Source organism: Eschscholzia californica, unplaced genomic scaffold (assembly GCF_041429995.1).
Source record: "Eschscholzia californica isolate CP2 unplaced genomic scaffold, dmEscCali1.0.p SCAF_6, whole genome shotgun sequence".
In the NCBI taxonomy this organism is placed as follows: Eukaryota; Viridiplantae; Streptophyta; class Magnoliopsida; order Ranunculales; family Papaveraceae; genus Eschscholzia; species Eschscholzia californica.
In genome coordinates this window covers 1,451,609-1,595,787 of record NW_028238483.1, presented here as the reverse complement: position 1 = coordinate 1,595,787, position 144,179 = coordinate 1,451,609, and the positions used below count along the sequence as shown (strand labels likewise).

General features: G+C 36.2%; 5 protein-coding genes, 6 long non-coding RNA genes and 1 pseudogene across 15 annotated transcripts in view; 11 read left to right on the top strand and 1 right to left on the bottom strand.

Annotated features, from left to right (window-relative positions):
* LOC147530748 (uncharacterized) overlaps positions 1 to 3,066 on the top strand; it is a 3,986-nt gene extending 920 nt beyond the window's left edge. The window contains exons 1-4 of one of the 2 annotated variants that reach the window (XR_015227161.1): positions 1 to 1,009; positions 1,298 to 1,399; positions 1,959 to 2,454; positions 2,566 to 2,655. The exon at positions 1 to 1,009 is cut by the window's left edge and continues 180 nt beyond it. This is a non-coding gene — a long non-coding RNA (uncharacterized LOC147530748). Of the gene's footprint in view, positions 1,010 to 1,297; positions 2,455 to 2,565 lie in introns of both variants that reach the window. The other variant, XR_015227160.1, reaches the window with a different exon arrangement.
* Positions 3,067 to 3,277: 211 nt separating this feature from the next.
* Positions 3,278 to 5,912, top strand: LOC147530747 (uncharacterized). Of its 2 annotated transcripts, XM_086649055.1 has the most exons (5): positions 3,323 to 3,450; positions 3,616 to 3,850; positions 4,015 to 4,224; positions 4,551 to 5,311; positions 5,834 to 5,912. In XM_086649055.1, the coding sequence occupies exons 2-4, from the start codon at positions 3,626 to 3,628 to the stop codon at positions 5,277 to 5,279; spliced, it is 1,164 nt and encodes a 387-aa protein (XP_086505181.1). In that variant the 5' UTR covers positions 3,323 to 3,450; positions 3,616 to 3,625; the 3' UTR covers positions 5,280 to 5,311; positions 5,834 to 5,912. The 2 variants fall into 2 exon arrangements, with proteins under 2 accessions (XP_086505180.1, XP_086505181.1); XM_086649054.1 differs by lacking the exon at positions 5,834 to 5,912 and having other exon boundaries at positions 3,278 to 3,450; positions 4,551 to 5,483.
* A 286-nt stretch (positions 5,913 to 6,198) lies between these two features.
* On the top strand, positions 6,199 to 7,807 carry LOC147530746 (uncharacterized). Its single transcript, XR_015227894.1, has 3 exons — positions 6,199 to 6,274; positions 7,278 to 7,396; positions 7,733 to 7,807. It is a non-coding gene; the product is annotated as an uncharacterized LOC147530746 (long non-coding RNA).
* Positions 7,808 to 27,201: 19,394 nt separating this feature from the next.
* LOC147530745 (uncharacterized) lies at positions 27,202 to 28,184 on the top strand. Its single transcript, XR_015227893.1, has 3 exons — positions 27,202 to 27,236; positions 27,401 to 27,610; positions 27,964 to 28,184. It is a non-coding gene; the product is annotated as an uncharacterized LOC147530745 (long non-coding RNA).
* A 13,946-nt stretch (positions 28,185 to 42,130) lies between these two features.
* On the top strand, positions 42,131 to 44,323 carry LOC147530744 (uncharacterized). Its single transcript, XM_086647009.1, has 5 exons — positions 42,131 to 42,224; positions 43,420 to 43,472; positions 43,604 to 43,660; positions 43,740 to 43,889; positions 43,976 to 44,323. The coding sequence occupies exons 1-5, from the start codon at positions 42,131 to 42,133 to the stop codon at positions 44,321 to 44,323; spliced, it is 702 nt and encodes a 233-aa protein (XP_086503135.1).
* A 217-nt stretch (positions 44,324 to 44,540) lies between these two features.
* Positions 44,541 to 49,955, bottom strand: LOC147530743 (uncharacterized; annotated as a pseudogene).
* Positions 49,956 to 65,284: 15,329 nt separating this feature from the next.
* Positions 65,285 to 67,919, top strand: LOC147530742 (uncharacterized). 2 transcript variants are annotated; one of them, XM_086649123.1, is made up of 5 exons: positions 65,330 to 65,457; positions 65,623 to 65,857; positions 66,022 to 66,231; positions 66,558 to 67,318; positions 67,841 to 67,919. In XM_086649123.1, the coding sequence occupies exons 2-4, from the start codon at positions 65,633 to 65,635 to the stop codon at positions 67,284 to 67,286; spliced, it is 1,164 nt and encodes a 387-aa protein (XP_086505249.1). In that variant the 5' UTR covers positions 65,330 to 65,457; positions 65,623 to 65,632; the 3' UTR covers positions 67,287 to 67,318; positions 67,841 to 67,919. The 2 variants fall into 2 exon arrangements, with proteins under 2 accessions (XP_086505248.1, XP_086505249.1); XM_086649122.1 differs by lacking the exon at positions 67,841 to 67,919 and having other exon boundaries at positions 65,285 to 65,457; positions 66,558 to 67,490.
* Positions 67,920 to 68,205: 286 nt separating this feature from the next.
* On the top strand, positions 68,206 to 69,814 carry LOC147530741 (uncharacterized). Its single transcript, XR_015227920.1, has 3 exons — positions 68,206 to 68,281; positions 69,285 to 69,403; positions 69,740 to 69,814. It is a non-coding gene; the product is annotated as an uncharacterized LOC147530741 (long non-coding RNA).
* A 15,215-nt stretch (positions 69,815 to 85,029) lies between these two features.
* Positions 85,030 to 88,351, top strand: LOC147530740 (uncharacterized). The gene is made up of 5 exons (XR_015227827.1): positions 85,030 to 85,366; positions 85,475 to 85,534; positions 86,861 to 86,939; positions 87,228 to 87,599; positions 88,267 to 88,351. It is a non-coding gene; the product is annotated as an uncharacterized LOC147530740 (long non-coding RNA).
* A 1,463-nt stretch (positions 88,352 to 89,814) lies between these two features.
* Positions 89,815 to 92,494, top strand: LOC147530739 (uncharacterized). 2 transcript variants are annotated; one of them, XM_086649149.1, is made up of 5 exons: positions 89,905 to 90,032; positions 90,198 to 90,432; positions 90,597 to 90,806; positions 91,133 to 91,893; positions 92,416 to 92,494. In XM_086649149.1, exons 2-4 carry the CDS (start codon positions 90,208 to 90,210, stop codon positions 91,859 to 91,861), a joined length of 1,164 nt encoding a protein of 387 aa, XP_086505275.1. In that variant the 5' UTR covers positions 89,905 to 90,032; positions 90,198 to 90,207; the 3' UTR covers positions 91,862 to 91,893; positions 92,416 to 92,494. The 2 variants fall into 2 exon arrangements, with proteins under 2 accessions (XP_086505274.1, XP_086505275.1); XM_086649148.1 differs by lacking the exon at positions 92,416 to 92,494 and having other exon boundaries at positions 89,815 to 90,032; positions 91,133 to 92,065.
* Positions 92,495 to 92,780: 286 nt separating this feature from the next.
* Positions 92,781 to 94,389, top strand: LOC147530738 (uncharacterized). Its single transcript, XR_015227926.1, has 3 exons — positions 92,781 to 92,856; positions 93,860 to 93,978; positions 94,315 to 94,389. It is a non-coding gene; the product is annotated as an uncharacterized LOC147530738 (long non-coding RNA).
* Positions 94,390 to 95,734: 1,345 nt separating this feature from the next.
* On the top strand, positions 95,735 to 105,764 carry LOC147530737 (uncharacterized). The gene is made up of 7 exons (XM_086647008.1): positions 95,735 to 95,905; positions 96,444 to 96,451; positions 96,974 to 97,042; positions 101,155 to 101,266; positions 102,970 to 103,570; positions 103,769 to 104,239; positions 104,659 to 105,764. The coding sequence occupies exons 1-7, from the start codon at positions 95,735 to 95,737 to the stop codon at positions 105,762 to 105,764; spliced, it is 2,538 nt and encodes an 845-aa protein (XP_086503134.1).
* The last annotated feature ends 38,415 nt before the right edge of the window (positions 105,765 to 144,179 follow it).

The window sequence follows — 144,179 nt, the reverse complement described above, 5'->3', positions numbered from 1 at the left end:
TAGGTTAAATAGGACTTTTGATAATTGTTTGTAAGTTAAATTGTTGTGTTAGTTTTGATAACCTATATAACTGTCGAAAATGTTTGGGCTTAGTTTTGTGTAGTTCATTGAACAAATATTTTTTTTTCTGAAATTCATTGAACAAATATAGCAATTGCAATTCTTTAGAAGGAATAATGAAATTGATGTTTCTTTTCATTAAACAAATATTTGGGTTGTTTTCATTCTATCTTGGATGGGCTAGAGTTTGTATTAAATGTTCGACATCTCGCTCATCTCCTTCCCGCTCATCTCCTGCTTTCTCTCATCTTCTCATCTCACATCAATCTCTCCACTTGCAGGTATCTCTCTCACACTCCCTCTCGCTCTCTCTCACGCACAATCTCTCTCAGGTTTCAAGTTTTCATGATACTTGGTAATAGTTTGGGTTTAGGTTAACATTGTAGGGTTTAAAGGGTAGCAGTTCAGGTAATTTCTTATAATCTTTGCTTAAGTTTTTAGCCCTAATTCTCAACAAAAAAAAAGTTCTTAGCCCCTAATTGATTTCTATAAATCTTTGCTGAAATTCTTTGCCCTAATTGATTTCTTCAAGTTCTTATGGTTTGCTGAAGAAGATTATCACTGCCCAATCATTAAACTCATTGGAGAAAATTGTATCCCTCTATTTCTTGCTTTGTTTATTTGTCTGTATGTTCTTATTAGGGTCCTTTCCAGTTCATTTCTCTAACCAGTTCAATATGTTTGTACACTTACAATCAATACATTGTATTGATCATCTGTTTTCGGTTTTTCCAGCAAAGATTAATGGTGATATAGGGCTTCCATTTAGTTTTTTTTCTACAGTTTTTGGTACATAATCATGTAAGAAGTACATAATCATTTCTTTTATTCTCTTTCGATAATTTTCGATCTTCATTTTCATTTGATCAGGATAATGGAGTAGACGAGTTCGAGTCCAGAACCTGACCTTTAAGAGTTTTTCGCGTCAAGAACCCATTTGTCCCTATTGGTAATGTCTCTCCCTCTCTCTCATATTTTTTCCTTTTTCTTTCAAAGTCGTTTTTACTCACAAGATTATGAACCTTTAGATGTGTATTAATTGTGTGTATCTATGATCAACAACAGTTGAAAATTTTGAATTGCTCTTCTATTTGACATTTGTTAACTTCTATTAATTCGTTGCTTTGTGACTTTTACTGATTGTTGATACTTGAACTGCTCAATTTCTTGATCATTTTGAGGTCCAATTACAAAGTATATTGATCAGCCAAGCTAATGAAATACTAGGATTTTGCAGCTCATTCTCGCCTAACCCTTCTCTTTACCTTATCTCTCCCCTTCATCTCCCAATGTTTTTCCCTCCTTCCCGTGCATCTCCTCTCAGGCTCTTTCATCGCAGGTAACCCTCTCTATCTCTCTCTGTGTGTGTCTCTCTCACTTGCTGTTCATCTCTCTCAGTAGATGTTATTTAGGTTCGCTACTTCATATAATTTCGCAGATTGATGGATTCAAGTAAGTTGGTTAAACACAGATGTTCGACTCTCTTTCTCTCTCTCTCTCATTGTTGCTTTAGGGTTTTGAATAAATTAGAGTTTTTATTTGGGGTTTTGATGAGAGAGGATTTTGATTTAGGGTTGATGTTACTTTAGTTGGTATTTAAGGAGGTAAGGTTGGTTCATAACTGGGTTACTGAATGAATTGAAAAGCAATTCAAGGAGGTTAGTGAATGAATTGAAGGAGGGTTTTGCTTTACTTGATATTTAAGGAAGTCAATTCATTCATATAGGGTTGAATCAACTAGGTTAGTGAATGAATTGAATTTCTTCGAAAACGTGAAAGAACAATATATAATCATCCTCGACCAAAGATTTGTTTGCAATTATTAAGTTTTTTTCATTTTTATCTTTTCTGTTCTTGAAAAAGTTGAACCATATATAATCATCCTCTTTTGTTTGAAGTCTCCACTTAGCTAAATTGATGCCCAATCTGAGAATTCAATGTTCACTGATGGTAGTTTTGAACTGTTTAAAAGAACTTGGCGTTGAATGAGAGGCAAACTTCATTGTGAGTATCTTCTTCATGTTTACCTTTTCTGTTATGAAAGTCATCTTAGGCTTGATCGTTTTAGGTTCAATTTGTTTTTCATTTTGGGTTCAACTTCATTTATTAAGGGAGAATCAATAAAGTGTGAACCTTTTCGAGGTCGATGGATTTGACTCATCAAACTTTTATTCTTATTTTTTTCCTTAGTTACTCAATTCCAGTTTCAGTTTTGACTTACTTCATCTGTATAAAGTATCATTCTTCTTTTTGAGAGTTGGAATGACTATGAACACAAAGAATGTGAACTGTGTGAAACAAGGATAGTTGGTCAAGTCTGTAGTGAAGAACGATTCATTTGGCTTCCCGTTTCAAGTCTGACTTCACTGTATCTTCATTACAAGCTGTTTTATGGTAAATTCATCTTTTTTTTTTTGGTTAACTTCTGCTTTACTTAATGGTTTATGCTTTATACTTCATGAAGTTATAAACATTGATGTCTGCATTTACACATTTTTTTTGTAGGTGATTTTGTAGCAGCAACCTCCGGGAGTTTTTTTGGGGACACCTCAATCTGCCAACGATGTATGGTGGAAACTACATTGTGATTCTCTCCTCCTGCGGTTCCGTCAACGTGAGCATGGTGGAAACTACATTCTGATCCTCTCCTACTATTCCGTCAGCGTGAGCATGACACCCTCGCACCGATTAAGAATAACCCGCGAAACTAAAGTCTCTAGGTAATATGACTTCGTCAATAACCACACCAGAAAGAAGTGAAGGTTACCAGGAGCATCAACAACATGAGTCAAGATTAAGAGGTTCATTTTCAATTTGTGTGGCAAAATCTCAACAATTAAGAATTATCATTTTCAATTGTCGTAAACTACTTGGACGAAGGAAGTGAAGAAAGGAAGAAGTTCAAATAAGAGATTCACTTACAATTATATGGGCGTTGCTAAAATGTATAACTGTGAACTCTTAATGTGATTTTATAGAATATTAATGAAGTTTGAACCTTTTCCATCAATTTTGCTAAGGAAGGTTAAAATCTATTGTTATACATATGTTGAATCTTAGGTGACGTGTTTAACAATACTGTCCGTGCCCGGTGGGCACGGGTTACACCCTCGTATATGTATATATCTGGTGTGCCTGTATCGAAAACGGCCATAGTTTTATGGACCGACCTTCTTACTGAAGAGAGTGCTTCTAGAAAGTTCCTGATAGGTTTTTTTTTTTTTTTTTTTTTTTTTTTAACTTATATCGTATGAATACTAGAAGGATAGATTCACTTTACTTTCTCTCTCATTTTCCTAGGGCGTAAAACTTGAGATCTCAAACAAGGTGGGATAAAAAACTCCATCGATTTGTCTCAAGGAAGTTCCTCCAAGCAATTTGGTCGAGAAAGTAAGCTTCCTCTCTTCTTCTCCTTTAGTTTCATCTTTGATGCCCTAATTTCTTTCTTTTATTGAATAATAAATCCGTGGGTTTCTGTAAAAAAAAAAACTCAATCTAATTTTGTTCCTGTAAACTATTCATATGTAATAATAATTTCACAACCACCAAGCGCAGAGGTGTTAAAATGGCATCATCGTCTGGGAAGAAGATTAACGAAGAGGTAACCAATCTAGATGATGCCTTTCAAGACAACTTCAGTTTCAGGGGAAAATTTCAAACTGGACTAGATGATGCCATTGAAGAACTTTCCGTTGGAGAATTTCAAACTGAACGATTGTATCATCGGCCGCGGCGTAAGGTGTACATCCTCGGAAAAGGATTTGATGGGCCAGAGAATACCGTCCGTAAGGTAAACTACCTAACTTTTATTTTCCTGGTCTTCAGCTCTCTAGGTTGGGTAACTTTCTAATTGCAAAAAAAAAGAAAAATTGGAAACTTTCTTAATTGTTTTTAATTTCCCACTTTTTTTGGAAACACAAATCCTACTTAAACTCTGTTTCTCTATTTCACTAGGCCAAACATCTCGATATCCATAAAACGATCTTTCAGAAAACCAACCAGGGAGTTGCAATGGGGCCATGGAAAATTAACAAAGAGGAGTTAAATGTCTTTGAAGATTTCTTGAAGCTAGCTTTTCAAACTAGCGACGATGGTTTCATCAATTATAAGGACTACTGTCTGTTCTTCCAAGCTTCTAATTTGCCAAAGCACACTGTCGATCAGGTAGTTGTCTTTATTTTTTAGGGTTTGCTATCTGACTAGGAGTTTTTTTATCTCTAATTTTTATTCTTCATGTATATAAATACTTTGTCAGTCTAATCAACTACTTAAGAATAAGTATTTATATATTTATATACTACTTGAAGAAGAAAAAAACTCAAATAGAAGTCAGATTCAGACATTAAAAAAGATCATCAACATTTTATACTTCAATCCTGTTTTATCTAGATTCAATTAGACACAGAGTAATATATATAATCAAAGTTTTATTTTATTAGTTTGGTTGGTACTTGGAGCAGTTTCTAACCCTAGTTTGAACATATGTGTAGATATGGTTGGTGGTTAATCGAAAGAAGCCAGAGGAAGAGGGAGTTGTCATTGGACGAGAAGAATTTCTCGAGGCTCTTCAACTTGCAAGTGTGGCACAACGATATCAAAAAGAATATAGACTTTATATGTTTGGCATCAAAGTAGGTTACCTTGACGTTTATGACGAGGAAGTATTACCCAAGTTTGATTTACCTAATGTCCCACCACCTAATATTGATTTTTTTTCTGATCACACGACATGGGAAATAACATGTACTCCAAAACGTCCTAAGATATTGCGTCCACCAGAGTATGTACCACAGACTGATGGTCAGAGGCTTGCTCAAAAGGCTTTTGATCTTTATATACGCATAGGCGGTGATCCTATTAAATCGTTCCCTGGGTTTGGCTGCAAAGGTACTTTAAGTCGTTGTACGATACATATACCTGCAGAATGTGAGCCAGTTCAGAATGTGGTATATATACCTCCACTCGGAGATGACATCAATCATGGTGATTGGAAATGCTGGGAGGATGTGCATGAAAACGTAAAAGCAATAGTGCTGAAAGAGATACCTTCACTACCAATACCACCACCAAAACCAAAACTATCACCGATGGAAGAAGAGCAGTTGAGGGAAGAAAAGCGTCTGAGGGAAGAAGAGATGTTGAAGGAAGATCAGATTATTCAAGAGCTGATCAGGGAAGAGTGGTTGAGGACCGAACAAAGAAGACTAGGATTCTTTTAGTAGCAGCTCAAGTATGTCTTAATATTTACTAGGTTTGTACTTCTGGTACTATATATATGTGAAGGTATCTAAGGATTCCAAGCAGACTAAGTTTGCTATGAGTTTTAAGAAAACCTATGAGGGTGAGGGTTGTTCACCTTTAAAAACACTTTCTGATCTCGTCTGTTGCTTTTCTCTCTAACAATGCTCTCTTGTTTTATTAAATTTTGTGTCTTGTTATGTTTTTGTGAGAGTAAGGGTTCCCTAACTTCGTTATGAAACATCTCATAAAAAAAAAAAAAAAAACTTCGCAATGAAAGATACTACATATTAGTTATTTTGGAACATAAGATGTACATAATGATGTATCTCAAAGATCAATGTTTTGTAGTAACCATATTAGTTATGTTGGAACAAAAGGTTGGTTGGGTTTCATTCAGCTTGCAACTAGTTATTCTTGTTTAACATTGATAAGTGATTCATTTATCTTGTCAATACTAATATTAATTTTCCATGTTAGGCGATCCATATGATAGAACTGTATAATTAGTGTCAACTTACCTCTCTTTTGACAGGAAATTATAAGACATCACAGGGAAAAAGTTAACCATTCTATAAATCCGTACACAGTTAAGTCGTTACTCTGGCAGCTTCTGGATGGGCTAAACTATCTTCACAGGTAAAATTTCATATAAGAATTCAATTCGGTAGGCACTAGATTAGTAGCATTTAACTTGAAGTTATGTTATAATTATTATTGTTATTAAATTTTTTTTTTTTTCTGTAGTAACTGGATTATACACCGAGATCTAAAGCCATCCAACATTCTGGTAGGCCTTCAATATATTTGTATGTTGTTCCTATTATACGTTAATTTGTGATTATTGCTGATTAATGAAATAACGTATTTCGAGCAGGTCATGGGTGATGTGGAGGAACAAGGAGTTGTAAAAATTGCTGATTTTGGACTTGCTAGAATATACCAAGCCCCCTTGAAGCATTTATCAGAAAATGGGGTAGGAATCACTATCTTTCTTCTGGTCAACGTTAGTCTTTGTCAGTTTCGTGCTATGTTTGCTTGTATGATTTTTCCCTTTTTTCCTTGGTCCCTTGTTTCCTTTTGTTGTGTATGTGCATTGCCTCTTCTCGTTGGCTTCAAACTGCATCTCGTTTCTGGAGTGCATTGCGTGCATGATTTGCAATTCTGTATACAAGATGTCTGAGAGAAGAGAGTGGGCAAGTCGAATAAGTTTTCCAGCAATGAAAAGTTCGAAGTATTATCGCTTCAAAGAGATCGTGCTAAGGAAGTTCAAACCTTTTTTCTCACATTAGGTTACATGCTCCATCTCTAAAGAGCTCTTATTTCGTTGGAAAGATCTGTAACTGGTTTACGGTTCTCATCCTAATGTCTTCCAGGGTAGTATCATAGTATCACTTTTGGTAGTATCATAGTATTCTCTCTCATTCTTAACCAATATGACATCTTCACTGAAGTATTATCTTTGCCATCGCACACTGGTCAAAATTCTTTATTTTTTAAAAATTTGGCTTTGTTTTGCGTCTGATTGCTAAAAATAATGATTATAGAGAAGATTTTGAAACACTTCATACTAAGGCTGGTGTCAGTCATGCTTCTTGCTGAATTCATGAACTTGACGTGGCTGATTATTGGAAAAGAATAGACATGGCGGGGTCAGGGACCAGCCAAAGGTATAGCTTAGAACTGTATGATGCTTGCAGGATGTTAGGCAACCTGAACTTAATGAAGGACCTAAGAATGTACAGTCGCAATTCTGCTTAGTTTTAGATTAGTATAATTAGTTCCCCAGAATGGAAATGATGGGTTATATCTCACCTGTTACCTAGTTCTATGATTGCACCAAATTTCCATTGCGTCAACATTTATTGTCTGCAGTGTTTCGCTGAATCTTCCTGTGTTATGACCGTTAATTTTTATTTACATCCCTCACTTTCAACTCCTGTCTTAGCTGTTTCTTTGTCACATGTCAACAACAACAGGTTGTTGTAACAATTTGGTATCGTGCACCTGAGTTGCTTTTGGGAGCCAAGCACTACACGAGTGCTGTTGGTATGCTCCCTTCAATATTACACTCTTTAATTCCAGATAAATCATTTTTGTAAGTTTTCTTTCTTGACTTAAATACACTTTCTTTAAAATTGAAATAAGATATGTGGGCTGTTGTATGCATTTTTACGGAGTTACCGACTTTAAAGCCTCTTTTTCAAGGAGTGGAAGTCAATGCTACACCAAACCCTTTTCAGGTTCTACATATTATACTGATTTAGTTTCCATTATTAAGCTTTTAGGGGGTTTTCAAAATCTTCTTTGTTATGTTGCTAATATTGGTTATTTATTGATGCAGTTTGATCAGCTTGACAAGATATTTAAAGTCCTAGGTCTATTTCTATTTCTTTTATCCGTTGCTGACTTCTATCATTTATGTATAATTTAGGTCATCCAACACAAGAGAAGTGGCCAGATCTTGTGCATCTTCCTCACTGGCAATCTGACCAACAACATATCCAGGGGCGTAAATTTCTAATATCAAACTTGTCCTGTGTCTCTTCTGTGAACTGAAGAGTACACCATCTAAATTCTTGAATGGTTTTATAATATTGATTCTTTTCTTTGCAGGTATGATCCTTGTAAGCGTATTTCACCAGCACAAGCCCTGGAACATGAGTAATACATTTAATTTCATAACTCTTGGTTACGTTTTATTATTTGTTTTATCAAAAATGTGTACCCTGTCTTAGTTTTTTACGAGTAATATGTTTTCGATCTTGTCTGCATCCGTTCTATACAATCTCCTCTAGGCCCAATGTTTTCTCTTCGCATTTGTGATCTGTCTTGCAACATACTGGAAGATTCAATGTGATATATTAGTCAGATAGGAATGTGATTGGTAAATCATATTAGCTGCTCTTGAGTCTTGACATTACGTTTGAAGAAGTTATCTAGTTATTAGGCTCTTGTCCATACCTTTATCTAATATGTAAATAAAACCTTTATAATAATTGCTCCCTGTCTCGGTTCAATTTCTTCCATGCCTATTATGGACAAGGAAGCACCAATGCACTCTAAGAAGCAGCCCCTAGCGTCTTATTAGTTGTATTTATATTGCTCCACACCATTATTACGTACACATAGAGAATTGTCTGTCATTTATTCGATAAGTCATTAATCATCCTTGCATGAAGAGACATTTAATATTTATGCTTATGAAAAGGTTACTCATGAAAATGATTTAGTGAACTCTACTAAGTTAGTAGCAGCAAAAATATTAAGTTTCTTAGTCAATTTAGGGAAGAGGAGATTTAGCAACACAAAGGTGCTAAACCTGTCACTTGGCTGACACTATATAAAGGGTCTTATGTTATCTTTTAATCATCATGTGATACATGAAGGTTCTACTGGTTGCAATTTATTTTTTATGCTTTGTATTTCTCATTTTTCTTGTGTTTACTTTTTTTTCATTGATTATAATTCTTAGTTACAGAAAGCTTCTGTCACATCTCCTGATCTCCATCACTTTCATGTATGTCTTGCCAAAGCGAGCACTAATGATTCTGTATTGTCCTTGACTCCTTGGTTGTTAATCTTAAAGGCTCTGCACTGTAATGGAAATTGGAAATCATGGCTGAACAACTTTATACACTTCAATTTATTGATGTACTTTGACTTGAAATATTTTGTATTATTGCAAAACCTCCTAACTACTCTCTCTCTAAGCATAGTTTATCCACTTTCTTGTTTTCAGGTATTTCAGGATTGATCCTTTACCCGGGCGCAAGTACGTCTCTATTTGCTGTATTTGTTGTAGATCATTCTTTTAACGTAGAATCACTTTTTAGTTATCGTAATTGTGTACAATGAAGCATATAGTGCCCATATTTCTTCACATTGACGAGGTAAATGTGGTATCTGTGTTCAGTTCATTGGTGCCTAGCCAACTGGGGGAGAAGGTTGTAAATTATCCTGCTCGCCCTGTGGATACTACTACAGATTTCGAGGGATCAATTGCTGTCCAAGGTTCCCAATCGGTAAGAAACGAAACTAGCATTTCTGTTTTTGTTCTTATTCTTGTTTTCTCCTTCCATTTGAATGCTCTATTTGATTGAAGCCGTCACCCGAGAGTCTGTCTGTTAGCAGCATGGATTTGCATAGAGCAGGTGGAGGTTTACTCCCACTGAACCAGGGACAGTGACTGTCCTGTGGATTAATTCACATATGATATGCAACACAATGAAATAAATTTTAGTATAACAATCATAATAAAACAAGTAGATTGTTAACTTGTTTATTTACTCTTAACTAATTTTACTTACTATTAACTTGAGAAAATAAAATTTAGTTGTTTACTTACTTGTTTACAACAATTTTCAGCAACTCTTTCATACTTTTTTTTGTTACTTCTTTGTATATTGTGATGGGATTATGTGAATTATATGGTTTGTGTGCTTGTCAATCTCATAATCTCATAAGATATGTTATCTTATCAATGTTTTTGAATGCTTGGATGTTAAGTTTTATACCTTTAATTTTGGTATTTGAGTGTTTATTTAGTTATTTTTATGTTAGGTACTTAGGTATGTATGTATTACTAAAAATATATACTATTTGTTTGAGGCGGTCGCCTCAGCTCGCCTAAGCGAGGCGATGGGTCTGTCGCCTCGCCTCACGCCCAAAACAACATAGCATGTGACAATGATAAGCGTATTTAAGTGATATTGGTAATGATAGTTTATAATTGAGTTTTGTTGTTTGATGAGATGAGGTGTCCATGTCGTATTTATATATCCTGTTTCCATATTAGTATTTTTGTCATATATTAAAACATTGGTACCATATAACGAGAACGAGTTTCTTCGGGTACCTATGGGTTAAACTGGAGCTGAAGGGCATGTTAAATGATCAGCCTTTCAAGAACCATTGTGTGCATTAAGAAACTGGATATGCTTACGACTTCTTCAGCAAATGTATTTTATTTGGTTTGTGGTGAAAAAAAAACTCGTTCCTTTCTTCTTGTTTGAATACATCTGAAAAGGAAAACGAAACAGAGATTGCGTGTTCAAGTGTACTTCTCATTTTCCTTATCATTTATTTTCCAGTGCTCTACCTAGGGAGGCATTGGTTCGTGCTGGACCTACTGATAATGTGGAGAAAGAATACCTAGCAAGGTAAAAAAGAAAAACCAAACCGAATCATTTACATTTGTAATGGAAAAGAAATTTTGACTAGGGATGACAAACTTCCATGAGCTTTCTACGCATTCAATTTCTGCAATTTCTTATAATGTCCATATCATTTCTAACTCGATTGCTTCACATCCTGGCTTTTATTTGCACATAATTTTTTTTCCTTCGCCATAGTATTACTGCGCGAACTAACTCTGCTAATCTTTTGCATTTATCCTACATGATATACAGTGCACATCAGTAGCTACTTATTGTGAATATAGACATTGTAAAGCTATCTGATATCTTGTTATAGTCTCAATCTGCTCAGATTTGTATGTGCTTTTCTGGCCTCTTAAATTGCATTCATACTCATGATCAGTGCGTTAGTTACTCAATTTTACTTTTCCTCCTAATGAAATTAAGTCTTGACGTATGCAACATGGACAACACAAGTATGGGACCAACCATTACAGCACCACAAAATCATTAACTGTATTGAATGGTCCTAACACGAGAACACGCCTAGGTGCAGATTTGTACAAGACGTACATATAGAAACCCACATACTCAGCTGACTGGCTCCCTTAGGAGTATCGACTTTCCTATGGGAGCCGCTCGTATCCAACATACACAAAGAACAATAGAGTGACCATGTTACATAGGTTTTACTTTGGAAAGCAATTAGGCGTTTTTGCTGTATAGAGGTCAGTCGGGTCATCTCCAAATTTGTATATCATATCAATCGAACACTTATACATGCAGTAGGATACTATAACTAGAGAGTTACCAACATAAGAATTATAATATATAAAGTACCTAAATAACTACAATAGAAGCAAGTATGAAACCTGAACAGTTGAACCTAACAAAAATAGGTTACTTCCAAAAAGATTTATTTGAAGTTTGAACTTAGTATTCTTAATTTTCCGCCTTCTCCAAAGCGAGTATAGAGATCAAACATTCTCAACTTGCCATAAATGAGAAGAAAATGTCTAGAGTCGGATGTAGAGTACAACAGTGACCAACATATTATAATAAGTCAAACCTCATTACCTCAGGTAGCAGTACCACATGACACATTATACATGCTTAGTTAAGTTCCCTTAGATTCCTAACCTTCATGCTTTAGCAAGAACAATGATCTAGTACCAACAGCTATTTGCATACTTAGGGCACTACGAACTTGTGTCAAACTTTACCTTCGACGTCTCACCACACCTCCGGCTCCCTGGATACCAAACCATTATCCTTGATGGCACTCGTTGATAACTTCAGCTCCTCGCTATGATGTTCCATCCTGCAAAGAAGTAGCTTTTGTGAGCTCCTTATACCATGGATTCTCAATTCACAAGTCATAATGCCCAAGCCAGATCATACAATATGAAGGACTTGCATACTATCTATACAATATATTAACAAATTAAATAAAGCAATCAACTTCCTAATGCAAATACGGTCATGAAAAACATTAAGATATGAAAACCATAAGTTTCACTTCTTCAAGAACGAATGCATAATATAAGCTTCTACGATTGAGAATACCAATTCTAGGAAGTTATCTAAGATAAATATGATAAAATCTAGTCCAAACTTAATTAGTAAGCAAATTAGTTGTTAATAATTACTTATGAAGGAGATCACGGTTAATCCTTGAAGGGAAGGAATGGAAGACGAAAAAAGCTTGTAGTATTAATGGAAAAACTCTGGAAGTATCATACTTCCTAATATACTAAATTGAACTACGAATGCCACTTACTCGTGGACAATTGGTGAGCCACACATAACTAATGTAGTGAGGATTTACTTCTGTATTCTAATAAACTTACTATGATTGGATATTTTGTCATCTATTTGTTTGTGGTGGATCCGAGATCATTATATAGGTCTTAGGTAATGCTATTATTCTTGCTCTATTATTACATTTGCTTATATTGTTCAACGAAGTAACTATCGAGAATTTTATGTAGTGTCGTGATCTTAGTCATTAGAAATTTCCTTGTTGAAATGACCATTAATTTTCTAAGAAGGATCCTGAGTTTATATGCAATTCTGCTCATCCCATACCAATGTTACCAAATACTCTACCTCCCACCCCCTTGTGTACTGGATTCTCGTACCACTTTTGGGTGTGTTCGAGATTCTATACTCCAAATTTGGCATACCGAGATCTTTCGCCTTAACTAACCCTATTTCTTCATGAAAATGTATGTACTCAACTAGTTGAGTTGTTAACCAAAACTTTTTAAGTTAACTAGTTAACATTTTAAGTTTTACGGATATAGGATTCTCAGAGTAGGTGTATCTATTCTATATGCATCATAGTGAGTATATGATCTCTAGGGAAATAGTCCAAAACGTACCGCAACCGAAGATAGCGTACTGAATAGGTATATCCTAGGTGTACCTGATACTAACATGGTAGTGTATCTCGCATTGGTACGCGGACTCGTACATGAGCAATTTGTGTTCTAGTTAATATTGTTCCATACTCCGATTTCTTCCTTCGAAAGTCACACAGTCTTATAAAAACCGTACATTTGCACCCCTAGAAAAAGATTAACCCCTTTAGGTCGATGATAAGCCTAACCTAGTATCGGCTTTGAGTCTCTTGTTAGTTATTTCTATATAAACTATACCGATATTCGTTGTTTTGTTTCTTGGCTATCTGTTTCCATTTTAGCTTAATTTAGCTCTATTTAGTAACATTTGGGAAACCACTTATGACAAGTGAAGAATAGAGAGGGCTCCACACCCATAGCCGATTAATGTAAAGGTTAAGAATCGAGGCCTTCATGTATGATTTCTTGTATGTTTCCAAGCATGTTTCTCCATGTTAATAGTTTTCCTGATCATGCCACCAAATTCGTTACTTCATGTTCTTTTATTATTTTTCATTCACTCATATAGCTCGTTTGAAAATCGTGTGGCATTTATGTTTCTCCTGTCTTGTAGGTACCATCTGGAAATGCAATTTCCGGGAGTGGAGTTGAAGAAGTCTACTAATATATTTAAAGTTGAAGAAGTCTTTACAAGAAGGAAACATGTGAAGTCATTGATACAAAATGTAAGAGATAATGAGTAATTAAACCGAAAAATAATAAAACTAAGTTAAAATGTTTGTAATATCAAAGGTAGCGTGGACAAATATATTTCTTATGTGGATAACAAAGCATGGGGTGGAAAAATAATTAATCACTTTTCACGGGGACAAACAAAAACATCTCCAACTCTCTCTCTCTCTCTCTTCCAGTCCCGATGAGCATCCGTCCACATTTCTTCCTCTCTTTTATTTGTTCATCTCTCTAACTTAATCAACCCCTTTTTTCTAAACTTGAAATCAACGTAATCTTTCATTTTCTCTTTCTCTCTCTGTACCCATCTCTAGTGGCAAGAAGAAGTTCGTTTGTAGTTCATCTCTTTTCTCTCTCTAAAATAAGAAAGAAGGAGATCGTGATGGTAGCCTGAATTAGGAGATGGTGGTCTGATTTAGGAGATGTTGAAGTTGTTAAGTAATGGTGATATCCAAATGAAATTACGAAAAAAATATGTTGTCTTGTTAACAACATAATTACATATGTTGTCAACATTTTGAAAAATGTTCAAAAAATGGGTTTTTTTTACATTATTATTTTTGAGTTGGTTTTTTTCCTATTAGGGTCTAGATTTTTAGGTTTTTCACTCATTTTTTCACCACATAGAGGAAAATCATTTTTGTTTGTATTTGAAATTTTTCGCCTAAATTAATATTAACCCGATCATTTCGATATTCTAAAATTACAAAAAATAATTGCCGTTTTCTTTTATTTTGGCACCCTTTTTGGGGTTTCTATATCATTTCCTAATTACGAAAGTCAAATGAAAAAAGAATCTATATCATTTTTTATCAAACGTTCCAATTGTATCCTCGTGGTGTTTCTGTAAATATTTTTTCTTCTATATTTGCAGAAATGCCACAAGGGCACAATTAGAATGGTTGACAAAAATGGGGGTCAAGACGAATTGTCGGGCACAATTGGGAGTCAAAATAAACTGCCAGACACAATTGGAGGCCACCAGTTGGTCACAAATTAGGAGCCAAAACGGAATTAACCCATTTTTCAATTAAATAAAATTTTGATTCTAAAATTAAGTATTGATGTAAATTACTCAGAAATACGGGAAAAAATTGGTGGTGTTGAGAAAAACGGCAAATGACTGAAACTTCATTGAGAACTACAAATATCTTAACTTGACGAAACTTGGAAAGTTAAGATGAAATGACGTTCCACATAATCGTTGTGGTTCAATCATAGTAGCCCTACTTTGAGAGTTTACTTAATCGCTTAATTCCTCAAAATGGACTTTAATTGAATTTTTTTGTTAACATTTTTATTGTATCACAATTTTCGGTTGCTATGATATCTTTTACCATACTTTAAAAAGACTTTTAAAGTAAGAAAAATGACACAATGCGGCCACATACTCCAGCAGGGATTGGACCGGGATAGTGGTCAGGCATTGCATCACCGTTGTTAAAGTAAATGGGCTTCTCAAAAAAAAAAAAAAAAAAGTGAATGGCCTTCCAGAGGTAGTATTTCAGAGATGATCTTTTCCGAGATCTCAATTACTTGTGTTATCAAGGAATTGAAGAAAATTCTAAAAGTATATTTTACCCATACATGCTTTAAGGAAGAAGCGAAACATATGATTCAACCAACCAAAAGAACTCTTTTAAGACGTAATATAGTTTTGGTTGAAAAATGGCCTCAGTTTTTTTTTTTTTATGAACTTTAATTTCCTCTTCACCTTTTCTTAACTTAACCACTTGACAAGTTGGGGGCAATGAAAAAAAGGTCTTGTCATCACTTTGACATGTATATAGAAGATATTGTGAAATTGTCAAGAACAACATTTTTAAATACAAGACTTTGTTAGTGCAATTTAGATTAGGGGCCATAGATTGAAAGTCCAGAAGTTACGAAAAATTCGGTCCAAGATCCACCCTCAAAGATCTATAGATTTTTAGTCCTTTGTCTAAAACGTCCTAAATATCCTCAGTCAACAGTATCAACAATTTATTCAACAGTATCAACAAATTATTCAACAGTATCAATAACTTATTCAACAGTATCAACAAATTATTCAACAATATTAAAAACTTATTCAGCAGTATCGACAACTTCATAACCACTTCCATTCATCTAGAAGGCTAATTTATCGTCTTTCTTATAGTATATCCTGTCACGGTTCTTTTTGAAAGAAAGTCATTATCTTTTTCAATTTGATGTATATTTCATCTTCTAACTTTAAGTTTTGATTATAATGATGTTAAGCATTTATCAAATATGCCTTTAAGAACAAACATAAATGTGATGGTGGTGGTGAATTTGACATACAAGATCATGATTTGGGTCAACCACTGAAGACGAGTAAAGGGGGTTGTGGTGCTCAACAACTAAAGTTTACTATTGAAGGTACGAAGATGGTAGCAGAATACAAGGCTCAAAGGAAAAGAAATGATGACCGGAACAACTCCACAACTTATTTAACTATATCAACAACTTATTCAATAGTATCGGCAACTTCAGAACCACTCCCATTGATCTGGAAGGCCAATTTATCGTTATTCTTATAGCATATTTTGTGTTCATTTCGAAACAAAAGTCATTATCGTTTTTAATTTGATATATATTTCACCTTCTAACTTCAAGGTTTGATTATAATGATGTTAAGCATTTAGGGAATCATATAAAATCGTGTTACACACATCGAGTTTATTAATAACTAATTGATACTCTTGTATTTGGAGGACATTCAATTTAAAGTAAAGAATTTGTAGTTAGATTAAAATTATAAGTCTTTGTGTTTGATTTTTCTATTTCCTTTAACCCTATCAAAAGAGAAGAAGATTTTGACCTTCCCGGACCAGTTGATTTTATCGTTCAAAAAAAAAAAAGGTAGTTGATTATAAAATGATTAAATATTTAAAATATACGAGTACATGTTTTTAAAGATGTATTTGATTGTACTAAATCTTTCATCGTAATATTTAAAAGAAAGAACCAGTTTTGCATTGGGGCTATTTCCTTACTTTTTTTTTTGTTGAAAAGATATATCTTTACTTGACCATTTAAACTTCTGCAAATATATGATTTAAATTTTTTTTATGGGATATTTCCCAAATAATCCCCAATTTTGTGACCGATTTCCTGTCTAGCCCCCTACTTAATCAAAACTACCCAGATGACCCCTTTTTTAAGATCCTAATAACATCGTTAACTAGTCATCACCTTCTCTCCTCCATCTCATCATCTCTCTCTGCCACCTCACCTTCTATGTTTAAGACTATTTTTACGTTGTAAGTGCTTCTTATAAGAATGTGTTGTTGAAGAAAGTAAACAACTACAAACATGACGAATAAGTACTAAGTGCGTCACTCAATTGTAATTTATGCTCATTCACATAGTTTGCTCGATCTGTTAAGCAATCGGAAGAACTGTATGTTCCCCATGGGCACGGGTTACACTCTTGTATAAATATATTTTTAAAGTATTTGAAGTGTATAATATAGATATACTTACATCTATTGTTCAAGTGGGGAGTGTCCTTGACACAACATTGTTAAGAGAAACTTAATTAAATTTTAGTTTCAATAGAAATTTCGGTACTATCGAAATAAAAATATTTTGGTCATTTAAACCGAGATATTTTGAAACTTTGGTGAAAACCCGATACTCGAACGCCCGATACCCGAGAAACCCGAAAAGTTTGACGGACCTGGACATCTCTTATTGGGCCCCAATTTGTGATTGGGCGCTGCTAAACATCTCTATGCAAAAGGGCCAAGAGCATATCCAATGTGATTGGACCGGAGCTCTCAAATTCAAATTTTGGAGCCCAACCACTCTAACCCGGGCGCCTTGGAGCTGAGTTCTCAGTTGCAAATGTGCTCCGGTTCCCAGTTGCCAATGTGACCGTTGAGAGTTTTATAATAATGTGTTAATTTATTTATTTTTTAAAAAGGAAATTTATCTAATTTTATTTTTAAATCTAACTGTGTTAAATCTTTTTTTGTCAATTCTTTTTCTATTTTTTTTATTAAAAGATTCTCTACCTCTCTAGAATAATATCAAATTCAAATTTTATATTTGAAATTAATAATGTATGTTAAAAATTGAAAAAAAAATTTTGCATATCTGTATCGGGAACACAGCATTGGAGTTGAAAGAGTTGAAAAAAGATCAGGACTTCCCAAAATTAGCGCCCTTAGTGGAGTTTCTTATTAGGCGGTCAAAAAACTGAAAAATCCATAAGCCCGCGAATTAAAACGAAGTGTCCATGGTCTTTAACAAAAAGCCCTAACGACGTCTTGCTTCTCTCTTTGATTCCACTCTTTTCTGTCACTTCTCTCTTATTATTATTATTTTTCAACTGTCACGTCTCTCTTATTCGCTCCTCTTTTCGACTCTTCTTTTCTCTTTTATTTTTGGTTCTACCTCCCTTGCTCAATGGTGGATGAATTTAGGATTTTTTGGTTAAAAACCTGTATTTTGGGTTTTAATAGCAAATTAAGTCCCTAAAGATTAAAAAAAAAATCCACTTTAAAAACGGATACCTTAAATTAAGTGATTTTGAGGTGCCTAATTTTTAGCTTATTTTCCAATCTACCTTTATATGTGTATTAGGCGGTAGACCCTTTTTGCTCCCAATTTTGAGATGGGAAACAAGAAGATTCTCGAAATTTTCTGAAGGCACTCCCATGAAAAGTCATTATGTGGCCATCTTTATTTGTGAAGTCACATTCTTTGAAATTTCAACTTTTACATTATAGGCACCTTTATTTTCTTGGGTTTTTAGGGTTTACCCCTTGTCACTAATTGCTAATTGAGTTTACCCCCCTCAGTGATGGGTAATTGAGCTTACCCCCTCAGACTTGCTATTGTTGGCAAAAACACAAAGGTTGTGTTTGGCGTACGTCAAATAATTGTGTCTTACAAAAGCAATTATGAGTAAATATCCTAATGAGGCTTGGGAGTATCTCGACCTCTTAGCGGACAAGGCCCAAGATTGGGACACACCCGTTAAGAGTGACGAAGATATAGCCGAAGGAGACCATTACTCAAACGGAGGCATATGCTTTTTCATGGAAAATGGGGAAGTACATGATAAAATTTTTAACGTGTCTCGGAAAGAATTTACAGATATGCATGATGGTGATTTAGTGATTGATAGTGTTTGTAGCATTTGTGCAAGTCGAGAACACCTAACGGGTGAATGCCCTACTATTTCTCTTTGTCGAGATGTCTCATTAGGATGCACAAATGTCGTAGAGACGTATATGAAGCCCGTAGGTTCAAGGAGTGATGCCTTTACAAATGATTATGAGAATCTTCAAGAGCCCTTAGTTGGTTTCACTTATGCATCTCATCATGAGAGGACTCTTGAAGATGTTTCGAAATCATTTTATGAGGTAAAAACTCAGATTAGCCAAAACACCTTGCACGCCCTTAAAGAGATGGAGGAAAAATTAAAAGACATCGAGAAAAAGGTTTCACAACCCCAAACTCCAACAGATCTCAAGGGTATAGGTGAGGGTAATACACCTAGTGCTAATGTTAAGTCCAACTTCATTCTTGGAAGTGATGAAATGATTAGATTGGATACTCTTATGAAGGTAGACATACCCGAGGATCTTACAAATTCCGAGAGAGGAGATGGACATAATGAGGTTTTAAAGTCAAAATCTGAGTCTGAACTAGTTGATGAACCTCATTCCGCTTTTCATAAACAATTGTTCCCCACTCGTGATATGAATATGCTTGCATTGATAGTTAAGAGGGACAATACTACTAGTGCTCAGGAGAACCATAACGACATGACTAGTTTGTTACCTGAGACTTTTGTAGCTAGTAAAGATGGACTAGATGTGGATGCCCTCTTGAGCGGAGCTATAGATTTCTCTAAGGACACGTATGATATCGAGACGAGAATAATGTTTAAACGATTGGTTGAACCTTCACTCAAGGAAACTTCTGACTTAGTCCCGAGCCTTATGGGCAAATCCTTAAGTTGTAGTTCGACATCTAAACCAATATCTCATACATACGTAGATCCCTTTAGTGAAATGCATGTCCTCCCTGTTATTATGTCAAACTTTGTGGCCTTGTCGTCATCCAAGTTTGGGGATTACCTTTTACTTTTTGCCATCTCACGTATAAACCCATACCATTACATTGTTGTGAGACGGTTCTTACCAGTTAAAACTTTCGTATGGGTAGACCCCCAAATATTTTGTCTTTTGTTATATGATTGGTTGGTCTATTGAGATGGGTTTGATGTTTGTGGGTATCATCTCTGGAAATCCTCCACGAGACCTAACTCGTGCTCTTGTGAAAGCAAGAGAATCAATGACTAATTGCATGGTTCGATGCAATCGAGTGATCCTGCGTGAGTGGTCATTTTTATGTGGTCATGCTTATGCTTCATTCTTATGTTTTACATTGATGTGTTAGGAGTGTTTCTCACTTGGTATACTTTTGGGACGTGATTCGTTCCAAGTTTGGGGATGGCGATGGGCTTATCATCAACTTGGAACTCGAATACACAAGTCTTGGTAGTATAAATTTTTATCTCCGTCGGCTATGGTAATATCCTTCCACTCTTCTCTTTAACTTATTGTACCTCTTATCTTTTGGTGAGTATATGCTTAGAACATTGAGGACAATGTTAGTTTTAAGTTTGGGGATGGGGATACGACCATTTGGTCGCATGACATCATGACCTTAGATTTCAAAAGACAAGAGAGTTCAACAAATTCGACCAAATTTGAAATTTTTTGGGTAGATTTGGTATGATTCTAGTGATTTTCTTAAGTATGTTGATGCATGTGTGTCTTTCTCGATAAATCTTATGCATGCTCTTAGTCTTTTCATGAATGTTGAGTCCTTTGGTGTTGGTGTTTTATCATGTGAGTATCATCTTAAGGAAGAAGGAACACTTCTAAGTGACCTAAAATAGTCATTAGTGGAGACTTAAACCCATGTGAGATATCTGAGCCTTTTTATTGCCTTTGAGTGTACTCTTTCGCGCTAACTCCGAGTAGAATGAAGAGCTACTCAACTTCGCAACTTTCAAAAGAGCTTAGACGATCTCATGAGCTCAACTTCCTTAGCCACTAGGAGTGACATCAGGATAGCGAATAAACCTTACTCTTGTAGTCCATGAAACCCGATAATAGTGTCAACTTTAGGGAAACGGATACTCCACCATCCATTCATCATACTACTCCCGAGAATGAAGGCATGAAAAGTAAAGAAGAAAGAATGTGAAAGCAAAGTGTGAAAGTAAAGGTGATTTGTTGAGAATACTAGTTTGTACTTTTGTGTTTGGTGTTTGGTTATGTGTGTAAAAAAAAAAGAAAAGAGAAAAGAAAAGAAAAATAAAAAGAAAGAAAGTTGTTTTTGTGTAAATTTCATGTGAACTTTTGAGTGTTTATGTAAGTATTTGGAATAAATAAAGTATTCAAAGCAAAAAGTCAAGTTAAAGGTTGTTTGAGTGTTCTTTTATCATTGAAGGCGTCGACATTCTCGGGATTTCATCATCTTCCATTCCATCACTTGTATTCGTTTACCTTTAGGAGACATTATTAGAAGGTAGAGTGGGTGAGAAAGGTGAGTGAGCTTCCCCATTCCGTTAGTGGTTATTTCCATTCCTAAGAGATCATTTCGTTTTAGAACTTGATATCCTCATTTAATTTTGTATGTGTTGAGTTTACTTTATTCCATGCTCACACATGAGAGTGAACCATTACAATTCGGTTTTGAGTGATTTCATGTTTAAGAGCGTATGACCGTGAGGCCAAAGTCGAGGCGAAATGTGCTATGATAGGAAACAAGGTTTTGTTACTTTAGACTTGGATGATGCTCATGATGATGGGACACTTGCACTTAAGTATACAACTATTAGTGAGGAGACTCTTAGCATGCTTTTGTGTTTATTGGTTTGATTCATATGTTTGACACACTTAAGTCTCTCACTTGTTGATCGTTACCTTATTTGCATCGATAGTTCAACTCTTTTATCTCTTGGAATCTTGAACTTTGTGGGTGTATTCATTGGAAACCCTCACGAGACAAAACTCGTCCTTTAGGGGTAACCTAAGGGTTTAAAGGCTTGTTGCATACGCTAAATGCAACCGGGATTCCTCCGAAAGTGAGTTAGGTTTACGTTATTGTTTTGTTTGGTTTGTTTGCTCGAGGACTAGCAAATTGTAAGTTTGGGGATGTTTGATGTGGCGTGAAAATGCCACATTTAGGCCACTTAACTTGGATGAGTTAGTTCCTTTCGAGTATTATAGATAATATTTTATTTACTTTTCTTGTTAGGTATCATATTTGGAGATAAACATGTAATTCGGAATAAAGAGAGTGAATTATCACATTTTCATCTTATGCGGCAAAAGGGAAGAAAAGAACATCAGGGGTATTTTGGTCATTTTGTTCAAAATCAGAAGTCAAACAACAAGTGAAGTCAATGACGAATCCGAGGGTGAAAACGGAAGTCGATTCGGAGTTCGGACGAAGAAATTATGGAAGATAGAAGCCGAGGTGGTTTCGTGAAACTAGATTGGTAGAAAAGAATCTGAAGGCACTCCCCTTGGTGCTAAATGTATAGAGAAGATAGAGGCACCTCTTGATCTCTAATTGAAAGCTCAAAGCCAAGCCCAAAAGGCCAAAGAAGAAGGTGAAATAAGGATTCTAGGAGCACCTCATCAAAGAAGCCCAAGTCTAATGGTGGAGAAAAAAAAAACACAAAGTCTGAAGGGGGGGGGGGAGAAAAAAAGAGATCAAAAAGGAGAGAGAAAGGCTAGGGTTTTGAGTTCTTGAGAGTTCTAGGGTTTCAAAAGATTTTGAGGGTTTGGTAGTGAGAGAAAGAGAGAGAGAAGGAGCCGGCCAAGCAAGGCCGGCCAGCACTAAGGCCGGCCAAGCTTGGCCGGCAAAGTCGCGGCAAGAACAAGCTAGCTCGAGACAGCAGCTCGGACCTAGAAGAACAGCTCGGATTTCACATCATAACGCTCGGGACGGCTATTGACAGCTCGGGACGGGAAGCCTCTTGCTCGGGATGCCTAAGGACGCGCGCGGGACGGCTGGTTATGGCCGGGATTGATGCTCTTTGACCGGATTCTTTCACCTCTCGGCCGGACATTTCTAGGGTTTTCCGGCCACTTTCTTGGCCGGAAACCTTAGGGCTTTTACTCCCCTCGTCATTGTCTATCTTCCCATGGTGTTTGATTTGATTTTGGTTGAAAATTGCTTAGAGAGAGAAAGCTTGGTGAAGCTTTAATGGTGGTGGGTTTTAAATGAAGAAGATGATGCTGATTGCTAAGGGGAGATCTGATTTTTGCTCGGGGACACCCATTATGCACTGTTAAGGGGAAATCCAGAAATTTGCTAAGGGGAGATCGGGTGAACCTCATCTACTCATATTTTCCGACGAACCTAGCCTCGAACTACATGGAAAAAGGGGGATTTCTCATCATCTTCTTTTCATTTATTACTTATCACCATGTTTAGCTAAATCAAGTGTGTCGATTATATGGATGAAATGCGATGAATTTGTGATTATGTTTGATACAATTTAATGTTTTGATAATAAATTGATGTTCTCTTATTTTGATTACTTATTTCAATCGTTTTTCATGTGTCTTACCAATTACTTCGCATAGTTAATCGATTAGACAAAGTGATCGATATCGATCGTAGTCTAGATTCAAATTTCATGTGTCTTGTCATGCACTTCACATAGTTAGGCGACTAGACGACATTTTCGATGATTCGGTTTTAATCGTTTAGGAAGTTTGTTTGACTAAGTATTATCTCCGGACATACGTAGTGCTTATGAACGTCCACCTTAGGAATCAAGACTAGATTTACATCAATCCATTCGATTGAACCGTACATAGTTATAGGTTTATTATCATGGATTCCCGGACTTCGACACCTTGCTCACTTATTTGTCTCCCGACTTTTGTTGTTTCCCGACTCTTGTTCCTTCGACTCTTCTCTCGAATCTCTCTCGCCCGTTCACATTGATAAGTTAGTTTGTTTTACTTGCTTTCTTCTTTGTTGCTTATTTCATTATAAAGCCCCCCATTTGTCTTTGTTTCCTTTTTAGTCTAAGTTAGCATTTGATTTCTAGACCGGGGGATAAGACCCTTCGACATCCAAACTACCTTCCTATCCTTGGATCGATCCCGGCTTTGCCGGATTACTACTTGATACCTCCGCTTGGGTGTGCAACCTTTTCGGGTGCATCAGTACGCACTATCTAATTACGTGTCAATAGACGATTAAGATCGAGGCCTCTAATTCATAAAATTAGACAAAGTTAATTGAACTCGCATTTAAGAAATAATAAGTAATTCATCATAAATCAAATCATGCTTCACAAGTATTCAAATACAAGAGTTAGCTAAAATATTGAATGAACAATAAATGGAAAAGAAAATGATGAGAAAATCCCCCTTTTTCGATGTGGTTCAAGGCTAAGATCGTCGAAAAATATGAGTTTTTAGTTGCAACCGATCTTCCCTTAGAAATTTTCTGGGTTCCCCATAGCGACCATCATCATCTCTTCCATTTAGAAATCAACCTCCATTAAAGCTAAACCCTTGTTTTCTACTCTCTAGCAATCTTCAACCAAAATCAAATCAAACCACATGGGAAGCTAGTCAAAGATGAGGGGAACAAAAGCCCTAAGGTTTCAGAACAAGATGATGGCCGGAAAATATAGAAAAATCCGGCCAAAGAAAGCTTGAAATTCTGGCCAAGAACCAAGGAGGTCCGGCCAGCAGCTCCCGTGCACGTTCTTGCCGTCCCGAGCTGGTAGCTGCTGTTCCGAGCATGAGGATGCGTCTCGAGCTACTTGAAGATCCAGGCATGCAGCTATGGAGCTGTGTACCGGCCCTGTGCGCGTCCCGTTGCTGCTCGTCGCTGCTGCTCGTGGCTGCTGCTGTGCGCTGGTCGCGTCCCGTGCTCCATGGCCATCCCGAGAAGCTCCCATGGTCGCATCTTGCTGTCCCGTGCCGGCCAAGCTATGGTGTTGGCCGACCAAGCTTAGGCCGGCCCTTTCTCTCCCTTCTCTAGCTCTTCAAACTCCCTTTCTAAAGCAAACCCTGGTTTTTTATGAAGAACACCAAGAACCCTAGGCTTTTTCTCCTTTTCTCCCTTTCTTCCTTGGGGAAGAAGATGAATAGTAGAATCTCCCCCTTGACCCCTTTCTCTAACTTGTGTATACACAAACCCTAGACTTAGTCAAACTTGACTAAGTCTTGGACCATTTTGACTTAGACCAAAGAAGAGTGCCTATATATTTTCTACTCTTTCTTCTTCTTTGGTTTTTGTGGGCTTTGGGCTTGATTTAGAAATCAAGAGGTGCCTCCATCTTGTCTCTACATTTAGAACCAAAGGGAGTGCCTTCAAGAAAAGACTTTGGTTTCTTTCTTTCGTATCTTCCCCGTCCGAACTCCGAATTGAATTCCGTTTTCACCGTCGAACTCGTCATTGCCTTCACTTGTAATTTGATTTGCTTGAAGTCATTTTCTCTCGTTTTGGGCACATGAAATGATAGTGATAATTCACTCATTTTATTCCGAATCACACGCTTAACTCCAAAATAAGTACCTAACATGAAAAGCACATAAAATATTATTGATAACACTCGAAAAGCAATAATTAGTTTAAGTTAGGCTCTCCAAATGTGACATTTTCGTGTCACATCAATGGGGTAAGCTAAAAAAAACCCTATTTTCTTGCTCCCTATCAAACATAAATATAATTTCACATGTCAAACTTTGGGTCTCTTTCTCATCTGGAAAAAAAATGATTTTCACATCCAAATGTTTTCTCATGTGTCAAACGGGCCCTAAGAATATGTTTGTTACGTGGGAAAATGGAACGAGAAAATCGATTTTCCCGTGAACCAATTTTCTCGTGAAAATTGATTTTCAGCAGTTTGATTGGACATAAAAAAAGTGTTTTAAAAAGACTCAATTTGATTGAATTTCAAACTAATCCATGCTTGATTAATTTGATAGTTATGTTTAAAAGGTTTTAAACATAAAATTTGATTAATTTTGAATTGGATTCAAAGATTTTTCAAATTGATTTCAAAATTGTTCTTTGAAAAAGTTTCAAAAACCTAGATTTTGATCCAAAATTGGTTTGATTAAGAGTTGTTTTTAAGTTTTGGAAACTTTTGAAAAACAAAAATTTGGAATTTTAGAAGTGTTCTAAAAGGAGTTGTTTAGAGTTTAGGAAACTCCCAAAACAAATTTGGAAAAATTTAAAAGTTTCTAAAAGTTCTGAAAAATTTTAGAAGTGTTCTAAAAGGAATTTCAAAATTTTAGAAAAGTTTTAAAATTGGAAAATAGCAACTTAGAGTTGCATAAGAAAAAAAAAATTTGGAAACTAGGGTTTTTTTGAAAAACCCTAGTGTCCGGCCAGGTAGCTTTCTGGCCGGCCAAAAGCTCCTGGATGCGTCCTCTGGACGCGTCCAGAGCAGCTGTTGAGACGCGTCGAGGACGCGATCAGCAGCTGCGACAGAAGCTTCTGGACGCGTCTTGAAGACGCGTCCAGAGCAGCTGTTGGGACGTGTCTTGGAGACGCGTCCAGGTCGCGTCTAGGACGCGACCAACAACTGCGGAGGGAGCTTCCTGGACGCGTCCAGAGCACTCGACCAGACGCGTCTTGGAGATGCGTCTGGGAGGTTCTGGGTGTCTCGGACTAGTCCGAGACACTTAGTACTGGTCCGGTCCAGCACTAGATGTCGTTATCCGCTATAAACACTAGTATAAGGGTATAAATCCCTTCATCAGGTTTTCACCAAAGTTTCAAAATATCTCGGTCAAAATGACCAAAATATTTCTATTCCGATGGAACCGAAATTTCGAATGAAAACTAAAATTTAATTAAATTTCTTTTAATAATGTTGTGTCAAGGGCACTCTGCACTTAGATATATATATATATATATATATATATATATATATATATATATATACTAGGGTATGTCCCGTGCCCTAGGGCACGGACACTTGTATCAATCAAATGTTACGAAATTTATTGTTATATTTTATTGAGAGAGATTTTTATTAGTTATTATTTTTTTCGTATTATCTTTTTGTTTCTTTTCTCTTAAATTAGTTATTATTTTATTGAGAGAGAGAGAGATTTTAATTTCTTTTTTTAACCCTTGAAAATTATTTTGTTTCTTTTTTTCTTAAATTAGTTATTTTATTTCTAAGAAGGAAAGGATTATTGTTTTTTAAATAGGTAACTTTATTTCTACGAAGGACTATATTTTAAATTTCTAGAAGGGCTTCTAGACAATTTGCTTTATTAAAAAAGGATGTTTGTCCCAGTCATCATTTTCCCTTCTAATAAAACAGAAGGGAAAATGCTGACTGGGACAAACACCCTTTTTTAATAAAGGATATTGTCTAGAAGTCCTTCTCAAAATTTAAAATATAGTCCTTCGTAGAGATAAAGTTACCTATTTAAAAAATAATAACAATATCTTTCTTAGAAATAAAATAACCAATTTAAGAAAAAAAAGAAACAAAATAAATTTTAAGGTTTAAAAAAAGTAATTAAAATCTCTATCTCTCAATAAAATAATAACTAATTGAAGGAAAATGAAACAAAAAAATAATCATACAAAAAAAAATGAGGGTAACCGAATATAACAATAAAATTTTTGTCACATTCGATTTGATGGGCCACAGCATACCGTTAGTAAGGTAAACTACCTACCTTTTATTTTCCTGGTCTTCAGCTCTCTAGATTGGGTAACTTTCTAATTGCAAAAAAAAAGAAAAATTGGAAACTTTCTTAATTGTTTTTAATTTCCCACTTTTTTTGGAAACACAAATCCTACTTAAACTCTGTTTCTCTATTTCACTAGGCCAAACATCTCGATATCCATAAAACGATCTTTCAGAAAACCAACCAGGGAGTTGCAATGGGGCCATGGAAAATTAACAAAGAGGAGTTAAATGTCTTTGAAGATTTCTTGAGGCTAGCTTTTCAAACTAGCGACGATGGTTTCATCAATTATAAGGACTACTGTCTGTTCTTCCAAGCTTCTAATTTGCCAAAGCACACTGTCGATCAGGTAGTTGTCTTTATTTTTTAGGGTTTGCTATCTGACTCAATTTTATCTCTAATTTTTATTCCTCATGTATATAAATACTTTGTCAGTCTAATCAAGTACTTAAGATTTTAGAATAAGTATTTATATATTATATACTACTTGAAGAAGAAAAAAACTCAAATGTTACACCTAAATAGAAGTCAGATTCAGATTCAAACATTAAAAAAGATCATCAACATTTTATACTCTGCTTCAATCCTGTTTTATCAAGAATCTCAATTAGACACAGAGTAATATATATAATCAAAGTTTTATTTTATTAGTTTGGTTGGTACTTGGAGCAGTTTCTAACCCTAGTTTGAACATATGTGTAGATATGGTTGGTGGTTAATCGAAAGAAGCCAGAGGAAGAGGGAGTTGTCATTGGACGGGAAGAATTTCTCGAGGCTCTTCAACTTGCAAGTGTGGCACAACGATATCAAAAAGAATATAGACTTTATATGTTTGGCATCAAAGTAGGTTACCTTGACGTTTATGACGAGGAAGTATTACCCAAGTTTGATTTACCTAATGTCCCACCACCTAATATTGATTTTTTTTCGGATCACACGACATGGGAAATAACATGTACTCCAAAACGTCCTAAGATATTGCGTCCACCAGAGTATGTACCACAGACTGATGCTCAGAGGCTTGCTCAAAAGGCTTTTGATCTTTATATACGCATAGGCGGTGATCCTATTAAATCGTTCCCTGGGTTTGGCTGCAAAGGTACTTTAAGTCGTTGTACGATACATATACCTGCAGAATGTGAGCCAGTTCAGAATGTGGTATATATACCTCCACTCGGAGATGACATCAATCATGGTGATTGGAAATGTTGGGAGGATGTGCATGAAAACGTAAAAGCAATAGTGCTGAAAGAGATACCTTCACTACCAATACCACCACCAAAACCAAAACTATCACCGATGGAAGAAGAGCAGTTGAGGGAAGAAAAGCGTCTGAGGGAAGAAGAGATGTTGAAGGAAGATCAGATTATTCAAGAGCTGATCAGGGAAGAGTGGTTGAGGACCGAACAAAGAAGACTAGGATTCTTTTAGTAGCAGCTCAAGTATGTCTTAATATTTACTAGGTTTGTACTTCTGGTACTATATATATGTGAAGGTATCTAAGGATTCCAAGCAGACTAAGTTTGCTATGAGTTTTAAGAAAACCTATGAGGGTGAGGGTTGTTCACCTTTAAAAACACTTTCTGATCTCGTCTGTTGCTTTTCTCTCTAACAATGCTCTCTTGTTTTATTAAATTTTGTGTCTTGTTATGTTTTTGTGAGAGTAAGGGTTCCCTAACTTCGTTATGAAACATCTCATAAAAAAAAAAAAAAACTTCGCAATGAAAGATACTACATATTAGTTATTTTGGAACATAAGATGTACATAATGATGTATCTCAAAGATCAATGTTTTGTAGTAACCATATTAGTTATGTTGGAACAAAAGGTTGGTTGGGTTTCATTCAGCTTGCAACTGATAATTCTTGTTTAACATTGATAAGTGATTCATTTATCTTGTCAATACTAATATTAATTTTCCATGTTAATATTTATGATAAACTAGGCATTACTCAAAATTCTAGAAAGGAGGCTAGGCAGGTAACCCGTCACAAAGTTGGGGGGCTATTTAATTGGGTTGTTACTTGCTAAACAAGTTAGGTTAGTGTAGGAACATCTTTAAATTGGCAACACCCACTAGTTGAAGTTGCAAGAGGTTTAGTCTTCTATCTTAGAAGTCAAGACTTTAAACCCTTAGATAAACATCTTTAAATTGAATTAATGGTGCATTAGGACCCTTAAAATGGTTATTTGAGTTGCACAATAGGGTCGATCATAATGGCCTATCTAAATAGGTTTTTTTCCCACATATAATTTTCATATTTTGATAAATCAAAGCTCAAGATGGTGTCTTCTCTTACTCTTTATATACATTTATATTATTAATGCATTTATCATGTTTTTTTTAGTTAGACGAAATTAAGCTGTTAGTCTAACATTAGTATAACAAGTGCTACAACACGTATTAGGTAGAGAAGAAAGACCATGGTTCGATTAGGAAATATAGGTTTGATGATGAAATATTGAAATTGAATTTTCTTTTGAGATAAACCAGAGTTTCATTAGTTCGATTAGGACGTACAGGTTGGATGATGAAAGTTTGAAACTGTTAAGAGTATGTTTTAGTGGGAGGGTTGGCCATCCAAAGTGATGGTTTTATCCCTATTTTTTTTCTTCATAAAATGAGCATTCTTAAGGGATGAGATTTTAAACAACTCCCGACTAAGTGTTTGATTTTTTAGCACTTACAAGTACTACCACTTACTAAGTGATAATCACTTAGTAAGTGATATCACTCGTAAGTGATATGGCGTTTGTTTTCTATCACTTCTAAGTGCTTGATTTTTGTTTTTATATTAATTTTAAATGTCATAAAAATGAAAAATTGTCTATTTTGACCTTAAAGTATTTACATATTAGCATTTCATACTAATTCATTATGCTCGCGAGTTTGGATACAAGAAAATTACGATTTATGAATATTTTATGTTGAAAATATTAACCTCAATTAATTAAAAATTATGAAGGAAAAAAAAAATTACGTTGCATGATGGAGTTTGGGTGATTCCGTGATTAATGAAGGAAGAGATGTGAAAAAATTTAAGAGAAAAACTTAGGTGAAGGATGAGTAAAGAAGGAAAAGGGTCATTGGTAAAGTCATTAAAAAAAAATTTACTTATCAATTGTTTAAGTTTTTTTGTTTAGTTATAATTATATTGGTAATTATTATATTCGGTAGGGATAAAAATGTCTTTTTTAGCACTTAGAAAGTAAGTGTAAACTAATAAGCTCCAAATTGGAGCTTACTTTTTTGCACTTACTTTGACCCTACTTACAAGTGATATTCACTTATTAAGTGAAAAAACAAACGGCCTAAAATTGCCGGCCCGCACTTATTAAGTGAAAATCACTTAATAAGTGCAAAAATCAAACACCTTCTTACTCTAATAATACTCACTATTTTTCACTTATAATTCTTTTCATTGGGTAAGTGAAAAGACAAACGTCCTAAAATGAGCTTCACTAAAAAAAACACTTAACAAGGGCAAAAATTGAACAATATTGTCCCAAAGTCTCATGTGTGAACAACTCTCATGGAGAATATGAGGACAATCAATCAATTGTCTAATCTTTTCCTTTATATTCACATAAACAAATACCACAACTCTCTTGATGCTCATGAGTTACTAATAATTCTTCAAATTTCAAAATAGGTAATATATTCTTTATGGAATCAGCAGCTCCTAAATGAGATTGCTGATAGGGTGGTACTGGTAATTGGAGGGTGTTACCAATTTCTTTTGAATCTGAATCTGAAAATGAAATCAGATCCATCTTTCTTAAGATGAAGAAGATGAATCTGTTGATTATATTCAAGATGAAAAGTAAATGGAGAATAAATCTTGGAAGTTTTGGGATTCTTGAATTGTATAACATTTTGGCTGATGAGGATGAGTTTGTAAGGAAATGGTGGAGGGGATGAGAGAGAAATTGATTTTTTTTCAAAAAAAGAGAGAAATTGATTTGGGAAGTAGTGATGGAAATTGGAATGAAAGATATAAATAGTTTAGAATTCACACAAGGAGCAATAAGCAATTTGGGGAGAATCTGATCCAAGAAAGACTAGATAGAGCTCTATCTAACTTCCAGTGGCTCCAGACTTACCAATTATCTAGTATTACTCATCTTGACTCGGTGGGTTCGGACCACCTCCCTATCCTTCTAGCTGACAATAATATTATTCATAGGAAGACTAAACCCTTCAAATTCATCCGGACGTGGATGAATCACCCAGAATGTCATGATTTTATTGCGGAGAAATGGAGGGTTAATCTGGACATTCAAGGAAAACTTAAGAAATTAAGTAAACACTTAACGGTCTGGAACAAAAAAGTTTTTGGTAATATTGATAGTAATATTAATAGTCTGACTGATAGAATTAACAGTTGTAGTAATAGAGAGGAGCTCACTAGGTTGAATGAACAGTTGGAACAATTGTATCTTAACCAAGAAAATATTTGGAAGGAAAAATCCAGAAACAACTTTATTACGGTAGGGGATAAGAATACCAAATTTTTTCACTCTCAAGCCGTTCAGCGGAATCGCCAAAATAATATTAGGGCGATTAAAGATAGTAATGGAGATTGGCAAGAGAACATAGAACACATCCAAGATATCTTTACCTCTCATCTCTTAGAAATTAATACTTCTGAACACACTTTGACCGCTTTAGACATTCTTAACCTCTTTCACCCGGCTATTTCCACTCAGCAAAACAATAATCTAATCGCCATCCCAGATGAATATGAAATCAACCATGCTATTAAGAGTCTTAAGAGAGAAGCGGCGCCTGGGCCTGATGGTTATCCTCCTTTCTTCTTTCAAACTAACTGGGATACGGTCAGCCCGGATATCCTCCAGCTGGTTCAAAATTTTTTCCTCACAGCTTCGCTTCCTGAAGGAGCCAACCACACTCACATTTGTCTTATTCCTAAAACGAACACCCCGCAGACCCCGGCAGATTATAGGCCCATTAGTCTTCTGAACACGACCTATAAGATCATCACAAAAATTCTAGCGGATAGGTTCAAAGACACCCTAAATGGTATTATCACCCCAGTCCAAGCGGCCTATCTTCCGGGTAGACAAATTTCGGATAACATAGTCATCGGACATGAAATTATTCACTCTATGAAAAATATGAAAGGTGCGACAGGTTACTTTGGATTAAAACTAGACATGTCCAAAGCTTTTGATAGAATCGAGTGGAATTTTTTAACTGACATTATGCTGAAGCTAGGTTATTCGGAGCACTAGATTAGGATGATTAACTCATGCCTCACCACCTCCTCTATGGCAGTTCTGGTCAATGGTCATCCCGGGCGCACCTTTTATCCGACCAGAGGCATTAGACAAGGAGACCCCCTATCCCCTTTCCTGTTTATCTTGGCTATGGAAGGGCTGAGCAGATTATTAGCAGACTACCAAGACCAAGACTCTTTTAAAGGGTTCCCGACTAACAGTACAGATCTTACCATTTCTCATCTTCTGTTTGCTGACGATTGCATTATCTTTGGCCGCAACTCCTTGGATAACATTCACATCCTAAAGAGCATCCTTAAAATTTTCTGCGATTCTTCAGGCCAGATGATCAATTATAAGAAGTCTAACATTTTCTATTCGAAAAACTCCCATCCGAAGTTTAAACGTATGATTATGCGCGCATTTAAAGTTAAGAATGCATCTACCTCGGATAAATACTTAGGGGCGCACCTATTTATTGGAAAAAGCAAGAAAACTGCTTTTCAGGATATCCTTCAGCAGGTTAAGAATAAACTCGAGAAATGGAATTTTTCATTCCTTTCTCAAGCTGGGCGCACTATTGTTATTTCGACAATAGCTGCCGCCGTACCCCGATACCAAATGCAATGCTTTGCCATTCCTAAAGGCATCTGCAAAAGCATTACGACTCTCCAAAAGTCGTTCTGGTGGGGTAAGTCCAGAGGTATCTGTACGAAATCGTGGTCATCCATTTGCCTTCCTAAAGCCTTGGGAGGGTTAGGGATTCATCTCACTGAGCTAGATAACGCAGCTATGCTCAGTAAATTAGCCTGGAGGCTTAAGGCGGAACCCAAAGCTATGTGGGTTCAATTCCTTAAAGCGAAGTATTTCCCTCATACAGAATCCCCAGGACCGGTTAAACCCCATCACTCTTGGCTATGGAAGACTATCAGTAAACAGCTTTATCAGATTGAAGATTTAACTACATGGGAAGTCCACAATGGATTTCAGATAAATATATGGTCTGATCATTGGATCCCGGATACCCTACCTTCTCAGCTATCTCACAGAGATAGTCATATCACGAAAGTGGCACAGTTAATTAATAACAATAAATGGGATGAAGAATCTCTTAATAATATTTTTGACCCCCAAACACAAAACCTTATTAAATCTATTCCTATTTATCCGATAGGAGAAGATCAACGGATGTGGAAGCTCACAAAATCAGGGAAATTCACAGTTAAATCCATGTATAAATACCTTACCACTAGTATAAATTCTCCCACTAATTTTAATCCCAACTGGAAATTCATTTGGAATATCCATAATGTTCCTAGAATACAAGTCTTTTTATGGAAGATTTGTACTAAAGCTCTACCGGTTAGAGAGAGAATTGGTAAATACATTGATAATAACATTATCTGCCCCAACTGCAATGAGATTGAATCAATAGAACACGCTCTTCTTCATTGTCCGTTAGCTAAGAATATTTGGTTCTATTTCAATATTATCTCAGAAAATATAAAGAATGTAGCGGATCTTTTCTTGGGAACACACCCCTCAATACTGCGACTCAGACGTTCAAAATCTTCTATCCACTATTCTATGGATAATATGGAAAACTAGATGTGATCATTGCTTTCAGCACGAAATCATTGACCTTACCCACATTATTAAAATGATTTATAATTTCCCTAAAAAAATGTCATTAAACAATAACAAAACCAAACCCATACAAACTAGATGGAATCCACCAGAACATCCCTGGTTGAAAATCAATGTCGATGCATCCTTTATCAATGTGAATGAAATTACAGGTACGAGTTTAATTATTCATGACTCGGGTGCAAATTTCATAGAAGCTCATACGGCTATATCCAGGAACAGGAATAGTGAAGAAGGCGAAGCTGTCGCTATCCTTAATGGCCTCATCTGGGCAGCTGAACATAACTATCAAGACATAATCATTGAAAGCGATAATATTAATATTATCAATCATATTCAGAATTCCAATCGGGAGATTCAATGGCAATCAAGAGTTCACATCAAGAAAATCCTTGAAATCAAAAACCGGATAAACAGGGTGAAGTTTAAATACATAAACAGGAAATTCAATCTGCCAGCGGACAAGTTAGCGAAACGTGCGAGAAAGAAGAATAAATCGGAATCTTGGCATAGATTACCTTTCTTTTTAATTCCTATGTACTGTAATAACACTTTTATTTCGTAATGTATCTTGAACCTCTTAATAAAAAAAAAAAAAAAAAAAAAAAAAAAAAAAAAAAAAAAAAAAAAAAAAAAACAAAAAAAAGTGGTTTCCAATGCGATAAGCACATAGGTGGGAGTCATGGGACCTAGGTAGGTATATTATATGGTTCCAAACTAATAAGACTTTAAAGATATAAGTTGACTCCAAAAGTACGGAGAGACATACTATCTTAAACTTCATCCCTTACCTCATCTAAAAGTGGTTACTACTATTAAGTTTGTAGTTACTTCGCCAACAACCCTAGGTTAGAGTGGTAAAATGTATAGTCTTCCACCTTTGAGGTCAAGAGTTCGAGGCACGCTAAATAATTCAAAAAAATAAAAAGTTTGTTGTCAATTCAACTGGAAGTGTGAGAATTAATTTTACAATGAATATCTAAAATTATTCAAATTCACCGAGTAATGTTAGTTTGAAGATATTTGAGATTTACCCAATAAACTGTCCATGCTACCGAATAAATTATTCAAATTCATTTGATTTTTCATATACGCAAAAATACAAACTATTGGTGTAATCTTCAGGGGGTCTAGCCCCAACGTATTGTCCAAGAGAATTGAGATTCACACACTTAAGAATATGTAGGTCAACTATCATTTTCCCGCTTAAGTATTTCCCAAGACACGCTTACTTCTCCTCTAACTCTAAACCTAAATCCAAGAGAATTGAGAAATACATACAAACAAATGAAAAATAACAATAAAAGGAATAGCTAAGCTACTTCTCCACTAACCCTAAATTCTAAATCCATAAGTATCAACCCCTTATCATTAACAAACCAATTGCAGTGACAATAAGAGTAGAGGGAAGTCCAAACTGAAGATGGCTCCAAAAAGAAAGATTGTAACCAAATAACTAAGCTGGCCGAGCTTGCTCACACACTATCAAGTTTGTAGCTGATCCTAAGAGTGATAAATTTCCTGCAACTGTACTTACCCAAGCCAATATTAGCCATGCTTTCTTTTCCTCTGACACAGATATCGCCCCCGACCAGGTCGCAACTCTGGCTCCAAGCAATAAAACTAATAACATTCAAGAAACGGTACAAAACATTAGCATTCTATTAATTCAATGGAAAGAACAAAATAGTTCAATTGTGGTGACCGGAAGCAAGTATTACATTTACAACTTTAAGTAGTGTTGGGGGTGACGAGTGGAGCACTAAAAATGGTGAATCTAGACTTGTTTCAAGTCTTAGAACTCTTACCTACAACGACATATAGTAGCTTTCAAGCACAATAACAACAGATGGTGGGACAATTGTGATCTCAAACCTATTAGAGGCAAAGGCCTGCAACTAATAGGAAGAAAATTAATATAGTTCAAATCAAAATTTTTGTTCTTTTTCTGTTCGAATTAATGATGTTCTTTTGTGCAACTTTGAGTAGTTCACAATGTACACATGCCTACGTATTAAATACGTTATTGACATCTTAAGCTCGTTAATCATTCTTAAATGGGCTAATAACTAACGAAATCATTTATATTGACAATAGAGCAAGAATGTGTTGTTTAATCTGTATACTATATTATCGTCTTGTTTCCTTTAAACAATGATAATATCCTTCTGAAATTTTCCAGAGATAAACAGTCAGTATTTTAACTAAAATTCCTCAAATGAAAAACAGAAGGTTAGTACTCTGTTTTTAAATTTCAGATACAAATTGTATCTTAAACTAATAAAATAAGAAAGAGGATAAAGAACAGAAATTATATTAGTTAGAACCGAGGCGAGTGATCTCTTTCCTTAAGACAATAATTCGCCCTGTTTATTGTACCAACAGTATAGGCGATTTGTCTCCCAGGATACAACGGATTACCTTTTCGGATCGGAGGTACTTAGATCTGAAAACTCTTTCGAACGTCAGTAAGTATTTGAAAACTCTTGAATGCCTTAAACTCTCTTAATTCGAAGTGAATTTTGAAGTCTGGTTTCATGGCTTATTTAAAGGTGAGAGGTGACTGTTTGTTAACAGTCACATTTGGAGGGAAAAGTCACAACCCTCACTTTTGGGGGGGAAAGTCACACCCTCTTGAAGAAAGGAGGTACTGATCCACGGGTTTAATATGGTCCGTCGGATGTAGATTTAATCTTGTCCGTCGGATTGCCTTTGGTATTTAAAATAAAACAAAGGCTTCTATGCTCCTAGCGACGATGCGCACGTGCGAAGTGCAAAGTGCGTGCGAGCGCCTTATACGCCACAACAGAATGGTGTTGCTGAGAGGAAAAATAGAACACTCAAAAACATGATGAACGCCATGCTTCTAAGCTCAGGCTTACCCGATGAACTGTGGGGGGAGGCGATCTTATCTGCCTGCCACATACTCAACAGAGTACCTCACAAAGGGCTAGACAAAACACCTTACGAATTATGGAAAGGCTATGCACCTAATCTAAAATTTCTAAGAGTGTGGGGGTGTCTGGCCAAAGTGGGTATACCTGACTTTAGGAAAGTCAGTGTCGGACCAAAGACAGTTGATTCTGTATTTATTGGTTATGCTCAAAATAGTGCAGCATATAGATTCATGTTATTGGAAGATGAAACAATAACAAAATCTAGAGATGCTGAATTCTTTGAACATGAGTTTCCTTTGAAACTACCTGTTGAAAATATCCCCATGAATGATTCGTCACTTACTTACTTACCCACAAATGAAGAAGTGCCTAACAGTATGCTCCCATCTAGCTCTACCACTGAAAGTGTAGAAGATGGAACACAACTTAGGAAAAGTAAGAGACGTAGGATAGAGAAAACTTTTGGTCCCGATTTCATTACTGCTTTTCTATCTGAAGGTGTAGACTGGCTTAACGATCAATTTGTATCTAGTTTCTTAATTGAGACTGATCCAAAGACTTATCATGAAGCCATAACTTCAGTAGATGCAAGCTTATGGAAAGAGGCCATAAAAAGTGAGCTAGACTCTATCCTAGTCAATCATACGTGGGAGCTGGCTGACTTACCTAAAGGGTGTAAACCCATTAGCAGTAAGTGGATCTTTAAGAAAAAGATTAGGCCAGATGGGACCATAGATAAGTATAAAGCCAGACTGGTGATCAGAGGCTTTACACAGAGAGAGGGACTTGACTACTTTGACACCTACTCCCCCGTGACTAAAATCGCCACAATTAGGTCTCTTATCGCGTTGGCTGCCATGCATGACCTGGTAATACATCAAATGGATGTTAAAACGGCCTTCCTGAATGGAGATCTAGATGAGGAGATTTATATGTCTCAACTAGAGGAATTCGTAATCTCTGGTCAGGAGAGCAAGGTATGTAGACTGAAGAAGTCCCTCTATGGTCTAAAACAGGCACCCAAGAAATGGTATGAGAAATTCGATGATACCATGTTGAGCAATGACTTCACTGTGAATAACTCAGACTCATGTGTATATTCTAAACAGTGTACGTCTGGATATGTCATCATATGTTTGTATGTTGATGACATGCTCATCTTTGGTGCCAATGACGATGATGTGAATGAGGTAAAAACCTTTCTGTCATCTAAGTTTGAGATGAAGGACTTAGGAGAGGCAGATGTCATATTAGGGGTCAAAATCAAGAGAACTCGAGATGGCATCTCTCTAAGTCAAACCTCATTATGTTGAACAGATACTGAGAAAGTTCAACTCCTATTATGTGAATCCTGTGAGAACCCCCTATGACCCTAGCACAACTCTAGTGAAGTATGAAAGACCAGGTGTCTCACAATCTGAGTATGCTAAGATCATAGGAAGTGTGATGTTTCTGATGAATCACACCAGACCTGACATTGCTTTCGCAGTAAATAGACTCAGTAGATACACACATAACCCTAGTGAGGAACACTGGAGAGCACTTCATCGCCTGCTTAAGTATTTAAGAGGCACAATTGATCTAGGCTTGCATTATGGAAAGTTCCCAGCAGTGCTGGAAGGCTACTGTGATGCTAACTGGGTCACTGACAATGATGAAGTCAGTTCAACTAGTGGTTATGTTTTTGTGTTGGGTGGAGGTGCTGTATCATGGAAGTCTTCCAAACAGACATGCATAGCACGTTCCACTATGGAGTCTGAGTTTATCGCTCTTGAACTGGCAAGTCAGGAAGCAGAGTGGTTGAGGAGTCTCTTGGGAGACACACCACAATGGGGAAGGGAAACTACACCAATTTCCCTTCATTGTGACTCACAGGCTGCCATTGCAGTTGCAAAGAATAATGTGTTCAATGGCAAGAAGAGACACATCAGGATAAGGCATGCTGCAGTTAAGCATATGCTGAAAAATGGTGTAATAGCCTTGGATTATGTGAGGTCAGAACAGAATCTGGCAGACCCACTTACTAAAGGCTTAACGAGGAGACTAGTTCTCGAGACGTCTAAGGGAATGGGGTTGAAGCCTCTGTGCTGATTTTCCATTCTTGTGACGTGGAGCGGAGTCAGCGAGAGTAAAACTAGCAGAGCTCCATTGAGGGGTCAGAATTTGACCTAAGGATGAGCCTAAGGCTCTTAATGTATTCATAGCCCTTTGTGGTGGTTCTAATGAGACGGACTTGATGAATACACCGATAGCTGATGTGACACGAAAATGTCACATTTGAAGAGCCTAACTAAGCCTAGTTAGTTCGTTTTGAGTATTATAATAATATTTTATGTGTTTTTAATGTTAGGTACCTATTTTTGAGTTAAACATGTAAATCGGAATAAAGGGAACGAATTGTCACTATCATTTCATGTGCCGAAAACGAAAGAAAAAGACTTCAAAAAAATCAAATGACAAGAGGAGTTAATGACGAGTCTGACGGTGAAAACGGAATTCAATTCGGAGTTCGGACGGGGAAGATGTGAAAGATAGAAGCCAAGGTGTTTTCTTGAAGGTTGGTTCTAAATGTAGAGACAAGATGAAGGCACTCCCTTGATTTTTAATTAAAGCCCAAAGCCAAGTCCAAGCCCACAAAAGAAAAGAAGAAGAACAAGACAAGGAAGAATCTTGGAGGCACTCTCTTTATGGATCCAAAGTCTTGACCTAGGGTTTTAGTAGTTTAGGCTACTATTCATCATCTTCTTCATTCATCAACCAAAGAAGAGAGAAAAGAGGCAAAAACTTTTCTAGGGTTTGGTTCTTAGAGTTTGAAAGAGAGGGTTTGAAGAGAAAGACAACAGAGAAGAAGGAGGATCCGACCAAGCTAGGTCGGCCTAGTTAGGCCGGCCAAAGCTTGGCCGGATTAACAACTCGGGAAGGCACAAGTAATAGCCCACGGGATGCAACCACAGCAGCTCCGAGCTCCAGCGAACGCAACCTGCAGCACGGGCGCAACAACAGAGCACGGCAACAGCAACAACACGGGTTGTGCTTCACGGGAGCTGCTGTTCGGGCGGCCATTAACAGCAGCTCGGACCAGCAGCTGTGGAGCACGCTCGGGAAGCTTCCCGAGCTCGGACAGTGCACGGATGGATGCGCATGCTCGGGATAGGGAAGCCTTTGGCCTGGACCTATGCTTTTTGGCCGGAATTCATGCATACTTTGGCCGGATTTTTATGAGTCTTCCGGCAACCTTTTTGATCTGAAACCTTAGGGCTTTTACTCCCCATCATCTTGGCTAGCTTCCCATATGGTTTGATTTGATTTTGGGTTACAAATTTCTAGAGAGAGAAAGCTAGGGTTAGCTTTAATGGAGGTTGTGTTCTAAATGGAGAAGATGATGGTGGTCGCTATGGGGAACCCATAATTTGCTAATAGGAGATCGACTGAACCTTAAAGACTCATATTTTCCGACGATCTTAGCCTCGAACCACATCGAAAAAGGGGGATTCTCTTACCATTTTCTTTCCATTTCTTATTCAATAACCATATTTAGCTAACTTTAGTGTGTCGATTATATGAGATGAAATGTGATGAATTCGTGATTATGTTTAGGGTTATTTCCCTAATGGCCCCCTGCTTTGTGACCAGCTTCCCGCCTGGCCCCCTACTTTACAAGAAATACCCATATGGCCCCCTTCCGTTATAACACCGTTACTCTCTCTCTTCCATTTCTTTTCTCTCTCCTCCAGCATGTTTTCTCTCTCTGACACCTCGTTAAAACTAGCCACATCATCGTCTTCACCAACGGGTCGCCGGCCGGCGACCTTCAAACTTTTTTTTTTCTCTCTCTAAAAAAAAAAAAAAAAATTTTTTAAAAATCTCTCACCTCTCTCTCTCTAAACTCCGGCGAAGGAAAACTTCGCCGGAGTAAGGTCTGTTCATCACGAACAGACCAGATCTGGGTCTGTTCATCACGAACAGACCCTGATCTGGTCTGTTCGTGATGAACAGACCTTACTCCGGCGAAGTTTTCCTTCGCCGGAGTTTAGAGAGAGAGAGGTGAGAGATTTTTTTTTAAAAAAAAAAATTTTTTTTTTTTTTTAGAGAGAGAGAGAAGAGAGAGAAAAAAAAAAAAGTTTGAAGGTCGCCGGCCGGAAATTTGGCCGGCCGGCGACCCGTTGGTGAAGACGATGATGTGGCTAGTTTTAACGCGGTGGCAGAGAGAGAAAACATGCTGGAGGAGAGAGAAAAGAAATGGAAGAGAGAGAGTAACGGTGTTATGACGGAAGGGGGCCATATGGGTATTTCTTGCAAAGTAGGGGGCCAGGCGGGAAGCTGGTCACAAAGTAGGGGGCCATTAGGGAAATAACACTTATGTTTAATATGATTTGATATTTTGATTATAAATTGATGTTCATTAATTTTGATTATCGTTTCGATCGTATTTTCATGTGTCTTGTCATACACTTCGCATAGTTAATAGACGAAACGAAGTATTCGATATCGATCGTAGTCTAAGTCATAATTTCATGTGTCTTGTCATGCACTTCACATAGTTAGGCGACTAGACGACACTTAAATGACTCGGGATTAACCGAATTAGGCGTTTGTTTGACTAAGTATGATCTCCGGATATACGTAGTACTTAGAAACATCTACTTTAGGAGTCGAACATTCGATTATACTTTGAAACATTAGATCGGACTACATATAGTCGTAGGTTTATCATTATGGATTCCCGGACTTCGACACCTCTCTCACTTATTTGTTGCCCGAATCGAGTCTTACCGTCTCCTGACTCTTGTTCCTCCGACACTTCTCTCGAATCTCTCTCGCCCGTTTACATACATTGTTTAGTTAGTTTTATTTGTTTTCTTTTATTTCTTATGCAACATCATAACCCCTCATTTATCCTTGTTTCTCTCCTTTTTAGTCTAAGTTAGCTTTTAATATCTAGACCGAGGAATAAAACCCTTCGATATCCAAACTACCTTCCTATTCTTGGATCGATCGCGGTTTTGCCGGATTACTACTTGATACCTCCGCTTGGGTGTGCAACCTTTTCGGGTTCATCAATAGCTAATATATCCATTACCGTAATGGTGGTCCTATTGAGACGGACTATATGGTGTTTAGCTGTTGATGATGATGAGGATGAACTTCCCAAAGTTCCTAATGATTTCAGACCCAAAAGTTCTTAATGGTGGCCCAATTTCCACCCCTATTTACAGGCCTAGGCTCAAGAGAGGCCCAAGACCCAAAAAAAAAAATAAGGGGCGCCTATAGAGGAGAGGAAGCTTTCAAGTTACAACCCTTGGTCCCTCGTCTTTCATTTTGATTGGTGGGGACGTCACTCACCTTCTACCTCTGTACGTCCTAACATAAAGCTCAAAAACTTTTTCTTCAAGTTCTCCATTCCAGTGAAAACCCTAACCACTATAGCATTATCTCTTCTTCCTCTGATCCTTTTCTTCGTTATCCTATTATATCTTCTTTACAAGTAAGTTATTCGACTCTTTCTCTCTCTTTACATTCATATATTTGTATTTCTTGTACTAACAGATATCTAAGGTTTTAGGGGTTTTTTTTTTTTTTTTAATAGTTTTTCAAGTTTTAAATACTAGAGAATGTCAATAATGTAATCTACATTGATGGTTTTAGGGTTTGAGTAAGTAAACCAACTACTAGAACCATTAAAGTAGTTAGATTTGATTGATGCTAAAACCTTGCCCTCTCTGACTCTCATTTAGAATAATAGTTCATATTGTTTATAGGAACAGATCCTTAATTTGTTTTTATTTATATGCAGTTGGCTTTTCGAAATGATTTATCCCGATGGGAAGGTGCATTTGGTAATTTTTCTTCTGTTCTAATTACAAAAAAAAAAAAAAAAAAAAGTTACTGGGGAAAAAATTATTGAGATTTTACTAACCAAAAAACTTTGTAGCATGCGGTCCTAGAACAAACGGGTAGTCTATATACTGGCACAAGCGGAACAGTTGGAATATGGAAGCCACGAGTATTTCACAAGGAGCAGTTTTCGTTATGCCAGGCCTGGATTACGAGCGAGCAGGGACCCAACTTCACGTCCATCGAGGCCGGCTGGCACGTAGGCGATTTTTCTTTTATTTTTTTTCTATCTTTTCTTTTTTTAATAATTTAGTTGAATTAAAAAGAAGAGGAAGATACTACTTCTAACCAAAGTGTGTTTCACCATATTTTTCACAAATGTTTATCTTTTTCTGAACCAAGTCTCTAAAGCCATTTGGAGATCGATCTTAAAGGTTGATCCGAGATCCAAACATACGTCTAGAAACACGTCTAGTTGCCTTTACCAACCTTCAATTTAGTCTGTATTTTAAACTTTGTCCTTATATATCCTCTCCAGTCTCCACACTGAAAAGTTGTAAACCCATTTCGTTGTTTAGTGATCCAACCAAAGTATGTTTCACCATATTCTTCAGAAATGATCTTTGGCCAAATTTTATTATTTTTTGAACCAAATCTCTAGAGGCATTTCGAGATTAGAGAGTTGTTCACAATTCTCAAAACAAATGTCATTTTTATTGCAGGTGATGCCAAGAGAATACGGAGGAGACCGTATGACCCACCTTTTTGTGGGATCAACAGTAAGCGAGTTACTTAAAACATTATTTACGATAAAAATCGATTTATTACCATATTAATTCTGCTCTTATAATTTTTTAGGCTAAAAATTATGATGATTTCTGCTATAACTATGAGGCTCCCGGTTATATTCCTATTCCATATGCTCCAGTCAAACCGGGAGATCCAATACAACTCACATCTCTTCCCGATGATCCACGTGAAGTTCAATGCAAGATTGAAATAAAACTGGTACCATAACTGCTTTTACATTTTATTGTTGAGTTAGTTTAGTTCTTTGTAAAACTAATACCTTTCTTTGTTTTGTTTGTCTGTAGGACGACTCAAAGAGAGTTTGGTGTGTGTATTATAACGATGTCATGGTGTGTGGATTTCGTGCGAGCATGTTTCCAGAAATCCAAAATGGTGCCACCAAAGTTCAATGGGGGGGAGAAGTTTGTATGAAGGTACGTACACCACTTGAAAAATACCCAGAAATGGGAAGTGGATCTTTTTTAAGTAGAAAAAAACTCACTTGTAGCATGCAAGAAGTTACAGTGAAGGAGTTCGGAGATGAGGAATATAAACCACTTAAACCAACAAAAAGGTATACAACACCTGAGTACCAAATTGCGACGGGAAAAAAATGGGAAGGCTACACGTACATTGGAGGAAGGGTTTGTTAGGATACTACTTAGATTATGTAGAATTGTAGAAGAAGGGTAGGAAGGGTTTCAAAGGATACTGTTTAGATTACGTAGAATTGTAGAAGAAGGGTTGAAATGATACTATTTAGATTATCTGGATTTATAAAGACATCTTTGGAAGTACTATTATTATGAATTTTGAATTGATTGAATCTGTGAATTTTTGAGTTGAATTGATATATAGGTCACCAAATTTTTGAATCTTTAAAGTCAGAGGAACATCGTTCCTTTTGTTCATTCAGGTTCAACCTGAGCAGTAAAAAACTCAGTCATGCTATTCTCTTACTTTCTGCTTTCTACATAATCATGCATATAATCTCTATCGACTTCTTCAGTCAATGGCTAGTGGGGTCAGGTTGACACAGCAGTCGGGTTGTACCAAAACTGGAAGTAGGCTCCTAACATGGCCTCTCCGGTGTATTGTATTCTGACTTGCTCGTAAGCTTCCACGGTCTCAGCTGTAAAATTCTCCAAGGTTTCGAAAATTGGAATAAGACTTGCTTGTAAACTACTACAGTCATGAACTTGTTTTGCAGTTTCTTCATGCCTGCCTTTTTCATCCTCAAGTCTCTTCCTCATGGAATCTAGATCCACCTTGAGATCAACCAAAGCTGACACACCACTTTCAGTGAGAACAACCGATTTGCTTGACTTGTCCGATACCGTATCGACCTCTTTTGGGATTTTGTTTTGCTTATTCTGCAGAGTTCTTAGCCGTTTCTCAAAATCTTTTGAGAGGTAACCAGCTTTGAGTCTCTGTCGTTGTTCCACTCCTTGCCTCTCCAATAATTGATGCAAGCTCAAAGCAAATGCATTCATGGTGTCGGCCACTTCAGATCCTGAAAGCCTGTCAATTGTTTGATACCAATCATTGCAGATTACAAATATGGATGGAGCTCCCATCCTGCTTGGGGAGAAAGGCACGACTCCATCCGTGGTTTCTTCTTCCTTGGCATCAAGGCATCTTAGAAGCCAGCCATTTAAGGACTCTATATAACATCTCTGGTTATTTATCCAATCACTAAAATGGCTACTCCAGTTCAGGAGCTTCACCTGTAATTTCACAGTAGCTCTCAAGCTTGAATCCCTACTGGCACCAGTTCTTACCATGAGAGTATGTCTTTTTCTCCCTACAATGGCTTGCAACTGCTTTCGATGGCAATTGAGCATGTTCTTCCACATTCGCATTGATCTGCAAATGTCATGAGCATAATAAGAATAGGGAAAGACAAAATATCCCACAATTTTACATAATTGTAGCACCACCTAAACAATGTCCACCCGGTTTGAAATTTAAAGAACAAAAGTAGGTATAAAACATTTTCCTGATCACAAACATTAGATATGGTGACCACAGCTCTAGAGTATGTACCTTCTATAACAAGAAACCCATGAGAAAGTTAATAGCACTTTCCAACCATAGGCTGACATTTTTTTTTTTTTAATCTAGACAGGAGTGACATTAACAATCTAGACGGGCAGTGGCTCGGGCTCAGGTAGGCCGAGCAGTGTCCAGTCCATATCCACAAGAATTTAGACAGAGTCGGGTGCTACCACTCAGGACAACTTTTCTTGTATGTACGATCATCCAGTTGTTAAATCAAGATTTTCAAGTGTGACATTGTCACTCAACTTTTGTGTGTCAATGCCAAATATAATTTAAAATTTTCCAAATTACTTCTAGGAGCTAAGGTTCAGACATACGGTCATGCATTATCATTACGAGTTACAAATTCCACAACTAGTTATTGCTTTCTCTTTCGATCCAAGCTAACCCTTTGAAAGCCAAACCTGGACAGCGCAGATATTTTTTAAGAGCGTCTCTACTAGATGAGAACCCAAGAAACAGGACTAAAGAAAAGGTAAAAAAGAAAACAATACTTGCAAGCAGAACTTAACATAAATAACAGGATTAAGATGTAAAAGACACGCTTGACATTTCATTGACGACTAATTTGTGTAACTACAGACGCTAACAAGAGGGAAAAAGTTATAGTTCATACCCGTGAGTCAACTCTGTAATCTGAGGTTGCAATTCTTTGTCCCTTAACTTGTGTATCCTGCGTGATATGGCGTCAATAGACGTTATAGTTACATTAATTTTGGTGAGCAACTTCCTTATAGAAGCCTGGGTAGCATCAATCTTATTGGACTCTGCACCTCTGTCATCCAAAATTTTTAACCTCTTGCATTGCTTTTCGTAGACAACCCGCAATCTTTCTTCATCCTAAAAGCACCTAACAAATTAATCAAGAACTGAAAAGAGGCTGACGCGAACTTGTAACAGCAAATCAACTGATGCCACAATTAATGTAAAAGAATGCATCTACAGACACCTTCTATATGCATTATGCAGGTTCCTAAAGAAGGATATACCAAATTCACTAGTGAGGGAAAGGTCGTGATCAGATATAATCGTTGTAACATAAATTTTGCCCAACCTCAAGACATTTAAACAAAACTTTTCTAGAGCAGTAATATCAGAAAGAAATTCTAAGTATAATAGTTTGGAGCGTATTGCAGGTAATGTCTAATGTTTCTTCTCGTTTCTGCCTTTTCCCTTCATAATCAATCATATTATGTTCAGGTCTGCCCTCCCCCACACCACCACCTTCTGCCATTAGTGTTCACAGAAGCTTCTCCAAAGGTTTACAATCTTAAAAAGTTCAAAATAAAGATAAAAGACAAACTAGAATTATCTAAATTCATAGTCAAACTTAAATAAAGTATATAGTCCTTCAAACTCGTAATTGGAATTCCTTCAGTAGATAACTCCTAAAAAGCACCCCTAAGACTTGCCATCCACGGAATCTATCTATTGTAGGACCCCTTCAACATATAAACCTAGTTTTAAGTCTGCCACTGGAGTGAAAACCCGAGGTGAGCAAATTTTGTCTTTAGTTGGGATCCAATTCTTAGTAACATGTAACTTCTTCCTTTGGGAGGCGAGGCCTGTGAGCATGTTCAGCTACCTCGCCAAACCTTGAGTCCTTTCTTCAGGAATTGTGTAAGCTCTTGTACAGTTTATTCAACAGTAATAGTCTGCCCAACCAATATCCCCATGGAATCTCAGTCGGGGTATCTGAGCGAGAAGCATTTAGAGTAGTCGGGCAGAAAAATATTTTTGTAGTTCGTTTTCATTCAATACATTCATTAAAAGTTTTGTAGAAAAATAAAAAAAGACCCTTCCCCAGTTTACATTAAATATGATCTTGTAATACGCTATGTTCTTCATATGTATTAGAAATCCAATTCCAATCAACTGAGGGGAAGGTATAAATTATTCAGTTTACAGTCCTCTACTAATGTTCACTGTGTTTGGTGTCCTTTTGCCACTAATAGAGCTAAACATTCCACTAGTAATTCAGACCATAAGAAATTAACTGCAGAAACCCCAAGTAATAAATGATTTAGTAGTGTTATCAATTGAACTGCAAATCGTACCTTAACCTCCTTGTAAAGCTTTTTTCTCCCATGTGTAAAGTCTTTCTAAAGTTAATGAGAGGTTGCCTGACTTCATTTTGAAATCCTCGCATTCTCCATAGTTGGCCTTGGCCATTTTCAGCACACGTGCCACTAAAACTGTGACCTCCTACTCTGCTGCTGAGAATGTCTCGACATAGGAGGAGATACCAAACTTAAAATCCTAGAAGACATCACTGTAGAAGACCAATAAGTTCCAAACTCATCTTATAGATAGCATAAACATGAAGATGACTAGGAATTTGTAACCATGTGGGGAAAGGCAAATATAAATAATTGACGCCACGAGAATAACACACATGCTAACACCTAAAGACTATATTTCTTTTTGAATTGGTGTAGTGGCTAATAGAGAAGCAGTCAACAGCCCAACTGAGGAACCTGCTCCATGTAGTGGAGAGATACATGCAACCACGTTATCAATGCAAACTTTACCCAAAATACGTTATCTAAGTTCTGTTTTCTCTTTGTCACTATATTTTATCTAAGGACCTCTGCTGCAATTCTAATTTGGAATGGCCTAGTGAAGTTTTATATCGGATAGTACTATAGAAGAAGATAAACTTGGTACCTTTTAGAAGAGTCGTTGTAGACTGATACCACATTTTGCCCACCTCAAGCATTACAGCAACCTCTTTGCCATAACCGGAAGCTATCTCAAATTCATCCCTTATTTCCTTTAAAACCTCTTCAATGTCTCGTGCAACATGGGTCGATAATATGGTAGAAGTACTCGGTATTGAGGAACCACCATCATCCTGAGGAGCTGACTGCACTTCCACTTCAAAACTCACACCTTTCTTCCTTGCTACTTCCTCCTCCCTACTACTTTCCGATATAATTATCGTCTCAGGGCTGCTCTCAATATCATTCTTCTCTATTGATTTCACATTCTCTTCGTTTTGTGAGAGAACCGTTCGAGAAGTGCCCTCACCAGATGAACCGGGAACTATTCTAGAAGTATCCACACCAGAATCAGGAATTGCTCTTAATATCTGTTCCTCTGACTTTTGTTTGGCCTTTATTTTTATTGCAGCTGCTTTAGTAGATTCTTATTGCATTTCATCTTCCAATTCAGGAATTCCCTCTCTTCTTCTTACTTCAACAGAATAAGGACTACTACTAGTTGATCCAATTCCATATCTAGTTCTGGGATAAAAACTGGGATATAAGCATTCTCAATTGAATCAAATGGGTTTAAGAAGTTCCAACCAGAGACTTCAGGTACAGGAGGCAGCGGAGAAGGAGGACGACTTGCAGGATTCATCTGAGGCTGATTTTTGTAATAATACGGATCTCGAACAGAATCGCTATCGTGATACCGATTCTGAGGAGGAGAAGAACCAGAATAACCCATTGGAGGAAACCCAAAGTATCCTCCTCCTCCGCCACCACCCACTCCACCATGTTGTGGGTACCCAGGATAAAAGTTGGAAGACTGAGCTACTGGTTCCTCATAAACCATTAAAGGTATCTCTGTGCCTGACCCTTTTCATGTAATAAGAACTATAATTAATTCCAGGGGTTGTTCCAAAACCCATACCTTGTTGAAATTGTTGTGGGTTTTGTGGATAATAATATGGGTAATAAGGTACTGGTTCTTGCTGCCATCCTGTTTCTTGTTGTTCAAATTGTTGTGGGTTTTCAGGAATTTCGTCATGAATGTGATGATCAGAGGAAATTGATGAATCTGAAGAAGACCCTGAATGAAAATGCAAGTGAGAATTTGAATCATTACCAATATCATCGTCATGAGAGCAAATATGAGATAGAGAAGTTGATGAAGATGAACTTAAATTCTTCTTCTTCCCGTCATCTGATGGAAGTGTTAGAACTGGAGATGAAGGAGGTGAATGAACACCACTACCACCACCACCAATCACTAACTCTTCATCAACAAATTTACGAAGTGCTTCACCAACTTCTTTTAGAGAACGAAAATAAGTAACATGAGAAGCAGCAAGAGCATATCTATGATCTGAAGCAGCTTTAATCAATTCCTTTCTCTCTCTACAACGAATCACTAATGGAAGATCATCAAGTTTAGATCCTCCACAACCCATATTACTATCAATTCTCAAAATCAAAACCCCTAAAAAAGTTTGAATTTTTCAATCGATCTCATCAAACTTTCATTCACACTTTTTCTTCAGCTAAAATGCTCATATCACCATATAAAACAGTAAAAAGCATAAAATAAAAAAGTTAATCACTACTACCAGATCTCAATAAAAACGTCATTTTCCTATTCATGAATGAGAGAAAACCCTAGGGCAAAGGAAAAAAAAAGAAGTAAAGATCAAAGAAATTAATGCTGAATTTAGTAAGAGAGAGAGAGAGAGAGAATAAGAGATGAGTGGAATGGTATTGGAAATCTGACCGTTGATTTTTCTCTTCTCGTTTCCGTGAACCGTCGGGTAATCGAACGTATAGGTCGGGAGGTGCAAGAGAATATGAAGAAAAACGAGAGAGAGCCGAACATATATGTTTGTTGAGACGGAGTATACTTACCGGTGAGATTAACGAGTGGATCTTTGTTGAGACGGAGAGAGGTTGTGGGCAGTTTGTGTTGATCTAATAATGCCAAAACCGATTGATATTGTTCCGGGGTGAGAGATGTTGTTGTAGGCACCCCCGGTCCAACTTGGTCCGTGACCGAAGCAGCCACCGGCTCTTGTCGAGCTCGGGTCCGGTTCCTTTGACCGTAATTAGGCGGGTATCCATGGATTTTGAAGCACGTGGAAACGTCATGTCCATGGATCCTGCAATTGTCACAATATGGTCGTGGTCGCTTAGTTCTTTGTTTATCCGATCCATCAACACGATTGTGATTATATGAGTTTGAACCAACGGCAAGGGCAGCAGTATTTGAGTCAATATTCATGGGAGTAACAAGGTTTTGTTGAACTTCTTCCTGTTTGATAAGTGAGTGGATACGAAGAATAGACGGGAAGGGTTCGATCAACAAAATTTGACTCCGAATAGAGGAGAATCTATCGTTGAGACCTTGAAGAAATTCCATAGCTCTATCTTGGTTGGTTCTTTCAATCAAGGAACGAGCATGGCCACATATACAAGGTTCAGTTATTAACAAGGAATTGAGTTCATCTTGAAGAGCCTTGAGATTTGTGAAATATGTAGAAACATCCGAATTCTCTTGTTTGAGACAAGAAATAGCTCTCTTTAATTGAAAGATTTTAGGAGCATTGGTTTGATGGAATCGATCAAAAAGATTTTTCCAAATATCGGAGGCGGTTTCATCATATAAGATGGATGATCGAAGAGGTGGATCAACTGAATTGATTAGCCAACTAGAAACGAGATCGTTACATCGTCCCCATTGAACTAGTTCATTAGGATCGGTGGGTGGTTCGATACTTCCATCAACGAATCCTAATTTGCCTTTAGCTCGTAAGGCTTTTGTCATTCCTCGTGACCATGAGGAGTAGTTATCACCGGTTAGAAGTGGTGTGATGACAATGGTGGTTGGAGAATCCGAATGATGAACATCAAACAGGCCACCATTAGAAGTATAATGAACTTGAGTAGTTTCCGAAGTTGTTTCGGGAGTAGTCATGGTTTAAAAAAATTTGGCTCTTATACCATGTGAAAATATAAATACCTTGATGATTGTCACTCTCGGATGAAGCCGAGCGGGAGACTTGATTGATGTCTCGGTTATAACCGAGTAGGCACTCGAAGGTGACGAGTGGAAGAAGATGAAGATGATCACACTCGGTGAAGCCGAGTGGGAGAAGAAGAAGATGAAGACTCGGTTTGATCCGAGAGAGAGAGACAAGTTATTAGTGGTAGGGATGAATACTTTGGTAAAATACCTTTTATTATACACAATAACTTGATTGTACAATTATGTATGGTTATGTATATATAGGATACAAAAGAGGAAATTGAAAACAACTAAACTCTATAATAGTTATCTAAATATAATCCTAACTACTAAGGAATCCTAGTTGTAATAGGATTCCTATGGGACCAAGTCCACTCGGTTTGGCCGAGTGGAGTGGACCTTCCAACACTCCCCCTCAAGTTAGAGAGGGAATGGAAGTAACGCCTAGCTTGCCAATTATGTTCTTGAGCGGTTCTGCACCAAGTGGTTTTGTGAAGATGTCCGCTAACTGATTTTTTGTACTGGTGAAGCGTGTGGCAATGACGTTGTCTTTGATCTTTTCACGAACGATGTGGCAATCTATCTTAATGTGTTTTGTTCGTTCGTGGAAGACGGGATTATCGGCAATGTGGAGAGCGGCCCGATTGTCACAGTAAACTGTCATCGGTCGGAGTGGCCGATTCCAAAATCAAGTAGTAAATACTTGAGCCATTGTAGTTCGCATGTAAGAATGGCTAAAGCTCGATATTCTGCTTCAGCTGAAGATTTGGCAACTGTGGGTTGCTTCTTTGATTTCCAAGAGAGAGGGCTGGACCCTAACATTGTGAAGTATCCAGTAGTTGATCTACGGGTTGAAGGGCAGCCTGCCCAATCCGAATCACAGTATCCTGTAATATGGAGTGAGCTGTCTGCGGATAAGAAAACTCCTTTATCAAGGGTACCTTTCAAGTATCGTAGTACGCGGTGAGCGGCGTCTAAGTGTACTTGGCTAGGTGTTTGCATGAATTGACTAAGATTATTTACGGCATAGGTGATATCTGGCCGTGTAACCGTTAGGTAAAGTAATCGGCCGATTAGGCGGCGGTAAACCGACGGGTCTGGCAAAGGTGTGTCGTCGGTAGGACTGAGACGAAGTTTCTGTTCCATGGGAAACTCAGAAGGACGTGCAGCGGTGAGTCCAGAATCTTTTAAAATATCAAGGGCATATTTCCGTTGACATAGGAAGTATTGTAAACGGCTCAGAAGGACGTGCAGCGGTGAGTCCAGAATCTTTTAAACTCAGATGCCTTGTGATGAGCGAGATACTTCGATACCAAGAAAGTATTGTAAACGGCCCAGATCTTTCAATGAGAAAGCACTATTTAAGAATAATTTTAACTGGGAAATAGCTTTATTATTATTTCCTGTAATAATTATGTCGTCTACATAGACGAGAACGTAAATTTGAGTGGAGTGAGAACGAAAAGTAAAGAGAGAGTAGTCGCTTTTAGATTGCGAAAAACCTCGTTTGATGAGAACGGAGGAAAATTTGGAGAACCATTGACGGGAGGCTTGCTTAAGGCCGTACAGAGATTTATGAAGCCGACAGACTTTAGACTCCCCCTGAGATGAGAAACCGGGGGGAAGTTTCATGTAAACTTCTTCATTCAGATCACCTTGAAGGAATGCGTTGTTAACGTCCAATTGGTGGAGTGACCAGCCTTTAATGGCGGCAAGAGAGAGGAGAACACGAACAGTTACCAGTTTTGCCACTGGGGCAAAAGTGTCACTGTAATCTATCCCTCAATTTGTGTGTAGCCCTTGGCTACTAAACGGGCCTTGTAACGTTCGATTGAACCGTCAGATTTGAATTTGATTTTGTACACCCATTTGCAACCAATAGGTCTTTTGTCGGGTGGTAGACTGGTGATAGTCCAGGTTTGATTTTCTTCCAAGGCGGAGATTTCTTTGGCCATACCGTCTCTCCAATGTGAAGATTTCATTGCTTGAGTGAAAGAGCTAGGTTCGGTAGTAGATAGTACCGATGATAAAAATTGTTGATGAGATGTAGAAAACGAATTTATAGAAAAGTAGTTTTCAAGTGGATACTTGACTGTATTCGTGTTGGAACACACGTAATCGTTAAGATAGGATGGTGGGCGTCGTGACCGGGAAGGCCGGCCGGAATCCGAAGCCCCATCGTCCGAAGATGGAACGGTAGGAGAAGAACCGTCATGGACGGTGGTGTCGGCAGCAGCCGAAGAGGCCCCGGAATTGGGGTTGACAGGAGTGTCAATGGGGGTGTCTGAAGGCACCCCTGTATCGTTTAGTGGATCAGGGACTGATCCAGCAGAGGTGTCTGAAGGCACCTCTGCATTGTCATATCGGACAGGAACCGATTCAGGGGTGTCTGAAGGCACCTCTGTATCGGCATCACTGACCGGGATGGCAGGAACAGTAGGCACTTCGGTGCTACTGTTAGACGGTGAATTAATTATTGTCGGAAAGGCAATGTCGTCGTCGTCGTCGTCGATTGATAAGAATGGTGTCGGACGAGGAGAATAGTTTGTCGCCGAAGGTGAGGAATCGGACATAGGAAATTGATTTTCAAAGAATGTGACGTCTCTAGAGACGAAAATCCGTTTTGTGGAGATATCGTAAATACGATATCCTTTTTGTCCACTTGGATAGCCAAGGAAGATGTCGGCGGAAGAGCGAGCATCCATCTTTGTTTTGACCAAAGGAATACGAGCAAAACAAAGGCATCCGAACACACGTAAGTGGGAAAGATTCGGAGGAGTACCCATGAGGACTTCATGTGGTGATTTTCCAAAAAGGATGGGTGTTGGTAATTTGTTAATGAGATAGACGGCGGTTATAACGCATTCACTCCAAAAGGATAGAGGGAGGTGAGCTTGAAGGCGTAAAGAACGAGCCACCTCAAGAATGTGGCGATGTTTTCGTTCGACAACCCCGTTTTGTTGGGGTGTGTGAGTACAACTACGTTGGTGGGTAATCCCTTTATCAAGAAACCAACTTTGTAGTGAATTATTCATGAATTCGGATCCATTGTCGGATCGAATTGTTTTAATTTTGCAATCGAATTGCGTATGAACGTAATTAAAAAAAATTTTAATTATCGTATTTGAGTCCGATTTTGAACTAATGAGAAATATCCAAGTACAACGAGAAAAATCGTCGACAAGGGTTAAGAAATAACGACACCCGGAGGTGGAAGGAACCGGAAAGGGACCCCATAAATCTACATGTACTGACTCAAATATATGAGAGGAGGAAGTAGTACTAGTAAGAAAAGGTAATCGACATTGTTTTGAAAGTGGACATACTTCGCATGATACTTTATTTGATAAAAAACCAAAATTCATACATGGAAGCTTAGAATTAAAATATTGAAAACGGGAAAAAGAAGGATGGCCTAAACGTTTATGCCATAAAACAAAAGACTCATGACTAGAACTATCTCGAACTAAACTTGAAACCGAAAGGATGGGATGCTCCGTGCGAAGGAAGTAAAGGTCGTCATGAAGACTACCATGGCCAAATTTCCGGCCGGCAACCTTCAAGAACAGACCTTGGTCTGTTCATTGAAGAACAGACCACTCCGGCGAGGTCTCCCTTCGCCGGAGTAATTTTAGAGAGAGAGAGAGGAAGAGAGAAAAAAAAAAATTTTTTTTTTAGTTTGAAGGTTGCCGACCGGAAATTTGGCCGGCCGGAGATGGTGATGAGGTGGCGTAACAGATGAAGTGGCGTGAGTTGGCAGAGAGAGAAAACATGATGGAGGAGAGAGAGTGACGGTGTTATAACGGAAGGGGGCCATATGGGTATTTCTCGTAAAGTAGGGGGCCAGGCGGGAAGCTGGTCACAAAGTAGGGGGCCATTAAGGAAATAACCCTTAAAAGTTCTTAGTAATTTTACACCCAATAGTTTTGTCCATTTAAGAAATTGGTTTGTCCATATATCGGCAACCATATCAAATGGTAGCTACCATCACAACAATTTGTAAATTTCTGAACAAATTCGTTTTTGCTTAGACATTGTTTTGCCAAAATATTTCGCATTTTTTTCTTTTGCATTTTTTTATTTTGCATTTTTTTCTTTTGCATTTCACATAGACAAACTGATACAAACATTTTTCGATTTGTCTTGTGAAAAAATATATGGTTTCTGCATTTTTTGTTTTGCTTTCGACATAAATATTAAGACTAAAGCATTTTTTTATTTGTCCTTTACAAAAATTAAAATGTTATGCATATTATCATTTGTATTTAACACATCCGCTAAGGAACAAATAATATTTTAACTAATACATTATATATGTTGTTAAGAACATAATTATATATGACGCCAACATTTTATAATAAGTCGAGACATTATTATAGATATTGTCAACATTTTATAACAACACAGTGATATATGTTGTCAACATATAAGGGTAAACATGAAATTACGAAAAAAATATGTTGTCTTGTTAACAACATAATTACATATGTTGTCAACATTTTGAAAAATGTTCAAAAAATGGGTTTTTTTACATTATTATTTTTGAGTGGGTTTTTTTCCTATTAGGGTCTAGATTTTTAGGTTTTTCACTCATTTTTTCACCACATAAAGGAAAATCATTTTTGTTTGTATTTGAAATTTTTCGCCTAAATTAATATTAACCCGATCATTTCGATATTCTAAAATTACAAAAAATAATTGTCGTTTTCTTTTATTTTGGCACCCTTTTTGGGGTTTCTATATCATTTCCTAATTACGAAAGTCAAATGAAAAAAGAATCTATATCATTTTTTATCAAACGTTCCAATTGTATCCTTGTGGTGTTTCTGTAAATATTTTTTTCTTCTATATTTGCAATGCCACAAGGCACAATTGGAATGCTTGACAAAAATGGGGGTCAAGACGAATTTTAGGCACAATTGGGGGTCAAAATAAACTGCTAGACACAATTTGAGGCCAAACGACCAGTTGGTCACAAATTAGGAGCCAAAACGGAATTAATCCATTTTTCAATTAAATGAAACTTTGATTCAAAAATTAAGTATTGATGTAAATCACTCAGAAATACAGGAAAAAATTGATGGTGTTAAGAAAAACGGCAAATGACTGAAACTTCATTGAGAACTACAAATATCTTAACTTGACGAAACTTGGAAAGTTAAGATGAAATGACGTTCCACATAATTGTTGTGGTTCAATCATAGTAGCCCTACTTTGAGAGTTTACTCAATCACTTAATTCCTCAAAATGGACTTTCATTGAATTTTTTTGTTAACATTTTTATTGTATCACAATTTTCGGTTGCTATGATATCTTTTACCATACTTTAAAAAGACTTTTAAAGTAAGAAAAATGACACAATGCGGCCCCATACTCCGGTCGGGATTGGACCGGGATAGTGGTCAGGCATTGCATCACGGTTGTTAAAGTAAATGGGCTTCTCAAAAAAAAAAGTAAATGGGCTTCCAGAGCCAGAGATAGTATTTCAGAGATTATCTTTTCCGAGATCTCAATTAACTTGTGTGATCAAGGAATTGAAGAAAATTCTAAAAGAATCTTATATTTTACCCATCATGCTTTAAGGAAGAAGCGAAACATATGATTCAACCAACCAAAGAACTCTTCTAAGACGTAATATAGTTTTGGTTGAAAAATGGCCTCAGTTCATTTTTTATTTTTTATTTTTTTATGAACTTTAATCTCCTCTTCACCTTTTCTTAACTTAACCACTTGACAAGTTGGGGGCAATGAAAAAAAGGTCTTGTCATCACTTTGACATGTATATAGAAAATATTGTGAAATTGTCAAGAACAACATTTTTAAATACAAGACTTTGTTAGTGCAATTTAGATTAGGGGCCATAGATTGAAAGTCCAGAAGTTACGCAAAATTCGGTCCAAGATCCACCCTTAAAGATTTATAGATTTTTAGTCCTTTGTCTAAAACGTCCTAAATATCCTCAGTCAACAGTATCAACAATTTATTCAACAGTATCAACAAATTATTCAACAGTATCAAAAACTTATTCAGCAGTATCAACAACTTTAGAACCACTCTCATTCATCTAGAAGGCTAATTTATCGTTATTCTTATAGTATATCTTGTCACGGTTCTTTTTGAAAGAAAGTCATTATCTTTTTCAATTTGATGTATATTTCATCTTCTAACTTCAAGTTTTGATTATAATGATGTTAAGCATTTATCAAATATGCCTTTAAGAACAAACATAAATGTGATGGTGGTGGTGAATTTGACATACAAGATCATGATTTGGGTCAACCACTGAAGAAGAGTAAAGGGGGTTGTGGTGCTCAACAACCGAAGTTTACTATTGAAGGTACGAAGATGGTAGCATAATACAAAGCTCAAAGGAAAAGAAATGATGACCCGGAACAGCTCCACAACTTATTTAACTATATCAACAACTTATTCAACAGTATCGGCAAGTTCAGAACCACTCCCATTGATCTGGAAGGCCAATTGATCGTTATTCTTATAGCATATTTTGTGTTCATTTCGAAACAAAAGTCATTATCGTTTTTAATTTGATATATATTTCACCTTCTAACTTCAAGGTTTGATTATAATGATGTTAAGTATTTAGGGAATCATATAAAATCGTGTTACACACATCGAGTTTATAAATAACTAATTGATACTCTTGTATTTGAGAGGACATTCAATTCAAAGTAAAGAATTTGTAGTTAGATTAAAATTATAAGTCTTTGTGTTTGATTATTCTATTTCCTTTAACCCTATCAAAAGAGAAGAAGATTTTGACCTTCCCGGAGCAGTTGATTTTATCGTTCAACAAAAAAAAAAGGTAGTTGATTATAAAATGATTAAATATTTAAAATATACGAGTACATGTTTTTAAAGATGTATTTGATTGTACTAAATCTCTCATCGTAATATTTAAAAGAAAGAACGAGTTTTGCATTTGGGCTATTTCTGTACTTTTTTTTGTTGAAAAGATATTTCTTTACTTGACCATTTAAACTTGTGCAAATGTATGATATAAACTTTTTTCATGGGATATTTCCCAAATAATCCCCAATTTTGTGACCGATTTCCTGTCTAGCCACCTACTTAATCAAAACTACCCAGATGACCCACTTTTTAAGATCCTGTTTTAACATCGTTAACTAGTCATCACCTTCTCTCCTCCATCTCATCATCTCTCTCTGCCACCTCACCTTCTATGTTTAAGACTATTTTTACGTTGTAAGTGCTTCATATAAGAATGTGTTGTTGAAGAAAGTAAACAACTACAAACATGACGAATAATTACTAAGTGCGTCACTCAGTTGTAATTTATGCTCATTCACATAGTTTGCTCGATTTGTTAAGCAATCAAAAGAACTGTCTGTTCCCCACGGGCACGGGTTACACTCTTGTATAAATATATTTTTAAAGTATTTAAAGTGTATAATATAGATATCCATACATCTATTGTTGTGCAAGTGCGGAATGTCCTTGACACAACATTGTTAAGAGAAACTTAATTATATTTTAGTTTTGATAGAAATTTCGGTACTATCGAAATAGAAATATTTTGGTCATTTCAACCGAGATATTTTGAAACTTTGGTGAAAACCCGATACTCGAACGCCCGATACCCGAGAAACCCGAAAGTTTGACGGACTTGGACGAGTTTTGGACACTAGAATTTTTTAAATTAGCTGCCGATTAAACCGAAAGCCCGAATGTACAGAGAGTTCAAAAGCCTGACTGGCCCAACCGGATGAATGGCATGAACCCGATCGGTCCGACCCGGCCCGATTCCCTTCCTTTCTATAAAAAAATATACTACATTCAGGTGCTACATTACTTATTGGGCCCCAATTTTTGATTGGGCGCTGCTAAACATCTCTATGCAAAAGGGCTAAGAGCATTGATGAGTCATGAAGATGCCTCATTTGAATCTCTTAATTTGGGCTAATTAGTCTATTTCGAGCAGTTACTCTCATGAATTACTTGTTTCTCTTTTCCAGGTGTCTTTTACGGAGTTCGGTGCGAAAAATTGCTAAAATCGGGAGAAAGACACAATTGAGGGGCATTTTGGTCATTTGTTGGTTATGCTAATCCTGGTCGACTTTAATACTTGGATGAGAAATAGAGTCCGAGACGAACCCAACGCCGAAAGCGGAAGTCAAATCGGAGTCCGGATGGACGAAATAGGAAAGGTCAAAGTTCGAGCCAAAATCCATTGACCAAGGTCAGCATATCTATTAAGCAACACGTGGCGAAAATCTAGTGGATAGTAGGGAGCGATCTGGACGTGAGTTGTACACCGGTGGGCATGTGCTGGACGGCAATTAGGGTTTGTTTTGAAATCTCATTCGGTGCAATGCAAGGTAATTTAGTAATGTGAGCTGAGACAATCTGACGGATCCACACAAGCATGCGGAAATTGAACGGACGGATATGGATGGTATATATTCTCAATGGACCTTGATCAACAACAAAATCCCATCACCCTAACGGCCAACTACTAGGTCACGGGATTTCTAAGGTCTTTGATTCCGTGTGACCTGACGCAGTATAATGCCGTACACCAACAGGCATCTAACGGTCTCAACTATTCCCGAACACATGGCATGATCTCGAGAGGGGCTTGCATCTTCTTAAGTTACCCCACGAATTGCCTGATCATTCCAAGCCAGCAAACGCCCCACCATTATACGTGCTTTCCCCTTTCTCTCTTATCTCCTATTATTTTGGAAATCTCTTCCTCTTTTAAATGGAAAGAGAGAGAAATATTGATATTTCTCCTAAACAACAACAGAGAAGGATATATTTTAAGAGAGAAGTGGAGTGAGATAATCAAACCAGGGAAGCAAGAAGGGAAAGAATTGGAGCTATTACAAGCAGGTTTCTTCTCTTATTACTATTTTCGAAATTTATCTAGAGAAAGAAAGAGACCTAACCAGAGAACAATTCTTAGAGAAAAGAAATCAAAGAAGATTTATACATAGATTGATGGAAGAGATATTGTTGCTATTCTTCTTCTCCTTTTCTGATCAGATTTAGTGAGAGGAATCTCGGCTGATTATATCTTTGAGAGAGAAAGATTACAAAAATATAGAGACGTGAATATAGAAAATAGATGCAGGAAGATTTGTTTTGGACAGGAAAGGAAGAAATCGATTTTAGAGTTGCAAACCGAGAGGATGAAGATTGAAACTGATCTTATTGATTGTGAGAAGAAGGTGCCGAATATATTTTAGAGGGAAGGAAAGATTGAAGAAGACAGAAACGTGAAGATTTTTCTCTCTCTCTTCATTCTCTCTTATCTTCTTAAACTATTTTGGGAATTGTATATTCTTATTCTCTCATCCAATTTAGAGAGAGAGAGATCATAGAGAAAGCTTTAATGGAGGAAGATTCCATTAATAGAGAAAAGATAGAGAATCGGAGATGATTATTGAGAGATATCTCTTCGGATTGAAATAGAAAATATATCAGAGAGAGAGGTTGGATCAGATTTTATGAAGATGTTGGACTGGTTTTCTTCCTATATAAACTTAGAGACATTCATCATATAGACATCTCGGTTTTGGGGGTCGTTCTTCTTATTCTCTGGGCATTAATGAAATTATTTTAGAGAGAGAAGGGAAGAACAAGATTTTAACAGTATTGTTTAGAGAACAAAGATCATTTTTGATAGATTTATCATCTATTATCATTTTCTCCTGTAATTTCTTTTAGTGAGAGAAAGAAAAGAGAGAGAGAAAGAGAGAGATTAGTAGAGAAACAGAGAATCAATCTTTAATCTTTTGTATCTTTGTGAGAGAGATCAGAAGTTGTAAAGAGAGAGAGAGAAAGTCAGAAAGAAAACCAATTGTAAAGTATTTATTTCTTCTTCATTTTTGTGTCTCTGAACTTTTCTTTGTTCATAGTTGTATGGAGAGAGAAGGACTAGGAGAAGTTTAAAACAGAGAAGAGAGAGGAGTGTTGGAGAAGATGAGAAAATTGAATGGAAAATAGTTTTCCCACAGAGAAAATATTTCCGAGAAGATGAGAAAATCGTGTTCCTTTAGGGTCTGTTTGGTTTGTCGATAAAATTATTTTCCCATCTGCTGGAAAATACTTCCCTAAGGCCCTGTTTGGTTGCAAATTAGTAAGAAAGTTAATTCTCTTCCCACTTTACTCTCGTACTTTAAATTGTTTAAATATTTATCCCTCCCACCATGATTAGCTAACTCTCTTTGACTTAGGGTTCTTGATGAAGTCTAAAAATATTTTGATGATAATCCTTTTCATGGCTTAATTTCTTAAATGCCTTAATCGTTATAATATTAAATTCTTAGTGTTGACATAGGGAGATTTCTTCATTAGCTATGCTTTTCATTTGATGACTCATGTTTAGGTTAAGTCCTTTAATGAGTCATGCTTATAAATTGATAGTTAATAATTGCGACTTTTTATTTTAAAACTTCGAGTTTAGACTTTAGTGTTATTCGACTTTAACTAGAACATTTTCCGGGGTTTGGTACATTCGGTTACCAAAACTTGAGTGATAAAGAAGATATGCTTGATTAGATCATCATTAATACATGTTAAGATGGATTCCAAAAACCCTAGGTCATCTTCCCCCAATTTGAGTTCATACATTTGTTTTAGCATTTTATTATTTTATACCAAAAACTAAATTTTCAAAAACAAAAACCGTCTTACTTCCTAATTTTAGAATAGGTTTCACTTAGTCTCTGAGGAACGAACCGGTCTTACCGGAATTTATTACAACTTGACACCTGTGCACTTGCGGGTGTAGACCTATTTAGGGTAACCTTTTAGACCCATCAAACATATCCAATGTGATAGGACTAGAGCTCTCAAATTCAAATTTAGGAGCCCAATCACTCTAACCCGGGCGCCTTGGAGCTGGGTTCCCAATTGCAAATGTGCCCGGGTTCCCAGTTGCAAATGTGACCGTTGAGAAATTTTATAATAATGTGTTAATTTATTTATTTTTTAAAAAGGAAATTTATCTAATTTTATTTTTAAATCTAACTTTATTAAATATTTTTTTTGTCAATTCTTTTTCTATTTTTTTTATAAACGATTCTCTACCTCTCTAGAATAATATAAATATAATTTGGGTTATTTCCCTAATGGCCCCCTACTTTGTGACCAGCTTCCCGCCTGGCCCCCTACTTTACGAGAAATACCCATATGGCCCCCTATTTCCGTTAACTTTAACTTTCCGTCACTCTCTCTCCTCCATCTCTTTTTCTCTCTCTGCCATGTCACGCCACATCACCTGTTACGCCACTTCATCACCTTCTCCGGCAAGGTCGCCGGCCGACCAAATTTCCGGCCGGCGACCTTCAAACTAAAAAAAAAAATAATTTTTTTTTTCTTTCTCTCCTCTCTCTCTCTCTAAGAACTCCGGCGAAGGAACCCTTCGCCGGAGTTCGTCTGTTCTCATGAACCTTCGCTCTGGTTCTCTCTCACGATCTAGAGAGAGATGATAGATTTTTAACAACACTCTGGTTCTCTCTCTTTAAAACACTCTTTTACATCAGATTGATCAAATCAATCCATTAGAAGAGATTAATCCTAGATCATCAAAACCTTCGGTCGTCAACTATGGGTCGTCGCTTATTTCCTTGCTCCTCTTTCAATGATTGATCCTTCAGGTCAGAAATTTTGAACTCAGCAAATTAGAAATTCACGAAACCTTAACTCGTCAACTATGGGGCGCCGCTTATTTGAGATCAAAAACCGAAATTCAGCAAATATTTTTTTTATAGTTTTAATTCATTGAGATTTCTTGTAGGTATGAAATTAGTAATCTAAAAATAAATTTGGGGATCTCAAATTTGGCGAAGAAGATTTCACCATTTAGTTTTCCCATCTCAAATTTAGGGATCTCAAATGTAGGCAAAGAAATTTGGGGATCTGAAGTTGGAAAACCCCACTTGAGCATGGAAAAACCCACATGAAATCATTGCAAAGATTCCCATTTCCAGAATGCAACAGATGTACCCACATATGAATTCTCATGATCTCTTCAACTACCCTGTAATCTTTTTCACCTATCCCATCTACAGATTCAAATCCGTCTTCAAAAACTAGTCCAAGACAGGAAACACCAAAAACCAAACCATGGTATCTTCAACTACCCCATTATCTGTTCAACTACCCCATCTACAAATTGAAACATTAAAACTAGAGAGAGAAACAAAGTAGGAGAAGATGGTGTGAGTTATGCAAGCATTCGAGTGGGTCATTTCGCTGCTTTGATAGCTACTCCGGCGTGGTTATTGTGGTTCCGCCGTTGCAATGATACTCGGAGAGAGAGGGGGGGAGAGATTCTACGGAGAGAGAAAGAGATTTGACAGAAAGAGAGAAAAGTGATTTGAAAAAAATATATATATTTTTAGAGAGAGATGAATTTTTTTTTTTTAGTTTGAAGGTCGCCGGCCGGAAATTTGGCCAGCCGGCTACTTCTGCCGGAGAAGGTGATGAGGTGGCGTAACAGATGATGTGGCGTGACATGGCAGTGAGAGAAAGGAGATGGAGGAGAGAGAGTAACGGTGTTATAACGGAAGGGGGCCATATGGGTATTTCTTGTAAAGTAGGGGGCCAGGCGGGAAGCTGGTCACAAAGTAGGGGGCCATTAGGGAAATAACCCATATAATTTTCATGTCAAACTTTGGGTTCTCTTTCTCATCTGAAAAAAAAATGATTTTCATATCCAAATGTTTTCTCATGTGTCAAACGGGCCCCAAGAATATGTTTGTTACGTGGGAAAATGGAACGAGAAAATTGATTTTCAGCAGTTTGATTGGACATAAAGAATGTGAAAACTGAATTATTGTGAGAAAAAAATAGAGTAATGGTTTATTTTACCACCAAAAATTTGGTAAAACCCATTTCCCACTATGAGCCCAAGAAAATGATTTATTGTCTCTTTTTGAAAGAACAAAGTCCCCATTGAAATTTCTCTCTCGCTCTCCTTTTCTCAATTTGTCAAACTTTCAGGGAAGACCTTCTCAATTATTTCATATTAATGAAGTGAAATTTTTGGTTCAATATCGAATGTTGAGTTGAAGGTTGCCTTTATATATCTCAAATTTAGATTAGAAAAAACCCTAAAAATAGAAGGTTGTTGATAATTTTCAAGGATTTGTTATGTTTGGGCGCACCCACGTAAGGGCGTGCGGAGACACGTGCCCCCACGACTCCAAATTAAAATTGTTTATAGGTCCGTCAAATGCGTGTTTACATAAAATAGACGTGATTGCTATAGCTATGTTGCAAACGTGTAGTTGGCTCAGTGCGTAGGGGTGGGAATTGGTCCGGGTCGGGCCGTTCGGATTCATGTTATTCATCGGGCCGGGCTTTTAAACCCTATGTCCATTCGGACTTTCGGGTTTAATCGGACGGATTATTTAAATAATCTTAGTGTCTAAAAACCCGTCCAGGTCCGTCAAACTTTTCGGGTTTTTCGGGTATCGGGCGGTCGAGTATCAGGTTTTCACCAAAGTTTCAAAATATCTCGGTCAAAATGACCAAAATATTTCTATTCCGATGGAACCGAAATTTCGAATGAAAACTAAAATTTAATTAAATTTCTTCTAATAATGTTGTGTCAAGGGCACTCTGCACTTAGACAACAATATATGTATATATATCTATATTATACACTTCAAATACTTTATAAATATATCTATATATATGCTATACTTACATACGTAAATACATACGAGCAAGCATACATATACTGTGCATAGGTATTATCATGCAAATGGATAACATTATTAAGTAGGTGCTTCTTACTGAAGAGAGTGCTTCTAGAAAGTTCCTGATAGGTTTTTTTTTTTTTTTTTTTTTTTTTTAACTTATATCGTATGAATACTAGAAGGATAGATTCACTTTACTTTCTCTCTCATTTTCCTAGGGCGTAAAACTTGAGATCTCAAACAAGGTGGGATAAAAAACTCCATCGATTTGTCTCAAGGAAGTTCCTCCAAGCAATTTGGTCGAGAAAGTAAGCTTCCTCTCTTCTTCTCCTTTAGTTTCATCTTTGATGCCCTAATTTCTTTCTTTTATTGAATAATAAATCCGTGGGTTTCTGTAAAAAAAAAAACTCAATCTAATTTTGTTCCTGTAAACTATTCATATGTAATAATAATTTCACAACCACCAAGCGCAGAGGTGTTAAAATGGCATCATCGTCTGGGAAGAAGATTAACGAAGAGGTAACCAATCTAGATGATGCCTTTCAAGACAACTTCAGTTTCAGGGGAAAATTTCAAACTGGACTAGATGATGCCATTGAAGAACTTTCCGTTGGAGAATTTCAAACTGAACGATTGTATCATCGGCCGCGGCGTAAGGTGTACATCCTCGGAAAAGGATTTGATGGGCCAGAGAATACCGTCCGTAAGGTAAACTACCTAACTTTTATTTTCCTGGTCTTCAGCTCTCTAGGTTGGGTAACTTTCTAATTGCAAAAAAAAAGAAAAATTGGAAACTTTCTTAATTGTTTTTAATTTCCCACTTTTTTTGGAAACACAAATCCTACTTAAACTCTGTTTCTCTATTTCACTAGGCCAAACATCTCGATATCCATAAAACGATCTTTCAGAAAACCAACCAGGGAGTTGCAATGGGGCCATGGAAAATTAACAAAGAGGAGTTAAATGTCTTTGAAGATTTCTTGAAGCTAGCTTTTCAAACTAGCGACGATGGTTTCATCAATTATAAGGACTACTGTCTGTTCTTCCAAGCTTCTAATTTGCCAAAGCACACTGTCGATCAGGTAGTTGTCTTTATTTTTTAGGGTTTGCTATCTGACTAGGAGTTTTTTTATCTCTAATTTTTATTCTTCATGTATATAAATACTTTGTCAGTCTAATCAACTACTTAAGAATAAGTATTTATATATTTATATACTACTTGAAGAAGAAAAAAACTCAAATAGAAGTCAGATTCAGACATTAAAAAAGATCATCAACATTTTATACTTCAATCCTGTTTTATCTAGATTCAATTAGACACAGAGTAATATATATAATCAAAGTTTTATTTTATTAGTTTGGTTGGTACTTGGAGCAGTTTCTAACCCTAGTTTGAACATATGTGTAGATATGGTTGGTGGTTAATCGAAAGAAGCCAGAGGAAGAGGGAGTTGTCATTGGACGAGAAGAATTTCTCGAGGCTCTTCAACTTGCAAGTGTGGCACAACGATATCAAAAAGAATATAGACTTTATATGTTTGGCATCAAAGTAGGTTACCTTGACGTTTATGACGAGGAAGTATTACCCAAGTTTGATTTACCTAATGTCCCACCACCTAATATTGATTTTTTTTCTGATCACACGACATGGGAAATAACATGTACTCCAAAACGTCCTAAGATATTGCGTCCACCAGAGTATGTACCACAGACTGATGGTCAGAGGCTTGCTCAAAAGGCTTTTGATCTTTATATACGCATAGGCGGTGATCCTATTAAATCGTTCCCTGGGTTTGGCTGCAAAGGTACTTTAAGTCGTTGTACGATACATATACCTGCAGAATGTGAGCCAGTTCAGAATGTGGTATATATACCTCCACTCGGAGATGACATCAATCATGGTGATTGGAAATGCTGGGAGGATGTGCATGAAAACGTAAAAGCAATAGTGCTGAAAGAGATACCTTCACTACCAATACCACCACCAAAACCAAAACTATCACCGATGGAAGAAGAGCAGTTGAGGGAAGAAAAGCGTCTGAGGGAAGAAGAGATGTTGAAGGAAGATCAGATTATTCAAGAGCTGATCAGGGAAGAGTGGTTGAGGACCGAACAAAGAAGACTAGGATTCTTTTAGTAGCAGCTCAAGTATGTCTTAATATTTACTAGGTTTGTACTTCTGGTACTATATATATGTGAAGGTATCTAAGGATTCCAAGCAGACTAAGTTTGCTATGAGTTTTAAGAAAACCTATGAGGGTGAGGGTTGTTCACCTTTAAAAACACTTTCTGATCTCGTCTGTTGCTTTTCTCTCTAACAATGCTCTCTTGTTTTATTAAATTTTGTGTCTTGTTATGTTTTTGTGAGAGTAAGGGTTCCCTAACTTCGTTATGAAACATCTCATAAAAAAAAAAAAAAAAACTTCGCAATGAAAGATACTACATATTAGTTATTTTGGAACATAAGATGTACATAATGATGTATCTCAAAGATCAATGTTTTGTAGTAACCATATTAGTTATGTTGGAACAAAAGGTTGGTTGGGTTTCATTCAGCTTGCAACTAGTTATTCTTGTTTAACATTGATAAGTGATTCATTTATCTTGTCAATACTAATATTAATTTTCCATGTTAGGCGATCCATATGATAGAACTGTATAATTAGTGTCAACTTACCTCTCTTTTGACAGGAAATTATAAGACATCACAGGGAAAAAGTTAACCATTCTATAAATCCGTACACAGTTAAGTCGTTACTCTGGCAGCTTCTGGATGGGCTAAACTATCTTCACAGGTAAAATTTCATATAAGAATTCAATTCGGTAGGCACTAGATTAGTAGCATTTAACTTGAAGTTATGTTATAATTATTATTGTTATTAAATTTTTTTTTTTTTCTGTAGTAACTGGATTATACACCGAGATCTAAAGCCATCCAACATTCTGGTAGGCCTTCAATATATTTGTATGTTGTTCCTATTATACGTTAATTTGTGATTATTGCTGATTAATGAAATAACGTATTTCGAGCAGGTCATGGGTGATGTGGAGGAACAAGGAGTTGTAAAAATTGCTGATTTTGGACTTGCTAGAATATACCAAGCCCCCTTGAAGCATTTATCAGAAAATGGGGTAGGAATCACTATCTTTCTTCTGGTCAACGTTAGTCTTTGTCAGTTTCGTGCTATGTTTGCTTGTATGATTTTTCCCTTTTTTCCTTGGTCCCTTGTTTCCTTTTGTTGTGTATGTGCATTGCCTCTTCTCGTTGGCTTCAAACTGCATCTCGTTTCTGGAGTGCATTGCGTGCATGATTTGCAATTCTGTATACAAGATGTCTGAGAGAAGAGAGTGGGCAAGTCGAATAAGTTTTCCAGCAATGAAAAGTTCGAAGTATTATCACTTCAAAGAGATCGTGCTAAGGAAGTTCAAACCTTTTTTCTCACATTAGGTTACATGCTCCATCTCTAAAGAGCTCTTATTTCGTTGGAAAGATCTGTAACTGGTTTACGGTTCTCATCCTAATGTCTTCCAGGGTAGTATCATAGTATCACTTTTGGTAGTATCATAGTATTCTCTCTCATTCTTAACCAATATGACATCTTCACTGAAGTATTATCTTTGCCATCGCACACTGGTCAAAATTCTTTATTTTTTAAAAATTTGGCTTTGTTTTGCGTCTGATTGCTAAAAATAATGATTATAGAGAAGATTTTGAAACACTTCATACTAAGGCTGGTGTCAGTCATGCTTCTTGCTGAATTCATGAACTTGACGTGGCTGATTATTGGAAAAGAATAGACATGGCGGGGTCAGGGACCAGCCAAAGGTATAGCTTAGAACTGTATGATGCTTGCAGGATGTTAGGCAACCTGAACTTAATGAAGGACCTAAGAATGTACAGTCGCAATTCTGCTTAGTTTTAGATTAGTATAATTAGTTCCCCAGAATGGAAATGATGGGTTATATCTCACCTGTTACCTAGTTCTATGATTGCACCAAATTTCCATTGCGTCAACATTTATTGTCTGCAGTGTTTCGCTGAATCTTCCTGTGTTATGACCGTTAATTTTTATTTACATCCCTCACTTTCAACTCCTGTCTTAGCTGTTTCTTTGTCACATGTCAACAACAACAGGTTGTTGTAACAATTTGGTATCGTGCACCTGAGTTGCTTTTGGGAGCCAAGCACTACACGAGTGCTGTTGGTATGCTCCCTTCAATATTACACTCTTTAATTCCAGATAAATCATTTTTGTAAGTTTTCTTTCTTGACTTAAATACACTTTCTTTAAAATTGAAATAAGATATGTGGGCTGTTGTATGCATTTTTACGGAGTTACCGACTTTAAAGCCTCTTTTTCAAGGAGTGGAAGTCAATGCTACACCAAACCCTTTTCAGGTTCTACATATTATACTGATTTAGTTTCCATTATTAAGCTTTTAGGGGGTTTTCAAAATCTTCTTTGTTATGTTGCTAATATTGGTTATTTATTGATGCAGTTTGATCAGCTTGACAAGATATTTAAAGTCCTAGGTCTATTTCTATTTCTTTTATCCGTTGCTGACTTCTATCATTTATGTATAATTTAGGTCATCCAACACAAGAGAAGTGGCCAGATCTTGTGCATCTTCCTCACTGGCAATCTGACCAACAACATATCCAGGGGCGTAAATTTCTAATATCAAACTTGTCCTGTGTCTCTTCTGTGAACTGAAGAGTACACCATCTAAATTCTTGAATGGTTTTATAATATTGATTCTTTTCTTTGCAGGTATGATCCTTGTAAGCGTATTTCACCAGCACAAGCCCTGGAACATGAGTAATACATTTAATTTCATAACTCTTGGTTACGTTTTATTATTTGTTTTATCAAAAATGTGTACCCTGTCTTAGTTTTTTACGAGTAATATGTTTTCGATCTTGTCTGCATCCGTTCTATACAATCTCCTCTAGGCCCAATGTTTTCTCTTCGCATTTGTGATCTGTCTTGCAACATACTGGAAGATTCAATGTGATATATTAGTCAGATAGGAATGTGATTGGTAAATCATATTAGCTGCTCTTGAGTCTTGACATTACGTTTGAAGAAGTTATCTAGTTATTAGGCTCTTGTCCATACCTTTATCTAATATGTAAATAAAACCTTTATAATAATTGCTCCCTGTCTCGGTTCAATTTCTTCCATGCCTATTATGGACAAGGAAGCACCAATGCACTCTAAGAAGCAGCCCCTAGCGTCTTATTAGTTGTATTTATATTGCTCCACACCATTATTACGTACACATAGAGAATTGTCTGTCATTTATTCGATAAGTCATTAATCATCCTTGCATGAAGAGACATTTAATATTTATGCTTATGAAAAGGTTACTCATGAAAATGATTTAGTGAACTCTACTAAGTTAGTAGCAGCAAAAATATTAAGTTTCTTAGTCAATTTAGGGAAGAGGAGATTTAGCAACACAAAGGTGCTAAACCTGTCACTTGGCTGACACTATATAAAGGGTCTTATGTTATCTTTTAATCATCATGTGATACATGAAGGTTCTACTGGTTGCAATTTATTTTTTATGCTTTGTATTTCTCATTTTTCTTGTGTTTACTTTTTTTTCATTGATTATAATTCTTAGTTACAGAAAGCTTCTGTCACATCTCCTGATCTCCATCACTTTCATGTATGTCTTGCCAAAGCGAGCACTAATGATTCTGTATTGTCCTTGACTCCTTGGTTGTTAATCTTAAAGGCTCTGCACTGTAATGGAAATTGGAAATCATGGCTGAACAACTTTATACACTTCAATTTATTGATGTACTTTGACTTGAAATATTTTGTATTATTGCAAAACCTCCTAACTACTCTCTCTCTAAGCATAGTTTATCCACTTTCTTGTTTTCAGGTATTTCAGGATTGATCCTTTACCCGGGCGCAAGTACGTCTCTATTTGCTGTATTTGTTGTAGATCATTCTTTTAACGTAGAATCACTTTTTAGTTATCGTAATTGTGTACAATGAAGCATATAGTGCCCATATTTCTTCACATTGACGAGGTAAATGTGGTATCTGTGTTCAGTTCATTGGTGCCTAGCCAACTGGGGGAGAAGGTTGTAAATTATCCTGCTCGCCCTGTGGATACTACTACAGATTTCGAGGGATCAATTGCTGTCCAAGGTTCCCAATCGGTAAGAAACGAAACTAGCATTTCTGTTTTTGTTCTTATTCTTGTTTTCTCCTTCCATTTGAATGCTCTATTTGATTGAAGCCGTCACCCGAGAGTCTGTCTGTTAGCAGCATGGATTTGCATAGAGCAGGTGGAGGTTTACTCCCACTGAACCAGGGACAGTGACTGTCCTGTGGATTAATTCACATATGATATGCAACACAATGAAATAAATTTTAGTATAACAATCATAATAAAACAAGTAGATTGTTAACTTGTTTATTTACTCTTAACTAATTTTACTTACTATTAACTTGAGAAAATAAAATTTAGTTGTTTACTTACTTGTTTACAACAATTTTCAGCAACTCTTTCATACTTTTTTTTGTTACTTCTTTGTATATTGTGATGGGATTATGTGAATTATATGGTTTGTGTGCTTGTCAATCTCATAATCTCATAAGATATGTTATCTTATCAATGTTTTTGAATGCTTGGATGTTAAGTTTTATACCTTTAATTTTGGTATTTGAGTGTTTATTTAGTTATTTTTATGTTAGGTACTTAGGTATGTATGTATTACTAAAAATATATACTATTTGTTTGAGGCGGTCGCCTCAGCTCGCCTAAGCGAGGCGATGGGTCTGTCGCCTCGCCTCACGCCCAAAACAACATAGCATGTGACAATGATAAGCGTATTTAAGTGATATTGGTAATGATAGTTTATAATTGAGTTTTGTTGTTTGATGAGATGAGGTGTCCATGTCGTATTTATATATCCTGTTTCCATATTAGTATTTTTGTCATATATTAAAACATTGGTACCATATAACGAGAACGAGTTTCTTCGGGTACCTATGGGTTAAACTGGAGCTGAAGGGCATGTTAAATGATCAGCCTTTCAAGAACCATTGTGTGCATTAAGAAACTGGATATGCTTACGACTTCTTCAGCAAATGTATTTTATTTGGTTTGTGGTGAAAAAAAAACTCGTTCCTTTCTTCTTGTTTGAATACATCTGAAAAGGAAAACGAAACAGAGATTGCGTGTTCAAGTGTACTTCTCATTTTCCTTATCATTTATTTTCCAGTGCTCTACCTAGGGAGGCATTGGTTCGTGCTGGACCTACTGATAATGTGGAGAAAGAATACCTAGCAAGGTAAAAAAGAAAAACCAAACCGAATCATTTACATTTGTAATGGAAAAGAAATTTTGACTAGGGATGACAAACTTCCATGAGCTTTCTACGCATTCAATTTCTGCAATTTCTTATAATGTCCATATCATTTCTAACTCGATTGCTTCACATCCTGGCTTTTATTTGCACATAATTTTTTTTCCTTCGCCATAGTATTACTGCGCGAACTAACTCTGCTAATCTTTTGCATTTATCCTACATGATATACAGTGCACATCAGTAGCTACTTATTGTGAATATAGACATTGTAAAGCTATCTGATATCTTGTTATAGTCTCAATCTGCTCAGATTTGTATGTGCTTTTCTGGCCTCTTAAATTGCATTCATACTCATGATCAGTGCGTTAGTTACTCAATTTTACTTTTCCTCCTAATGAAATTAAGTCTTGACGTATGCAACATGGACAACACAAGTATGGGACCAACCATTACAGCACCACAAAATCATTAACTGTATTGAATGGTCCTAACACGAGAACACGCCTAGGTGCAGATTTGTACAAGACGTACATATAGAAACCCACATACTCAGCTGACTGGCTCCCTTAGGAGTATCGACTTTCCTATGGGAGCCGCTCGTATCCAACATACACAAAGAACAATAGAGTGACCATGTTACATAGGTTTTACTTTGGAAAGCAATTAGGCGTTTTTGCTGTATAGAGGTCAGTCGGGTCATCTCCAAATTTGTATATCATATCAATCGAACACTTATACATGCAGTAGGATACTATAACTAGAGAGTTACCAACATAAGAATTATAATATATAAAGTACCTAAATAACTACAATAGAAGCAAGTATGAAACCTGAACAGTTGAACCTAACAAAAATAGGTTACTTCCAAAAAGATTTATTTGAAGTTTGAACTTAGTATTCTTAATTTTCCGCCTTCTCCAAAGCGAGTATAGAGATCAAACATTCTCAACTTGCCATAAATGAGAAGAAAATGTCTAGAGTCGGATGTAGAGTACAACAGTGACCAACATATTATAATAAGTCAAACCTCATTACCTCAGGTAGCAGTACCACATGACACATTATACATGCTTAGTTAAGTTCCCTTAGATTCCTAACCTTCATGCTTTAGCAAGAACAATGATCTAGTACCAACAGCTATTTGCATACTTAGGGCACTACGAACTTGTGTCAAACTTTACCTTCGACGTCTCACCACACCTCCGGCTCCCTGGATACCAAACCATTATCCTTGATGGCACTCGTTGATAACTTCAGCTCCTCGCTATGATGTTCCATCCTGCAAAGAAGTAGCTTTTGTGAGCTCCTTATACCATGGATTCTCAATTCACAAGTCATAATGCCCAAGCCAGATCATACAATATGAAGGACTTGCATACTATCTATACAATATATTAACAAATTAAATAAAGCAATCAACTTCCTAATGCAAATACGGTCATGAAAAACATTAAGATATGAAAACCATAAGTTTCACTTCTTCAAGAACGAATGCATAATATAAGCTTCTACGATTGAGAATACCAATTCTAGGAAGTTATCTAAGATAAATATGATAAAATCTAGTCCAAACTTAATTAGTAAGCAAATTAGTTGTTAATAATTACTTATGAAGGAGATCACGGTTAATCCTTGAAGGGAAGGAATGGAAGACGAAAAAAGCTTGTAGTATTAATGGAAAAACTCTGGAAGTATCATACTTCCTAATATACTAAATTGAACTACGAATGCCACTTACTCGTGGACAATTGGTGAGCCACACATAACTAATGTAGTGAGGATTTACTTCTGTATTCTAATAAACTTACTATGATTGGATATTTTGTCATCTATTTGTTTGTGGTGGATCCGAGATCATTATATAGGTCTTAGGTAATGCTATTATTCTTGCTCTATTATTACATTTGCTTATATTGTTCAACGAAGTAACTATCGAGAATTTTATGTAGTGTCGTGATCTTAGTCATTAGAAATTTCCTTGTTGAAATGACCATTAATTTTCTAAGAAGGATCCTGAGTTTATATGCAATTCTGCTCATCCCATACCAATGTTACCAAATACTCTACCTCCCACCCCCTTGTGTACTGGATTCTCGTACCACTTTTGGGTGTGTTCGAGATTCTATATTCCAAATTTGGCATACCGAGATCTTTCGCCTTAACCAACCCTATTTCTTCATGAAAATGTATGTACTCAACTAGTTGAGTTGTTAACCAAAACTTTTTAAGTTAACTAGTTAACATTTTAAGTTTTACGGATATAGGATTCTCAGAGTAGGTGTATCTATTCTATATGCATCATAGTGAGTATATGATCTCTAGGGAAATAGTCCAAAACGTACCGCAACCGAAGATAGCGTACTGAATAGGTATATCCCAGGTGTACCTGATACTAACATGGTAGTGTATCTCGCATTGGTACGTGGACTCGTACATGAGCAATTTGTGTTCTAGTTAATATTGTTCCATACTCCGATTTCTTCCTTCGAAAGTCACAGTCTTATAAAAACCGTACATTTGCACCCCTAGAAAAAGATTAACCCCTTTAGGTCGATGATAAGCCTAACCTAGTATCGGCTTTGAGTCTCTTGTTAGTTATTTCTATATAAACTATACCGATATTCGTTGTTTTGTTTCTTGGCTATCTGTTTCCATTTTAGCTTAATTTAGCTCTATTTAGTAACATTTGGGAAACCACTTATGACAAGTGAAGAATAGAGAGGGCTCCACACCCATAGCCGATTAATGTAAAGGTTAAGAATCGAGGCCTTCATGTATGATTTCTTGTATGTTTCCAAGCATGTTTCTCCATGTTAATAGTTTTCCTGATCATGCCACCAAATTCGTTACTTCATGTTCTTTTATTATTTTTCATTCACTCATATAGCTCGTTTGAAAATCGTGTGGCATTTATGTTTCTCCTGTCTTGTAGGTACCATCTGGAAATGCAATTTCCGGGAGTGGAGTTGAAGAAGTCTACTAATATATTTAAAGTTGAAGAAGTCTTTACAAGAAGGAAACATGTGAAGTCATTGATACAAAATGTAAGAGATAATGAGTAATTAAACCGAAAAATAATAAAACTAAGTTAAAATGTTTGTAATATCAAAGGTAGCGTGGACAAATATATTTCTTATGTGGATAACAAAGCATGGGGTGGAAAAATAATTAATCACTTTTCACGGGGACAAACAAAAACATCTCCAACTCTCTCTCTCTCTCTCTCTTCCAGTCCCGATGAGCATCCGTCCACATTTCTTCCTCTCTTTTATTTGTTCATCTCTCTAACTTAATCAACCCCTCTTTTCTAAACTTGAAATCAACGTAATCTTTCATTTTCTCTTTCTCTCTCTGTACCCATCTCTAGTGGCAAGAAGAAGTTCGTTTGTAGTTCATCTCTTTTCTCTCTCTAAAATAAGAAAGAAGGAGATCGTGATGGTAGCCTGAATTAGGAGATGGTGGTCTGATTTAGGAGATGTTGAAGTTGTTAAGTAATGGTGATATCCAAATGAAATTACGAAAAAAATATGTTGTCTTGTTAACAACATAATTACATATGTTGTCAACATTTTGAAAAATGTTCAAAAAATGGGTTTTTTTTACATTATTATTTTTGAGTTGGTTTTTTTCCTATTAGGGTCTAGATTTTTAGGTTTTTCACTCATTTTTTCACCACATAAAGGAAAATCATTTTTGTTTGTATTTGAAATTTTTCGCCTAAATTAATATTAACCCGATCATTTCGATATTCTAAAATTACAAAAAATAATTGCCGTTTTCTTTTATTTTGGCACCCTTTTTGGGGTTTCTATATCATTTCCTAATTACGAAAGTCAAATGAAAAAAGAATCTATATCATTTTTTATCAAACGTTCCAATTGTATCCTTGTGGTGTTTCTGTAAATATTTTTTCTTCTATATTTGCAATGGCACAAGGCACAATTGGAATGCTTGACAAAAATGGGGGTCAAGACGAATTTTAGGCACAATTGGGGGTCAAAATAAACTGCTAGACACAATTGGAGGCCAAACGACCAGTTGGTCACAAATTAGGAGCCAAAACGGAATTAATCCATTTTTCAATTAAATGAAACTTTGATTCAAAAATTAAGTATTGATGTAAATCACTCAGAAATACAGGAAAAAATTGATGGTGTTAAGAAAAACGGCAAATGACAGAAACTTCATTGAGAACTACAAATATCTTAACTTGACGAAACTTGGAAAGTTAAGATGAAATGACGTTCCACATAATTGTTGTGGTTCAATCATAGTAGCCCTACTTTGAGAGTTTACTCAATCACTTAATTCCTCAAAATGGACTTTCATTGAATTTTTTTGTTAACATTTTTATTGTATCACAATTTTCGGTTGCTATGATATCTTTTACCATACTTTAAAAAGACTTTTAAAGTAAGAAAAATGACACAATGCGGCCCCATACTCCGGTCGGGATTGGACCGGGATAGTGGTCAGGCATTGCATCACGGTTGTTAAAGTAAATGGGCTTCTCAAAAAAAAAAGTAAATGGGCTTCCAGAGCCAGAGATAGTATTTCAGAGATTATCTTTTCCGAGATCTCAATTAACTTGTGTGATCAAGGAATTGAAGAAAATTCTAAAAGAATCTTATATTTTACCCATCATATGCTTTAAGGAAGAAGCGAAACATATGATTCAACCAACCAAAGAACTCTTCTAAGACGTAATATAGTTTTGGTTGAAAAATGGCCTCAGTTTATTTTTTATTTTTTATTTTTTATTTTTTATTTTTTATTTTTTATGAACTTTAATCTCCTCTTCACCTTTTCTTAACTTAACCACTTGACAAGTTGGGGGCAATGAAAAAAAGGTCTTGTCATCACTTTGACATGTATATAGAAAATATTGTGAAATTGTCAAGAACAACATTTTTAAATACAAGACTTTGTTAGTGCAATTTAGATTAGGGGCCATAGATTGAAAGTCCAGAAGTTACGAAAAATTCGGTCCAAGATCCACCCTTAAAGATCTATAGATTTTTAGTCCTTTGTCTAAAACGTCCTAAATATCCTCAGTCAACAGTATCAACAATTTATTCAATAGTATCAACAAATTATTCAACAGTATCAAAAACTTATTCAGCAGTATCAACAACTTCAGAACCACTCTCATTCATCTAGAAGGTTAATTTATCGTTATTCTTATAGTATATCTTGTCACGGTTCTTTTTGAAAGAAAGTCATTATCTTTTTCAATTTGATGTATATTTCATCTTCTAACTTCAAGTTTTGATTATTATGATGTTAAGCATTTATCAAATATGCCTTCAAGAACAAACATAAATGTGATTGTGGTGGTGAATTTGACATAGAAGATCATGATTTGGGTCAACCACTGAAGAAGAGTAAAGGGGGTTGTGGTGCTCAACAACCGAAGTTTACTATTGAAGGTACGAAGATGGTAGCATAATACAAAGCTCAAAGGAAAAGAAATGATGACCCGGAACAGCTCCACAACTTATTTAACTATATCAACAACTTATTCAACAGTATCGGCAACTTCAGAACCACTCCCATTGATCTGGAAGGCCAATTTATCGTTATTCTTATAGCATATTTTGTGTTCATTTCGAAACAAAAGTCATTATCGTTTTTAATCTGATATATATTTCACCTTCTAACTTCAAGGTTTGATTATAATGATGTTAAGCATTTAGGGAATCATATAAAATCGTGTTACACACATCGAGTTTATAAATAACTAATTGATACTCTCTTCAACAAAAAAAAAAATAACTAATTGATACTCTTGTAAAGAATTTGTAGTTAGATTAAAATTATAAGTCTTTGTGTTTGATTATTCTATTTCCTTTAACCCTATCAAAAGAGAAGAAGATTTTGACCTTCCCGGACCAGTTGATGTTATCGTTCAACAAAAAAAAAAGGTAGTTGATTATAAAATGATTAAATATTTAAAATATACGAGTACATGTTTTTAAAGATGTATTTGATTGTACTAAATCTCTCATCGTAATATTTAAAAGAAAGAATGAGTTTTGCATTTGGGCTATTTCTTTACTTTTTTTTGTTGAAAAGATATTTCTTTACTTGACCATTTAAACCTGTGCAAATGTATGATATAAACTTTTTTCATGGGATATTTCCCAAATAATCCCCAATTTTGTGACCGATTTCCTGTCTTGCCCCCTACTTAATCAAAACTACCCAGATGACCCCCTTTTTAAGATCCTGTTATAACATCGTTAACTAGTCATCACCTTCTCTCCTCCATCTCATCATCTCTCTCTGCCACCTCACCTTCTATGTTTAAGACTATTTTTACGTTGTAAGTGCTTCATATAAGAATGTGTTGTTGAAGAAAGTAAACAACTACAAACATGACGAATAATTACTAAGTGCGTCACTCAGTTGTAATTTATGCTCATTCACATAGTTTGCTCGATCTGTTAAGCAATCGGAAGAACTGTCTGTTCCCCACGGGCACGGGTTACACTCTTGTATAAATATATTTTTGAGTATTTAAAGTGTATAATATAGAAATACATACATCTATTGTTGTCCAAGTGCGGAATGTCCTTGACACAACATTGTTAAGAGAAACTTAATTATATTTTAGTTTTGATAGAAATTTCGGTACTATCGAAATAGAAATATTTTGGTCATTTCAACCGAGATATTTTGAAACTTTGGTGAAAACCCGATACTCGAACGCCCGATACCCGAGAAACCCGAAAAGTTTGACGGACTTGGACGAGTTTTGGACACTAGGATTTTTTAAATTACCTGCCGATTAAACCCGAAAGCCCGAATGGACAGAGAGTTTAAAAGCCCGACCGGCCCAACCGGATGAATGGCATGAACCCGGTCGGTCCGACCCGGCCCGATTCCCTTCCTTTCTATAAAAAAATATACTACATTCAGGTGCTACGTTACTTATTGGGCCCCAATTTGTGATTGGGCGCTGCTAAACATCTCTATGCAAAAGGGCTAAGAGCATTGATGAGTCATGAAGATGCCTCATTTGAATCTCTTAATTTGGGCTAATTAGTCTATTTCGAGCAGTTACTCTCATGAATTACTTGTTTCTCTTTTCCAGGTGTCTTTTACGGAGTTCGGTGCGAAAAATTGCTAAAATCGGGAGAAAGACACAATTGAGGGGCATTTTGGTCATTTGTTGGTTATGTTAATCCTGGTCGACTTTAATACTTGGATGATAAATAGAGTCCGAGACGAACCCAACGCCGAAAGCGGAAGTCAAATCGAAGTCCGGATGGACGAAATAGGAAAGGTCAAAGTTCGAGCCAAAATCCATTGACCAAGGTCAGCATATCTGTTAAGCAACACGTGGCGAAAATCTAGTGGATAGTAGGGAGCGATCTGGACGTGAGTTGTACACCGGTGGGCATGTGCTGGACGGCAATTAGGGTTTGTTTTGAAATCTCATTCGGTGCAATGCAAGGTAATTTAGTAATGTAAGCTGAGACAATCTGACGGATCCACACAAGCATGCGGAAATTGAACGGACGGATATGGATGGTATATATTCTCGATGGACCTTGATCAACAACAAAATCCCATCACCCTAACGGCCAGCTACTAGGTTACGGGATTTCTAAGGTCTTTGATTCCGTGTGACCTGACGCAGTATAATGCCGTACACCAACAGGCATCCAACGGTCTCAACTATTCCCGAACACATGGCATGATCTCTAGAGTGGCTTGCATCTTCTTAAGTTACCCCACGAATTGCCTGATCATTCCAAGCCAGCAAACCCACCACCATTATACGTGCTTTCTCCTTTCTCTCTTATCTCCTATTATTTTGGAAATCTCTTCCTCTTTTAAATGGAAAGAGAGAGAAATATTGATATTTCTCCTAAACAACAACAGAGAAGGATATATTTTAAGAGAGAAGTGGAGCTATTACAAGCAGGTTTCTTCTCTTATTACTATTTTCGAAATTTATCTAGAGAAAGAAAGAGACCTAACCAGAGAATAATTCTTAGAGAAAAGAAATCAAAAAAGATTTATACATAGATTGATGGAAGAGATATTGTTGCTATTCTTCTTCTCCTTTTCTGATCGGATTTAGTGAGAGGAATCTCGGCTGATTATATCTTTGAGAGAGAAAGATTACAAAAATATAGAGACGTGAATATAGAAAATAGATGCAGGAAGATTTGTTTTGGACAGGAAAGGAAGAAATCGGTTTTAGAGTTGCAAACCGAGAGGATGAAGATTGAAACTGATCTTATTGATTGTGAGAAGAAGGAGCCGAATATATTTTAGAGGGAAGGAAAGATTGAAGAAGACGGAAACGTGAAGATTTTTCTCTCTCTCTCTTCATTCTCTCTTATCTTCTTAAACTATTTTGGGAATTGTATATTCTTATTCTCTCATCCAATTTAGAGAGAGAGAGATCATAGAGAAAGCTTTAATGGAGGAAGATTCCATTAATAGAGAAAAGATAGAGAATCAGAGATGATTATTGAGAGATATCTCTTCGGATTGAAATAGAAAATATATCAGAGAGAGAGGTTGGATCAGATTTTATGAAGATGTTGGACTGGTTTTCTTCCTATATAAACTTAGAGACATTCATCATATAGACATCTCGGTTTTGGGGGTCGTTCTTCTTATTCTCTGGGCATTAATGAAATTATTTTAGAGAGAGAAGGGAAGAACAAGATTTTAACAGTATTGTTTAGAGAACAGAGATCATTTTTGATTTTTATCATCTATTATCATTTTCTCCTGTAATTTCTTTTAGTGAGAGAAAGAAAAGAGAGAGAGAAAGAGAGAGATTAGTAGAGAAACAGAGAATCAATCTTTAATCTTTTGTATCTTTGTGAGAGAGATCAGAAGTTGTAAAGAGAGAGAGAGAGAAAGTCAGAAAGAAAACCAATTGTAAAGTATTTATTTCTTCTTCATTTTTGTGTCTCTGAACTTTTCTTTGTTCATAGTTGTATGGAGAGAGAAGGACTAGGAGAAGTTTAAAACAGAGAAGAGAGAGGAGTGTTGGAGAAGATGAGAAAATTGAATGGAAAATAGTTTTCCCACAGAGAAAATATTTCCGAGAAGATGAGAAAATCGTGTTCCTTTAGGGTCTGTTTGGTTTGTCGATAAAATTATTTACCCATCTGCTGGAAAATACTTCCCTAAGGCCCTGTTTGGTTGCAAATTAGTAAGAAAGTTAATTCTCTTCCCACTTTACTCTCGTACTTTAAATTGTTTAAATATTTATCCCTCCCACCATGATTAGCTAACTCTCTTTGACTTAGGGTTCTTGATGAAGTCTGAAAATATTTTGATGATAATCCTTTTCATGGCTTAATATCTTAAATGCCTTAATCGTTATAATATTAAATTCTTAGTGTTGACATAGGGAGATTTCTTCATTAGCTATGCTTTTCATTTGATGGCTCATGTTTAGGTTAAGTCCTTTAATGAGTCATGCTTATAAATTGATAGTTAATAGTTGCGACTTTTTATTTTAAAACTTCGAGTTTAGACTTTAGTGTTATTCGACTTTAACTAGAACATTTTCTGGGGTTTGGTACATTCGGTTACCAAAACTTGAGTGATAAAGAAGATATGCTTGATTAGATCATCATTAATACATGTTAAGATGGATTCCAAAAACCCTAGGTCATCTTCCCCCCCATTTGAGTTCATACATTTGTTTTAGCATTTTATTATTTTATACCAAAAACTAAATTTTCAAAAACAAAAACCGTCTTACTTCCTAATTTTAGAATAGGTTTCACTTAGTCTCTGAGGAACGAACCGGTCTTACCGGAATTTATTACAACTTGACACCTGTGCACTTGCGGGTGTAGACCTATTTAGGGTAACCTTTTAGGCCCATCAAGCATATCCAATGTGATAGGACTAGAGCTCTCAAATTCAAATTTGGGAGCCCAATCACTCTAACCCGGGCGCCTTGGAACTGGGTTCCCAATTGCAAATGTGCCCGGGTTCCCAGTTGCAAATGTGACCGTTGAGAATTTTATAATAATGTGTTAATTTATTTATTTTTTAAAAAGGAAATTTATCTAATTTCATTTTTAAATCTAACTTTATTAAATATTTTTTTTGTCAATTCTTTTTCTATTTTTTTATTAAAAGATTCTCTACCTCTCTAGAATAATATAAATATAATTTTCATGTCAAACTTTGGGTTCTCTTTCTCATCTGAAAAAAAAATGATTTTCACATCCAAATGTTTTCTCATGTGTCAAACGGGCCCCAAGAATATGTTTGTTACGTGGGAAAATGGAACGAGAAAATTGATTTTCAACAGTTTGATTGGACATAAAGAATGTGAAAACTGAATTATTGTGAGAAAAAAATAGAGTAATGGTTTATTTTACCACCAAAAATTTGGTAAAACCCATTTCCCACTATGAGCCCAAGAAAATGATTTATCGTCTCTTTTTGAAAGAAGAACAAAGTCCCCATTGAAATTTCTCTCTCGCTCTCCTTTTCTCAATTTGTCAAACTTTCAGGGAAGACCTTCTCAATTATTTCATCTTAATGAAGTGAAATTTCTGGTTCAATATCCAATGTTGAGTTAAAGGTTGCCTTTATATATCTCAAATTTAGATTAGAAAAAACCCTAAAAAATAGAAGGTTGTTGATAATTTTTAAGGATTTGTTATGTTTGGGCGCACCCACGTAAGGGCGTGCGGAGACACGTGCCCCCACGACTCCAAATTAAAATTGTTTATAGGTCCGTCAAATGCGTGTTTACATAAAATAGACGTGATTGCTATAGCTATGTTGCAAACGTGTAGTTGGCTCAGTGGGTAGGGGTGGGAATTGGTCCGGGTCGGGCCGTTCGGATTCATGTTATTCATCGGGTCGGGCTTTTAAACCCTATGTCCATTCGGACTTTCGGGTTTAATCGGACGGATTATTTAAAAAATCTTAGTGTCTAAAAACCCGTCCAGGTCCGTCAAACTTTTCGGGTTTTTCGGGTATCGGGCGGTCGAGTATCAGGTTTCACCAAAGTTTCAAAATATCTCGGTCAAAATGACCAAAATATTTCTATTCCGATGGAACCGAAATTTCGAATGAAAACTAAAATTTAATTAAATTTCTTTTAATAATGTTGTGTCAAGGGCACTCTGCACTTAGACAACAATATATGTATATATATCTATATTATACACTTCAAATACTTTATAAATATATCTATATATATGCTATACTTACATACGTAAATACATACGAGCAAGCATACATATACTGTGCATAGGTATTATCATGCAAATGGATAACATTATTAAGCGGGTTATGTCGGGTATAGATTATCGGGAAGGCTCATGCGGGATGTCGGGATAGTACTTCAAAACCTGTACCTTGATTTCATCGGGTCGGTCGGACTAAACCCGTCTCCGGGTTCTGGGTACCCACGGGTTCTAACGGACACAGGTACCGAGACGGGTTTCGGGTTTGGGGACTTTTTTCCCAGCCCTATCAGTGGGGTTGCAATTAGTTGTTTCCCCTGCATATCCTGCACATCCCAAGTTCGATTCCCACTGCTTATTCTTCTTTTAGGTTCTTTTGGGTAATTTGTTTTGAGAAGATTTAAAGGCACCTCACTTTAGTGTTAAAGACGCCTCCCTCCTTCACAAACTTTCTCTCAAATTTGCTTTGAGGGAGGCACCATTAACATTTATAATGAGTTTTTTTTTAATTTCTCATTTGCTCATTTTTCTTTGTTAATTTATCCAACTTCCGATAGAGTTAATTGCATCTCATATTAACCTTATGTCTTATTCATCTTTCATTTTTATATATATTTCTTAACATTATTCAATTAAACTGCGAATACTAAATATATTTAAATTTTAGTCAAAACAATTCCCGGTTTGTTGTAGCCTAATTAGTTGATATAGTTGGTAAGACATATAGAGGTAATAGGTTTGAACAACACATAATCTTTTTAGCAATTTATACTTGGCAATTAGTCATTAATTCTCGTATTCGTGTTTTATATTAGTTAAAATTTCATTTATATGTAGGAAACCAATCCAGAACATTAGTACATGGTTTGAGAGTTTTGACTCCTTTTAAGAATAACATCAGATTTACATAAGTAAATTACAACACAAAACTCTTGGAAGCTTCCCGTCCACCCCCGTGCCGAGCTTTGCCCTTGGGATGCCCTGTGTTGCATCTCAAGGGCCAAGGCACGTGCCAGCCCAAGGGCTGTGCACGGCCTGGGGAGGGAGCTCACCCCACCCCTATATAGTGCAAAGTTATTGTTTTGCCTATTTTCACAAGGAAACATCAAATTTTTAACCAACCATACTCGGCCTTTGCTCCTTCGTTACTCGTCCAAATCCAACATCAATGTTTAAGGGCCGACCTGAGTACTTTTGTTGTGAGTATCTTGTAAGCACTAACGGGCTTCGGTGGTCCATTTACGGATTTAATCATCGAACCAAGCTCTTCAACGCCTAGGCAGGTTGGTCGAGTCCTAATTCTTGATTCCCTTTCCTCTATCTGGTGTGCCGTTCTAAAATAGAAATATATCTATATAATAAGGGAGGAGGGTATCTTTTCCCCCTCCTCCCAATGGCTAGGATTTATCTATACAATTTATATCAAGTGGTTGAGGATTGAGTGTTTCAAAAAAATTCAAAATTGGTTGGTCTAGATCTAATGATATTTCATCCAACCGTAGAGATGATAGCAGGGAGCATCTATCAAAGATACCCTTCACAAACAAGCCCATCTTCCCGCCCAAGCTTCATTCTCACGCTCTCTCTCTCTCTCTGAAGCCTCCTCTGTCTTTCATTTTTTTTTTGTGCAAACCTCTTTCTCCCTCATCTTCTCTCAACTCCGTCTGAGACTCTCTCATCTCACCGCAGGTATTCTCTCTCTATCTCTATCTCGCTCACACAGACAGAATGTCTCCTGCTCTCTCATCTTCTCATCTAACATCAATCTCTCCATTTCTGTCTCTCTCTCACGCACAGACTCTCTCAGGTTTTCAAGTTTCTATTTTTGGATGTAGGGTTCTAATGGTAGCAGCTCAGGTACTTTCTTCTCAAAAAAATTGTGTTAGGTTAAATTTGTTGTTTAGGTTAACTTTCCATGTTATTAGTTGATCACAGTTTAGGTTTGATAATTTTAGAGAATGTTTAAAACAAACTAAACTTGCTAGGTTAACTTGATATGGTTTAGGTTTGAAGCTATAAGGTTAACATTCAAACTTTTAGGTCTTGCTAAGGTTTAGTTGATAATCAGTTTTTATGATTTTTAATTATTGTTGAGAATGTTTGGGTTTAGTTTTCTATGAGAGTTGATCTATGAAATCCCTTAGTGAAATTCTATGAAATCCTTAAGTGAAATTGTTCAATTTGAAATTTGACTCATTTTGATTGTGTTTTTCTTTATACTGCTTTTATGAAACTATTCATTTTGAAATTTGGGTTTGTATGTAGTTTTAATTAGGTTAAATAGGACTTTTGATAATTGTTTGTAAGTTAAATTGTTGTGTTAGTTTTGATAACCTATATAACTGTCGAAAATGTTTGGGCTTAGTTTTGTGTAGTTCATTGAACAAATATTTTTTTTTCTGAAATTCATTGAACAAATATAGCAATTGCAATTCTTTAGAAGGAATAATGAAATTGATGTTTCTTTTCATTAAACAAATATTTGGGTTGTTTTCATTCTATCTTGGATGGGCTAGAGTTTGTATTAAATGTTCGACATCTCGCTCATCTCCTTCCCGCTCATCTCCTGCTTTCTCTCATCTTCTCATCTCACATCAATCTCTCCACTTGCAGGTATCTCTCTCACACTCCCTCTCGCTCTCTCTCACGCACAATCTCTCTCAGGTTTCTAGTTTTCATGATACTTGGTAATAGTTTGGGTTTAGGTTAACATTGTAGGGTTTAAAGGGTAGCAGTTCAGGTAATTTCTTATAATCTTTGCTTAAGTTTTTAGCCCTAATTCTCAACAAAAAAAAAGTTCTTAGCCCCTAATTGATTTCTATAAATCTTTGCTGAAATTCTTTGCCCTAATTGATTTCTTCAAGTTCTTATGGTTTGCTGAAGAAGATTATCACTGCCCAATCATTAAACTCATTGGAGAAAATTGTATCCCTCTATTTCTTGCTTTGTTTATTTGTCTGTATGTTCTTATTAGGGTCCTTTCCAGTTCATTTCTCTAACCAGTTCAATATGTTTGTACACTTACAATCAATACATTGTATTGATCATCTGTTTTCGGTTTTTCCAGCAAAGATTAATGGTGATATAGGGCTTCCATTTAGTTTTTTTTCTACAGTTTTTGGTACATAATCATTTCTTTTATTCTCTTTCGATAATTTTCGATCTTCATTTTCATTTGATCAGGATAATGGAGTAGACGAGTTCGAGTCCAGAACCTGACCTTTAAGAGTTTTTCGCGTCAAGAACCCATTTGTCCCTATTGGTAATGTCTCTCCCTCTCTCTCATATTTTTTCCTTTTTCTTTCAAAGTCGTTTTTACTCACAAGATTATGAACCTTTAGATGTGTATTAATTGTGTGTATCTATGATCAACAACAGTTGAAAATTTTGAATTGCTCTTCTATTTGACATTTGTTAACTTCTATTAATTCGTTGCTTTGTGACTTTTACTGATTGTTGATACTTGAACTGCTCAATTTCTTGATCATTTTGAGGTCCAATTACAAAGTATATTGATCAGCCAAGCTAATGAAATACTAGGATTTTGCAGCTCATTCTCGCCTAACCCTTCTCTTTACCTTATCTCTCCCCTTCATCTCCCAATGTTTTTCCCTCCTTCCCGTGCATCTCCTCTCAGGCTCTTTCATCGCAGGTAACCCTCTCTATCTCTCTCTGTGTGTGTCTCTCTCACTTGCTGTTCATCTCTCTCAGTAGATGTTATTTAGGTTCGCTACTTCATATAATTTCGCAGATTGATGGATTCAAGTAAGTTGGTTAAACACAGATGTTCGACTCTCTTTCTCTCTCTCTCTCATTGTTGCTTTAGGGTTTTGAATAAATTAGAGTTTTTATTTGGGGTTTTGATGAGAGAGGATTTTGATTTAGGGTTGATGTTACTTTAGTTGGTATTTAAGGAGGTAAGGTTAGGGGTGGGAAAAAGATCCGGAAGACCGCTATCCGACCCGTTCGACCGAGATAAAAAGTGTCCATGGACACCCGATGGTCATAACGGTCAGTGTCCGACCGGCCCGAAAGAATTGGCGGACGGTCACGGTCAAAATTCTATGTCGAAGGACCGACCGCTGACCGACCGGTACGAGTGACCGAATAGGTTGACCGACTAAACTGTCCTCATTTTTAGAAGTTCGACCGTTGAATTTTATAGACATATGAATATATGATGATCGTTGGCTATAGTCATATAGTCCTCTGGAAGACCAAACATTAGTGCATGACTTAATTATATCTTGTCAAATGGTGATCAAGTGTGTTTTTTCTTTTTTATATCTACTTTTGATTTCTTGGGCTAAACATCTTCATTTGTAAGTAATTTTGTTTGTGGTAATAAAAATAAAGTTCTGAATTAAGTAAATTTGTTGGAAAGTCCGGACCGAGACCGTCCAGTGTCCGACTGGACCGGTAAAATAAACGGTCTTGGACGGTCAATGGACAAAGAATTCTTGAGAGTGACCGTCCGAGTCCGCCCGAGTAAATAGGTGGTCGCCAACAGTTTGTGTCCGAGTCGACCGGTTCGATGAAGTTAGAGTCCGATACCGACCGGTCCGGACCGATTCCCACCCCTAGGTAAGGTTGGTTCATAACTGGGTTACTGAATGAATTGAAAAGCAATTCAAGGAGGTTAGTGAATGAATTGAAGGAGGGTTTTGCTTTACTTGATATTTAAGGAAGTCAATTCATTCATATAGGGTTGAATCAACTAGGTTAGTGAATGAATTGAATTTCTTCGAAAACGTGAAAGAACAATATATAATCATCCTCGACCAAAGATTTGTTTGCAATTATTAAGTTTTTTTCATTTTTATCTTTTCTGTTCTTGAAAAAGTTGAACCATATATAATCATCCTCTTTTGTTTGAAGTCTCCACTTAGCTAAATTGATGCCCAATCTGAGAATTCAATGTTCACTGATGGTAGTTTTGAACTGTTTAAAAGAACTTGGCGTTGAATGAGAGGCAAACTTCATTGTGAGTATCTTCTTCATGTTTACCTTTTCTGTTATGAAAGTCATCTTAGGCTTGATCGTTTTAGGTTCAATTTGTTTTTCATTTTGGGTTCAACTTCATTTATTAAGGGAGAATCAATAAAGTGTGAACCTTTTCGAGGTCGATGGATTTGACTCATCAAACTTTTATTCTTATTTTTTTCCTTAGTTACTCAATTCCAGTTTCAGTTTTGACTTACTTCATCTGTATAAAGTATCATTCTTCTTTTTGAGAGTTGGAATGATTATGAACACAAAGAATGTGAACTGTGTGAAACAAGGATAGTTGGTCAAGTCTGTAGTGAAGAACGATTCATTTGGCTTCCCGTTTCAAGTCTGACTTCACTGTATCTTCATTACAAGCTGTTTTATGGTAAATTCATCTTTTTTTTTTTGGTTAACTTCTGCTTTACTTAATGGTTTATGCTTTATACTTCATGAAGTTATAAACATTGATGTCTGCATTTACACATTTTTTTTGTAGGTGATTTTGTAGCAGCAACCTCCGGGAGTTTTTTTGGGGACACCTCAATCTGCCAACGATGTATGGTGGAAACTACATTGTGATTCTCTCCTCCTGCGGTTCCGTCAACGTGAGCATGGTGGAAACTACATTCTGATCCTCTCCTACTATTCCGTCAGCGTGAGCATGACACCCTCGCACCGATTAAGAATAACCCGCGAAACTAAAGTCTCTAGGTAATATGACTTCGTCAATAACCACACCAGAAAGAAGTGAAGGTTACCAGGAGCATCAACAACATGAGTCAAGATTAAGAGGTTCATTTTCAATTTGTGTGGCAAAATCTCAACAATTAAGAATTATCATTTTCAATTGTCGTAAACTACTTGGACGAAGGAAGTGAAGAAAGGAAGAAGTTCAAATAAGAGATTCACTTACAATTATATGGGCGTTGCTAAAATGTATAACTGTGAACTCTTAATGTGATTTTATAGAATATTAATGAAGTTTGAACCTTTTCCATCAATTTTGCTAAGGAAGGTTAAAATCTATTGTTATACATATGTTGAATCTTAGGTGACGTGTTTAACAATACTGTCCGTGCCCGGTGGGCACGGGTTACACCCTCGTATATGTATATATCTGGTGTGCCTGTATCGAAAACGGCCATAGTTTTATGGACCGACCTTCTTACTGAAGAGAGTGCTTCTAGAAAGTTCCTGATAGGTTTTTTTTTTTTAACTTATATCGTATGAATACTAGAAGGATAGATTCACTTTACTTTCTCTCTCATTTTCCTAGGGCGTAAAACTTGAGATCTCAAACAAGGTGGGATAAAAAACTCCATCGATTTGTCTCAAGGAAGTTCCTCCAAGCAATTTGGTCGAGAAAGTAAGCTTCCTCTCTTCTTCTCCTTTAGTTTCATCTTTGATGCCCTAATTTCTTTCTTTTATTGAATAATAAATCCGTGGGTTTCTGTAAAAAAAAAAACTCAATCTAATTTTGTTCCTGTAAACTATTCATATGTAATAATAATTTCACAACCACCAAGCGCAGAGGTGTTAAAATGGCATCATCGTCTGGGAAGAAGATTAACGAAGAGGTAACCAATCTAGATGATGCCTTTCAAGACAACTTCAGTTTCAGGGGAAAATTTCAAACTGGACTAGATGATGCCATTGAAGAACTTTCCGTTGGAGAATTTCAAACTGAACGATTGTATCATCGGCCGCGGCGTAAGGTGTACATCCTCGGAAAAGGATTTGATGGGCCAGAGAATACCGTCCGTAAGGTAAACTACCTAACTTTTATTTTCCTGGTCTTCAGCTCTCTAGGTTGGGTAACTTTCTAATTGCAAAAAAAAAGAAAAATTGGAAACTTTCTTAATTGTTTTTAATTTCCCACTTTTTTTGGAAACACAAATCCTACTTAAACTCTGTTTCTCTATTTCACTAGGCCAAACATCTCGATATCCATAAAACGATCTTTCAGAAAACCAACCAGGGAGTTGCAATGGGGCCATGGAAAATTAACAAAGAGGAGTTAAATGTCTTTGAAGATTTCTTGAAGCTAGCTTTTCAAACTAGCGACGATGGTTTCATCAATTATAAGGACTACTGTCTGTTCTTCCAAGCTTCTAATTTGCCAAAGCACACTGTCGATCAGGTAGTTGTCTTTATTTTTTAGGGTTTGCTATCTGACTAGGAGTTTTTTTATCTCTAATTTTTATTCTTCATGTATATAAATACTTTGTCAGTCTAATCAACTACTTAAGAATAAGTATTTATATATTTATATACTACTTGAAGAAGAAAAAAACTCAAATAGAAGTCAGATTCAGACATTAAAAAAGATCATCAACATTTTATACTTCAATCCTGTTTTATCTAGATTCAATTAGACACAGAGTAATATATATAATCAAAGTTTTATTTTATTAGTTTGGTTGGTACTTGGAGCAGTTTCTAACCCTAGTTTGAACATATGTGTAGATATGGTTGGTGGTTAATCGAAAGAAGCCAGAGGAAGAGGGAGTTGTCATTGGACGAGAAGAATTTCTCGAGGCTCTTCAACTTGCAAGTGTGGCACAACGATATCAAAAAGAATATAGACTTTATATGTTTGGCATCAAAGTAGGTTACCTTGACGTTTATGACGAGGAAGTATTACCCAAGTTTGATTTACCTAATGTCCCACCACCTAATATTGATTTTTTTTCTGATCACACGACATGGGAAATAACATGTACTCCAAAACGTCCTAAGATATTGCGTCCACCAGAGTATGTACCACAGACTGATGGTCAGAGGCTTGCTCAAAAGGCTTTTGATCTTTATATACGCATAGGCGGTGATCCTATTAAATCGTTCCCTGGGTTTGGCTGCAAAGGTACTTTAAGTCGTTGTACGATACATATACCTGCAGAATGTGAGCCAGTTCAGAATGTGGTATATATACCTCCACTCGGAGATGACATCAATCATGGTGATTGGAAATGCTGGGAGGATGTGCATGAAAACGTAAAAGCAATAGTGCTGAAAGAGATACCTTCACTACCAATACCACCACCAAAACCAAAACTATCACCGATGGAAGAAGAGCAGTTGAGGGAAGAAAAGCGTCTGAGGGAAGAAGAGATGTTGAAGGAAGATCAGATTATTCAAGAGCTGATCAGGGAAGAGTGGTTGAGGACCGAACAAAGAAGACTAGGATTCTTTTAGTAGCAGCTCAAGTATGTCTTAATATTTACTAGGTTTGTACTTCTGGTACTATATATATGTGAAGGTATCTAAGGATTCCAAGCAGACTAAGTTTGCTATGAGTTTTAAGAAAACCTATGAGGGTGAGGGTTGTTCACCTTTAAAAACACTTTCTGATCTCGTCTGTTGCTTTTCTCTCTAACAATGCTCTCTTGTTTTATTAAATTTTGTGTCTTGTTATGTTTTTGTGAGAGTAAGGGTTCCCTAACTTCGTTATGAAACATCTCATAAAAAAAAAAAAAAAAACTTCGCAATGAAAGATACTACATATTAGTTATTTTGGAACATAAGATGTACATAATGATGTATCTCAAAGATCAATGTTTTGTAGTAACCATATTAGTTATGTTGGAACAAAAGGTTGGTTGGGTTTCATTCAGCTTGCAACTAGTTATTCTTGTTTAACATTGATAAGTGATTCATTTATCTTGTCAATACTAATATTAATTTTCCATGTTAGGCGATCCATATGATAGAACTGTATAATTAGTGTCAACTTACCTCTCTTTTGACAGGAAATTATAAGACATCACAGGGAAAAAGTTAACCATTCTATAAATCCGTACACAGTTAAGTCGTTACTCTGGCAGCTTCTGGATGGGCTAAACTATCTTCACAGGTAAAATTTCATATAAGAATTCAATTCGGTAGGCACTAGATTAGTAGCATTTAACTTGAAGTTATGTTATAATTATTATTGTTATTAAATTTTTTTTTTTTTCTGTAGTAACTGGATTATACACCGAGATCTAAAGCCATCCAACATTCTGGTAGGCCTTCAATATATTTGTATGTTGTTCCTATTATACGTTAATTTGTGATTATTGCTGATTAATGAAATAACGTATTTCGAGCAGGTCATGGGTGATGTGGAGGAACAAGGAGTTGTAAAAATTGCTGATTTTGGACTTGCTAGAATATACCAAGCCCCCTTGAAGCATTTATCAGAAAATGGGGTAGGAATCACTATCTTTCTTCTGGTCAACGTTAGTCTTTGTCAGTTTCGTGCTATGTTTGCTTGTATGATTTTTCCCTTTTTTCCTTGGTCCCTTGTTTCCTTTTGTTGTGTATGTGCATTGCCTCTTCTCGTTGGCTTCAAACTGCATCTCGTTTCTGGAGTGCATTGCGTGCATGATTTGCAATTCTGTATACAAGATGTCTGAGAGAAGAGAGTGGGCAAGTCGAATAAGTTTTCCAGCAATGAAAAGTTCGAAGTATTATCGCTTCAAAGAGATCGTGCTAAGGAAGTTCAAACCTTTTTTCTCACATTAGGTTACATGCTCCATCTCTAAAGAGCTCTTATTTCGTTGGAAAGATCTGTAACTGGTTTACGGTTCTCATCCTAATGTCTTCCAGGGTAGTATCATAGTATCACTTTTGGTAGTATCATAGTATTCTCTCTCATTCTTAACCAATATGACATCTTCACTGAAGTATTATCTTTGCCATCGCACACTGGTCAAAATTCTTTATTTTTTAAAAATTTGGCTTTGTTTTGCGTCTGATTGCTAAAAATAATGATTATAGAGAAGATTTTGAAACACTTCATACTAAGGCTGGTGTCAGTCATGCTTCTTGCTGAATTCATGAACTTGACGTGGCTGATTATTGGAAAAGAATAGACATGGCGGGGTCAGGGACCAGCCAAAGGTATAGCTTAGAACTGTATGATGCTTGCAGGATGTTAGGCAACCTGAACTTAATGAAGGACCTAAGAATGTACAGTCGCAATTCTGCTTAGTTTTAGATTAGTATAATTAGTTCCCCAGAATGGAAATGATGGGTTATATCTCACCTGTTACCTAGTTCTATGATTGCACCAAATTTCCATTGCGTCAACATTTATTGTCTGCAGTGTTTCGCTGAATCTTCCTGTGTTATGACCGTTAATTTTTATTTACATCCCTCACTTTCAACTCCTGTCTTAGCTGTTTCTTTGTCACATGTCAACAACAACAGGTTGTTGTAACAATTTGGTATCGTGCACCTGAGTTGCTTTTGGGAGCCAAGCACTACACGAGTGCTGTTGGTATGCTCCCTTCAATATTACACTCTTTAATTCCAGATAAATCATTTTTGTAAGTTTTCTTTCTTGACTTAAATACACTTTCTTTAAAATTGAAATAAGATATGTGGGCTGTTGTATGCATTTTTACGGAGTTACCGACTTTAAAGCCTCTTTTTCAAGGAGTGGAAGTCAATGCTACACCAAACCCTTTTCAGGTTCTACATATTATACTGATTTAGTTTCCATTATTAAGCTTTTAGGGGGTTTTCAAAATCTTCTTTGTTATGTTGCTAATATTGGTTATTTATTGATGCAGTTTGATCAGCTTGACAAGATATTTAAAGTCCTAGGTCTATTTCTATTTCTTTTATCCGTTGCTGACTTCTATCATTTATGTATAATTTAGGTCATCCAACACAAGAGAAGTGGCCAGATCTTGTGCATCTTCCTCACTGGCAATCTGACCAACAACATATCCAGGGGCGTAAATTTCTAATATCAAACTTGTCCTGTGTCTCTTCTGTGAACTGAAGAGTACACCATCTAAATTCTTGAATGGTTTTATAATATTGATTCTTTTCTTTGCAGGTATGATCCTTGTAAGCGTATTTCACCAGCACAAGCCCTGGAACATGAGTAATACATTTAATTTCATAACTCTTGGTTACGTTTTATTATTTGTTTTATCAAAAATGTGTACCCTGTCTTAGTTTTTTACGAGTAATATGTTTTCGATCTTGTCTGCATCCGTTCTATACAATCTCCTCTAGGCCCAATGTTTTCTCTTCGCATTTGTGATCTGTCTTGCAACATACTGGAAGATTCAATGTGATATATTAGTCAGATAGGAATGTGATTGGTAAATCATATTAGCTGCTCTTGAGTCTTGACATTACGTTTGAAGAAGTTATCTAGTTATTAGGCTCTTGTCCATACCTTTATCTAATATGTAAATAAAACCTTTATAATAATTGCTCCCTGTCTCGGTTCAATTTCTTCCATGCCTATTATGGACAAGGAAGCACCAATGCACTCTAAGAAGCAGCCCCTAGCGTCTTATTAGTTGTATTTATATTGCTCCACACCATTATTACGTACACATAGAGAATTGTCTGTCATTTATTCGATAAGTCATTAATCATCCTTGCATGAAGAGACATTTAATATTTATGCTTATGAAAAGGTTACTCATGAAAATGATTTAGTGAACTCTACTAAGTTAGTAGCAGCAAAAATATTAAGTTTCTTAGTCAATTTAGGGAAGAGGAGATTTAGCAACACAAAGGTGCTAAACCTGTCACTTGGCTGACACTATATAAAGGGTCTTATGTTATCTTTTAATCATCATGTGATACATGAAGGTTCTACTGGTTGCAATTTATTTTTTATGCTTTGTATTTCTCATTTTTCTTGTGTTTACTTTTTTTTCATTGATTATAATTCTTAGTTACAGAAAGCTTCTGTCACATCTCCTGATCTCCATCACTTTCATGTATGTCTTGCCAAAGCGAGCACTAATGATTCTGTATTGTCCTTGACTCCTTGGTTGTTAATCTTAAAGGCTCTGCACTGTAATGGAAATTGGAAATCATGGCTGAACAACTTTATACACTTCAATTTATTGATGTACTTTGACTTGAAATATTTTGTATTATTGCAAAACCTCCTAACTACTCTCTCTCTAAGCATAGTTTATCCACTTTCTTGTTTTCAGGTATTTCAGGATTGATCCTTTACCCGGGCGCAAGTACGTCTCTATTTGCTGTATTTGTTGTAGATCATTCTTTTAACGTAGAATCACTTTTTAGTTATCGTAATTGTGTACAATGAAGCATATAGTGCCCATATTTCTTCACATTGACGAGGTAAATGTGGTATCTGTGTTCAGTTCATTGGTGCCTAGCCAACTGGGGGAGAAGGTTGTAAATTATCCTGCTCGCCCTGTGGATACTACTACAGATTTCGAGGGATCAATTGCTGTCCAAGGTTCCCAATCGGTAAGAAACGAAACTAGCATTTCTGTTTTTGTTCTTATTCTTGTTTTCTCCTTCCATTTGAATGCTCTATTTGATTGAAGCCGTCACCCGAGAGTGTGTCTGTTAGCAGCATGGATTTGCATAGAGCAGGTGGAGGTTTACTCCCACTGAACCAGGGACAGTGACTGTCCTGTGGATTAATTCACATATGATATGCAACACAATGAAATAAATTTTAGTATAACAATCATAATAAAACAAGTAGATTGTTAACTTGTTTATTTACTCTTAACTAATTTTACTTACTATTAACTTGAGAAAATAAAATTTAGTTGTTTACTTACTTGTTTACAACAATTTTCAGCAACTCTTTCATACTTTTTTTTGTTACTTCTTTGTATATTGTGATGGGATTATGTGAATTATATGGTTTGTGTGCTTGTCAATCTCATAATCTCATAAGATATGTTATCTTATCAATGTTTTTGAATGCTTGGATGTTAAGTTTTATACCTTTAATTTTGGTATTTGAGTGTTTATTTAGTTATTTTTATGTTAGGTACTTAGGTATGTATGTATTACTAAAAATATATACTATTTGTTTGAGGCGGTCGCCTCAGCTCGCCTAAGCGAGGCGATGGGTCTGTCGCCTCGCCTCACGCCCAAAACAACATAGCATGTGACAATGATAAGCGTATTTAAGTGATATTGGTAATGATAGTTTATAATTGAGTTTTGTTGTTTGATGAGATGAGGTGTCCATGTCGTATTTATATATCCTGTTTCCATATTAGTATTTTTGTCATATATTAAAACATTGGTACCATATAACGAGAACGAGTTTCTTCGGGTACCTATGGGTTAAACTGGAGCTGAAGGGCATGTTAAATGATCAGCCTTTCAAGAACCATTGTGTGCATTAAGAAACTGGATATGCTTACGACTTCTTCAGCAAATGTATTTTATTTGGTTTGTGGTGAAAAAAAAACTCGTTCCTTTCTTCTTGTTTGAATACATCTGAAAAGGAAAACGAAACAGAGATTGCGTGTTCAAGTGTACTTCTCATTTTCCTTATCATTTATTTTCCAGTGCTCTACCTAGGGAGGCATTGGTTCGTGCTGGACCTACTGATAATGTGGAGAAAGAATACCTAGCAAGGTAAAAAAGAAAAACCAAACCGAATCATTTACATTTGTAATGGAAAAGAAATTTTGACTAGGGATGACAAACTTCCATGAGCTTTCTACGCATTCAATTTCTGCAATTTCTTATAATGTCCATATCATTTCTAACTCGATTGCTTCACATCCTGGCTTTTATTTGCACATAATTTTTTTTCCTTCGCCATAGTATTACTGCGCGAACTAACTCTGCTAATCTTTTGCATTTATCCTACATGATATACAGTGCACATCAGTAGCTACTTATTGTGAATATAGACATTGTAAAGCTATCTGATATCTTGTTATAGTCTCAATCTGCTCAGATTTGTATGTGCTTTTCTGGCCTCTTAAATTGCATTCATACTCATGATCAGTGCGTTAGTTACTCAATTTTACTTTTCCTCCTAATGAAATTAAGTCTTGACGTATGCAACATGGACAACACAAGTATGGGACCAACCATTACAGCACCACAAAATCATTAACTGTATTGAATGGTCCTAACACGAGAACACGCCTAGGTGCAGATTTGTACAAGACGTACATATAGAAACCCACATACTCAGCTGACTGGCTCCCTTAGGAGTATCGACTTTCCTATGGGAGCCGCTCGTATCCAACATACACAAAGAACAATAGAGTGACCATGTTACATAGGTTTTACTTTGGAAAGCAATTAGGCGTTTTTGCTGTATAGAGGTCAGTCGGGTCATCTCCAAATTTGTATATCATATCAATCGAACACTTATACATGCAGTAGGATACTATAACTAGAGAGTTACCAACATAAGAATTATAATATATAAAGTACCTAAATAACTACAATAGAAGCAAGTATGAAACCTGAACAGTTGAACCTAACAAAAATAGGTTACTTCCAAAAAGATTTATTTGAAGTTTGAACTTAGTATTCTTAATTTTCCGCCTTCTCCAAAGCGAGTATAGAGATCAAACATTCTCAACTTGCCATAAATGAGAAGAAAATGTCTAGAGTCGGATGTAGAGTACAACAGTGACCAACATATTATAATAAGTCAAACCTCATTACCTCAGGTAGCAGTACCACATGACACATTATACATGCTTAGTTAAGTTCCCTTAGATTCCTAACCTTCATGCTTTAGCAAGAACAATGATCTAGTACCAACAGCTATTTGCATACTTAGGGCACTACGAACTTGTGTCAAACTTTACCTTCGACGTCTCACCACACCTCCGGCTCCCTGGATACCAAACCATTATCCTTGATGGCACTCGTTGATAACTTCAGCTCCTCGCTATGATGTTCCATCCTGCAAAGAAGTAGCTTTTGTGAGCTCCTTATACCATGGATTCTCAATTCACAAGTCATAATGCCCAAGCCAGATCATACAATATGAAGGACTTGCATACTATCTATACAATATATTAACAAATTAAATAAAGCAATCAACTTCCTAATGCAAATACGGTCATGAAAAACATTAAGATATGAAAACCATAAGTTTCACTTCTTCAAGAACGAATGCATAATAAGCTTCTACGATTGAGAATACCAATTCTAGGAAGTTATCTAAGATAAATATGATAAAATCTAGTCCAAACTTAATTAGTAAGCAAATTAGTTGTTAATAATTACTTATGAAGGAGATCACGGTTAATCCTTGAAGGGAAGGAATGGAAGACGAAAAAAGCTTGTAGTATTAATGGAAAAACTCTGGAAGTATCATACTTCCTAATATACTAAATTGAACTACGAATGCCACTTACTCGTGGACAATTGGTGAGCCACACATAACTAATGTAGTGAGGATTTACTTCTGTATTCTAATAAACTTACTATGATTGGATATTTTGTCATCTATTTGTTTGTGGTGGATCCGAGATCATTATATAGGTCTTAGGTAATGCTATTATTCTTGCTCTATTATTACATTTGCTTATATTGTTCAACTAAGTAACTATCGAGAATTTTATGTAGTGTCGTGATCTTAGGGTGTGTTTGATAGACCATTTTCCCGGGGAAATAAGAATTTTTTTTCTCTAAAATAGAATTTTACCGGTGTTTGATTGACAAAATTGGGAAAGTGAAATCTTTTGTCACGTGATTATTTTTTCCCGAATTTCCTCAAAAGTAGAGAAACTATTGACCCGCCTTATAACAGAGAAAAACTTTCTTCAAAGAAAAGTTTGCCGTTGTTTCCCTCATAAACGTCCCATCTTCTGTCACATACCTCTCTCTCAATACTACTTTCTCTCTCTCGTCCTGGGTTTCATACTTCAATTCTTCATCTGACTCCTAACACACTTCCCAAAAAAGCCTTCACTTTATTTCAATGCATATACCTCACTTCCCGTTCTGAATTTCTCCTTTCACAAAAGTTGCAGAGAGAGAGAGAGAGAGACAGAGAGGGGTTTTTATGGTCTTCGTAATCTTCAATTAAGTTTCTTTTTATTCGTACCAATACTGAGTGAAGATGCTGAAAGATAACCTCAAAATATTTATTGAAGTAGTATTCTCTCTCTAGATTCAGAGAGTTTTTATTTTTGTAATAAATCTCCACTGCCTTAAAGTGCTACCCATGGTTCTTTAATCACCATCTAACAGTAATGTCCATGTAGAGATTTCAATGATCTATCATCCAAACTTTAATGGTAGAGTAAAAACTGATAACTTTAAATGTTACCCTACTACGATCAATTATCACCACCACAGATATACAAAGAATTTTGTCTGTAAGAAAAAACACTGGTTCATACCTTTTGCAGGATTTTCAAGATTTATCAACAAAGACTATCCGATTTTACCTGGCAAAGCTACTTGATATACAACCTGATTTCACCCCTAATAACCATGATGAACAATATTGAATTTGATAAACATACCGAATTTGTGTTTTGTATTAATTTTATTGTTTCTTATCAACTTGTATTTTGCTTTGCTTCTCTTTCTATATCTAAACAAAAACTTTTGGGTCCGTGAAACAAACAATAGAAAATTGAGAAAATAGAAAATTGGAATTTTTTCTCTTTACGAATCAAACATCCGAAAATGCAAAAGTGTCTATAAGGTAAATGTTTCTCTGTGAAAAATTTACTCCGAGCAAATTTTTCTCTATTTTTTTCCTTTCCCCTAGTTGCTATCAAACACAACCTTAGTCATTAGAAATTTCCTTGTTGAAATGACCATTAATTTTCTAAGAAGGATCCTGAGTTTATATGCAATTCTGCTCATCCCATACCAATGTTACCAAATACTCTACCTCCCACCCCCTTGTGTACTGGATTCTCGTACCACTTTTGGGTGTGTTCGAGATTCTATATTCCAAATTTGGCATACCGAGATCTTTCGCCTTAACCAACCCTATTTCTTCATGAAAATGTATGTACTCAACTAGTTGAGTTGTTAACCAAAACTTTTTAAGTTAACTAGTTAACATTTTAAGTTTTACGGATATAGGATTCTCAGAGTAGGTGTATCTATTCTATATGCATCATAGTGAGTATATGATCTCTAGGGAAATAGTCCAAAACGTACCGCAACCGAAGATAGCGTACTGAATAGGTATATCCCAGGTGTACCTGATACTAACATGGTAGTGTATCTCGCATTGGTACGTGGACTCGTACATGAGCAATTTGTGTTCTAGTTAATATTGTTCCATACTCCGATTTCTTCCTTCGAAAGTCACAGTCTTATAAAAACCGTACATTTGCACCCCTAGAAAAAGATTAACCCCTTTAGGTCGATGATAAGCCTAACCTAGTATCGGCTTTGAGTCTCTTGTTAGTTATTTCTATATAAACTATACCGATATTCGTTGTTTTGTTTCTTGGCTATCTGTTTCCATTTTAGCTTAATTTAGCTCTATTTAGTAACATTTGGGAAACCACTTATGACAAGTGAAGAATAGAGAGGGCTCCACACCCATAGCCGATTAATGTAAAGGTTAAGAATCGAGGCCTTCATGTATGATTTCTTGTATGTTTCCAAGCATGTTTCTCCATGTTAATAGTTTTCCTGATCATGCCACCAAATTCGTTACTTCATGTTCTTTTATTATTTTTCATTCACTCATATAGCTCGTTTGAAAATCGTGTGGCATTTATGTTTCTCCTGTCTTGTAGGTACCATCTGGAAATGCAATTTCCGGGAGTGGAGTTGAAGAAGTCTACTAATATATTTAAAGTTGAAGAAGTCTTTACAAGAAGGAAACATGTGAAGTCATTGATACAAAATGTAAGAGATAATGAGTAATTAAACCGAAAAATAATAAAACTAAGTTAAAATGTTTGTAATATGAAAGGTAGCGTGGACAAATATATTTCTTATGTGGACAACAAAGCATGGGGTGGAAAAATAATTAATCAATTTTCACGGGGACAAACAAAAACTTCTCCAACTCTCTCTCTCTTCCAGTCCCGATGAGCATCCGTCCACATTTCTTCCTCTCTTTTATTTGTTCATCTCTCTAACTTAATCAACCCCTCTTTTCTAAACTTGAAGTCAACGTAATCTTTCATTTTCTCTTTCTCTCTCTGTACCCATCTCTAGTGGCAAGAAGAAGTTCGTTTGTAGTTCATCTCTTTTTTCTCTCTAAAATAAGAAAGAAGGAGATCGTGATGGTAGCCTGAATTAGGAGATGGTGGTCTGATTTAGGAGATGTTGAAGTTGTTAAGTAATGGTGATATCCAAATGAAATTTCAGGGGTTTTCTCACTATGATCTGCATTACATAGAGCTAAAAATGACACCAATGATTGATTACTTATTTATATATATATATATATATATTTTTTTGAAACAATTACTTAATTATATTGAGCCTGAAGAGAAATCAGAAAAATGAAAACCTAAAATTAAGTCTGAGATCGTGAATCTGTTCACCGTAAATCAGGAAACCCTAACGCATAAACTAAAATTGGGATACGATTCTGCACCTAAAACTGCAAAACTCATACTTGCCCCCCCTTTAAAAGTTCTTAGTAATTTTACACCCAATAGTTTTGTCCATTTAAGAAATTGGTTTGTCCATATATTGGCAACCATATCAAATGGTAGCTACCATCACAACAAGAAAAGATGAGCCCAACTAAGAGAATAAGTAGGATTCATTCTGAGAACCAAAAGCTGTCGACCCCTCCTTCGGCAATACACCGATCACACATAACAATGCTATACCCACACCTTGCCACCAGGTTGCAAATACAATAGCTTTAAAACTAATGAACTTCGAAACTAGTTTTATCTGTAAGAGTCTTTCGTAGGTCATCGTATAAATATAAAGAGGTTCCATCATGTACTCGTTGTTTGGATCATGTTCTATCTTTTCACTTCAAGTAGATATTAAACACTAAATTTCTTAGTGCACTCTACCTAGGGTTTTGTTTTAGAAAAAATATAAATAAGTATTGTTTTGGAAGAAGAAGAAGATAGAAGAAGCAAACGAAGGTGAACATCACCTACATTAAAAACCAGTGCTTATAAAGAACTCGGGTCAATAGCTATTGACACGAGTCAATAAAATTTCCGAACGCTAACAGCCTTTTGTCTTGGTGCCTTTAGAAGCACCCTATTCCAAAATGCAGAGTTGGAAAAAAAAATCTCTAAAAATTGAAATTTTAATCAAAGAAATACCCTTGTTTAAGAGCATCTCCAATGCAAAACTCAATCTTAGAAACTCGGAGTGCCACATAGGATTTTTTGAGTTTTTCTTAAAAAATCATCTCCAATGCAAAACTCTATTTTCAGAGTGTCATCTTGAGATATCTCTAATTGTCCAACTCATCAATATTTAAATTTCAACCAACATTTCACCTAGCAATGTCTACAAGGCGACAGAAAAATAGAATACATCAACTACGCCTCAATTCAGGACAACTCTCATCAAACGAAGGTGAAATTTGTAATGAATTAATTAACTTTTTTCAGAATTTATTTCAGGTAGAACAGGTGACTGCTCCACCAACCGAGGTTCTAAATGCTTATAAGGTATTCTCAGCTGAAGCCCTGACCCATATCTCTAGGGTTCCTTCAGAAGAGGAAATCAAGGAAGTCGTATTTGCGATGGGATCGATGAAAAGCCCGGGGCCAGATGGATTACCTGGCCACTTTTTCCAACACAATTGGGAGGTAATAGGAGCGGAACTTGTTACTTTCATAAAGGAGACATTTACCACTGGCACTTTTGATCCCAAGCTGAATGAGACGACAATAGCCTTGATCCCTAAAATCAGGAACCCGAGTAAGGCCTCGGACTTCAGGCCAATCTCCCTTTGCAACTCGGTGTATAAATTCATCACGAAAATCATTGCAAATAGATTGAGACCATATCTCGAGGATAACATTATGTGGACACAAAACGCTTTCGTTCCTGGGAGGCAAATCATGGATAATATCATCATCACCCAGGAACTTCTTCATTCGATGAATTCAGCCAAAGGGAAAAAAGGGGCCTTCTCGCTTAAGATGGATATGGCAAAGGCCTATGATAGGGTTAACTGGGACTTCCTCAATACAGTCCTCTCAGCCACGGGTCTACAAGGTACGATTCTCAAGTTAATAAATTGTTGCATTACTACCACCCGTTTTAATATTAAGGTTAATGGGAATTTGGTGGGTGACTTTTCGGCCTCTCGGGGCCTGAGACAAGGGTGCCCATTATCACCCTATCTCTTTATTCTTACCTCCCAATCACTCTCCCTCTTAATTTCTCATTATGAAAATCAAAAGAAATTTACAGGGTATAAGATCAATCAAGCCTGTCCGAGCATTTCTCATCTTTTATTTGCGGACGACTTGATTGTCTTTGGTAATGCAAACCAGGAAAATCTAGAATATACATTACAATTCATTGCTCAATACGAAGCCTTTTCGGGGCAAAAGGTAAATTTCGAGAAATCCTCCCTACTGTTCAGCCGAGGTGTGCCGGTAGAAACCCAGCAACTCTTTGTTAATCAACTTCGAGCACCAAAAATGACGGACCAGGCAAAGTACCTTGGCGCTCTCCTCTTAAAGCCAGGTAACCGAATTAAAAGTCATGAGTGGCTTATTGATAAATTCCAGAAATCCTTGTCAGGTTGGAAGAAAAAGATGATCACACAGGCTGGACGAACGGTATTGATCAAATCAGTACTCGGACCTTATTGCACTTATCCTTTTAGTTATCAATTACTGCCTACAGGGGTCATAGAGAAACTCGAACAAGCTCAGCGTAACTTTTGGTGGGGCCACGAGGATAATGAGAAAAAAATTCATTTTATTAGGTGGGACATTATAAGCAGCCCCAAACATAAAGGGGGACTGGGTATTAGAACCCTAGCCCAAGTAAACGAGGCCCTAATAGCTAAGTTGACCTGGAGGCTATTGACACACCCCAACTCTGTTTGGGTCAAGATCCTGAAGGGCAAGTATTTGACCTTTGATGACTTTTGGTCATCCCTTCCCCCCATTCTCCTTCTCCATTCTGGAGATCAATCCTACATACCAGAGAAACAATGGAGAAAAATGTCTTGTGGATTATCGGGGATGGGTCGACTGTAAAAATTCAGATGGACCCTTGGATCCCTCATACACCCAATCACAGACCAGACATGATTAAAGAATTACCATCTAACATATTTTGGGTCGCAGATTTAATTATCAAACAAACGAACAGCTGGAATGTTCAGCTCATAAACAGGTATTTCGAGAGTCAAACAGCTCAGGCAATCAAAGAAATGAAGATCTCATATAGACATCCGAAGGACAAGCTCATTTGGAGTCCAACAGAAGGGGGTAATTTCTCTACTAAGTCTTATTATACGGAAATCAAAACACTACCACAGTTAAATGATAAAGCCCTAGAGTTTCCATGGAAAATTTTCTGGAAAATGAAAGAGATGAAGCCGAACATACAAATCTTCATTTGGAAATTAATCCATGACGGTTTAGCAAACCTCAGTAATATAAGGAAAAGAATCAACTCGATACCTCATATTTGCCGAATGTGTGATTCCAATGAGGAAGAGACCGTTGAACACCTTTTTGGTAGTTGTCCGACATTCCAACAGTTATTAGGGTTAGCTGGAGATATAGATCGACAACAAATTAGTTTACACCCTATTGACAGACTCAAGAACATTCTCAAATCAAATCAAAACAGGGATTACAGATGGTATTGGTTAACAACACTAATGTGGAATTGGTGGAAAGGGAGAAATGAACTTATCTTTAATAATGTAGCCCTGGATCTTAAGAGATGTTGGTGGACGACGAACGAAGAGCTCAGGTATGCCTCTATAACCTCTAACCCTCTTTTATCAGATCACTTGGTGTCTACAGATGGATGGTGTCCTCCACCGACGGGATTCATCAAGATTAACTTCGACGGATCCTATAAGGAGACAAGAGCAGCTTGTGCAGCTGTAGCGAGGGATGAGAACGGAAATATTACCGAGATCAGGACAGATTTGTTCACGCCGATCTCGCCTTTGCATAGCGAGCTTTTAGGGTTCCGGTCGGCGGTTGAGATGATGGAAGACAGAAGAGAAGCCTTTTATATAGTGGAGGGGGATTCTAGGGTTTTGATTGATCTAATATCAACCGTAGATCCAATCATCCCATGGAGATTACTGGATGAAATCAACGACCTACGGGAGCGCACGTGTCAGCTGCATGTCACTCTTGCATACTGCCCTCGTGTGAACAACACGCTGGCACACAATTTGGCTGCGGACGCGTCATCAACAGAAGTTTAAGTTTCGGGTCTAGTACTATGGTTAAATCTGTTTCATATTATGACCCTCCTTCTTTGGTTAGGGTGTACTATGTAATGTTTTTGGTTAATGGAATTTGCTTTCCTCAAAAAAAAAAAAAAATTTCAACCAATAGAAATCAAGTCTTCGTATATTTCCAAAATAACTAATTATTTTTTTACAAAAATAACCATGACACGTAAGTAAAATAAGAGAGTTTAGAGTGTTGCATTGGAGACATACAAGAATTGAGGATCTCTATTTTCGACACCTAGGAGTGAGAATCTCAATTGGAACTTGACAAATAGGACGAATAGAGATTTTTTTGAGTTTTGCATTGGAGATGCTCTAAATTGCAATCTAACTAGCATATGAAAATCGGTTAAGGTAATAGTAATAATAAGAAGAAAGAATAACTACCATGGGGCATAGAACTCGACGACGATGAAAGAACGTTTGCTAATAGTTTCATGGAAGCTAGTGTGAAGTCAGAACTGGCTCTGGAGATTTAACAACTTCTTCTTCTTCTTCAGCAGATACCATCACCCTTGATTATAACAAGGTTAAGAGAGAGACAATTAGAAAGCAGAAGCTGATTGAAACTCTTAATTTGGACGCCATTAAATAAAGATTAGGGAGAGATTAGAGAAGACTAAATTTTGTCTGAGGGAATAGATATGGTTAGAAAACTGATGAATATCTATATAATAAAACAGAAAAGAAAACGATGATTGGGACAAACATCATTTTAATAAAGGATATTGTCTAGAAGCCCTTCTCAAAATTTTAAATATAGTCCTTCGTAGAAATAAAGTTACATATTTAAAAAACAATAATCGTTTCCTTCTTAGAAATAAAATAACTAATTTAAGAAAAAAAAGAACACAAAATAAATTTCAAAGGTTAAAAAAAGAAATCAAAATCTCTCTCTCAATAAAATAATAATAAAACAGAAGGGAAAACGATGACTGGGACAAACATTCATAAAGGATATTGTCTAGAAGCCCTTCTCAAAATTTAAAATATAGTCCTTCGTAGAAATAAAGTTACATATTTAAAAAACAATAATCGTTTCCTTCTTAGAAATAAAATAACTAATTTAAGAAAAAAAGAACACAAAATAAATTTCAAAGGTTAAAAAAAGAAATTAAAATCTCTCTCTCTATAAAATAATAACTAATTTAAGAGAAAAAAACAAAAAAAAAATAATACAAAAGAATAATAACTAATAAAAATCTCCCTCTTTCGATAAAATATAACAATAAATTTCGTAACGTTTGATTGACACAAGTGTCTGTGCCTGGGCACGGGATATACCCTATTATATATACAAGGATAATAGTCTAACAGAGACGTTAATTTAGCAGACAAAATGAAGCAAGTGGGTTGATGACGTGTCATAGGGTGTTTTTTATCCAACTAAATCATGACTCGTGGTATGATTAATCCATTTTAAGATCTGACCAAAAATCTCTCATACTAAATCTTTACCATGTATATGTAATCTTTAGGATTTGTGAAATCTTAAAAATAGGGTCATAAACTTAATTTGTTTTTAACTGCTAATTTATAACGAACTCGATGTTTCAGCTCTTAATTGTGTCTGGCAATTTGTTTTGTCCTTCAATTGTGTCCGATTTTGGCCTCCATTTTTTATCAAACATTCCAATTGTATCCTCGTGGTGTTTCTGTAAATATTTTTTCTTCTATATTTGCAGAAATGCCACAAGGGCACAATTAGAATGGTTGACAAAAATGGGGGTCAAGACGAATTGTCGGGCACAATTGGGAGTCAAAATAAACTGCCAGACACAATTGGAGGCCAAACGACCAGTTGGTCACAAATTAGGAGCCAAAACGAAATTAACCCTTTTTTCAATTAAATAAAATTGCTTAATCGCTTAATTCCTCAAAATAGACTTTAATTGAATTTTTTTGTTAACATTTTTATTGTATCACAATTTTCGGTTGCTATGATATCTTTTACCATACTTTAAAAAGACTTTTAAAGTAAGAAAAATGACACAATGCGACCACATACTCCAGCAGGGATTGGACCGGGATAGTGGTCAGGCATTGCATCACCGTTGTTAAAGTAAATGGGCTTCTCAAAAAAAAAAAAAAGTGAATGGCCTTCCAGAGGTAGTATTTCAGAGATGATCTTTTCCGAGATCTCAATTACTTGTGTTATCAAGGAATTGAAGAAAATTCTAAAAGTATATTTCACCCATACATGCTTTAAGGAAGAAGCGAAACATATGATTCAACCAACCAAAAGACGTCTTTTAAGACGTAATATAGTTTTGGTTGAAAAATGGCCCCAGTTTTTTTTTTTTTTTTTTTATGAACTTTAATTTCCTCTTCACCTTTTCTTAACTTAACCACTTGACAAGTTGGGGGCAATGAAAAAAAGGTCTTGTCATCACTTTGACATGTATATAGAAAATATTGTGAAATTGTCAAGAACAACATTTTTAAATACAAGACTTTGTTAGTGAAATTTAGATTAGGGGCCATAGATTGAAAGTCCAGAAGTTACGAAAAATTCGGTCCAAGATCCACCCTTAAAGATCTATAGATTTTTAGTCCTTTGTCTAAAACGTCCTAAATATCCTCAGTCAACAGTATCAACAATTTATTCAGCAGTATCAACAAATTATTCAACAGTATCAATAACTTATTCAACAGTATCAACAAATTATTCAACAATATCAAAAACTTATTCAGCAGTATCGACAACTTCATAACCACTTCCATTCATCTAGAAGGCTAATTTATCGTCTTTCTTATAGTATATCCTGTCACGGTTCTTTTTGAAAGAAAGTCATTATCTTTTTCAATTTGATGTATATTTCATTTTCTAACTTCAAGTTTTGATTATAATGATGTTAAGCATTTATCAAATATGCCTTTAAGAACAAACATAAATGTGATGGTTGTAATGAATTTGACATACAAGATCATGATTTGGGTCAACCACTGAAGAAGAGTAAAGGGGGTTGTGGTGCTCAACAACTAAAGTTTACTATTGAAGGTACGAAGATGGTAGCAGAATACAAGACTCAAAGGATAAGAAATGATGACCGGAACAACTCCACAACTTATTTAACTATATCAACAACTTATTAAATAGTATCGGCAACTTCAGAACCACTCCCATTGATCCGGAAGGCCAATTTATCGTTATTCTTATAGCATATTTTGTGTTCATTTCGAAACAAAAGTCATTATCGTTTTTAATTTGATATATATTTCACCTTCTAACTTCAAGGTTTGATTATAATGATGTTAAGCATTTAGGGAATCATATAAAATCGTGTTACACACATCGAGTTTATTAATAACTAATTGATACTCTTGTATTTGGAGGACATTCAATTTAAAGTAAAGAATTTGTAGTTAGATTAAAATTATAAGTCTTTGTGTTTGATTTTTCTATTTCCTTTAACCCTATCAAAAGAGAAGAAGATTTTGACCTTCCCGGACCAGTTGATTTTATCGTTCAACAAAAAAAAAAGGTAGTTGATTATAAAATGATTAAATAATTAAAATATACGAGTACATGTTTTTAAAGATGTATTTGATTGTACTAAATCTTTCATCGTAATATTTAAAAGAAAGAACCAGTTTTGCATTGAGGCTATTTCCTTACTTTTTTTTTGTTGAAAAGATATATCTTTACTTGACCATTTAAACTTCTGCAAATGTATGATATAAATTTTTTTTATGGGATATTTCCCAAATAATCCCCAATTTTGTGACCGATTTCCTGTCTAGCCCCCTACTTAATCAAAACTACCCAGATGACCCCCTTTTAAAGATCCTGATAACATCGTTAACTAGTCATCACCTTCTCTCCTCCATCTCATCATCTCTCTCTGCCACCTCACCTTCTATGTTTAAGACTATTTTTACGTTGTAAGTGCTTCTTATAAGAATGTGTTGTTGAAGAAAGTAAACAACTACAAACATGACGAATAAGTACTAAGTGCGTCACTCAGTTGTAATTTATGCTCATTCACATAGTTTGCTCGATCTGTTAAGCAATCGGAAGAACTGTATGTTCCCCATGGGCACGGGTTACACTATTGTATAAATATATTTTTAAAGTATTCGAAGTGTATAATATAGATATACATACATCTATTGTTCAAGTGGGGAGTGTCCTTGACACAACATTGTTAAGAGAAACTTAATTAAAGTTTAGTTTCAATAGAAATTTCGGTACTATCGAAATAGAAATATTTTGGTCATTTCAACCGAGATATTTTGAAACTTTGGTGAAAACCTGATACTCGAACGCCCGATACCCGAGAAACCCGAAAAGTTTGCGGACCTGGACATCTCTTATTGGGCCCCAATTTGTGATTGGGCGCTGCTAAACATCTCTATGCAAAAGGGCCAAGAGCATATCCAATGTGATTGGACCGGAGCTCTCAAATTCAAATTTTGGAGCCCAACCACTCTAACCCGGGCGCCTTGGAGCTGAGTTCCCAGTTGCAAATGTGCCCGGGTTCCCAGTTGCCAATGTGACCGTTGAGAGTTTTATAATAATGTGTTAATTTATTTATTTTTTAAAAAGGAAATTTATCTAATTTTATTTTTAAATCTAACTGTGTTAAATCTTTTTTTGTCAATTCTTTTTCTATTTTTTTTATTAAAAGATTCTCTACCTCTCTAGAATAATATCAAATTCAAATTTTATATTTGAAATTAATAATGTATGTTAAAAATTGAAAAAAAAAATTTGCATATCTGTATCGGGAACACAGCATTGGAGTTGAAAGAGTTGAAAAAAGATCAAAACTTCCCAAAATTAGCGTCCTCAGTGGAGTTTCTTATTAGGCGGTCAAAAAACTGAAAAATCCATAAGCCCACGAATTAAAACGAAGTGTCCATGGTCTTTAACAAAAAGCCCTAACGACGTCTTGCTTCTCTCTTTGATTCCACTCTTTTCTGTCACTTCTCTCTTATTATTATTATTTTTCAACTGTCACGTCTCTCTTATTCGCTCCTCCTCTTTTCGACTCTTCTTTTCTCTTTTATTTTTGGTTCTACCTCCCTTGCTCAATGGTGGATGAATTTAGGATTTTTTGGTTAAAAACCTGTATTTTGGGTTTTAATAGCAAATTAAGTCCCTAAGAGCATCTCCAATGCAACACTCAACAAAAACTCAATTAATCCAATGTGTCAAATATGAATTGAGTTTCTCTTTCCTAGGTTGCACTATTGAGATACTCAATTCAAAATTCATCTCCAATGCAACACTTAAAAAAACTCAACTTTTACTTTAAATTTACTTTTGGTTCTTATTTTAATATATAAAATGTTGATGTGGACCAATTGAAATACAACAATTAATGTCGAGATACTCAATAGAAAACTCAACAATTGAGTTTTCTTTTGAGTATCTCAATATTTATTGTTGCCAAATCATATTGAGACTCTAGTTGAGTGTTGCATTGGAGAGTGTTTTTTGTCAAAAACTCAAGTAATCCTATGTGTCAAGTTGAGTTTTGTAAATTGAGTGTTGCATTGGAGATGCTCTAAAGATTAAAAAAAAAAATCCACTTTAAAAACGGATACCTTAAATTAAGTGATTTTGAGGTACCTAATTTTTAGCTTATTTTCAAATCTACCTTTATATGTGTATTAGGCGGTAGACCCTTTTTTGCTCCCAATTTTGAGCTGGAAAACAAGAAGAAGATTCTCAAAATTTTCTGAAGGCACTCCCATGAAAAGTCATTATGTGGCCATCTTTATTTGTGAAGTCACATTCTTTGAAATTTCAACTTTTACATTATAGGCACCTTTATTTTCTTGGGTTTTTAGGTTTACCCCTTGTCACTAATTGCTAATTGAGCTTACCCCCCTCAGTGATGGGTAATTGAGCTTACCCCCTCAGACTTGCTATTGTTGGCAAAAACACAAAGGTTGTGTTTGGCGTACGTCAAATAATTGTGTCTTACAAAAGCAATTATTCTTCAATATGATTCCTAGTAGAGATTCTACCTTACTTTATTGTTTGATTGGTCGGGAATATGATTATTAAAGATTGATTTTGTTTATATTACTTTATTTATAATTTTATTATCACATGCCAAACATGTCCTTAGTGTTTTGACAAAAATTCTAAATCTAAGGGGGTAAACACAATTACCAATTATTGAAGGGGGTAAACTCAATTACCAATTAGTTTTGATGGGTGATAGGCCTAAAATAGGTCTGTTCCCGCAAGTATACGGGGTCAAGTTATAGTATGTTAGTAAATTCGTGAGGATAGGTAGGCAACTTCGGATATTGAAGGCGAGTTTAACCCAATAATCAAAATGTCAATAACTAACTTAGAAAAAACACACACACACACACACACCCCCCACTTCATAAATTTGATGATTGATATGTAAGAAATAAGAAAACAAATAAAACTAAATAAACTATCTAAGAGAGAGGTGAGAGAGATTCAGGAGAAGAGTCGCAAGAAGTCGGACAAGATTCGGGTGAAAGTCAAGTGAGAGAGATACTTTGGTTCACAAGATTGATAACGATTACTACTAATTATCAACTAGATTGGAAAGTTAAATAACTTCACCCACATACATTAACACTCCAAAGTATAATGCGTCACAATAAGTATAATCGATCAAAAGTTACTAAGCATCGACTATCTAGCTATGCACGCACTATCTAATTACGTATCAATGAACTAATATGACATTCCAAAGTATAATGCGTCACCATAAGTATAATCGATCAAAAGTTACTAAGCATCGACTATCTAGCTATGTACGCACTATCTAATTACGTGTCAATAGACGATTAAGATCGAGGCCTCTAATTCATAAAATTAGACAAAGTTAATTGAACTCGCATTTAAGAAATAATAAGTAATTCATCATAAATCAAATCATGCTTCACAAGTATTCAAATACAAGAGTTAGCTAAAATATTGAATGAACAATAAATGGAAAAGAAAATGATGAGAAAATCCCCCTTTTTCGATGTGGTTCAAGGCTAAGATCGTCGAAAAATATGAGTTTTTAGTTGCAACCGATCTTCCCTTAGAAATTTTTTGGGTTCCCCATAGCGACCATCATCATCTCTTCCATTTAGAACTCAACCTCCATTAAAGCTAAACCCTTGTTTTCTACTCTCTAGCAATCTTCAACCAAAATCAAATCAAACCACATGGGAAGCTAGTCAAAGATGAGGGGAACAAAAGCCCCAAGGTTTCAGAACAAGATGATGGTCGGAAAATATAGAAAAATCCGGCCAAAGAAAGCTTGAAATTCTGGCCAAGTACCAAGGAGGTCCGGCCAGCAGCTCCCGTGCATGTTCTTGCCGTCCCGAGCTGGTAGCTGCTGTTCCGAGCATGAGGATGCGTCTCGAGCTACTTGAAGATCCAGGCATGCAGCTATGGAGCTGTGTACCGGCCCTGTGCGCGTCCCGTTGCTGCTCGTCGCTGCTGCTCGTGGCTGCTGCTGTGCACTGGTCGCGTCCCGTGCTCCATGGCCATCCCGAGAAGCTCCCATGGTCGCATCTTGCTGTCCCGTGCCGGCCAAGCTATGGCCGGCCTAATGTTGGCCGACCAAGCTATGGTCGGCCTAGTGTTGGCCGACCAAGCTTAGGCCGGCCCTTTCTCTCCCTTCTCTAGCTCTTCAAACTCCCTTTCTAAAGCAAACCCTGGTTTTTATGAAGAACACCAAGAACCCTAGGCTTTTTCTCCTTTTCTCCCTTTCTTCCTTGGGGAAGAAGATGAATAGTAGAATCTCCCCCTTGACCCCTTTCTCTAACTTGTGTATACACAAACCCTAGACTTAGTCAAACTTGACTAAGTCTTGGACCATTTTGACTTGGACCAAAGAAGAGTGCCCATATATTTTCTACTCTTTCTTCTTCTTTGGTTTTTGTGTGCTTTGGGCTTGATTTAGAAATCAAGAGGTGCCTCCATCTTGTCTCTACATTTAGAACCAAAGGGAGTGCCTTCAAGAAAAGACTTTGGTTTCTTTCTTTCGTATCTTCCCCGTCCGAACTCCGAATTGAATTCCGTTTTCACCGTCGAACTCGTCATTGCCTTCACTTGTAATTTGATTTGCTTGAAGTCATTTTCTCTCGTTTTGGGCACATGAAATGATAGTGATAATTCGCTCATTTTATTCCGAATCACACGCTTAACTCGAAAATAAGTACCTAACATGAAAAGCACATAAAATATTATTGATAACACTCGAAAAGCACTAATTAGTCTAAGTTAGGCTCTCCAAATGTGACATTTTCGTGTCACATCAATGGGGTAAGCTAAAAAACCCTATTTCCTTGCTCCCTATCAAACATAAATATAATTTCACATGTCAAACTTTGGGTTCTCTTTCTCATCTGGAAAAAAAATGATTTTTACATCCAAATGTTTTCTCATGTGTCAAACGGGCCCTAAGAATATGTTTGTTACGTGGGAAAATGGAACGAGAAAATCGATTTTCCCGTGAACCAATTTTCTCGTGAAAATTGATTTTCAGCAGTTTGATTGGACATAAAGAACGTGAAAACTGAATTATTGTGAGAAAAAAATAAAAAAAGTAATGGTTTATTTTACCACCGAAAATTTGGTAAAACCCATTTCCCACTATGAGCCCAAGAAAATGATTTATTGTCTCTTTTAGAAAGAAGAACTCTTTCTACAAGTCCCCATTGAAATTTCTCTCTCGCTCTCCTTTTCTCAATTTGTCAAACTTTCAGGGAAGACCTTCTCAATTATTTCATCTTAATGAAGTGAAATTTCTGGTTCAATATCCAATGTTGAGTTGAAGGTTGCCTGTATATCTCTCAAATTTAGATTAGAAAAAAACGCTAAAACATAGGTTGTTGATAATTTTCAAGGATTTGTTATGTTTGGGCGCACCCACGTAAGGGCATGCGGAGACACGGCCCCCACGACTCCAAATTAAAATTGTTTATAGGTCCGTCAAATGCGTGTTTACATAAAATAGACGTGTTTGGTAAGCTATGTTGCAAACGTGTAGTTGGCTCAGTGGGTAAGGGTGGGAATTGGTCCGGGTCGGGCCGTTCGGGTTCATGTTATTCATCGGGTCGGGATTTTAAACCCTATGTCCATTCGGACTTTCGGGTTTAATCAGACGGATTATTTAAAAAATCTTAGTGTGTAAAAACCCGTCCAGGTCCGTCAAACTTTTCGGGTTTTTCGGGTATCGGGCGGTCGAGTATCAGGTGAAGGAGTTGAAGGAGATGTCCTTCAACCAAGATGGCAATGCGAGCAATATGTCGGCTAGGAAAATTGATGAAGAAGATCATCAAGTCCGATTGATTTAGGGGTCGTAACGTTTAGCTAGAAACCAACTACGATCGTCGAATTACGAAGTAATTCGCGGCTAACTTCGATCGGATCCTACATCGGGTTACACATAAGAATGGGTATTTAATCGGATGATATGACTAGTGGGAGTGTGATATAACATTGGGAATGTCCCATAAACATATCTCACAGGCCTAACTAGAATTTGGGCAAAGATAGCAAAAAGGCTCGAAATAAGGGTTTTGGGCCTAGGCCGATTCGGGCACTTTTAGGGCTCGGATTGGGCTGATTTCTGGAGGGACGTTTCCTTATGTTATGAACATTAAATCTGCCAATTTTGGCTGGGTTTGGAGGTCATCTACTTAGGGAATTGAGAAAATACCAATAGTTGCTATATTCGATTATTTCCCTAAATCTTATTCTAAAGGGTGTTTTGGGAAACCTAAAAGGAGGTGGATTCTCATTAGGGTTCTATATAAACACTTTTAGGGTAGAGAATAAGGTGTGGAATTTCTCTCTAAGCTTTCTTACTCTACCACATCAAGTAAAGAGGAGAAAGTGAGCTAATTCCCAAGCTATCTTCTAGTCAAGCAAGAAGAAGTTCTTCTTATTATCAAACCGCCATTGGAGTGCTAGCGAGCTTTCAAGGAGGGAGATTAAATACACTATTCGGTGTCCCAAGTAGAGGAGCTACGTTTGAAGCTCTTGGTCATCTTTATTCAATTCAACTAGTTCGAGGGAAAAGCGATTAAGGTAATTTACTATCTCCATTAGTTTAATTACTAGTTTTGCATGATGATCTTGGGGATACTAGTGTTAGACATTAGATGTCGTTATCCGCTTTAACACTAGTATAAGGGTATAAATCCCTTCAGTGGCGTCAGAGCCTCTTGCAATTAACTAGTTTTTGCTAAGAATCGAACTAGTTCATATTGGATATGATTGATAGTTTAATAAATTGAGTTTATAAAGTATTTTAAAAGTGTTTTAAAATTATTTAAACTCACAATTTGATATTATTGAATGGGATTCAATGAATTTCAAATTGAGAATCAAATTGTTGATTAAAAGTGTTTTAAAAAAGACTCAATTTGATTGAATTTCAAACTAATCCATGCTTGATTAAGTTGATAGTTATGTTTAAAAGGTTTTAAACATAAAATTTGATTAATTTTGAATTGGATTCAAAGATTTTTCAAATTGATTTCAAAATTGTTCTTTGAAAAAGTTTCAAAAACCTAGATTTTGATCCAAAATTGGTTTGATTAAGAGTTGTTTTTAAGTTTTGGAAACTTTTGAAAAACAAAAATTTGGAATTTTAGAAGTGTTCTAAAAGGAGTTGTTTAGAGTTTAGGAAACTCCCAAAACAAATTTGGAAAAATTTAAAAGTTTCTAAAAGTTTTGAAAAATTTTAGAAGTGTTCTAAAAGGAATTTCAAAATTTTAGAAAAGTTTTAAAATTGGAAAATAGCAACTTAGAGTTGCATAAGAAAAAAAAAAAAAAACTTGGAAACTAGGGTTTTTTTGAAAAACCCTAGTGTCCGGCCAGGAAGCTTTCTGCCGGCCAAAAGCTCCTGGATGCGTCCTCTGGACGCGTCCAGAGCAGCTGCTGAGACGCGTCCAGGACGCGACCAACAGCTGCGACAGAAGCTTCTGGACGCGTCTTGAAGACGCGTCTAGAGCAGCTGTTACGACGTGTCTTGGAGACGCGTCCAGGTCGCGTCTAGGACGCGACCAACAGCTGCGGAGGGAGCTTCCTAGACGCGTCTAGGACGCGTCTAGAGCACTCGACCAGACGCGTCTTGGAGATGCGTCTGGGAGGTTCTGGGTGTCTCGGACTAGTCCGAGACACTTAGTACTGGTCCGGTCCAGCACTAGATGTCGTTATCCGCTATAAACACTAGTATAAGGGTATAAATCCCTTCATCAGGTTTTCACCAAAGTTTCAAAATATCTCGGTCAAAATGACCAAAATATTTCTATTCCGATGGAACCGAAATTTCGAATGAAAACTAAAATTTAATTAAATTTATTTTAACAATGTTGTGTCAAGGGCACTCTGCACTTAGATATATATATATATATATATATATATATATATATATATATCTATATAATAAAACACAATGTTTTGTGCTGACTGGGACAAACCGAAAGACAAATCCGGCCGTTCGTTCACTATAATCTTAAATCTCGACGTTTAGATCTATTACCCACCTAAAAAAATCAAAATTTGTTCACCCTCTCATTGCAACAAAGTAAACTGAACGATGAATCTGGACCCTTTAACCTCTTTAATTTTTGTATCTACATTCCCAGATTAACTAGAAACGCTTTTCCCGACCCTACATTTGTGATTTGTCCATCGACTATAACTCTCTCTCTCTCTCTACAAACTACCTGCGTTACTCCCTCTATAAGCATCTCGAAAACGCTCAAACCCAATTAAACTTTCAAACCAAACGTTTCAGTTTCTCGCGTTACCTGCCCAACAGTAACCTTCTTCCCCCTCGCCTCCATTAATTCCAACGACTGGATTCTATGCGTTACAGAAGAAGAATCATTTTGATTTTCGTCCTCGGTTATTTAAATTAGGAGTTCATCATGAAGTCCTGATATAGTCATCTGATTCCTAAAGTTTGCTTGATATATATAGCCAGTTTTGCTAATTATTCAGGTTTATTGGTTTCAAATCTTGAAGAATCTCGCCATTTGGGTTTGGCTTATGAAAGGTAAATACTTTGTTTATTTATTGTATCTAATTGCTGCCAAATTAGAGTTTGTTCTTACGATTTTATAAGGTAAATTCTTTGCTTCTTACCATTTTGCAAGCTAATCAGAAAGAAATAGCTTTATGGAGTGCCTATTTTTGTTATGATTTACCTCAGGATTAGCTTCTCTGAGTGCCTATTTTTGTTATTATTTACCATTTGACTTAGGTTGTAAAGTAGATTATGAATTGGATACTCTTGATTGTTCCGTTTGGTCTTTTAATAGTTTAGTTGCAGCAGAAGAAGTCGTGGAAGGAATCTTCGAAACTCGAAACTGGTTTGGCTGCTTCTATTACTGGTGTAGCTCAAACACTTGACACACACTTAGTGTTTGATATAATTCCAAGCTGAAACAAACTCATTTGTGTTCAAGATTGAAAATGAAGAAGGGAAAAAAATAATGGTTGTCTTTATCATAGATATTGCTTTCTCATCACTTGTAGCTACGATTTCCATAATGTATTCTTAATAAATGATCAAACTCTATATGAGACATCTTATGTGTATGGAAACCTTTTAAACGTATATGAGATGTAGAATAAACCATCCTTGTTTGTAGAGCGTTTGAGATCTCCGTCCTCCTACAATTCCATCTCTTTGTTTGGATTTCTATACCCTTTGCAAACACATCTTTATTTTGTATTGTTTGAATACTTTCTTTTTCCTGAATTTTACGTTAATTGATAAGAGAACTATTGCTGTTGTATTCGATCTTGAAGGCCCAATGAGAGGAGCTAAAGAACTTAAAAGAGATTAGTAACTCTAATAATGCGAAAAAGTTCATTTTTTTGCTTCAAACTTGTTTTTCTTTTGAAGTATTTATATGATTTGTTTGAACCCTTTTATATGATAAAAATTGATGATTAAGAGTTTCATATTTCTTTTAATATTTCAATCAAAACTTCCAAATAACAGTTTGTTGAGTTGTTTGTGCATAGGCTTTTGAGAAGAGGAAGAAGCAGGAAGAGGTAAGGCAGGTTGAATTTGCCGCGAGGAAAACCGAATTTCAGGCAATGCGAGCTCAACATGAAACTGTAAGATTCATATTTCTTCAAAATATGCTATATTAACTATTTATTTTTCTTGTTTATTAGCCTTTTCAAGAATGCCTATGAACCTCTTCGAAAAGCACATAGAGAAAGAAAAAATATTAACCCTATTTGTTGATTAGTTCAGTGGGAAATTTGTAACAAGCTCTAAAAAACTTTCAGCTACTATGTCATCATTTTATGGGTGTTAGTAATTATTGAGGAGGAACATAACATCTTAGAATTGCTACAGGACTTCAACAAATTGGAAGAATTTGGAAGCTCTCAGTAGTAATCCTTTTTTTTGTTGTAAGCTGTGAGAAGTAATCCTTGGTCATACTTTTTGCGCAATTGCCAATATTTTATGTATGAATGCTTTCAACTGTCTTATGTTTGTGACTATTCTAGCACTTGATGTAAAAAAACAAGTCTTTTTTTCTTGAAGTTTATGGTTATATATCCTTTCATACGGGAGAAACAACACGTAATACATAGAGAGCAGAACAAACTAGCTCAAGAACATCCAGAAACAAACGCTCAAATGACTCGTTATGAAGATGAATTGGAGAGGAAACTAAAGTCAACTTTGATTGCTTGGGGCTAACATGTCGACTATGTTGTTGGCTAATTTAGATCGCGACGGTATTTATGGACAATTTGTGATATCTAACCTGCTTAGTTAGTGCAATTAATAGTTCGTATTAATATGACGGATATGCTGAAATGTAAAAGAGTAGGTATGCAATCGGGAAAAAAAAAATACTTGAATGGTGGATTTCGTTAGTTCATTGCCTTTTAGTTGTACCTCCTATGACGTGATAAACATACTAAACCGTGCCCTACGGACTACGGGCACGAGTTATTTCAAGGACAAGCTGACTAGGCAATTCAGCTGACTAGACAACCCGCCTTATTTGGAATTCTAATGGTTTTGATAAACCTTTGAGCAAATCCCTAGCTCGTAGATTGCTCATTCTGATTCTCCACGGGGGTTCATCACGGTCGCCAATTATGGCACGTGTAATGATCTGGCTATCCCCTTCGTATATAATCTGATGTTGTCCTAATGTCGCCCCTATTTCAATTGCGACTAAACTTGCTTGCACTTCACTCTCCATTGACGACCTTGCGCTGCTTATTTTTTCTCATTCCCGCCCCACATTTAATTTTTTCTATCGCCACATTCTCTTCACCCTCTCCACCTCTGTTTCTCATTCCCGCCCCACATTTTATTTTATTTTCTGTTTTATTAGCTTTTCCATTTCTTAATTTGCAAATGACAATCTACCCACACGAGAGAATCTGCATTTAAGTTGTCTCCACCATGAAAGTATGTAACGGTTATGTAGAAATTGCTAATTATATTGGGATAAAACCTATAGCTAAATTTCTTGCGGTCGTATTGATTTTAGCAACATGAATTTGACAACAGTGCATTTTCATCGTGTTTTCCGTGCCGGAGGCACGGGCTATACCTAGTATATATATAATAAAACAGAAGGGAAAATGCTGACTGGGACAAACACCCTTTTTTAATAAAGGATATTGTCTAGAAGTCCTTCTCAAAATTGAAAATATAGTCCTTCGTAGAGATAAAGTTACCTATTTAAAAAATAATAACAGTATCTTTCTTAGAAATAAAATAACCAATTTAAGAAAAAAAAGAAACAAAATAAATTTTAAGGTTTAAAAAAAGAAATTAAAATCTCTATCTCTCAATAAAATAATAACTAATTGAAGGAAAATGAAACAAAAAAATAACCATACAAAAAAATGAGGGTATCCGAATATAACAAAAAAATTTTGTCACATTCGATTTGATGGGCCAAAGCATACCGTCCCTAAGGTAAACTACCTACCTTTTATTTTCCTGGTCTTCAGCTCTCTAGATTGGGTAACTTTCTAATTGCGAAAAATAAATAAATTTGGGAAACTTTCTGAAATTTATTTTTTTTAGTTACCCACCTTTTTTGGAAACACAAATCCTACTTAAACTCTGTTTCTCTATTTCACTAGGCCAAAAATCCCGATACCCTTAGAAGGATCTCTCAGAAAACCAACCAACAGGACAAAGGAGTTGCAATGGCACGATGGCCATGGGAGGAGGTAAATGTCTTTGAAGAGTTCGTGAGGCTAGCTTTTCAAAATAGCGACCATGGTTTCATCGATTATAAGGACTACTGTCTGTTCTTGCAAGCTTCTAATCTTCCAAAGCACACTGTCGATCAGGTAGTTGTCTTTATTTTTTTAGGGTTTGCTATCTGACTCAATTTTATCTCTAATTTTTATTCTTCATGTAAATAAATACTTTGTCAGTCTAATCAAGTAAGATTTTAGAATAAGTAACTATATTATATACTTGAAGAAGAAAAAAACTCAAATGTTACACCTAAATTGAAGTCAGATTCAGATTCAGACATTAAAATAGATCATCAACATTTTATACACTGCTTCAATTCTGTTTTATCTAGAATCAATTAGACACATAGTAATATTATCAAAGTTTTATTTTATTAGTTTGGTTGGTACTTGGAGCAGTTTCTAACCCTAGTTTGAACATATGTGTAAATATGGTTGGTGGTTAATCGAAAGAAGCCAGAGGAAGAGGGAGTTGTCATTGGACGGGAAGAATTTCTCGAGGCTCTTCAACTTGCAAGTGTGGCACAACGATATCAAAAAGAATATAGACTTTATATGTTTGGCATCAAAGTAGGTTACCTTGACGTTTATGACGAGGAAGTATTACCCAAGTTTGATTTACCTAATGTCCCACCACCTAATATTGATTTTTTTTCTGATCACACGACATGGGAAATAACATGTACTCCAAAACGTCCTAAGATATTGCGTCCACCAGAGTATGTACCACAGACTGATGGTCAGAGGCTTGCTCAAAAGGCTTTTGATCTTTATATACGCATAGGCGGGGATCCTATTAAATCGTTCCCTGGGTTTGGCTGCAAAGGTACTTTAAGTCGTTGTACGATACATATACCTGCAGAATGTGAGCCAGTTCAGAATGTGGTATATATACCTCCACTCGGAGATGACATCAATCATGGTGATTGGAAATGTTGGGAGGATGTGCATGAAAACGTAAAAGCAATAGTGCTGAAAGAGATACCTTCACTACCAATACCACCACCAAAACCAAAACTATCACCGATGGAAGAAGAGCAGTTGAGGGAAGAAAAGCGTCTGAGGGAAGAAGAGATGTTGAAGGAAGATCAGATTATTCAAGAGCTGATCAGGGAAGAGTGGTTGAGGACCGAACAAAGAAGACTAGGATTCTTTTAGTAGCAGCTCAAGTATGTCTTAATATTTACTAGGTTTGTACTTCTGGTACTATATATATGTGAAGGTATCTAAGGATTCCAAGCAGACTAAGTTTGCTATGAGTTTTAAGAAAACCTATGAGGGTGAGGGTTGTTCACCTTTAAAAACACTTTCTGATCTCGTCTGTTGCTTTTCTCTCTAGCAATGCTCTCTTGTTTTATTAAATTTTGTGTCTTGTTATGTTTTTGTGAGAGTAAGGGTTCCCTAACTTCGTTATGAAACATCTAATAAAAAAAAAAAAAAAAAACTTCGCAATGAAAGATACTACATATTAGTTATTTTGGAACATAAGATGTACATAATGATGTATCTCAAAGATCAATGTTTTGTAGTAACAATATTAGTTATGTTGGAACAAAAGGTTGGTTGGGTTTCATTCAGCTTGCAACTAGTTATTCTTGTTTAACATTGATAAGTGATTCATTTATCTTGTCAATACTAATATTAATTTTCCATGTTAATATTTATGATAAACTAGGCATTACTCAAAATTCTAGAAAGGAGGCTAGGCAGGTAACCCGTCAAAAAGTTGGGGGGCTATTTATTTTCAATAAAGGATATTGTCTAGAAGTCCTTCTCAAAATTGAAAATATAGTCCTTCGTAGAGATAAAGTTACCTATTTGAAAAATAATAACAGTATCTTTCTTAGAAATAAAATAACCAATTTAAGAAAAAAAAAGAAACAAAATAAATTTTAAGGTTTAAAAAAAGAAATTAAAATCTCTATCTCTCAATAAAATAATAACTAATTGAAGGAAAATGAAACAAAAAAATAATCATACAAAAAAATGAGGGTATCCGAATATAACAATAAAATTTTGTCACATTCGATTTGATGGGCCAAAGCATACCGTCCCTAAGGTAAACTACCTACCTTTTATTTTCCTGGTCTTCAGCTCTCTAGATTGGGTAACTTTCTAATTGCGAAAAATAAATAAATTTGGGAAACTTTCTTAAATTTATTTTTTTTAGTTACCCACCTTTTTTGGAAACACAAATCCTACTTAAACTCTGTTTCTCTATTTCACTAGGCCAAAAATCCCGATACCCTTAGAAGGATCTCTCAGAAAACCAACCAACAGGACAAAGGAGTTGCAATGGCACGATGGCCATGGGAGGAGGTAAATGTCTTTAAAGAGTTCGTGAGGCTAGCTTTTCAAAATAGCGACCATGGTTTCATCGATTATAAGGACTACTGTCTGTTCTTGCAAGCTTCTAATCTTCCAAAGCACACTGTCGATCAGGTAGTTGTCTTTATTTTTTTAGGGTTTGCTATCTGACTCAATTTTATCTCTAATTTTTATTCTTCATGTAAATAAATACTTTGTCAGTCTAATCAAGTAAGATTTTAGAATAAGTAATTATATTATATACTTGAAGAAGAAAAAACTCAAATGTTACACCTAAATTGAAGTCAGATTCAGATTCAGACATTAAAATAGATCATCAACATTTTATACACTGCTTCAATCCTGTTTTATCTAGAATCAATTAGACACATAGTAATATTATCAAAGTTTTATTTTATTAGTTTGGTTGGTACTTGGAGCAGTTTCTAACCCTAGTTTGAACATATGTGTAGATATGGTTGGTGGTAATTGAAAGAAGCCAGAGGAAGAGGGAGTTGTCATTGGACGGGAAGAATTTCTCGAGGCTCTTCAACTTGCAAGTGTGGCACAACGATATCAAAAAGAATATAGACTTTATATGTTTGGCATCAAAGTAGGTTACCTTGACGTTTATGACGAGGAAGTATTACCCAAGTTTGATTTACCTAATGTCCCACCACCTAATATTGATTTTTTTTCTGATCATACGACATGGGAAATAACATGTACTCCAAAACGTCCTAAGATATTGCGTCCACCAGAGTATGTACCACAGACTGATGGTCAGAGGCTTGCTCAAAAGGCTTTTGATCTTTATATACGCATAGGCGGTGATCCTATTAAATCGTTCCCTGGGTTTGGCTGCAAAGGTACTTTAAGTCGTTGTACGATACATATACCTGCAGAATGTGAGCCAGTTCAGAATGTGGTATATATACCTCCACTCGGAGATGACATCAATCATGGTGATTGGAAATGCTGGGAGGATGTGCATGAAAACGTAAAAGCAATAGTGCTGAAAGAGATACCTTCACTACCAATACCACCACCAAAACCAAAACTATCACCGATGGAAGAAGAGCAGTTGAGGGAAGAAAAGTGTCTGAGGGAAGAAGAGATGTTGAAGGAAGATCAGATTATTCAAGAGCTGATCAGGGAAGAGTGGTTGAGGACCGAACAAAGAAGACTAGGATTCTTTTAGTAGCAGCTCAAGTATGTCTTAATATTTACTAGGTTTGTACTTCTGGTACTTGTAGGGATTTACACCCTTATACTAGTGTTTATAGCGGAAATAAGACATCTAATGTCTACACTAGTATCCCCCAGGATCACATGCAAAACTAGTAATTAATCTAATGGAGATAGTAGATTACCTTAATCGCTTTTCCCTCGAACTAGTTGAATTGATTGAAGAAGACCAAGAACTTCAAGTGTAGCTCCTCTACTTGGGACACGAGCAATCAATTTGATCTCCCACCTTGTTGTATAGCTAGCACACCAATGGTGGTTGGATAATCAGAAGACCTTCTTCTTGCTTGACTAGAAGATAGCTTGGGAATTAGCTCACTTTCTCCTCTCTACTTGATCTGGTAGAGTAAGAAAGCTTAGAGAGAAATTCCACACCTTATTCTCTGCCCTAAGAGTGTTTATATAGAACCCTAATAAGACATCTAATGTCTACACTAGTATCCCCAGGATCACATGCAAAACTAGTAATTAATCTAATGGAGATAGTAGATTACCTTAATCGCTTTTCCCTCGAACTAGTTGAATTGATTGAAGAAGACCAAGAGCTTCAAGTGTAGCTCCTCTACTTGGGACACGAGCAATCAATTTGATCTCCCACCTTGTTGTATAGCTAGCACACCAATGGTGGTTGGATAATCAGAAGACCTTCTTCTTGCTTGACTAGAAGATAGCTTGGGAATTAGCTCACTTTCTCCTCTCTACTTGATGTGGTAGAGTAAGAAAGCTTAGAGAGAAATTCCACACCTTATTCTCTGCCCTAAGAGTGTTTATATAGAACCCTAATAAGAATCCACCTCCTTTTAGGTTTCCCAAAACACCCTTTAGAATAAGATTAAGGGAAATAGTCGAAAATAGCAACTATTGGTATTTTCTCAATTCCCTAAGGAGATGACGTCCAAACCCAGCCAAAATTGGCAGATTTAATGTTCATAACATAAGGAAACGTCCCTCCAAAAATCAGCCCAATCCGAGCCCTAAAAGTGCCCGAATCGGCCTAGGCCCAAAAACCCTGTTTTTGGCCTTTTTGTACTATCTTTGCCTAATTCCTTTTTAGGCCTATGAGATATGTTTATGGGACACTCCCATGATTATATCTCACTCCCACTAGTCATATCCTAGATCAATTTGTCACTCTTATGTGTAACCCGTTGTAGGATCCGATCGAAGTTAGCCGCGAATTACTTCGTAATTCGACGATCGTAGTTGGTCTCTAGCTACAACTCTACGATCCCTAAATCAATCGGACTTGATGATCTTCCACATCAATTGTCCTATCCGACAAATTGTTCGCATTGTCACCTTGGTCGAAGGACATCTCCTTCAACTCCTTCAGACTCCCACTTGGACTTAGAACAAGTGCAATGCCTCGATTCCCGTGTCAATTTAGTATCCCATGTGATACGTCACGTCATTCAGACTTTCTTGATATCCGAGTACAACTGTAAAAGACAAACGATTAACTTTTAATCCGTTTGAGCGCGGCCACGCATTTTCAGTTGCTACTCATCAAGTGGCCTTGAGATACTTTGTACCTAATGTGATTAGGGTGACACAATCCATTCTTGCACTCCCACTTAACTTCATGTCTATCCTGTCCTTCCCAGTATCCGCCTTTATAACCTCCTTTTACGGCGCGGCGTTTAACGGAACCAAAGTCGGGCATTCCTTACATAAGATGAGTGGAGCACTCATGTTTTGAGGAATCTCTCCAATTGTCTTTATGAGAAGTATTGACGTTCATCACGAGTGATGTACTTCTCATTTGAGGGTTATCCAGTGTATAAACCTTTTACACACCCACGTAGTCGAATAGAATATACTATTCCTATAGCCCATGAAACTGCGCTATCCCATCGACTCCCGTGCTAGTCTTCGTGAGTCATTGTTGTCCATGCAATGACCTGGACCAGGGATTCGATAATAAATATTCCAAGTTCACTTAATAGGGTTTCATTCATTAGATCACGTATCTGACAAACCTATTCGGAATGTTTTATCATCAATGGACTGTCGTTTAAATACTAAACCAAATTTAGACGACTTGTGAAATAACTCTATTATTTCTGATAACGAGAGTTGTAAATCTGAGCCTCTTCCGTAAAACTCCTTTTACCCACTCAATTTTACTTGTCGAGGTTTAAAATTATACCTCATGCCTTAGACTGTGTATGAATCTCATACTATGTCTTAGGTGACAGTTTAGTTTGACTACCGTGGTAGTCGGTTTTAAACTTTGCTTATTATCAATTAATTTGAAGATTGCTAACTTCAACCTTGATAATATCTAGTAACTTTTACTAGAGTTAAGGCTTTTAATTCTTTATGTAGTATTTGCAACAGTTCCCGGCTTAAACACTTTTAGCCTACTTTCCTTCCATGTCTGAAAGTTTGCTACGATGACATGTTCAATTTTGTACTACTTTATCCTTTAGCCTTCTAGGATGTACTAAGTAGTGTTTCGGTTTTCCAATCCGAATTCGGATGTTTAAATGCTAATCATGTCTAACACGATTGACTTTATGTTTTCGAACATAAATGTCTCTCTCATGCGTGCTAGCTCATCGGTGTCTTTTCAGACTCCGATTTTTGCAACGCCCTTTGTCATGAGTTTTTGGGTCGAAATTCTTTTAGACTTTCCGAGTCTTAGATTTTCTGTTTCGGATCTCAAGCATCTCAGCGTACTGAGTCTCTCTAATCCTATCATCCTTTTGATCTATGCCTATAGATCTTCAGATGCCCAAAATGGCATTTTATCCTTTTGTGTGTGGTCCTTTATTGAGTCAGTTCGTTACTGTTATACAACACCTTATGTCGTACTCAATCTTTTGTATGTACTCTGCATACGGACCCGGAAGGTTTGTTTCTCCCACTTACCTTCTTGAAACTCGTGATTCAAGATTTTCTTCATTCCTCAGGAATCAAACTTCTTTGATTGCCTTTTGAATCGAAGATTCTAACTCTTGCGTGCTTTTAATCCGTTGATAGATTTTTGAAGCATGCATGTGGACATAACTTGATTGGAAGAATCTTTATTCTTCTTGTCTCGTTTCGGGAAACATGAATGTTTCCATCCTTCTCAGTTTTCTATTTTGGAAAACCAATTTAGGTCTTCTGTTGACTTAAATTATCAAGCTTCATGTCTTGACGAGATATGGATTCCACGATGATTTTGGCTTCTAGCCAAAATCTAGAGTCAGTTTCCGTTTCTGCGCAGGTCTTTTATCTCTTCAGAAATAACCTTTATTTTCTGAGTCTTTGAGATTTGACCTTTTAGGGCTTTTGAACAACAATTTGGACTTTTCTCAACTACTTTGAGATATTCCTTTAGAGACACTTTCATTTGTTTTGAGAGTTCTCCGGCGAATGACATTCGCTTTTGTGCGGTGGGTTTATAAGATCATATCTTTAACCTTTCCTTTTCCGAGGAGCCGCAGTTTGTTGCTCTTGGTCGAATTTAATCGTCTTGTACAAGTTTCATGATTGTTCTTCATGACCCTCCATGATTTTTCTCATGATCGAATTAAATCGACTTGTACTTTTCTCCCACTTATTCTTGTAATAATTAGTGCTAATTATTAGGAGAATACTATCATGAGCAACAAACACTTTGTTCTCTTGATTGCTTGTGGAAAAAGCCCAAATTTCTTCTAAAGAAATTGCGTCAGACTTTAGCTAATTTTGTAATGCTTTTACAAGCTTAGCTTGTTAGACGGACTTTGGTAAGTGTGAAGACAATCGTTTATAGAATATGTCCCAAAATATTCGGAAGACTGGCTTAAACCCATCTTTGATCGAATTATGCATAGCAATGTTCGATTACTCCCACTGAATCCACCATCCCTCAGATGTGTTCCATGGAGCGAGTTGGGAAACGTTTTCTCAACTCCTTTGATGGTTATTTAGTATTTGACTCAAGTTTTTATCACTCCAATCTAATCGGATGACTTAAACTCTCTTGTCAAAATGATTCTTTTACTTCGGTTTGTACTTTGTTTGAACCTTTCAAACATTCCGACTTATACTTTATGATTTGTACGTTTCCATACTTCATGAAGTTGTCAGAGTACGTATTTGAAGTTTCTCTCGTTAGCTTCTGCAAGTAAACTTATAGGTCTGCATAACACTGTATGAGTCCTAATAGATTACCAGTCTCTATGCCTTTTGAAAAGGGTGACTTTGTCAATTCAGTCCTTAAGACCTAATTGACAATGCTGAAGTTTAATGAGTTTGAATCTCTTGATTTTAGCCATTATCAATGTTAACCTTCAGTTAATTTTACCACTGGTTTAAAACATCATATGTTTCTAAAAGAACAAAATAATCACTATTAAGTTCTAAGCTAGATCAGTGTCTAAAAGAAGACTTTGATCCCTTTCAGCATCCCTAGCATTACTGCTTCTGCTCCCTCTTGGATCTTTACTTCTTTTAGTCAAGTATGTAATACCTGATGAAGGAATTTTACGATACTTGTTTTTAACTTAGTTAGCAAGGATACGGAACCGGAATTCATAATTTCATTCCTTTTGTCCTCCAGGTGCTAAAGGTAGTTTCCTTTTAAATGGTCTAGCCATTGTTTTAGAAACATTCACAGTAATGAGGAATACTCTTGATCATGTACTCGGCAACTGCTTTTCTTTGATCAAATGTTTGTCTCACTGGACTGATCCTTTTGCCCTTTTGAATCTCAAGATCTCTTTCTTAGATTCTTTGTACCAAATCTCAAGAACCTTTCTTAGACTGGATATTCCCGTATGTTCTGCTCAGTTTGTTTGTAACAATCTGAGTGACTCATCTAAGGTCTTTATCAATCTTTGTTCAATCGATATTGAATTGGGTGATAGATGTATTCTGTTGTCTTCCCTTAGGATGACTTTCAGATTGCCTTGGAGGTCTCGTACCTCTCCATTTATGACTTCTGTAGGAATTTCTTCCTTAGTTTGTCTTAATGGTTATGCTAGCATTCATTACTCTTCCAAAGAGAATGTTATACGATTGCTTGCAAATGGCTTTTGACCTTCTCTTGTATGAGTCAACATTGGGATTGGGTATTCTAGTGACCTTCCTTTTGAATCTGAGAACTATTCTCGGATTCATTCTTCCATTCTAGGAAGTGGATCAGCACCTCCCTTAGGTGTGATTCAATGTTGAAATCGTTTGTGTCATCTTAAAACTACATAAAGAAATGGCAAAGTTTTAAAACTCGTTATCGTTTTTGAAAAACTTAGTTTTCCCACATTATTCAATAAAAATTGTCCCCGATTGAATAAGTGATTCCAAGACCCCAGTTCTTCGGAGTAAAGCGGACGAAGGCCCTACCCTTTGACTCCGTCGTTCCGGGTGAGTGAACTACTTCACTGATCATACCTTATGACTCTTGGTTGATAGATTTCATTAATGAATGACTAATCTATTCTTTTGCCTCGAGTATCCAAGACTCTCTTGCTGATCTCGTTGAGTAGAACCATTTAGACGTGTAGGCCTCTTCTATAGACCTACCCGCATTGTCCCAAGGTAGAGGAGGTCCTCTGCGAAGGCCGACCCACCTTCCTCGAACAAGGGCGCAACGAGTGCTTTAATCTGGATAGGCGATTACTCAAGATTACTTTTGGGGACTTTTACGCTAGTCTGGCGTTTGTTATAGTGAACTATTTAGCCTAACTAACATCCACGACATAAAGCGTAAATAAGTAAGTAAATGTGCGCGAGAAAGTAAATCAAGCAGACATGGATCCTAGTATGGCCCCTAACCTAGAAGATCTAATCTCCTTTGGTTTTCTTCTTGTTTCGCCTTTTGGTTCGTCTAGATCTCCATCTTTGAACCTCCATTGATTTCTCCCACTCGCCTTTGGATTCCATCCTTGAGTTTTCTTCAATGGACTCATTGACCCTAAACTCTAATTACAAGACTCTAACGATTCGCAGATCGTATAAACTTGAAATTAAAATTAATTACAAAGCATGCACCCATCCGTGCTTAAAACAAGAATAAAGAAATAAATCTATGGCCATACTAGTTTCCCGCATTCACATCACATGCAATCATATAATATATCAAGGCTAAGAATTATATATGCATGATTATCTTGGGAGATACTTTTGTTGACATCACATGTCACATGACCTACCTTAAGTCTAAATTCGAAGAATTCGACTAATGGTGCGTTCTCGTTTTATCTCTTATGATTTCTAAAATCAACTTTAAGAAAAACTCCGTTTTGGGCTTGAGAAAGCCCGGGTCAATTTCGGAAAAAATATTGGTTCGATTCTTAATGATTTCATAAATCAATTTAAAGAGAAATCCGTTTTGGGCCCTTGGATGGCCTGGATTGATTTTGGAATTATTTGGTTGGAATCGGAAGAAATTTTGGCAAAAACTCCCACTCGAATGATGGTCCATTTTCGTGGTCCGAAAAGCCTCGGAAAAGCCCGGGACAAGTCCTAGACAAGTCCCGGCCCATAGGGCCGGCATGTCCTGGCCGAGGCCTATCAAGGCCTGGTCTCGTCCTGGCCGGAGCCAGGACGCTAGTCCATGTACCAGACGCGTCCTAGACGTGTCTGGTGCTGGACCGGACCAGCACTAGGTGTCTCGGACTAGTCCGAGACACCCAGAACCTCTCAGACGCGTCTGGTCGAGTGCTCTGGACGCGTCCTAGACGCGTCCAGGAAGCTCCCTCCGCAGCTGCTGGTCGCGTCTCCAAGACGCGTCCCAACAGCTGCTCTGGACGCGTTTTCAAGACGCGTCCAGAAGCTTCTGTCGCAGCTGCTGGTCGCGTCCTAGACGCGTCTCAACAGCTGCTCTGGACGCGTCCAGAGGACGCATCCAGGAGCTTCTGGTCCGGCCAGGAAGCTTCCTGGCCGGACACTAGGGTTTTTCAAAACCCTAGTTTCCAAAAAAAATTTTTTTTTTTCTTATGCAACTCTAAGTTGCTATTTTCCAATTTTAAAATTTTCCTCAAAATTTTGAAATTCCTTTTAGAACACTTCTAAAATTTTTCAAAACTTTTAGAAACTTTTAAATTTTTCCGAATTTGTTTTGGGAGTTTCCTAAACTCAAAACTACTCTTTTTAGAACACTTCTAAAATTCCAAATTTTTGTTTTTCAAAAGTTTCCAAAACTTAAAAACAACTCTTAATCAAACCAATTTTGGATCAAAATCTAGGTTTTTGAAACTTTTTCAAAGAACAATTTTGAAATCAATTTGAAAAACCTTTGAATCCAATTCAAAATTAATCAAATTTTATGTTTTAAAACCTTTTAAGCATAACTATCAACTTAATCAAGCATGGATTAGTTTGAAATTCAATCAAATTGAGTTTTTAAAACACTTTTAATCATCAATTTGATTCTCAATTTGAAATTCATTGAATCCCATTCAATAATATCAAATTGTGAGTTTAAATAATTTTAAAACACTCTTGACATACTTTTATAAACTCAATTTATCAAACTATCAATCATATCTAATATGAACTAGTTTGATTCTTAGCAAAAACTAGTTAATTGCAAGAGTCTCTGACGCCACTGTAGGGATTTACACCCTTATACTAGTGTTTATAGCGGAAATAAGACATCTAATGTCTACACTAGTATCCCCAGGATCACATGCAAAACAAGTAATTAATCTAATGGAGATAGTAGATTACCTTAATCGCTTTTCCCTCGAACTAGTTGAATTGATTGAAGAAGACCAAGAGCTTCAAGTGTAGCTCCTCTACTTGGGACACGAGCAATCAATTTGATCTCCCACCTTGTTGTATAGCTAGCACACCAATGGTGGTTGGATAATCAGAAGACCTTCTTCTTGCTTGACTAGAAGATAGCTTGGGAATTAGCTCACTTTCTCCTCTCTACTTGATGTGGTAGAGTAAGAAAGCTTAGAGAGAAATTCCACACCTTATTCTCTGCCCTAAGAGTGTTTATATAGAACCCTAATAAGAATCCACCTCCTTTTAGGTTTCCCAAAACACCCTTTAGAATAAGATTAAGGGAAATAGTCGAAAATAGCAACTATTGGTATTTTCTCAATTCCCTAAGGAGATGACGTCCAAACCCAGCCAAAATTGGCAGATTTAATGTTCATAACATAAGGAAACTTCCCTCCAAAAATCAGCCCAATCCGAGCCCTAAAAGTGCCCGAATCGGCCTAGGCCCAAAAACCCTGTTTTTGGCCTTTTTGTACTATCTTTGCCTAATTCCTTTTTAGGCCTATGAGATATGTTTATGGGACACTCCCATGATTATATCTCACTCCCACTAGTCATATCCTAGATCAATTTGTCACTCTTATGTGTAACCCGTTGTAGGATCCGATCGAAGTTAGCCGCGAATTACTTCGTAATTCGACGATCGTAGTTGGTCTCTAGCTACAACTCTACGATCCCTAAATCAATCGGACTTGATGATCTTCCACATCAATTGTCCTATCCGACAAATTGTTCGCATTGTCACCTTGGTCGAAGGACATCTCCTTCAACTCCTTCAGTACTATATATATGTGAAGGTATCTAAGGATTCCAAGCAGACTAAGTTTGCTATGAGTTTTAAGAAAACCTATGAGGGTGAGGGTTGTTCACCTTTAAAAACACTTTCTGATCTCGTCTGTTGCTTTTCTCTCTAACAATGCTCTCTTATTTTATTAAATTTTGTGTCTTGTTATGTTTTTGTGAGAGTAAGGGTTCCCTAACTTCGTTATGAAACATCTCATAAAAAAAAAAAAAAACTTCGCAATGAAAGATACTACATATTAGTTATTTTGGAACATAAGATGTACATAATGATGTATCTCAAAGATCAATGTTTTGTAGTAACCATATTAGTTATGTTGGAACAAAAGGTTGGTTGGGTTTCATTCAGCTTGCAACTAGTTATCCTTGTTTAACATTGATAAGTGATTCATTTATCTTGTCAATACTAATATTAATTTTCCATATTAATATTTATGATAAACTAGGCATTACTCAAAATTCTAGAAAGGAGGCTAGGCAGGTAACCCGTCAAAAAGTTGGGGGGCTATTTATTTTCAATAAAGGATATTGTCTAGAAGTCCTTCTCAAAATTGAAAATATAGTCCTTCGTAGAGATAAAGTTACCTATTTAAAAAATAATAACAGTATCTTTCTTAGAAATAAAATAACCAATTTAAGAAAAAAAAGAAACAAAATAAATTTTAAGGTTTAAAAAAAGAAATTAAAATCTCTATCTCTCAATAAAATAATAACTAATTGAAGGAAAATGAAACAAAAAAATAATCATACAAAAAAATGAGGGTATCCGAATATAACAATAAAATTTTGTCACATTCGATTTGATGGGCCAAAGCATACCGTCCCTAAGGTAAACTACCTACCTTTTATTTTCCTGGTCTTCAGCTCTCTAGATTGGGTAACTTTCTAATTGCGAAAAATAAATAAATTTGGGAAACTTTCTTAAATTTTTTTTTTTTAGTTACCCACCTTTTTTGGAAACACAAATCCTACTTAAACTCTGTTTCTCTATTTCACTAGGCAAAAAATCCCGATACCCTTAGAAGGATCTCTCAGAAAACCAACCAACAGGACAAAGGAGTTGCAATGGCACGATGGCCATGAGAGGAGCTAAATGTCTTTGAAGAGTTCGTGAGGCTAGCTTTTCAAAATAGCGACCATGGTTTCATCGATTATAAGGACTACTGTCTGTTCTTGCAAGCTTCTAATCTTCCAAAGCACACTGTCGATCAGGTAGTTGTCTTGATTTTTTAAGGTTTGCTATCTGACTCAATTTTATCTCTAATTTTTATTCTTCATGTAAATAAATACTTTGTCAGTCTAATCAAGTAAGATTTTAGAATAAGTAATTATATTATATACTTGAAGAAGAAAAAAACTCAAATGTTACACCTAAATTGAAGTCAGATTCAGATTCAGACATTAAAATAGATCATCAACATTTTATACACTGCTTCAATCCTGTTTTATCTAGAATCAATTAGACACATAGTAATATTATCAAAGTTTTATTTTATTAGTTTGGTTGGTACTTGGAGCAGTTTCTAACCCTAATTTGAACATATGTGTACATATGGTTGGTGGTTAATCGAAAGAAGCCAGAGGAAGAGGGAGTTGTCATTGGACGGGAAGAATTTCTCGAGGCTCTTCAACTTGCAAGTGTGGCACAACGATATCAAAAAGAATATAGACTTTATATGTTTGGCATCAAAGTAGGTTACCTTGACGTTTATGACGAGGAAGTATTACCCAAGTTTGATTTACCTAATGTCCCACCACCTAATATTGATTTTTTTTCTGATCACACGACATGGGAAATAACATGTACTCCAAAACGTCCTAAGATATTGCGTCCACCAGAGTATGTACCACAGATTGATGGTCAGAGGCTTGCTCAAAAGGCTTTTGATCTTTATATACGCATAGGCGGTGATCCTATTAAATCGTTCCCTGGGTTTGGCTGCAAAGGTACTTTAAGTCGTTGTACGATACATATACCTGCAGAATGTGAGCCAGTTCAGAATGTGGTATATATACCTCCACTCGGAGATGACATCAATCATGGTGATTGGAAATGCTGGGAGGATGTGCATGAAAACGTAAAAGCAATAGTGCTGAAAGAGATACCTTCACTACCAATACCACCACCAAAACCAAAACTATCACCGATGGAAGAAGAGCGGTTGAGGGAAGAAAAGCGTCTGAGGGAAGAAGAGATGTTGAAGGAAGATCAGATTATTCAAGAGCTGATCAGGGAAGAGTGGTTGAGGACCGAACAAAGAAGACTAGGATTCTTTTAGTAGCAGCTCAAGTATGTATTAATATTTACTAGGTTTGTACTTCTGGTACTATATATATGTGAAGGTATCTAAGGATTCCAAGCAGACTAAGTTTGCTATGAGTTTTAAGAAAACCTATGAGGGTGAGGGTTGTTCACCTTTAAAAACACTTTCTGATCTCGTCTGTTGCTTTTCTCTCTAACAATGCTCTCTTGTTTTATTAAATTTTGTGTCTTGTTATGTTTTTGTGAGAGTAAGGGTTCCCTAACTTCGTTATGAAACATCTCATAAAAAAAAAAAAAAAACTTCGCAATGAAAGATACTACATATTAGTTATTTTGGAACATAAGATGTACATAATGATGTATCTCAAAGATCAATGTTTTGTAGTAACCATATTAGTTATGTTGGAACAAAAGGTTGGTTGGGTTTCATTCAGCTTGCAACTAGTTATTCTTGTTTAACATTGATAAGTGATTCATTTATCTTGTCAATACTAATATTAATTTTCCATGTTAATATTTATGATAAACTAGGCATTACTCAAAATTCTAGAAAGGAGGCTAGGCAGGTAACCCGTCAAAAAGTTGGGGGGCTATTTATTTTCAATAAAGGATATTGTCTAGAAGTCCTTCTCAAAATTGAAAATATAGTCCTTCGTAGAGATAAAGTTACCTATTTAAAAAATAATAACAGTATCTTTCTTAGAAATAAAATAACCAATTTAAGAAAAAAAGAAACAAAATAAATTTTAAGGTTTAAAAAAAGAAATTAAAATCTCTATCTCTCAATAAAATAATAACTAATTGAAGGAAAATGAAACAAAAAAATAATCATACAAAAAAATGAGGGTATCCGAATATAACAATAAAATTTTGTCACATTCGATTTGATGGGCCAAAGCATACCGTCCCTAAGGTAAACTACCTACCTTTTATTTTCCTGGTCTTCAGCTCTCTAGATTGGGTAACTTTCTAATTGCGAAAAATAAATAAATTTGGGAAACTTTCTTAAATTTATTTTTTTTAGTTACCCACCTTTTTTGGAAACACAAATCCTACTTAAACTCTGTTTCTCTATTTCACTAGGCAAAAAATCCCGATACCCTTAGAAGGATCTCTCAGAAAACCAACCAACAGGACAAAGGAGTTGCAATGGCACGATGGCCATGAGAGGAGCTAAATGTCTTTGAAGAGTTCGTGAGGCTAGCTTTTCAAAATAGCGACCATGGTTTCATCGATTATAAGGACTACTGTCTGTTCTTGCAAGCTTCTAATCTTCCAAAGCACACTGTCGATCAGGTAGTTGTCTTTATTTTTTAGGGTTTGCTATCTGACTCAATTTTATCTCTAATTTTTATTCTTCATGTAAATAAATACTTTGTCAGTCTAATCAAGTAAGATTTTAGAATAAGTAATTATATTATATACTTGAAGAAGAAAAAAACTCAAATGTTACACCTAAATTGAAGTCAGATTCAGATTCAGACATTAAAATAGATCATCAACATTTTATACACTGCTTCAATCCTGTTTTATCTAGAATCAATTAGACACATAGTAATATTATCAAAGTTTTATTTTATTAGTTTGGTTGGTACTTGGAGCAGTTTCTAACCCTAATTTGAACATATGTGTAGATATGGTTGGTGGTTAATCGAAAGAAGCCAGAGGAAGAGGGAGTTGTCATTGCACGGGAAGAATTTCTCGAGGCTCTTCAACTTGCAAGTGTGGCACAACGATATCAAAAAGAATATAGACTTTATATGTTTGGCATCAAAGTAGGTTACCTTGACGTTTATGACGAGGAAGTATTACCCAAGTTTGATTTACCTAATGTCCCACCACCTAATATTGATTTTTTTTTTCTGATCACACGACATGGGAAATAACATGTACTCCAAAACGTCCTAAGATATTGCGTCCACCAGAGTATGTACCACAGATTGATGGTCAGAGGCTTGCTCAAAAGGCTTTTGATCTTTATATACGCATAGGCGGTGATCCTATTAAATCGTTCCCTGGGTTTGGCTGCAAAGGTACTTTAAGTCGTTGTACGATACATATACCTGCAGAATGTGAGCCAGTTCAGAATGTGGTATATATACCTCCACTCGGAGATGACATCAATCATGGTGATTGGAAATGATGGGAGGATGTGCATGAAAACGTAAAAGCAATAGTGCTGAAAGAGATACCTTCACTACCAATACCACCACCAAAACCAAAACTATCACCGATGGAAGAAGAGCGGTTGAGGGAAGAAAAGCGTCTGAGGGAAGAAGAGATGTTGAAGGAAGATCAGATTATTCAAGAGCTGATCAGGGAAGAGTGGTTGAGGACCGAACAAAGAAGACTAGGATTCTTTTAGTAGCAGCTCAAGTATGTCTTAATATTTACTAGGTTTGTACTTCTGGTACTATATATATGTGAAGGTATCTAAGGATTCCAAGCAGACTAAGTTTGCTATGAGTTTTAAGAAAACCTATGAGGGTGAGGGTTGTTCACCTTTAAAAACACTTTCTGATCTCGTCTGTTGCTTTTCTCTCTAACAATGCCCTCTTGTTTTTATAAATTTTGTGTCTTGTTATGTTTTTGTGAGAGTAAGGGTTCCCTAACTTCGTTATGAAACATCTCATAAAAAAAAAAAAAACTTCGCAATGAAAGATACTACATATTAGTTATTTTGGAACATAAGATGTACATAATGATGTATCTCAAAGATCAATGTTTTGTAGTAACCATATTAGTTATGTTGGAACAAAAGGTTGGTTGGGTTTCATTCAGCTTGCAACTAGTTATTCTTGTTTAACATTGATAAGTGATTCATTTATCTTGTCAATACTAATATTAATTTTCCATGTTAATATTTATGATAAACTAGGCATTACTCAAAATTCTAGAAAGGAGGCTAGGCAGGTAACCCGTCAAAAAGTTGGGGGGCTATTTATTTTCAATAAAGGATATTGTCTAGAAGTCCTTCTCAAAATTGAAAATATAGTCCTTCGTAGAGATAAAGTTACCTATTTAAAAAATAATAACAGTATCTTTCTTAGAAATAAAATAACCAATTTAAGAAAAAAAAGAAACAAAATAAATTTTAAGGTTTAAAAAAAGAAATTAAAATCTCTATCTCTCAATAAAATAATAACTAATTGAAGGAAAATGAAACAAAAAAATAATCATACAAAAAAATGAGGGTATCCGAATATAACAATAAAATTTTGTCACATTCGATTTGATGGGCCAAAGCATACCGTCCCTAAGGTAAACTACCTACCTTTTATTTTCCTGGTCTTCAGCTCTCTAGATTGGGTAACTTTCTAATTGCGAAAAATAAATAAATTTGGGAAACTTTCTTAAATTTTTTTTTTTTAGTTACCCACCTTTTTTGGAAACACAAATCCTACTTAAACTCTGTTTCTCTATTTCACTAGGCAAAAAATCCCGATACCCTTAGAAGGATCTCTCAGAAAACCAACCAACAGGACAAAGGAGTTGCAATGGCACGATGGCCATGAGAGGAGCTAAATGTCTTTGAAGAGTTCGTGAGGCTAGCTTTTCAAAATAGCGACCATGGTTTCATCGATTATAAGGACTACTGTCTGTTCTTGCAAGCTTCTAATCTTCCAAAGCACACTGTCGATCAGGTAGTTGTCTTGATTTTTTAAGGTTTGCTATCTGACTCAATTTTATCTCTAATTTTTATTCTTCATGTAAATAAATACTTTGTCAGTCTAATCAAGTAAGATTTTAGAATAAGTAATTATATTATATACTTGAAGAAGAAAAAAACTCAAATGTTACACCTAAATTGAAGTCAGATTCAGATTCAGACATTAAAATAGATCATCAACATTTTATACACTGCTTCAATCCTGTTTTATCTAGAATCAATTAGACACATAGTAATATTATCAAAGTTTTATTTTATTAGTTTGGTTGGTACTTGGAGCAGTTTCTAACCCTAATTTGAACATATGTGTACATATGGTTGGTGGTTAATCGAAAGAAGCCAGAGGAAGAGGGAGTTGTCATTGGACGGGAAGAATTTCTCGAGGCTCTTCAACTTGCAAGTGTGGCACAACGATATCAAAAAGAATATAGACTTTATATGTTTGGCATCAAAGTAGGTTACCTTGACGTTTATGACGAGGAAGTATTACCCAAGTTTGATTTACCTAATGTCCCACCACCTAATATTGATTTTTTTTCTGATCACACGACATGGGAAATAACATGTACTCCAAAACGTCCTAAGATATTGCGTCCACCAGAGTATGTACCACAGATTGATGGTCAGAGGCTTGCTCAAAAGGCTTTTGATCTTTATATACGCATAGGCGGTGATCCTATTAAATCGTTCCCTGGGTTTGGCTGCAAAGGTACTTTAAGTCGTTGTACGATACATATACCTGCAGAATGTGAGCCAGTTCAGAATGTGGTATATATACCTCCACTCGGAGATGACATCAATCATGGTGATTGGAAATGCTGGGAGGATGTGCATGAAAACGTAAAAGCAATAGTGCTGAAAGAGATACCTTCACTACCAATACCACCACCAAAACCAAAACTATCACCGATGGAAGAAGAGCGGTTGAGGGAAGAAAAGCGTCTGAGGGAAGAAGAGATGTTGAAGGAAGATCAGATTATTCAAGAGCTGATCAGGGAAGAGTGGTTGAGGACCGAACAAAGAAGACTAGGATTCTTTTAGTAGCAGCTCAAGTATGTATTAATATTTACTAGGTTTGTACTTCTGGTACTATATATATGTGAAGGTATCTAAGGATTCCAAGCAGACTAAGTTTGCTATGAGTTTTAAGAAAACCTATGAGGGTGAGGGTTGTTCACCTTTAAAAACACTTTCTGATCTCGTCTGTTGCTTTTCTCTCTAACAATGCTCTCTTGTTTTATTAAATTTTGTGTCTTGTTATGTTTTTGTGAGAGTAAGGGTTCCCTAACTTCGTTATGAAACATCTCATAAAAAAAAAAAAAAAAACTTCGCAATGAAAGATACTACATATTAGTTATTTTGGAACATAAGATGTACATAATGATGTATCTCAAAGATCAATGTTTTGTAGTAACCATATTAGTTATGTTGGAACAAAAGGTTGGTTGGGTTTCATTCAGCTTGCAACTAGTTATTCTTGTTTAACATTGATAAGTGATTCATTTATCTTGTCAATACTAATATTAATTTTCCATGTTAATATTTATGATAAACTAGGCATTACTCAAAATTCTAGAAAGGAGGCTAGGCAGGTAACCCGTCAAAAAGTTGGGGGGCTATTTATTTTCAATAAAGGATATTGTCTAGAAGTCCTTCTCAAAATTGAAAATATAGTCCTTCGTAGAGATAAAGTTACCTATTTAAAAAATAATAACAGTATCTTTCTTAGAAATAAAATAACCAATTTAAGAAAAAAAGAAACAAAATAAATTTTAAGGTTTAAAAAAAGAAATTAAAATCTCTATCTCTCAATAAAATAATAACTAATTGAAGGAAAATGAAACAAAAAAATAATCATACAAAAAAATGAGGGTATCCGAATATAACAATAAAATTTTGTCACATTCGATTTGATGGGCCAAAGCATACCGTCCCTAAGGTAAACTACCTACCTTTTATTTTCCTGGTCTTCAGCTCTCTAGATTGGGTAACTTTCTAATTGCGAAAAATAAATAAATTTGGGAAACTTTCTTAAATTTATTTTTTTTAGTTACCCACCTTTTTTGGAAACACAAATCCTACTTAAACTCTGTTTCTCTATTTCACTAGGCAAAAAATCCCGATACCCTTAGAAGGATCTCTCAGAAAACCAACCAACAGGACAAAGGAGTTGCAATGGCACGATGGCCATGAGAGGAGCTAAATGTCTTTGAAGAGTTCGTGAGGCTAGCTTTTCAAAATAGCGACCATGGTTTCATCGATTATAAGGACTACTGTCTGTTCTTGCAAGCTTCTAATCTTCCAAAGCACACTGTCGATCAGGTAGTTGTCTTTATTTTTTAGGGTTTGCTATCTGACTCAATTTTATCTCTAATTTTTATTCTTCATGTAAATAAATACTTTGTCAGTCTAATCAAGTAAGATTTTAGAATAAGTAATTATATTATATACTTGAAGAAGAAAAAAACTCAAATGTTACACCTAAATTGAAGTCAGATTCAGATTCAGACATTAAAATAGATCATCAACATTTTATACACTGCTTCAATCCTGTTTTATCTAGAATCAATTAGACACATAGTAATATTATCAAAGTTTTATTTTATTAGTTTGGTTGGTACTTGGAGCAGTTTCTAACCCTAATTTGAACATATGTGTAGATATGGTTGGTGGTTAATCGAAAGAAGCCAGAGGAAGAGGGAGTTGTCATTGCACGGGAAGAATTTCTCGAGGCTCTTCAACTTGCAAGTGTGGCACAACGATATCAAAAAGAATATAGACTTTATATGTTTGGCATCAAAGTAGGTTACCTTGACGTTTATGACGAGGAAGTATTACCCAAGTTTGATTTACCTAATGTCCCACCACCTAATATTGATTTTTTTTTTCTGATCACACGACATGGGAAATAACATGTACTCCAAAACGTCCTAAGATATTGCGTCCACCAGAGTATGTACCACAGATTGATGGTCAGAGGCTTGCTCAAAAGGCTTTTGATCTTTATATACGCATAGGCGGTGATCCTATTAAATCGTTCCCTGGGTTTGGCTGCAAAGGTACTTTAAGTCGTTGTACGATACATATACCTGCAGAATGTGAGCCAGTTCAGAATGTGGTATATATACCTCCACTCGGAGATGACATCAATCATGGTGATTGGAAATGATGGGAGGATGTGCATGAAAACGTAAAAGCAATAGTGCTGAAAGAGATACCTTCACTACCAATACCACCACCAAAACCAAAACTATCACCGATGGAAGAAGAGCGGTTGAGGGAAGAAAAGCGTCTGAGGGAAGAAGAGATGTTGAAGGAAGATCAGATTATTCAAGAGCTGATCAGGGAAGAGTGGTTGAGGACCGAACAAAGAAGACTAGGATTCTTTTAGTAGCAGCTCAAGTATGTCTTAATATTTACTAGGTTTGTACTTCTGGTACTATATATATGTGAAGGTATCTAAGGATTCCAAGCAGACTAAGTTTGCTATGAGTTTTAAGAAAACCTATGAGGGTGAGGGTTGTTCACCTTTAAAAACACTTTCTGATCTCGTCTGTTGCTTTTCTCTCTAACAATGCCCTCTTGTTTTTATAAATTTTGTGTCTTGTTATGTTTTTGTGAGAGTAAGGGTTCCCTAACTTCGTTATGAAACATCTCATAAAAAAAAAAAAAACTTCGCAATGAAAGATACTACATATTAGTTATTTTGGAACATAAGATGTACATAATGATGTATCTCAAAGATCAATGTTTTGTAGTAACCATATTAGTTATGTTGGAACAAAAGGTTGGTTGGGTTTCATTCAGCTTGCAACTAGTTATTCTTGTTTAACATTGATAAGTGATTCATTTATCTTGTCAATACTAATATTAATTTTCCATGTTAATATTTATGATAAACTAGGCATTACTCAAAATTCTAGAAAGGAGGCTAGGCAGGTAACCCGTCAAAAAGTTGGGGGGCTATTTATTTTCAATAAAGGATATTGTCTAGAAGTCCTTCTCAAAATTGAAAATATAGTCCTTCGTAGAGATAAAGTTACCTATTTAAAAAATAATAACAGTATCTTTCTTAGAAATAAAATAACCAATTTAAGAAAAAAAAAGAAACAAAATAAATTTTAAGGTTTAAAAAAAGAAATTAAAATCTCTATCTCTCAATAAAATAATAACTAATTGAAGGAAAATGAAACAAAAAATAATCATACAAAAAAATGAGGGTATCCGAATATAACAATAAAATTTTGTCACATTCGATTTGATGGGCCAAAGCATACCGTCCCTAAGGTAAACTACCTACCTTTTATTTTCCTGGTCTTCAGCTCTCTAGATTGGGTAACTTTCTAATTGCGAAAAATAAATAAATTTGGGAAATTTTCTTAAATTTATTTTTTTTAGTTACCCACCTTTTTTGGAAACACAAATCCTACTTAAACTCTGTTTCTCTATTTCACTAGGCAAAAAATCCGATACCCTTAGAAGGATCTCTCAGAAAACCAACCAACAGGACAAAGGAGTTGCAATGGCACGATGGCCATGGGAGGAGGTAAATGTCTTTGAAGAGTTCGTGAGGCTAGCTTTTCAAAATAGCGACCATGGTTTCATCGATTATAAGGACTACTGTCTGTTCTTGCAAGCTTCTAATCTTCCAAAGCACACTGTCGATCAGGTAGTTGTCTTTATTGTTTAGGGTTTGCTATCTGACTCAATTTTATCTCTAATTTTTATTCTTCATGTAAATAAATACTTTGTCAGTCTAATCAAGTAAGATTTTAGAATAAGTAATTATATTATATACTTGAAGAAGAAAAAAAGTCAAATGTTACACCTAAATTGAAGTCAGATTCAGATTCAGACATTAAAATAGATCATCAACATTTTATACACTGCTTCAATCCTGTTTTATCTAGAATCAATTAGACACATAGTAATATTATCAAAGTTTTATTTTATTAGTTTGGTTGGTACTTGGAGCAGTTTCTAACCCTAGTTTGAACATATGTGTAGATATGGTTGGTGGTTAATCGAAAGAAGCCAGAGGAAGAGGGAGTTGTCATTGGACGGGAAGAATTTCTCGAGGCTCTTCAACTTGCAAGTGTGTCACAACGATATCAAAAAGAATATAGACTTTATATGTTTGGCATCAAAGTAGGTTACCTTGACGTTTATGACGAGGAA

What these genes read in the sequence shown, in the direction of transcription:
- LOC147530747 (XM_086649055.1), top strand. Translation starts at nt 3,626, where the DNA reads ATGGCATCATCGTCTGGGAAGAAGATTAACGAAGAGGTAACCAATCTA. An exon ending in CAGAGAATACCGTCCGTAAG is followed by an intron (nt 3,851 to 4,014) that starts GTAAACTACCTA and finishes CTATTTCACTAG; the next exon opens with GCCAAACATCTCGATATCCA. An exon ending in CAAAGCACACTGTCGATCAG is followed by an intron (nt 4,225 to 4,550) that starts GTAGTTGTCTTT and finishes ACATATGTGTAG; the next exon opens with ATATGGTTGGTGGTTAATCG.
- LOC147530744 (XM_086647009.1), top strand. Translation starts at nt 42,131, where the DNA reads ATGGTGGTCCTATTGAGACGGACTATATGGTGTTTAGCTGTTGATGAT. An exon ending in ACCTTTTTGTGGGATCAACA is followed by an intron (nt 43,661 to 43,739) that starts GTAAGCGAGTTA and finishes ATAATTTTTTAG; the next exon opens with GCTAAAAATTATGATGATTT. An exon ending in GCAAGATTGAAATAAAACTG is followed by an intron (nt 43,890 to 43,975) that starts GTACCATAACTG and finishes GTTTGTCTGTAG; the next exon opens with GACGACTCAAAGAGAGTTTG.
- LOC147530742 (XM_086649123.1), top strand. Translation starts at nt 65,633, where the DNA reads ATGGCATCATCGTCTGGGAAGAAGATTAACGAAGAGGTAACCAATCTA. An exon ending in CAGAGAATACCGTCCGTAAG is followed by an intron (nt 65,858 to 66,021) that starts GTAAACTACCTA and finishes CTATTTCACTAG; the next exon opens with GCCAAACATCTCGATATCCA. An exon ending in CAAAGCACACTGTCGATCAG is followed by an intron (nt 66,232 to 66,557) that starts GTAGTTGTCTTT and finishes ACATATGTGTAG; the next exon opens with ATATGGTTGGTGGTTAATCG.
- LOC147530739 (XM_086649149.1), top strand. Translation starts at nt 90,208, where the DNA reads ATGGCATCATCGTCTGGGAAGAAGATTAACGAAGAGGTAACCAATCTA. An exon ending in CAGAGAATACCGTCCGTAAG is followed by an intron (nt 90,433 to 90,596) that starts GTAAACTACCTA and finishes CTATTTCACTAG; the next exon opens with GCCAAACATCTCGATATCCA. An exon ending in CAAAGCACACTGTCGATCAG is followed by an intron (nt 90,807 to 91,132) that starts GTAGTTGTCTTT and finishes ACATATGTGTAG; the next exon opens with ATATGGTTGGTGGTTAATCG.
- LOC147530737 (XM_086647008.1), top strand. Translation starts at nt 95,735, where the DNA reads ATGAAGCATATAGTGCCCATATTTCTTCACATTGACGAGGTAAATGTG. An exon ending in TGAAGTCATTGATACAAAAT is followed by an intron (nt 101,267 to 102,969) that starts GTAAGAGATAAT and finishes AATTTATTTCAG; the next exon opens with GTAGAACAGGTGACTGCTCC. An exon ending in CTCAGCCACGGGTCTACAAG is followed by an intron (nt 103,571 to 103,768) that starts GTACGATTCTCA and finishes AGAAATTTACAG; the next exon opens with GGTATAAGATCAATCAAGCC.